At 41.3% G+C, this 141,322-nt stretch overlaps 1 protein-coding gene across 1 annotated transcript; it reads left to right on the forward strand.

Moving 5' to 3' along the window:
- Positions 1 to 4,596: 4,596 nt before the first annotated feature.
- LOC126291451 (uncharacterized) lies at positions 4,597 to 109,143 on the forward strand. The gene is made up of 6 exons (XM_049984964.1): positions 4,597 to 4,680; positions 22,069 to 22,210; positions 31,155 to 31,360; positions 56,062 to 56,212; positions 95,749 to 96,130; positions 109,117 to 109,143. The coding sequence occupies exons 2-6, from the start codon at positions 22,092 to 22,094 to the stop codon at positions 109,141 to 109,143; spliced, it is 885 nt and encodes a 294-aa protein (XP_049840921.1). The 5' UTR covers positions 4,597 to 4,680; positions 22,069 to 22,091.
- Positions 109,144 to 141,322: the final 32,179 nt, after the last annotated feature.

The following is a 141,322-nucleotide window of genomic DNA, read 5'->3' on the forward strand; positions in this document are numbered from 1 at the left end:
TTGGGAGTTACAGCAAGTGGGGGTGCTTTGCTTGATTGACATGGTCTTTCCTGGATGGTTCTTGATCCAGTTGTCAGCAAAAGCAATCACCATCTTTTTAAGTGAACCATAAACTGAACAGTCTAGAGGCTGCATCCTGTGTGCACAGTGTAGTGGGAATGACAGCATAACAATCCCCTTGCTTTTGCAAAAGTTCAGGCTTCTGATGGATATGTGAGATGCGTGACTGTCGAGAAGCATTAAACACATGTGCACAGGAATTGATTTAGCAAATATTACGAAATGGTGCAAGAATAACAGAAATTCTTCCTCTTGCATCCAGCCACTTGCATTTTCTCCTCCAATGCAACCAACTCGACTGTCTCGAAGAAAATGGTGATGATACCTCAAGTGAGGGAATACAAAGAGAGGTGGTTTACTGTTACCCTGAGTGTTGATGGCAATAGCAACAGTGACAAGAGTGCCTCTTTCAGCCAACATGACAGCTCCTACCTGCTTTATCCCCTGTTTAGTAACAATCCTCTATGAGAAGGAGGAGGTTAGTGTTTAACGTCCCGTCGACAATGAGGTCATTAGAGACGGAGTGCAAGCTCGGGTTAGGGAAGGATGGGGAAGGAAATCGGCCGTGCCCTTTCAAAGGAACCATCCCAGCATTTGCCTGAAACGATTTAGGGAAATAACGGAAAACCTAAATCAGAATGGCTGGAGACGGGATTCAACTGTCGTCCTCCCGAATGCGAGTCCAGTGTGCTAACCACTGCGCCACCTCGCTCCGTGATCCTGTTTGAATTCTGAACAGTAGTGGCACCTGTCTCGTCCATATTCCAGATGTCCATGCTCTCTAACTTATATCTTTCCATAACGATAGCCAGGTTGTTGAAAAAGGCATTCACATTTGTTGGATTTAAGCTCCTTGCTCGAGCAAGACTTGTGGGCCGAGGCGGCCTAATAAACAACTGGGGATTCCTCTTCACGAATGCTGAAAACCAGTCTGGGCCAGCAGTTTGATTGTCCAAGTTGATGGAATTGGTATATTGGTTGTCGTTGCCAGTTCGTGAGCTAATTTGTGGATATCCTTAAGGCAAAGTCTGTAAAACATCTCCGACTCTTTAATCACATATGTAGTTATAATTTTGTCTTGTTCATCAGAGAACACTCATTTTACACTTCTATATCCAACATGAGGCACTGGTGTGCTGCTATCATTCATACATTTCTCTTTCTTTTTAATGTACCGATGCAATGTCACTTGGCGTACATTGTGTTTCTTTGCTGCTGCTCTAATACTAATATTATAATTTGCAACATCATATGCCGCAGTTTGATATACAGTAGTAGGAGTTAGTCCTCTTGTAATCCTAACCTATGTTCGTTGCATAATTCCCTGTAATGAGATAACTACGTAAATAACTTCAGTAATAACGATTTTTTTCAGCAAGACACTGTTACTCCTAACAGTATCATACCTGTGTATGGAAGTGAAACATGGACGATAACTAGTTTGGACAAGAAGGGAATAGAAGCTTTCGAAATGTGGTGCTACAGAAGAATACTGAAGATAAGGTGGATAGATCACGTAACTAATGAGGAGGTATTGAATAGGATTGGGGAGAAGAGAAGTTTGTGGCACAACTTGACTAGAAGAAGGGATCGGTTGGTAGGACATGTTTTGAGGCATCAAGGGATCACAAATTTAGCATTGGAGGGCAGTGTGGAGGGTAAAAATCGTAGAGGGAGACCGAGAGATGAGTACACTAAGCAGATTCAGAAGGATGTAGGTTGCAGTAGGTACTGGGAGATGAAGAAGCTTGCACAGGATAGAGTAGCATGGAGAGCTGCATCAAACCAGTCTCAGGACTGAAGACCACAACAACAACAACAACAACGAAAAATATAAAGAAAAGCAGGTGACCTGTAGGTAATAATACATTTTCAGTAATGGGGACGAAGAAAAAACTGTTACTTTTGTTCCCGACCACGCTTTCTCTGTTTAATTGATATTTTAGAGAAAATCTATACAAGTAATAAAAAATTTGATAATGGTGGCATAAAACTGAAAGTTTTACATAGTTTAATTATGACAGTAAACTTACGTTTACAGTGTAATGCTACTATTATCACAAAACTAAGAAAATCGAGGAAACTTGCGTGAGACATTGAAAGAACGTTTTACTGCGCCAACTCAACAGAGTCTCTCCAATACTGGCCAACAATTGGTAGGCACTTGGGAAACATGAAGGAATACATTGTTTGAATCACGTGATTTTCGGAGCTACATGCGAGTGTAGGGGAGGAATGTTAATTTCATACCCTGTTACTTTTGTCCCCGGTGTCCCCTAACCTACGTCCCGTGTAACTGTACGGTGAAATTAGACACCGCTAAAAATAATTGAACGAGGATATATATGATTTACAAATAAAAAGGCAGCTGTGCAAAGACTCCTTTAGTTTTCCACTAATAAACATTTAAATAAAGTTATACTCATTCTGCTTTTCCTCCGAACGTAGATACGAAAATTGTAGAGACATTATTTTACAGAGATAAGGCACAGTTTTTATTATGTGATAACATTGGTTTAATTACGGTATGGATTGTGTGGTATCTCCTTGTACGAACAAAGTCGTAAGTGTTTCTGGTTTTGTCTAAATCTGGAAACATAGTCGTAGTCTGAAGAAAAGCGATATAGAAACAAAAGAAGAAAGAAGACTATAAGATTATAAAAAGTGGTTAAATGCCTGTTCACAAATTCCGAATGTCTTTGGTTCAGTACGTGCTTTCTTCAGGGACTTTTAACTCTCTCTCATCGCTTCTTTCACCTCAAGTAAAGTTTGTTGATGTGAAAAACGCAGAGCTTCACCTTGGTTTGAGTCCACATTAAACTGTATATCCCGCTGCGTAGAAAGTACTTAGGTCCCTAGCAGGCAACAGCATGCCGTCTTCAATAAGACCATAACTAGTAAAGCACTGTAGTATTCAAACCAACCATCAGTCTGATGACAGCTTTACGTTTTGTGGGTGTGTGTTTTCTTAATATACATAAATGGTGGCTTCAATGCGTTAAAGAATGATTTTCACAAATGCCCAGTCTGGTCCCTATAATAACCTAATGGCTCTCGTTTGGGTTGTGTTGGTCCACTGAAGTGACAATACTATCAACTGATTAAAGTTCCGTAGTATTCTCACAAGCTAAAAATTGAAAGTTAGCATTTGTTGGCAAATGTTTCGTCGTATTTCATCGGGTGCAACACGAATTATCCTGTAACTCCAAGTACGCTAGAAACACAACTCAAATTTATCTGTGAAAACTATAAATAGCAGAGTCCCCACTATTAGTTTTAACTCCTCTAGTGAGCACTTCGTTAATAAGATATTCATGTTAGCGTCAACAATTATCAGGTTAAGTAGGCGACGTTTCGGACTGTTGTAAGACATGTGTTCACTGAGAAGAAATCAGCTATAATGATGTGCATTACTCGATTTTTAACTGACCATTTTTCCTGCCAAAAATTTTATTATATATGTCATTGTGCTCAGTACGTGGTTTAATTCATCCAGGTCTTAATAATGTCAGTTTTTACAAATTCATTTGGTCACATGAGGTTACCTAAACGGAAAAGTGTTCTGTTACAATTATTGGCCGACACATTTGGGAAAGTGCTCTATTGCACGAATTGACCATCACAACGGCCTTGGTATCATCATGTCCTCTATAGTTCACGAATCGCTCGTGACAATAAAATTATTACACAAGTACTGATAGTGATCATATTATGGCCTGAAGACAATACTGCATTTATCAGTGATATGATGAACCGAGTTAAGGTCTGTGCTTGGACAACTTTCCGCACGACCGTGTAAACACTGTGACCATATTTTGAAACATAAGCAGTCATTTTTAAACAAACAAAGATTTTACTGCACCGAGAAGAGAATATATATGTATCAGAAAGAAATCGTAGCTACTATCGCAAAATTTCTTTTATCTGTATATACCCGGCGCAAGGTGCAGTGGCGAAAAAATGTATGATTTTTGAGTACGGTAAATTGAAATGGTTATGTCAATAACTTCAGCTATTTATTGGAGAAAAAAATATGTAAAAAAGGGCTCTACAGCTGTAGGGGAGACTACGATAGTACTAAATAAAATTTTAAAAGTTATTGTGCTTAGAAATGGCTAAATTATCGACCAAAATATTACAATTCTCGACGAAACAGAAGATGTGCCTAGAGTGTTCTTTCTCATACACAGCTGAGAATGCAAATGTAATAATTCTTGAAAGGAACGAAAATATGTTATGAGGAAACGTCAGCCGAAAGTGCACCAATAAGTGACGTAGCAGCAGCCATTAGCGTTAGATCACTAGTCAAGGAGAACAACTAGTATCGCAAATTCGTTTTGGACCCGATAACTTGACGTGCTATTTTCATTATGAAATGTTTACAAAATATTCCCGTCCGTAGTTTATTGATTATCAGTCAGTCCAGCTGCATTTCTCAGAGGCGTTCATAAATTACGCAATACATGTGCGAATCTTAATAAAACTTCTCTGATATTTGTTATCTCCTTGGATTATTTTTAAATTAATTTATATAAGCGAAAATTTTGATTTTGTCTGTAGAACTTTAGAAAAATAATTTATTTATGAAGTGGACGTTAGATAGTATCTTTTGACAAAATAGTGAGTAAATTATAGTTTATTTTCAGTATTAGAAATTTTTCAGTGGGTGTCAGTAGGACCTGTAGATTTGTCATATTTTGATTGCGGCCTCATATGTCACAGAAAACCAAAAATAAAACATATACATTTTTTGCCGAGTATCCCATTACAAGGAACAAAAACTCCACGTCTTTAATATGAGAAGGACAATACACACATATATTTAAAAACCAATTTTTAAATTTACATATATAAGCACTGTATTAAAAAAATTTGTTCATACATTATAGGAATATCAATTATTAATGTAATCATGTAAGTGTTTGGGACTTTCAAACTTTTTTTTAATCTAGCTGTGATAATGTGGTAGCTGTGTTAGTACGTTATTATCTAGTGCATTAGTGCCTTGTGACCTTGCAAGATGTCCAAGCCTTGTTTATTTTTGATTCATAGTTAATGTTCGGGTGAAGTAATTATATTGTATTTGGATAACATTCTCATAGTGCACTTGCATTAGATTTTATTTAGTTTGGATATTGTGGGAGCAACAGACTATAACTTCTGACAGTAGAAATCTTTGTGGTGCTCTGTCTTAATTATGGAACCAAAAATAAAATATTAGAAAGTCAAATGTTAGAACAAACCTCAGGGCAGAAAACAGTATAAGATCTAGGTTTCCTGTGGTTTCCCAAAATTGAGTAAGGGTAATGCCCAGATGGTTTCTTCCAAAAGAGAACAGCTGACTTCATTTCCCATCTTTGCAACTTTGTTCTCTATCTCTAGTGACCTCATCATTAAGCAGATGTTAAACTATAATCTTTCTCATCTTCTACCTCTGCACTTGATACATAAAACCTCTATCCATATCAGACCCAGAAACTATCAACAGCATCTGCAGTTGGATAGCTATCATCCCCATGATACTAGAAAGTGTCTCCCATATTGTCCAGCCATCTGCAGAGGGCATTTCTGCATTGACAAGCAATCCCTAGGCTTCCAGGTTGTGAAAGATAAAGCCTTCAGAGACTATTGTTACTCCCCAAACCTAAGCTGCATTTTTTCTGTCCATCAGTCTTTTGACTGGTTTGATGTGGTATGCTTGGAATTCCTCTCCTTTTCCATTTGGATATATTCCAATCTTTGTCTCCTCTATAGTTTTTACTCTCTACATCTCCCTCTAGCACTAGAGAAGTTATTCCCTGATGTTTCAACACACATTATCATCACGTCTCTTTTTCTTGTCAGTGTTTTCTACATGCTCCTCTGCTCACCACTTATGCAGAGAACCTCATTGTTTCATCTCTTACTAGCCCTCCTAGTTCTCATCATCTTGCTGTAGCGTCACATCTCGAATTCTTTGATTGTCCTCTTTCCTGGTTATCCTTCAATCCATGATTCACTTTCAAACATACATTCTCAGAAATTTCTACTTCTAATAAGTCAATAATGATACTAACAAGGGAACCTCCCCATCGCACCCCTCTCAGATTCAGTTATAAGTTGGCACAGTGGATAGGCCTTGAAAACCTGAACACAGATCAATCGAGAAAACAGGAAGTTGTGTGGAACTGTGAAAAAAATAAGCAAAATATTCAAACTGAGTAGTCCATGCGCGAGATAGGCAACATCAAGGATAATTTGAGTTCAGGAGCTCTGTGGTCCCGTGATTAGCGTGAGGAACTGTGAAAAGAGAGGTCCTTGGTTCAAGTCTTCCCTCGAGTGAAAAGTTTACTTTCTTTATTTTCGTAAAGTTATGATCTGTCTGTTCATTCATTGATGTCTCTGTTCACTGTAATAAGTTTAGTGTGTGTGTTTTGCAACCGCACAGCAAAACCGTGCGATTAGTAGATGATAGGACGTGCCTCTCCAATGAGAACCAAAAACATTTGATCACAAGGTCATAGGTCAACCGATTCCTCCACAGGAAAACACGTCTGATGTTTTCTATATGATACTGGTGACGGCATGTTCGTCACATGACAGGAGTATGTTGTCAACCCACCTAACTTGTACACTTGGCGAGTGGGTAAAAAGATTCTTCTACCTTGCTCAATTTAGGTTTTCTTGTGGATGTGATAATCACTCCCAAAATAGTGATGAAAACATAAGAGTTTGTCATATGTGTTTCGATGTTTGTTTAGGTGTAGCATCCCCATACTACGGCGCAGTTACCTTGCATCGGACAGACAGAAGGACAGATAATAATTGTCTGAAAATAAAAAATTAAACTTTTCACTCGAGGGAAGACTTGAACCAAGAACCTCTTGCTCCGCAGCTGCTCTCGCTAACCACAAGACCACGGCACTGCTAAGCTCACACTCTCCTTGATGCTGCCTATCTTGCACATGGACTACTCAGTTTGTATATTTGCTTATTATTTTCATAGTTCCACACATTTCTTCTTGTTTTCTCGATTGATCTGTGTTCAGTTTTTCAAGGCCTATCCACAGTGTCAAATTACAACTGAATCTGAGGGGGGGTGTGATGGGGAGGTTCCCTTGTAAGAGATTTATTTTGCCAGAAATGCCCTCTTTGCCTCTGATAATCAATTTTTATGTCTTTTTTGCGTTGTACATAATTTTTTATTTTGCTCCCAAAGTAGCAGAATTTCTTCTTTTCATCAACTTCTGAGTCTCCACTTTGGACATTAAGTTTATTGCTAATCTTATTTCTCCTACTCCTCTTTACTTTCATCTTTCTTCAGTTTATGACATTCTTAGGGGTTAGTTTTTACTCATCATAGCTGGCAATCTGTCGCAGCAAAAATCCTGGAACAGTCACTGTAGGTTTTTACTATAAAGTAAAAATAAAATTTAATCAAGTATAGTGATTCAGCTGATATTTATTACAATTTCAACATAAAGGTATCTTTACAAATCTAAAATAAGTTGTAACATACATATAATAAATTTCTGTGCCAATATGGGCTCAGTAATCACAAACCCCTTTTTTAAACATAAGAACATTCACCGGTATACTTGGGAAGGCAGGGGAACCAGATCTGTCATTGACTGTATAATAACAGATCAGTAATTCAGGAAGGCTGTGAGGGACACACATGTATTCAGGGGATTCTTTGATGACACTGATCATTATTTAATATGCAGTGAAATTGAGATTGTGAGGCCAAAAGTGCAGGAGGTCAGATCTGTATGTAGGAGGATAAGAGTGGAGAAACTTCAGGATAAGGAAATCGGGCACAAGTACATAACAGCGATCTCAGAAAGGTACCAGTTAGTTGAATGTAGTCAATTACAGTCATTGGAAAAGAAATGGACAAGGTACAGGGACACAGTACTAGAAGTGGCTAAAGAAGGCTAAGGCTAAGGATGAAGCAAACAGCTTGGTGGAATGACACAGTCAAGGCAGCCTGTAAAAGGAAAAAGAAGGCGTATCAAAAATGGCTACATACTAGAACTCAGGTAGACAGAGAAAGTTATGTTGAAGAAAGAAACAAGACAAACAGATAATTGCAGCATCCAAAAAGAAATCTTGGGAAGACTTTGGAAACAGGTTGGAGACTATGGGTCAAGCTGCTGGTAAACCATTCTGGAGTGTAATTAGCAGTCATCGAAAGGGAGGTAAGAAGGAAATGACAAGTATTTTGGATAGGTCAGGAAAACTGCTGGTGAATCCTGTGGATGCCTTGGGCAGCTGGAGGGAATATTTTGAGGAGTTGCTCAATATAGGTGAAAATACGATCAGCAATGTTTCAGTTTTCGAGGTAGAATGGGATAGGAATGACGATGGAAATAGGATCACATTTGAGGAAGTGGAGAAAATGCTCAATAGATTGCAGTGCAATAAAGCAGCTGGGGTGGATGAAATTAAGTCGGAACTCACCAAATACAGTGGAACATCAGGTCTTAAATGGCTACACAGGATAATTGAAATGGCCTGGGAGTCGGGACAGGTTCCATCAGACTGGACAAAAGTAGTAATCACACCAATCTTTAAACATGGAAACAGAAAAGGTTGTAACAACTACAGAGGTATTTCTTTAATCAGCGTTGTCGGTAAAATCTTCTCAGCTATTGTTGTAAGAAAAGTGCGAGTATTAGTTGAGGACCAATTGGATGAAAATCAGTGTGGGTTTAGCCTCTTACAGGTTGTCAGGACCAGATCTTTAGCTTACGGCAAATAATGGAGAAGTGTTATGAGTGGAACAGGGAATTGTATCTATGCTTTATAGATCTAGAAAAGGCATATGACCGGGTTCCTAGGAGGAAGTTATTGTCTGTTCTATGAGATTATGGAATAGGAGGCAAACTTGTGCAAGCAATTAAAGGTCTTTATGGATAGTCAGGCAGCAGTTAGAGTTGACGGTAAATTAAGTTCATGGTTCAGAGTAGTTTCAGGGGTAAGACAAGGCTGCAACCTGTCTCCACTGTTGTTCATATTATTTATGGATCATATGTTGAAAACAATAGACTGGCTCGCTGAGATCAAGATATGTGAACACAAAATAAGCAGTCTTGCATATGCGGATGACTTAGTTGTGATGGCAGGTTCGATTGAAAGTCTGCAGAGTAATATTTCAGAGCTAGATCAGAAATGTAAGGACTATGGTATGAAGATTAGCATCTCCAAAACGAAAGTAATGTCAGTGGGAAAGAAATATAAACGGATTGAGTGCCAAATAGGGGGAACAAAGTTAGAACAGGTAGACGGTTTCAAGTACTTAGGATGCATATTCTCACAGGATGGCAACATATTGAAAGAACTGGAAGCGAGGTGTAGCAAAGCTAATGCAGTGAGCGCTCAGCTACGATCTACTCTCTTCTGCAAGAAGGAAGTCAGTACCAAGACTAAGTTATCTGTGCACCGTTCAATCTTTCGACCAACTTTGTTGTATGGGAGCAAAAGCTGGGTGGATTCAGGTTACCTTATGAACAAGGTTGAGGTTACGGATATGAAAGTAGCTAGGATGATTGCAGGTACTAGTAGATGGGAACAATGGCAGGAGGGTGTCCACAATGAGGAAATCAAAGAAAAACTGAGAATGAACTCTATAGATGTAGCAGTCACGATGAACAAGCTTAGATGGTGGGGTCATGTTACACGCATGGGAGAAGCAAGGTTACCCAAGAGACTCGTGGCTTCAGCAGTAGAGGGTAGGAGGAGTTGGGGCAGACCAAGGAGGAGGTACCTGGATTCTGTTAAGAATGATTTTGAAGTAATAGGTTTAACATCAGAAGAGGCACCAATGTTAGCACTGAATAGGGGATCATGGAGGAATTTTATAAGGGGGCTATGCTCCAGACTGAATGCTGAAAGGCATAATCAGTCTTAAATGATGATGATGATGATGATGAAGCTACATGCTTTCTGTCCAAAATCACACAAAGTACTGACTCCCCTATATGACAGCTGCCACCCATTCCACATCAAACGGTCCCTTCCCTACAACCTAGGTCTTTGTGGTAAACAAATCTGCTCCAGTCCGGAATGCCTGAACCATTACACCAACAACCTGAAAACAGCTTTCGCATCCCGCAACTACCCTCCCAACCTGGTACAGAAGCAAATAACCAGACCACTTCCTCATACCCTCAAACCCAGAACCTCCCACAGAAGAACCACAAAAGTGCCCCACTTGCAACAGGATACTTTCCGGGACAGAATCAGACTCTGAATGTGGCTCTCCAGCAGGGATACGACTTCCTGAAATCCTGCTCTGAAATGAGATCCATCCTTCATGAAATCCTCCCCACTCCACCAAGAATGTCTTTGCACCATCCACCTAACCTTCGTAACCTCTTGGTTCATCCCTATGAAATCCCCAAACCACCTTCCCTACCCTCTGGCTCCTACCCTTGTAACTGCCCCCAGTGTAAAACCTGTCCCATGCAGCTTCCCACCACCACCACCACCTACTCCAGTCCTGTAACCCGGAAGGTGTACACGATCAAAGGCAGAGCCACGTGTGAAAGCACCCACGTGATTTACCAACTGACCTGCCTACACTGTGGAGCTTTCTATGTGGGAATGACCTGCAACAAACTGTCCATTTGCATGAATGGACACAGGTAGACAGTGTTTGTTGGTAATGAGGATCACCCTGTGGCTAAACATGTCTTGATGCACGGCCAGCACATCTTGGGATAGTATTACACTGTCCAGGTTATCTGGATACTTCCCACTAACACCAACCTGTCAGAACTCCGGAGATGGGAACTTTCCCTTCAGTATATCCTCTCTTCTCATTATCTGCCAGGCCTCAGCTTCTGCTAATTTAAAGTTGCCACCACTCATACCTCACCTGTCTTTCAACAACATCTTTGCCTCTGTACTTCTGCCTCGACTGACATCTCTGCCCAAACTCTTTGCCTTTACAAATGTCTGCTTTTGTCTGTGTATGTGCAGATGGATGTGCGTGTGTGTGTGCGAGTGTGTACCTGTCCTTTTTTCCCCCTAAGATAAGTCTTTCTACTCTTGGGACTGGAGTGACTCCGTACCCTCTCCCTTAAAACCCACACCCTTTCGTCTTTCCCTCTCCTTCCCTCTTTCTTGATGAAGCAACCGTTGGTTGCGAAAGCTTGAATTTTCTGTGTATGTTTGTGTTTGTTTGTGTTTCTATCAACCTGCCAATGCTTTCGTTTGGTAAGTCACACCTTCTTTCCACGTGGGAAAAATATATCTAAAAACCAAGACGATATAACTTACCAAACGAAAGCGTTGGTATGTTGATAGACACACAAACACACACATAAAATTTGAACTTTCGCAACCCACGGTTGCTTCATCAGGAAAGCTGTAAGGAGAGGGAAAGACGAAAGGATGTGGGTTTTAAGGGAGAGAGTAAGGAGTCAGTCCAATCCCTGGAGAGGAAAGACTTACCTTAGGGGGGAAAAAAGGACAGACACAAGCAGACATTTGTAAAGGCCACTCAGGTGCTACAAAGCTCTGATTGGTGCCGAGATATCTCAAAACTATGCTGTTTGTAACATTTGTAAATCACCTGCCAAGCAACATGCCATGTAAATTTGTACTGTATGCAGATGACACAACGTTCATAAATTCTGTGAAAAATGTGAGAAAACTGAAACTATAAACTGAAGGGTGACTTAAATTTTGAAATACCTGGTTTAATGCGTATGAATTAACTATTCATTATGAAAAGACTGTGAATATTATTTTCATTCTATCCAGTGTTGATACTGAGTACACATCTGCTATACTGCTTGGTATATATCTGTATGCGAAATTAACTTGAAACAATCAAATAGAATATATGTGGAAAAAGCTGTCACGTGCTATTTATTTGTTTGTGAAACAACACATAACTATTTCTGAAAAACTTTCGCTTCATTCTCATTATGCTTTCTGTCATTGCTACCTAAGGTACAGTATTCTTTTGTTAGGTAATTCTTCTGGGGCCAAAAAGATTTTCTCTGGTAGAGGAAGGGCAACAGGTGTATGTCTGGTAATTCTGTAATTAAAATATCTTGTACACCTTACTTCAAACAGTTAAATATATTAATAGTCTCTTCTCTCTTCACGTACAGTTGCATATAAAATAAAGCTGTAACAGGCAGTCTGTACATCATTAAAATATTCATCAAACATTAAAACAGATATGCCTATAATCAGCTTTTTAATAGATTACCTTCACAAGCAGATCAGGCCTCTGTAAATGTTTTCAAAGCTAAATCCAAAAGTGGCTGAAGGAAAAGGTTTTCTACACACTTGAAAGATTTGCAAACTGTGCAAAAGATGATCTTAATTTCTAATTAATTTGAAGATTGGTTTCAGCTTTTTTCATTTATAGTTATGCATTCATTTATTTTAATGTGTATAATTCGATATATAATATGCATTACTTAAACAATGGAATTCCAAGGTTGAAATATCAAGAAAAAGATAGATTGCTCCTCACTGTAAAGATGACATGCTGAGTTGCAGACAAGCACAATGAAAAAATCGTTACAATTTAGATTTCAGCCAGACGTTCTTCAGAAAAGAAAACACAAACGATAATACATTCATTCATTCACACAATTATGCCCATCTCATGCACACATGACAGCCATCTCTGGTAGTAAAGACTGGAATGCAGCTGTCATGTTGAATGGAAGCAGTAGTCTGGAGGGGGATATAAATGGGAAGGGATTGCAAGGTACAAATGGGGAGGAGAAGAGGACTGACTGGTATTGTATGTAGGTTCCAAATGATTGGAAAAGAGCACAGGTAGTCCCAGTTTTCAAGAAGGTCATTGAGCAGATGCGTAAAACTATAGGTCTATATCTCTGACATCGATCTGTTGTAGAATTTTAGAACATGTTTTTTTCTCGTGTATCATGTCATTTCTGAAAACCCAGAATCTACTCTGTAGGAATTAACACGGATTCCGCAAACAGTGATTGTGTGAGACCCAACTCGCTTTATTTGTTCATGAGACCCAGAAAATATTAGATACAGGCTCCCAGGTAGATGCCATTTTCCTTTACTTCTGGAAGGCATTCGATACAGTTCCACACTGTTGCCTGATAAACAAAGTAAGAGCCTACAGAATATCAGACCAGCTGTGTGGCTGGATTGAAGAGTTTTTAGCAAACAAAACACAGCATGTTGTTCTCAATGGAGAGATGTCTACAGATGTTAAAGTAACCTCTGCCATACCACAGGGGAGTGTTATGGGACCATTGATTTTCACAATATATATAAATGACCTAGTAGATAGTGTCGGAAGTTCCATGCAGCTTTTCGCAGATGATACTGTAGTACACAGAGAAGTTGCAGCATTAGAAAATTGCAGTGAAAAGCAGGAAGATCTGCAGCGAATAGGTACTTGGTGCAGGGAGTGGCAACTGACCCTTAACATAGACAAATGTAACTTACTGTGAATACATAGAAAGAAGGATCCTTTATTCTATGATCATATGATAGCGGAACAAACACTGATAGCAGCTACTTCTGTAAAATATCTGGGAGTATGCGTACGGAACAATTTGAAGTGGAATGATCATATAAAATTAATTTTTGGTAAGGTGGGTGCCAGGTTGAGATTCATTGGGAGAGTCCTTAGAAAATGTAGTCCATCAACAAAGGAGGAGGCTTACAAAACACTCGTTCGGCCTATACTTGAGTATTACTCATCAGTGCGGGATCCATACCAGGTTGGGTTGACAGAGGAGATAGAGAAGATCCAAAGAAGAGCGGTGAGTTTTGTCACAGGGTTATTTGGTAAGCGTGATAGTGTTATGGAGATGTTTATCAAACTTGAGTGGCAGACTCTGCAAGAGAGGCAGTCTGTATTGCAGTGTAGCTAGCTGTCCAGATTCCAAGAGGGTGCATTTCTGGATGAGGTATCGAATACATTGCTTCCCCATACTTATACCTCCCGAGGAGATCATGAATGTAAAATTAGAGAGATTGGAGCATGCACGGAGGCTTTCCAGCAGTCGTTCTTCCCGCGAACCAAATGTGAGTGGAACAGGAAAGGGAGGTAATGACAGTGGCACGTAAAGTGCACTCCGCCACACACTCTTGGGTGGCTTGCGGAGTATAAATGTAGATGTAGGCACTATATGGAGGCATATAGACTGCCAGGGCAGCATTGGCTGACTGTGAGTCAGAGGGGTGTGAGAGGAATGGAGAACAGAAAAGGAGAGGAAGAGGGAAGGGGAAAGAGAGGTGCATGCACTGGCAGAGGGCTACACACAGTGAGGGTGAAGTAACACAAATAGGAAGGAGGTGAGGGGGCAGAAACTGTTGGGTGAAGAGTGTGGGGACAGTAGGTTACTGGAGGTTGAGAATGGGATAATCTCAGTGATTTATAATGTGTTTTGAGGATAACTCCCATCTGTGCAGTTCAGAAAAGCTGGTGGTGGAGGGGAGGATCCAAATAGCCTGGCTTGTGAAGCAGCCATTGAAATCAAGGATGTGATGTTCAGCAGCATGTTGTCACACACAGTGGAGTACCTTGCTCTTGGACACAGTTTAGTAGTGGCCATTCATCCTGTTGGACAGTTGGCTGGCAGTCATACCAATATAAAAATATGTGCAATGATTGCAGCAGAACTGGTATATGAGCTGGCTGCTTTCACAGATGGTCTGGGGTAGGAAGTGCTGGGTTGGTTTATTGGGATGTACTTAAGGGGTAGCACTTTCTTCTGGTGATCCCTTCACTTAAATTCAATATAAAAGTTATCCAAGAACTTCTGCTAGGTCTTGTGTTTTTACCTATGTGATTCATAGCTGCCTTCACTAATTCATCCCATAAAGTTACCCTTTCATTTTCTATTGTATTTATTTCCCATTTTTCAATCAAACATTGCCCCATTCTCCCTCTGAAACGCTCAAAGAACCTCTGGCAGCAATAACTTTTATCCCAATCCCAAATCAAATCAATTTCCTACCTTTTTGCAATTTCTTAAATTTTGATGTCCAATTCAAAACCAATAAATTTGGCCATACTCCATATCTTCCACTGGTAATGTCTGACAATTTAAAATATGGTTTTGAAATATGTCTCTTACCATTATGTTATCAGTCTAACACTTTCCAGTGCCTCTAGGTCTCTTGCAATTACAAGACCCTCTTACATGGATCTTAAATAAAGTATTGGTTATGATTCAATTGCACCTTGCAAAAACTTTCACCAGGTGGCTTCGTGTTTCATCCATTTCCCCCAGTCTATGCACTCCTGCTATCTTTCCATCTCTTCCTCTTCCTACTGCTGAATTCCAGTTACACAGCACAATCATATGTTCATCTCCTTTGACTGTCTTAACAATTTCCTTTATTGCATCATACATTCTGTCATTCTCTTCATTACCTGTTGAGCTAGTACTATGTAGGCATATAATCTTGTACTACATGGTGGCTGTTGGCTGTGTGTGTACCTTGGCTAAGAAGATGCATTTGTTACACTGTTCATAGTAGCTTTCGCACATTTCATTTTTCTTATTCATACTCCCGCATTACTCCTATCTGATTTTGTGTTGATAATCTTGTACTGACTGGAGCAAAAGTCATGATCTTCCTTTTACTGCATTTCACCAATCCCCATTATATTTGACTTCAACCTATCTATTTCCCTTTTAAAATCCTGTAACCTACATATCTGAGTAACAAATCTAACATTCCACTCTCCAACCCTTAGAATGTCAGTTTTGTCTGTCCTGATGGTGACACCCTCTTGAGTAGACCTTGTCCAGAGACCCAAATGGGGGACTACTTCATCTCTAAGATTCTTCACCCAAGATGATGCCATCATGATTGAACTATACAGTATGGAAGCATGCCCTTGGGGATGAAATTCTCAGCTGTAGATCCCCTTGCTTTCAGCTGTTCACAGTACCACCACAGCAAGGCCACCTTGACTAATGTTACAAGCCTAGGTCAGTCAATCATGCAGATTATTGCCCCTGCAACTACAGACAAGGCAGCTGCTTGTTCTCAGGAACATCATGTTAGTCTGTTCTCTTCACAGATACTCCTTTGTTGTTATTCCTCCTAGGGCTATCTGTATAATTTCACCCATATAGATCATTTTAGTAATGTTTTTCAGTAATGCTTCATGTTTATTAAATCTACCTTACAAATTGCAAAACTTCATAAATCTACATAAAACAAATTGCATAAAGGTAGGGGGGGGGGGGGGGGGGCAGTCTTGGCAGTTCTGCCAAGAGGACAGGATCTCTTCGGTATGGCTCTGTTTTTTGGGGTGTCCTTCATAAACCCCTCAAAAGTGCATGTGGTTGAGCATACTTCACATTTAGTATGCTCTTGTTCACAATTGCTCAGCTCTGGTTTGTGTGATAATCCTTATCTATCCATGCTGCTTCTGGTTCTTGCAATTCCAGAACATTATCTATTCAAAGATCTCCATATGTTACACTCCTTTGTGTGTCCTGGAGCAAGTTCATCCATCTATGTATAACAATCTTGGAGATGAACATGTATGTCTTGCCACATTTCTACTCTGGTTTTTTTTTTTCAGTTTGTTAATGAGATTATCTGTTTCACACAAGAAACTCCTTCTCGATTTGAGTCAGCAACAGGCTGGTTGGAATGCAGAAAGGGGGTAGGCCATAGGTGTAGATGATTTAGTTTTTTCTTCTTCACTGGCACTTTGCATCTGATGCTAGGGAAAATGATACTGACTTGGCAGTATAGCTTGTCAGCCAGTGACAAAGTATCATGATTCATTGTGTGGTATGTCCACTTGTTTGGCATGACTGGAGCTATTCCACACACTGTATGCATTGTCTGCAACTGAGCAGCACAAGATTAAAGTTGCAGTCCATACTGCCATGGACTGCTTGACAATTTCAGTTCAGGAAATAAAATGAGTTTTTATTTTATTTTATTTTTAAAGAAATTCAATTATTTGTCTACATCATTGTTATCCCTTTCATTATATGATTATGTCAGTGCTTTTTCCAAGCTTCAAAACACTTCTGGAACCTGATTTTTGGGATAGATTTTTAGCTCTCTTAGCTACAGGTTCATCTATGCTTGTAAACTGAAGACCATTTAAGGTTTTATTTACTTTTGGAAACAAAAAATGTCACATAGGACCACATCTGGTGAATATGGAGGCTGGAGAACAATTACAATATTCTTTGGCCAAAAATTTTCAAAAAACAATGAACTGTGAGCAGGTACATTATTGTGTGGCAAAAGCCATGAATTGTTTCCCATAAAATTCGAGCTTTCATTTTATATATAGCTTCATGCAAATGATGTTGAACCTGTAATAGTCCTTTCTGATCTTCTGATGTTATCGTAAGAATTGATGGTGCGCTTTACCATTCAAATTGAAGGACCCAGTAGACATAACCTTCACATTCAACTGCACTTCTCGAGGTTTTTTCAGTCTTAGTTGACCAAAATGTTTCCACTGGGATAATTGAGCCTTAGTTTGAACACCAAATCCCTTGTTTCATCACCTATTATGACACATTCCAGTATTTTTTCTTCATTGTTGACTTTTTTGTATTTGTATTTTATTTGTCTCATAACATACATTTACAGATCATCTGATCATGCTGTACAGGAGACATGTCAATTTTAGCCTTATCATATACATAATTACATAATTCCCTAACTCTACTTTTAGCAGTACAGGCTGATGTTGAACATAGTAATATTATTAAATTGTGTTTCCTATGATGTAGCAGTACTTTATATATCTATACAATATTATACACTAGGATATAATATTAAATAGTCACACTAATCAAATGATGGCCATAGTTATATTATTAACGATCACCAAGTGATTCCTGAATAACATGCATTTGCCACTGTTTTTGTTTACAAAACGGTCACACATTTCACATCCTAAATGCCCAAAAAATTTAATAACTTGAGCCAATTGACATACTAACATCATCAGTGACTTTTCTGATAGTGATGTAGTGATTTTTCATAATAATTTCTTTCGTTTTTTCCACAACTTCATCCGTTGATGATGTGCAGGGGCATCCAAAGTGCTCATTATTAACATCTTTTCACCTTTCTTTTAAATGCTTGTACCATTCATAAACCATTGTTTTGCCATAGAAGACTCACAAAAAAATATTTAACATTTCTAAAACTCTGCTGCACTCTGTACTGTTCTGACAGCAAAATTTTATACAAATTCTCTGATCCCTTTTATATAAAATAAATAACCACTGATACTACCAAAACAGGTGTAACCATTTTTGTAGCTGATAACAGGCTAAATGTACAACATGATCCAACATAACAAAAATTTACATGAATTGGGCTAATACAACATGCAAAATTACAAAATTCTTATTACTTTTGAATACACCTTATACACTGTATTTTCACAATATCCTAACATGAACCAAATTTGTGATCGGTACCTTTATCACCTTAGAAATGTGATTTCAGCTAAATTGGGTGAACGTAAACATATCTAAGACTCACATAATGCAGTTCAAAACCAAACAGTCAAAATGTGAGCAGATTAAGACCATACACAATAACCAAGATATAGAAGAAGCTGCCTCAGTCAGATTCTTAGGTTTAAATGTAGATAAAAATTTTAACTGGCAGGCACATCCACAGCTTGAGACTGTATGCCCAGGGGCCTCAATACATGGGAATGAAGATTTGTAATAAATTAAAAGGGAACAAGTTGATGCAGATGAATTAAGATTCACTTAAAAGAAAGCTAGATGAGGTACTGACACTGAAGTGTTATTACTCAGTGGATGAATTCATGCAGGACAAACTGGAAATTTGAGCTGGAAACAGTGTGTTACATATTCCAAGAAATATCCTTATAGTATTATTTTTTATTGTAGTGCTATTATTTATTAATGTAAAAATGTCTCCTGTACACAAACCAAATGGATGGCAAATGTACATCATGAGATGAATAAAACACAATTCACAATTCAGTCTGACTTGTCACCTACAACTGACCCTGTCTGATCATCCTATTTGATTTCCCTACCAGTTGTTACACTCAGGAATTTCTGAAAGTTGCCTGATTCCAGTTGTGGCTCGCTGATGCTACAGGCATTGGATGTTCCTTCCTGAATAAATTTGTAAAGTGCTCAGTTTTATGTTTTTTGCACAATTAAAACAAGTTGCTAATATTTACACATATTTGAAATCTCATCAAAAACTGATTAAATAGTTGTGCTGTTCCTTTCAGATAGTAATTCATTATAGATAACTGCATCATCAGTAAAAGCCTGAGGTTACTATAATTATTGTCTGCCAAGCCGTTAACCGTTTCAGACCCTCTGGCTACAATTGTGTACATTAATTTTTAGAGTGTAGTAGCTGCAACAGAAATATTTTTCCTCAATGGAAACCTCATGTACACATCTGTGAATGTTCAGATTTTTCATTAATGCACAGCTTCTCCCACTTGTTGGGCACCACTGTAAAAACATCAGCAAGTGAATGTAACAGTGTGCAGCAGCTTGTGACCACCAGAATTCACGAAAGTTGTTGGTTAGTTATACTCCACTGTATAGCTGAATATTATTATTGTTTTTATGGTAATTATTGAATTATTAAAGTATTTATTACAACAGTGAATAGTTCAAAATTAATTATTTTAGTCTGTAAAAAGAAGCCAGATCTACAAAACACATATTGAAAATGGATACAAATACTTATATAAATCTTGCATCTAACCCCCCCCCCCCCCCCACTTCATTTTTCTTCTCCTCTCCTCCCCTCCCCTTTTTCCCCCACCCCCTCATCTGTCCAGGTCACCCCCATCTGCCCTTGGCTGCGGTGTGTCATCTTCGTGTGAACTTTTTAGTAAGTGTTTCAAGTGAGTGTAGAGTGTTGTGCGTCTTTTCTGAAGTGTTGCCAACAGAAATCATACTGTTGCCAGGTGTGATCTTTATATCTCTTGTGAACAAAAACCAGAATGTCACTGTGTTTTTTTAATTGTCTGTCTACCATTTTACCTGTCTGCTTCCTGTGTATTTTATTAGCATCGCCAACCCTTTGCCTTATGTTTTAACTTCCACAATTGTCCGCCATTTTACAATTTAAGTCACTGTTTTTGTCACCTGCTTTTATTGTTTATTATCTTCTTCTTATGTTTTAAAAATTATGTAGACTGAAAAGCGGCATACTAAGCTGCTCTGCTGCACGTCCGCTCCTTTTGGGGGGAATCAAAACGCAATTAAAAAAAAAAAATGCATCTAAAATCATTAAGAAAATCTTGTAAGAGCTTTAGGGTAAAAAAAAAAATTACCCTACTTCCAGAAAAAAGTTGGGTCGGATAGGGCTAATATACAACTTGAATGACAAAGGTCCCAACATATTTCCCTCTGACATATCCAAAGTTGCTTCTATTTCTGTTGATGATCCTTTACCTGAGCTAACATGCTGCATCTTGCCTACCAATAAATTCTTACGCCAGCCAAAAATTTTGTCATCGTTTTCAGGATGCCTATTTCTGTTACGAAATTAATTAAAAGCATTAGAATTGAACAAGTGCACTAATAAAGTTTGAGCCATGGTTGCAGAATACTTGACAGGACACATTCTGACACATCAAGTGGTCACCAATTTTGTATTGAAGGGAAGTGTGAGTGTGTGTGCGGGGGGGGGGGGGGGGGGGGGGGATCATAGAAGGAGACCTAGAGATGACTAGAGTAAGCAGATTGCAGTAGCTTGGTGAGCTACATCAACAACAACAATAACAACAACTGACAGAGATGAAATCAATGAAGGTGAGTGACATGAAATGATACTGGTGCAAACCACTCCGATATTCTGAACCTGTAGTTTGATGAATATTAAGTGATAGTTGAAAATTTGTGTGATAGTTGAAAATTTGTGTCAGATTGGGTCTCAAATCAGGATTTGCTGCTTATTCAGAGCAGTAACCTTAGCAATTACGCTACACGAGCACACATCCAAATGTGACTCACACTTTAATAAGTACTGACTTTCCCAGCTATGATTTTCAAACTCTCCCTCCCTTGTAGCCACCATCCTCTACCATCTCCATTTCCCCAACGGTGCTGTTTGTTGCTCCTACATACCTAGCTGAAGAAGTCTGATAGCAGGGTTTGGATGTCATAAGCAGAAACATCACACAGACTGAAAGTTGAGTCTGATGTAGAGGCATTCTCAAGTAGCCTAATGATTAATGTGACTACTCGCAGTAAGCTGTAAATCTGGGTCTTAGTCCCAATCAGGCACAGATTTTTGAATGTCATTGTAGGTGTGTCTCTGATATGTTTGTGTGCTGCCTTAGTAAATATAGCTGTCTTAACTGTCCCCAAATTGAGGAGTTAAGATAAAAGCCCACTGAGTAGAAGAGGTGTTGAGGAGTTGAAGACACATTAACAAGACTGAGAACTTTACTAGCGTTCAGATAAATCCTCTTTCAAGCAGTACAATACACAATTTTCTATAGCTTTGAAAAAGATTTAACTGAAAGCTAGTAATGTTTTCAGTCTTCTTAATGTGCCTTCAACTTCTCAGTACCTCTATTATTTGGTGAATTGTTGCCTTTATTCCTTATATTATTTCTGTTACCATATTTAACTACCTTTAATGTCCACAAAATATTGATTGTTGTAGTTAATACACAGGAATTAATGGGGGAAGCACTGTTCAGTTTGTAAAGATATCCTTCATTTAAAGTTACCCTAAGCATTATTTTTTCGTGCTATGCCATATGTCAAAGTTGTGAAATACAACATGATGTATAATCTATAGTGTGAAATGTCAGTTGTGAAAGTTTCATTACATTCTTGTGGACCCTGAAAACTCAGATATATTATATGATAGACTGCTTGGAAAAGTGTATTGTCACACCCGACATTTTTTTATAGTTCATGGATTTCAGTATTTCTTCTGTTAAGTTTATCTTAAGGAGCAGTAAAATTAAAAATAAAAATTTAGAAAATGTTACCACTTTCAACTGTAATTTTTCCACATGTGCTCTCTTTTAAACAGGGTTAGCTTGAATATTGAGTGTAATGGATGATAAGAACATTGAAAGTTCAACAGAAGAGGATTCCTCTATTGGCAATGATGTTCTGTTGAGTGCGAGAATTAGACAACTTGAAGCAGCAAAAGATGAGGACTCTGCAGGAAAGTAAGCAAGATTATGTATAAGCCTTATATTTACATAATTGATTTGGCTTAACTTTATTCTGTTCCTGTTGAAACACTGCAGCAGTAAATTTGAGGTGGATTACAAATATGTTGGTCCTAGACTAAGGAAAACAATAAAATCTCTGCATGTAGTCTATCTTCCTGTAGAAAATCAGTCCACGTATACATCTATACTCTATAAACTATTGTGAAGTACATGGAAAAAGATACTTCCCAATGCACCAGTTATTAGAACACCTTTCTCTTCCTTTAATGTATGGTTGTAATAGCCATTAACTATCTTCTGTGTGAATGATGGATTTAATGAAAGCAGATGTAAGTATCAGACCTGTAAATATTAGAAGTTTAATTTTAATCATGTACATAATTTTACTGTTTATTGACTGAGGATCATTAAAATTTATGAAACTCAAGTTTCTCTAAGTACATTTTTGTAATGTGTTTATCTGACATGTTCCACACCCAGGAGGATTCCCTCTTTTGTGGGTCTATGGAATGAATAATTAATCTAATCTAATCTAATCGAACATGGGAAGAATGGTTGTTGAGATACCACTGTGTGAGCTGTAATTAGCTTTATTTTGTCTTCATGGCTGCTATGGGATCAATATTTTGGACACTGTAATATATGCCCAGATTGCTCCCATGATACTTGTTCTTGAAACATTGTAAGTATGCTTTCACAAGGTAGTTTGCTTCTGTCTTCAGGCACCTACCAGTTCAGTTTTTTCAGTATTTTCATCAAGCTTTCCCACAGGGACAAACAAACCTGTGATTATTTGTGCTGCTCTTCTTTGTTCACAATTAATATCCCTGTTAGTTCTATCTGGTGGGAGAGCAACACACTTGTGCAATTTTGTAAGATTACCTATGTGAGTGTTTTTTAGGTAATCTTCTTTGTAGATGGTTTGCATTTTCAACTAGTTTACTGATGTATTGCAATCTGGCACAAAACTGAGCCTCTGTGAATGTTCCATTTCATGTCTTCCAAATTGTTACACAAAGTTATGAATTGACCAGATCTAATTGCATCTCATTGATATTTTTGATCTTTTCTGTTTTTGTATACGTCATGTGCAAGGCATATCCATGTCCTACAAAAATATAAAAGCTCTTCTCTCTTGACCTGAAAAAGAAACTTGTACAAATACCTATACTTTCAATTACTGATTACAGCTATGTTATTGTGCAAGGTCTTTCTCAGGAAAGCTCACAGCACCTGGAAGTGGTTTTGAATGTCTTTATTAATTATATCTTGATGTTCAATTCTTTGATCATATTTCGCCATAATCTGCACAACTATCCTGACTGCATGCAGACAAGTGTGGAGACTTGCATACATTCTGCCTTCTCTGCTCTCTTATTAACATGGACAGTCCCTCATATTTCTTATCAATTTTTGTGCTCTTGTCTGAACAATGTGGCAGAAACACCCATTCCCATAAGAGGAAACTCCTTTCTGTCCCTCTCCATCCTTTAGGCACTTAATCAGATTTCTTCTTAGTTACAGGAACCCAACTCAGGAATAACCTCCTGCATTATGTTAGTGAACTTAATAACATCTCCAGCTTCAGAAGAGAATAACATGACATATATACAGGGTGTTTCAAAAATGACCAGTATATTTGAAACGGCAATAAAAACTAAACGAGCAGCAATTGAAATACACCGTTTGTTGCAATATGCTTGGGACAATAGTACATTTTCAGGCGGACAAACTTTCGAAATTACAGTAGTTACAATTTTCAACAACAGATGGTGCTGATGTGATGTGAAAGATATAGAAGACAACGCAGTCTGTTGGTGCGCCATTCTGTACGTCGTCTTTCTGCTGTAAGCATGTGCTGTTCACAACGTGCAAGTGTGCTGTGGACAACATGGTTTATTCCTTAGAACAGAGGATTTTTCTGGTGTTGGAATTCCACCGCCTAGAACACAGTGTTGTTGCAACAAGACGAAGTTTTCAACGGAGGTTTAATGTAACCAAAGGACCAAAAAGCGATACAATAAAGGATCTGTTTGAAAAATTTCAACGGACTGGGAACGTGACGGATGAACGTGCTGGAAAGGTAGGGCGACCGCGTATGGCAACCACAGAGGGCAACGCACAGCTAGTGCAGCAGGTGATCCAACAGCGGCCTCGGGTTTCCATTCGCCATGTTGCAGCTGCGGTCCAAATGACGCCAACGTCCACGTATCGTCTCATGCGCCAGAGTTTACACCTCTATCCATACAAAATTCAAACGCGGCAACCCCTCAGCGCCGCTACCATTGCTGCACGAGAGACATTTCCTAATGATAGAGTGCACAGGATTGATGACGGCGATATAAATGTGGGCAGCATTTGGTTTACTGACGAAGCTTATTTTTACCTGGACGGCTTCGTCAATAAACAGAACTGGCCCATATGGGGAACCGAAAAGCCCCATGTTGCAGTCCCATCGTCCCTGCATCCTCAAAAAGTGCTGGTCTGGGCCACCATTTCTTCCAAAGGAATCATTGGCCCATTTTTCAGATCCAAAACGATTACTGCATCACGCTATCTGGACATTCTTTGTGAATTTGTGGCGGTACAAACTGCCTTAGATGACACTGCGAACACCTCGTGGTTTATGCAAGATGGTGCCCGGCCACATTGCACGGCCGACGTCTTTAATTTCCTGAATGAATATTTCGATGTCGTGTGATTGCTTTGGGCTATCAGAAACATACAGGAGGCGGCGTGGATTGGCCTCCCTATTGGCCAGACATGAACCCCTGTGACTTCTTTCTGTGGGGACACTTGAAAGACCAGGTGCACAGCCAGAATCCAGAAACAATTGAACAGCTGAAGCAGTACATCTCATCTGCATGTGAAGCCATTCCACCAGACACGTTGTCAAAGGTTTCGGGTAATTTCATTCAGAGACTACGCCATATTATTGCTACGCATGGTGGATATGTGGAAAATATCGTACTATAGAGTTTCCCAGACTGCAGCGGCATCTGTTGTTGACAATTGTAACTACTGTAATTTCGAAAGTTTGTCTGCCTGAAAATGTACTGTTCTCCCAAGCATATTGCAACAAACGGTGTATTTCTATCACTGCTCGTTTAGTTTGTATTGCCGTTTCAAATATACCGGTCATTTTTGAAACACCTTGTACTAAAGCAACAGTAATGGTCACCATTGTTCTTGTATGCACCCATTATTATTAAAAAAGAGAAAAGAATCCTGTTATTATTATTATTATTATTATTATCATCATCATCATCATCATCATCATCATCATCATCATCATCATCATCATTATTAATGGTGGCAGCAGCATCAGTAGAGGCAGTACTAACTTTGTTAGTTGATAGTCAGTCTTATTTAGTAACTAAACACCGTTTTTCAGCCTTGTTTCACAATTTATTACTAACATTATTGCACAACCTAGGTTTTGGGTTATAAGCCTATAGCTACTGCTTGTTCCAAGTATCCAGTGTTCTGTTTGTTTATTCACGCTCCAGCAGTCACTCAAGATCTTTTGTTCCTCCTCCTTCAGCTGGATACAGGGTTTCTTGCCTAAGGTGGTCATCTCTGTTGTGCACAAGGCAGTATTTATGATTGTTAACATACATAGTGGTTCAGTTGCTGGTACTGAACATGTTTTATGTAACCCACAGTACTATAGCTGGTCTTCATAAACCATGTGTAAGATTTTCATATTCTTTCACCCTACCAAAAAAATGAGCAGGACCTTCATGAAGGAAATTTAATGTGGTAAAATTTTGTACTCAGTTATGTATGGTTTTTAAGTTATTCGAGAAAAATGTACAAAAGTGGTCTTTAACACACCTTCAGTCCATACTCATTCCTCACCAGTCAGAATTTCTGGTATGTTGTTTGTGGCACCCCATCCTACCACTGAAAAAACAATTCCAAATACACAAACTATTCCTGACATTCATCATTTTTATTTATCTCTATTTATTGGGGTATTATACCACCAACATAGTTGTCTTTTTTGTTAACATCATTAATGTAAACCTGCCCATGAGGGTAATGAATGAAAAATGACTTTTGTAAAAGTTATGCTAAATCTAATTATGTTGACACTTCAATACAAACTTAACACTTACAAGAGCAGTAATTTTGTAGTCATGTAAACACAACAATGTAATTTTTTTATTTTATTCTATTATATTTCACAAAACTGTTAGTTAAAATTTACGCAAATGTCATTTTTACAATTTGTAAGTGCTCGACGAAGCCAGCGGCATAATAAGGTCAGTCAGTGAATACCAGAAAAGGTCATATGTCGGAAATTGTGGAGTCACAAATATTTGTACAGTGGTATGAGGGAGTGCCATGAAAAACATACTGGTGGGGGCTGGGTATGGGTGCATTTGAATCACACTTTTGTATGTTTTCTTATAATAACTAGAAAACTGTGGCCTCTAGAAAATATATATCCCAGAATAAAATTTAACTTCATGAAATTATCTGCAAAAAGTTCCTCTCTATTTTTCTGTAGGACTAATAGTTTGTACATAATGAGTGAGGGAATATGAAAATCTCCCTCATGGTTTATGGAGGCCAGCTATAGCAGTGGGGGTTTGGGGGTTGCATAAAATTAGGTTGTTACAGGCAGATGAAGAACCTTGTATAATACCTCAGATGAGCTGTTAGCATAGCCATTAATAATGTTTTTCTTAATGCACATACTAGGTTGGCATACATACTCTGATGATCCAGGAAGAATCCCCAACTCTTCAAACAGATTTTTACATTGAGCCCAAGAATTGTTTTTAATTATTATTGTTATGGACCTTTCTGTTTCTTGAATATTTTGCCCGTTCACTGAGTTTACAAGAGAGAGTCATAGTAATCTTTTTAAAGTTATTTTTTCATCTTTTATAACAACCATCTGTTGTTAATATAACCGTTCTTCAGAAGTCTGCACATCTCCAGGGCAGGATGGCAATCCGTGGAATACATACTGCCAAGTCTGAGCAGTATTTTCTCTCACAAAGCAACTGTGATTAACATCCCATGCTGAAGGTGTGTGTCAGCCCTCAATATAGCTCACCGTGTGCAAAAACAGAAAGAAAACCAATGAACAGTATTCATTTAATTTTATTTTAAAATTTATTTTATTTTATAATTTTCTTATTATACAAATAACTTTTAGTTGCAAGTATCATTTGTAGGAACCAAGTTGTAAGGTTATTAATGGTGAAAAAGTTCTGGTAAACTGCAAATACAGGGTGTACATAAAGTCCAAGAACACTTTCAATTAATTATTGCACCAGAACTAAACATTGTACAGATGTCGTATATATTGCATTTTGAACAGAAACTCTGAAAGTTGTTTTTTTTTCTGAACATTCAATATGCAAACCACTCACCGTGAAAACCATGAGTACTCAAATTCTTGCCATACTGACTGTGGCAGTCACATCCCAGTTTCTCTCCCGGAGCTCTGCTACATACACCAGATCTTGAATGTATCCCCACAGAAAAAAAGTTACATCGAGTGAGACCTGGTGATTGGAGAGGCCATTTCATGAAACAGCTCACTCCACACCTGAACACGCCATGTTTGCAACTAGTGCTGGCTATCGTCAAATTACCAAACTACGCTGTGCCGGTATACATGAAAAAAAGCTTTTAGGGTTTCTTTTCAAAATGACATATGTATTATATCTGTACAGTGTTTGATTCTTGTGCAATAACTAATTGAAGGTGTACATGTACACCCTGTACTTTAGGAGTAAAGGAGACATCACCAAAAGGCTGAAGAATTGAGTTGTCGATAGGGGCGCGCGCGCGCGCACACACACACACACACACACACACACACACACACACACATATATATCTGTGTGTGTGTGTGTGTGTGTGTGTGTGTGTGTGTGTGTGTGTGTGTGTGTGCCCTTGTACAGTACAAGCTGGAGTGCATTTGAGCAGATGGATAGGGTGGGATGTCGGTTGTGTCGGGTGGGATGGTAGAGGCAGAAAGAGGGAGGAGGCAGGAAAAGGGATTGGGGATGGGCTGCTAGTAGCTCAGAGGAAGGCAGCTGGTTTGCTGGCTAGGAATACTGGAGGGAGAAATGGCAGGTACACATGCTTGTCATGTGATGCATGGGTGTTGGAGACAGTGGGGAGCAGCACACCACGAATGTGATGTGGAAAGGTGAAATTTGAGGAAGTGATAGGACAGAGCAAGAGGCAGCTGTTGGTTGGAGCATCTGGGGACAGAGAATTAATGGATATTCAGGCCAGGATGGTGCAGGGAGCAAAGGATGTATTGCAGAGATAATAACCACCTGCCTAATTCATACTAGCTGGTGGTGGAGGGAAGGTTCCAGTGGCCTGGGTTGTGAAGCAGCCATTGAAATTGAGCATGTTGTGCAAAGCTGCACGTTGTACCACCAAGTGGTCTATTTTTGTCTCGGCCACAATTTAGCAGTGGCCATTCATTCTGGTGGTCATCTGGTTGTTTCTCATACCATCAGAGTTGGTGTATCACATGGCTGCTTTTGCAAGTGGCCTGGACTCTGGTGGGATAGGATAAGCCTGTGATAGGATTCGAGTAGGAAGTGTTGGGCAGATGGATTGGGCAGATTTTGCATTTAGGTTGGAAGTGAGAGTGGCATAGGGTTGGACTAGGATGTTGTGTAGGCTGGGTGGGCAACATCACACAACTTATGGAGGAGTGAGAAAGATCTTGGGTAGGATGTCCCTCATTTCAGGGCATAATGACAAGCCCTTGCAAAGCATATTATACCATTGTCCCAGTCCAGGCTGACATTGCCTGTCTAGCTGATTCGTAGGTGTAGTGGAAGGGTTGGTGGTGTGTGAGGTGAAGGCAAGGAAAAATTTGTTTACACTAGCTTTGGGAGTAGTGCCTGTCAGTGAAGGCCCTTGTGAGATCTTCAGCATACTGTGCAAGGGAGTTCTTAACACTGCAGATATACCATCCATGTGTGCCTGTGCTGTGTGGGAGGAATTTTTTTGAGGTGGAAGGGATGACAGCTGTCAAAATGTAGGTAATGTCAGTGGATAGTAGGTTTAACATAGACAGGGGTCTAGATGGAGGTGAAGGTCAACACGCAGAAACGTGGGACATTGGGCAGAGGAGAACCAATTGAAGTGGATAGGAGAGAAGGTGTTAAGATTGTGACAGAATGAGGATATGGTGTCTTGGCCATGAGTGCAGTTCATCACACAAGGGGTGTTTGGAGGCTAGAAAAGTTTCCTCTAGATAGCCCATAAAAAAGTTGGTGTAGAAGAATGCCATGTGGGTGTCCATGGCTGTGCCATGGATTTGTTTATATATCTCCCACTCAAAGGAGTAGTCATGAACCTGTCTCCAACTCAGTGCTTCTACTCTTTGGTGAGTGGTCTCCTTTACTCCCAAAGGTGTACGGATATACATCACTTCTGTGGAGTGGCATGTATCACCACACTGTCCACAATACAAATACACATATTTGCTTAGTGGTTTTTGCTGAAAGATGTATGTCTGATTCACATTAGATGAAATCAATGAATAGGTTTATCTACCCTTATCCCCTAAAACAATATCAGTGAACAGGTTTGCAGTAGTTAAAATTAGTTTTTAAACCAATTATTTGCAGTTATACTGAATTTGACCTTGTATTTGTATTTATTGCAATCAAGACATCCCTTCCCAAATGATGTAACTTCCTTGTGTCATTAATTATTTTAGAGCCTTCTATTTCAAGTTTCACTGAGCTCTCAATTCTGAGTTTAATTTGAGCACTAAATAGCCTTAGTGGAGAACAGTGAATTCTGTGACTATTTTTGTAGGTGTTTCAGCAGCTACTTATTAAATTCTTGATATTCTCAGTCTCTATTCTCTGTTGGTGATCCACTCACTTTTATTTCTTGTATACTGACTGTCAGGTGTCCATAAGAGAAAAAGTGAGATTAGGGCTCATGAAGAGGCATGGGCTGTCTTTCTTCTCGCACCTCATTTGCACAGGTATCAGGAAAGGGACTGTGTAGCAGCAGTAGAAAGCACCTCCTGCCATGTGCTGTACAGCTGCTTGTGGACTATGTAAATTAGTGGAAATTTGTGGCAAGGACTACGGGACCAATGTAAATTAGTCATCGGTAAGTTGAAGGGCAGGTGTGATATAACATAGCCATTTGGAGTTCATTATTCATTTGTTTAACTATGGAAAGTCCAGGATGGAATAACAACAAGGAAAGTATAAATTGCTACTCCCATGTAGAGGAGGCACTGAGATGCAGACAGGTACAAAAAAAAAAAAAAAAAGAATACTAGAAATATTTAGGCTTTCGGATAAAGCCCACCCTCAAAAGTAGAGCTCTTATGCATTTGAACAACAACAGTATTATGAAAAGAATAAACTTCTGCTCACCATATAGAGGAGTTGTTGGATAGAAGACATACACAACCAGAAGACAGCCATACAATTAAGCTCTTGACTAGGCATTTTTGCCAAACAGAGAACACCCACAATCAAACTATGGAAACTCCAGATGGAATATTAACAATATTAGGAATCAAATAAATTGCTACTCACTGTAAAGGTGACCCATTGAGATGCAGACCAGCACAATGAAAAGACTGTTACACATTATAGCTTCTGAGCAAAGCCCTCTTTAGCAAAGAAAACACAAACACATTCACATACACAGGAGGCTTTGGCTCGTAGCTATATGGCATCTTAACATTACATGTATCACCCTTAAATGGACAAACAACCAATACTAGCCATGGAGTAAAATAGTAAAAATCAGAACTCAGTCCACCCAAGTTGTTAATATAGTTTTACTATTTGCACAAATGATACTGTGGGTTTTATTTGATAGAAATTCTGTATGCGTTCTCCAGGCTTCTGTTATCTTTCATAGAAACTTTTACTACTGATTACCTAACTGCAACTTTTTACTTCTTCAGGCAAAGTGATCTGGGGCAGGAGGAAGATGACAGTAACGATGTTTCTGATAATTTTGATAACTTTGTGAATATGAAACGTGTGCTAGATATGATCCACATTGTCTTAACTGACAAAGAGGATGAAGCATCTGATTCAAGTGACATTAAGGAGCCTCCAGTTCTTCCATGTCAAGAACCGGAAAAAGTTCTAGAAGACAGTGAAGAAGGTATGAATATTGATTGTTTTTTTTTTCCAAGGACCTTTCTTTCTATGTTGCTTCCCATTGTAAAGTACAGTACTTACTATCTGAACCTACTGTAGCCAAGTAAAAGGAACATAGCTTTGCAGCTGATATAGTTTGTGCTAAATAATTTAAAGAGTAAAGGGAACCTGTAGGCAGTTTTTGAGAAGCGTATTTAGGGGAGCAGAAAGGCCAACCGCAAATTAGAACAGCATGCCACCCTCCACCTCAAAAAACTATCCAATCTCCTGGTTTCCCACCTCCGGAAAGGCAACTCACTCACCCTCCACAACCTTTCCAGCAAACCTCAACCTCCTCTCATTGCACACAGACCCAGTCTCTCTCATCTGCTCAATCTCCCACTTCCAGCTCCACTCCCCCCAAAACCTCAAAATTCTAACCAACACACTCTGGAGCCACAACACCCCAATTCAGTAGTTAACCTTTCCTCCAAGCATCTCTCCCAATCCAAAACCTGTGTCCTGTCCAAAGGCCTCGCCTTCAGCCCTACTCCCAGATTCAACCAAACAGCCCTCATCAAAGATTCACTGTCCTACACTCGTACTCTCTGCTGGAAATATCACTTTGCTACGAAGAAAAATAATCCTGATCCTACTCCTAATGATCAAACTCCCCAAGACACTATCCAAATTGAACCCTGCCTGGAACAGTTCCATACTCCGTCACAGCGGAACCCACCTCCTCTTCCTGAAAATCGCCCTCTCCAAACCGTCCAGCAATTTCTCGCTTCCAGTCTTGCCTCTCAAGTCTTCTTGAAAAACCTTAATCCTACTCCCAACATCACCACAGCTGAAGCCCAGGCTATCCGTGACCTGAAGACTGACTGATCCATCGTCATTCTTCTGGCGGACAAGGGTTCCACGACCGTGGTACTTGATCGTCGGGAGTATGTGGCTGAGGGACTGTGTCAGCTTTCAGACAACACTACATACAAAGTTTGCCAAGGTAATCCCATTCCTGATGTCCAGGCAGAGCTTCAAGGAATCCTCAGAACCTTAGGACCCCTACAAACCCTTTCACCTGACTCCATCAACCTCCTGACCCCACCAACACCCCACACCCCTACCTTCTACTTACTTCCTAAAATTCACAAACCCAGTCACCCCGGTCGCCCCATTGTAGCTGGTTACCAAGCCCCCCACAGATCGTATCTCTGCCTATGTAGATCAACACCTTCAATCCATTACATGCAGTCTCCCATCCTTCATCAAAGACACCAACCACTTTCCCGAACGCCTGGAATCCTTACCCAATCTGTTACCCCTGGAAACCATCCTTGTAACCATTGATGCCACTTCCTTATACACAAATATCCCGCACGGTCAGGGCCTCACTGTGATGGAGCACTTCCTTTCTCACTGATCACCTGACACCCTACCTAAAACCTCTTTCCTCATTACCTTAACCAGCTTCATCCTAACTCACAACTTCTTCACTTTCAAAGGCCAGACATACCAACAATTAAAGGGAACAGCCATGGGTACCAGGATGGGACCCTCGTACACCAACCTATTTATGGGTTGCTTAGAGGAAGCCTTCTTGGTTACCCAGGCCTGCCAACCCAAAGTTTGGTACAAATTTATTGATGACATCTTCATGATCTGGACTCACAGTGCAGAAGAACTCCAGAATTTCCTCTCCAGCCTCAATTGCTTTGGTTCCATCAGATTCACCTGGTCCTACTCCAAATACCATGCCACTTGCCTCGACATTGACCTCCATCTGTCCAATGGCCAGCTTCACACATCTGTCCACATCAAACCCACCAACAAGCAACAGTACCTCCATTATTACAGCTGCCACCCATTCCATATCAAACGGTCCCTTCCCTACAGCCTAGGTCTTCATGGCAAACGAATCTGCTCCAGTCCTGAATCCCTGAACCATTACACCAACAACCTGAAAACAGCTTTCGCATCCCGCAACTACCCTCACAACCTGGTACAGAAGCAAATAACCAGACCACTTCCTCATACCCTCAAACCCAGAACCTCCCACAGAAGAACCACAAAAGTGCCCCACTTGCGACAGGATACTTTCCGGGACTGAATCAGACTCTGAATGTGGCTCTCCAGCAGGGATATGACTTCCTGAAATCCTGCCCTGAAATGAGATCCATCCTTCATGAAATCCTCCCGACTCCACCAAGTGTGTCTTTCCGCTGTCCACCTAACCTTCGTAACCTCTTAGCTCATCCCTATGAAATCCCGAAACCACCTTCCCTACCCTCTGGCTCCTACCCTCATAACTGCCCCTGTTGTAAAACGTGCCCTATGCAGCCTCCCTCCACCACCTACTCCAATCCTATAACCAGGAAGGGGTACACGATCAAAGGCAGAGCCACATGTGCAAGCGCCCATGTGATTTACCAACTGACCTGCCTGCACTGTGAAGCTTTCTATGTGGGAATGACCAGCAATAAACTGTCCATTTGCATGAACGGACACAGGCAGACAATGTTTGTTGGTAATGAGGATCACCCTGTGGCTAAACGTGCCTTGGTACACGGCCAGCACATCTCGGCACAGTGTTACATCGTCCGGGTTCCCTGGATACTTCCCACTGACACCAACCTATCAGAACTCCGGAGATGGGAACTTGCCTTCAATATATCCTCTCTTCCCGTTACCCACCAGGCCTCAACCTCTGCTAATTTCAAGTTGCCGCCACTCATACCTCACCTGTCATTCAGTAACATCTTTGCCTCTGTACTTCCGCCTCGACTGACATCCCTGCCCAAACTCTTTGCCTTTACATACGTGTGTGTGTGTGTGTGTGTGTGTGTGTGTGTGTGTGTGTGTGTGTGTGTGTGTGTGTGTGTGTGTCCCTTTTTTCCGCCTAGGTAAGTCTTTCCGCTCCTGGGATTGGAATGACCCTTTACCCTCTCCCTTAAAACTCACATCCTTTCGTCTTTCCCTCTTCCTGACGAAGCAACCTTGGGTTGCGAATGCTTGAAATTTGTGTGTGTGTTTTTTATTGTCTCCTATCAACATACCAATGATTTCGTTTGGTAAATTACAGAATCTTTGTATCTCTCTCTCTCTCTCTCTCTCTCTCTCTCTCTCTCTCTCTCTCTCTCGTAAGAACATACTTTTTCTTTTATGTAAGTTACATCTCATTTTGTACATATCGAACAATGGAAATCCAGGATGGAATGTACCAATATTCTGAAAAGGAAAGTTGCTACTCACCATCTCACCATATAGCAGAGGTGCTGAGTCGCAAATTGACAAAAACTTGGTTTCAAATAAAGCACGGTTTAAACAGAGTTTGAAAGACATCGTGTAAAGACTTTGTGTGTGTGTGTGTGTGGACCTAAAAATAATATTTTGATACTGCAAATATTTTACAAGCAGCACAAATTAAATTTAATTCAGCATACTATCAGATCTGCCTGATCTCCAAAGACCTTGTCTCCACTGTACTTCATTCAAAATTATGCCCTATTTACAGCGAAGCATTGCATTGTTGAAAGAAACACTGAATTCTGGATGATTGCCATGCAAGCTCACAGTAACATCAGAAAAACCTAATTTTAAATAAATTTGCACACTGTAAATTCTTCCTTGACCAACAGAACAGTGGTTAATACATTTGTCCCTGAAACCTAATTCCTGGAAAATTGAATCCCAAAAGGAACTAACTGTAGCCAAGGTATTTGTGTCGGTATAATTTGTGGAATGTTCTGTGGAAATACAGTGCTCAGTCATTATTGACATACAGCGCTGTGAAAGATGAGTGTAATGATTGTGTTCCGTGGACCTTTTGTGTACTGTGCATGTGGTCTTGCCAATATAGGAATTATCACATTGACATGATGTTCTGTAGACTTCAGTTTTCTGTAAACTTAGATCACTTTTCTCACATGACATCCTGAAAGCCATGGATTGTGGCAGTCCAGCAGATGCAGTACTTGATTTCTGGCAAGCATTTGGCTCAGTACCATATCTATGATTATTATCAGGTGTATGATTGTATAGCATTTTGAGGAAAATTTGTGACTAGATTGAGTCTCTCTGATACCATAGGCACATACATTATGATGTCTGTGTGGTTGTGTGTGTGTCAATGTGTGTACCCTTACTGAACAAAGAGCCAGAATATGGAAGGTAGTGTTAACTGTTTTATGTTATGTGCTCCCAAGTGCATGCACCAATTGTTTATAGATAAGTGGTTGCTTTTCCCTTGTGTATGTATCGATCGCATGTTCTTATGAAATGAATCCACCTGTTGTGAAAATAGCAACATCTTTTCTTTATCAGGGAAATACATTATAAAAGTGTCAGTTTTATAACACCAGAATACTGTGGTTTAGACTATGCTGACTTGAATGCTCTCTTATCAGTGTTTCACAAAAATGTTTGCTGTGAGGAAGGTAGAGGACTGCCTCAAGTAGCAAAAAAATTTTTTTTCCTCCCGAGAACATTCACAGATGAACAAAAATAAGCTTAGGATAGATAAATTTGGAAAAACATTTTTATACCAGCATTAAACTGGTTGTGAATCGTTGACAATGAATACATGAGAGAGATGCTAGTGAAAATTGAGAAAATGTCAAAACTTATTAATAAGTCCAGTCTGTTGAGTCACAGATACTTCACTCACACATGGTGTGAGCACTTGTCTACAAAATAATATCATCATCAATAAAGAAGCAAGATGTTTGGCCAAGTCATAGATTGATATCTGGTGTTTCTAATAGTAGACTGTAATGGAAGACTTTTCTTGTGAAACTTTGCAGAACCATATAACCTGGATAGCAAAAGAGCTATGCAGTCATACTCTTTTTGTAACTTCCTGTAAAAGGGGATACATATGTGGAGGTAGTCAAAAGAAACTGAACTATTTTTTTTTTCTTTTTTTAAACTTATTTATTCACATTTTAAGGACAAACCATCGAACCCCTTCAGAGTACTCTCCACTTACACTAACATATTCCTATAATCTTTTATTCCATTTTTCAAAAAATTGTTTACATTCATTTTCTGTGATACTTGAGAGCACTTGTGTGCTTTTTTTCTTCAGCTCCACATCAGCAAAACACTTTCCTTTCGTGTCTCTTTTGTTTCTAGAAAACAAAAAAAAGTGACATTGGGCAAGGTTGGGTGAATATAGGGGGTGAGGAATAGTACTCATACCATTTTTGGTCAAGAATTATTGTAAAGACAGGGCTGTGTGAGCAGGAGCATTGTCGTGATAGAAAACAAGTCATTCAGCTGCCACCCAATGTTGCACAATCTTTTCAAAACTTCCAAGCAGGAGGCTTGGTTAACTGTCTGACCATGTCGAACAAACTCTGAATGGACAACTCTTCTTACACCTAAAAAACAAACCAGCATTGTTTCAATGTTTGATTTCACCTGACAAGCTTTCTTGTCATGACTGAACTTGAAGTGTTCCACTGGCTTCATTCTTGCTTTGATTCAGGATAATAAGCATAGCACTAAGTTTCATCACCTGTGATAATTTTTGAAAAAAGTTCCAATTTTTTGGGACTTTTTCAAAGCACAGCATGCTTCCACATGGCCTTGTCTTTGTTTGGCAGTCAGCAGTCATGGCATGAATTTGGCAGTGACCCTTTTCATTCCCAAATCTTCTATCACAATTCAGGTGTTTGGGCCATATAGGGCTGACCAGAATGAGGTTTGTCATCAGTTGACAGTGCATCAGTTTTGAAATGAGAAAACCACTCAGACACTTGAATTTTCCCTATAGCATTATCTGTGTGTGGCATTTTTAACATTTCAAGTTTCTGTTCCACTTTCTTGGAGCAAAAAGCAGAATTTCACCACTGCAAGATTTCATAAAAATCATCCATTGCAAAAATGAGAATGATACAAAAATAGTTGTCATGATAAACTCTGCTGAAACTAGTTCTGAACTTCTTCATTGATGGCTTTCAGCTTACTGACTCTGGAATGTTTGCTCTATACATTCCTATTGGCAAAATGTGGTACTGCAAAAACTCTGCCCAGCAAAAAATTAGTTTTGTTTCTTTTGGGTACCCCCTCATGCCTATGAAAATAATCACTTTTTTAAAAAAAAATATAATGTAATTGGATAGTAAAAAATCTACTCATCAAGCCATGTAGATTTTTTTTGTAAAAGAGAAGAGAAAATCAACAATTTTGACAATTTTTCTTTCAACTTTACCTGTAAGTACAGGTCACTCCTCTCTTATGTTGGCAATATGTTATGAAAATTTGGCAAAAAACTAAAAAAACAAACATGCTAAAATAATTTTCTATGCACCTACAAGGACCTCTGCTTTTGTTGGTTTCTTAAAGGTTACCTGCTTTCATAGGAAACTGAAGTCTAGTGAATACTGTATCAGTGGGTCAATGCTTAAATTGATCAAACATGTACAACATGAAGAAGATTCATAGAACATGATTATCACACTTGCCTTTCACAGACCAGTAAATTAGCAATGGCAGAGTACTGTACATTCATTGATACATTCCAGGTTTTTAATCTGACATGTAATCCTTGGCTAGAATGAAACTCTTTTATGTTTCAACTGTTAAGGAATCTATGAAAATATGTCTAACACAGTAGCAGTTTACAAGTGGGTAAGGCATGGGACCCTGCAATTCATTCATTTCTTCACAAAGACAAAATTCTATGCCCAATACCACATCCAGCATCAGTTAATTTTACCATCTGAGAACCAACTTGTAATTGTACAAAGGTTCATTTTGACAGAGTATAATTATGCATGCACTAAACACTGGTGTCCATAATTAAAGTTACATTTTCAGAATACTGTAGAAAGAGAATCACTGCTCAGAATGATATCAAATTTGAATAGTATATTATTTGATATGTGAGGAAACATCGTGAGGCTGCAAGCATCTTAATATAAATGGATTTGGCTGCAAGTGAGAGATGAATCACAATACAATGGCTGTGGTTTGAGTTACACATTTCACCGCCCGTACTGTTCAATGTGCATGAGTGCATAAGTTCTGCTGTCAACAGTTGTGGCACTGTAAGTTAGGTAAGCCCATCCACCACAGTAAGGCCATGCCACATCAAATGGTAAAAATTGATTTTTAACTTTCCTGAAGCCAAAAACCAAATAAAAAGTGAAATTATGTTGGTTTCGAATTGTTGTCAGACTGGCACAAGATATGTTCAATATTTTGTTCACTGGTTTCTGCTGTAACTTGAAATTGAGAAACAGCATGTCATTTTCAGAATGTGTTGCACAATGCATACCTTCAATTCAACTATGATTGTAATTGGAGCACTGAACACAGTAACTTTCAGATAACTGCACAGCCAGAAATCACACAGATTAAGATCAGGTGATCTGGACTGTCAGACTGTAGGGAAATGGCAGCTGATAATTCTGGCATTGTGAAATGCCTCTCATGGCTTTGCAGTGTGCAGAGGAGTGCCCTCTTGCGTAAAAATGATCCTACCAAAAAATATATGTTGTTAAGGGGCTGGAATGACATTGATGTGCAAAAGAAACTCATAGCATTTACCAATGATGGTACAGGTAACAGGACCCACACGACTCATCTCCTTGAAAACATATGGCCCTACAATAAATGGTGGCATCAAACCACACCACACAGTCAGCTTTACAAAATGAATTTGTGCCAGTATGTTGTGCATGCCAGTTTCCTGTTGCCTATGTGCTGCAGTTCTGTGTATTGACATGTTCTTGAGGACGAAAGTGGGCTGTGTCTGACCAAAGAATGCCCCATGGCCATTCATTGAGCACCTCCGTGTGAGCAACAAATCCCAGAGTGAATGTTTGTCTTGCCGACACGTCAACAGGAAGCAACTCTTGAACACGGGTGATTTTATATGGAAAGCAATGCAAGGTTTTTTATAGGATTTATGCACCCTGCTCAAGGGGTATCCAACATTTGGGCAGTTCCCCATGCACTACATGTTGCACAACCACACCTAACCTCTGTTGCAGTGCTGTGGCCACATCTTCAACAGATTTCAGATAAACAGCTTTTCTCCCTCTGTCACATTCACATAAAAAGAATCTTCTTTTTTAAATTTTGTAATCATTTTCTCCAGGTTTTTGACATCGCAACAATGCTTTTTTTCATTTCCTTGAGTGTCTGGAACTTCTGTCAGGATACTGGTGCACAGTTGCCATTCTTGTAAAAGAACTTTACCAGCAGCACATGATCCTTCTCAAAGACAGCCATGATGGGCATCTCGGACACAATCTGAGGAATGCTGTGTACTGTGCATCTGTTGGTATGCAAGAGATGCTTATGGTGTCCTCTAACGGTCAATTTTTCCCTGTGATGTTTTTCCCTACATCAATGCTATGCTCTTCAAATTTGACATCATTCTGGATCATGGTTCTCTTCCTACAGTGGCTTGAAATTGGAATGTAGATTATGGACACCCTGTATACTGAAATTATATAGCAGCTACAAGTTACATGTAACTTTTTATTTTTACATGTTTCACTCAAACTGAGGCAAGCATGTTCAGAAATGATGTAGCCAAGGGCCAATATTTGCAAAGTGTGACCCTCAGCTTCATAATTTCTGAAGATGATCGCCTTAGTTGAGTGATACATGTAAAAATAAAAATTTGCATCTGACTTGTAGCTGCTACGCAATATACAGGGCTGCTCTACATTTGAAGTTTATGGTACAAACATTGTGATGTGGATTGGGTTTCTCTGGTCCCAAAATTCATTTGAAAGTGGTTGCTTAATTTTCAGCCAATGTAACCAGGCAAGAAGCCAACACCACCCAGTTGCAATTCCAAAATCTTACACAGTACACATTATATCAGCAAACTTAAAGATCTATGAGGGTTGTTCACTAAATATTTTTTTTTCTCAGGTTATGTTCATTCTTAAGCTTTAAATTTGCCAAGGACATCCATCAACATTTGTTTTACATGTACTATTTTTCAACACAGTCTCCATAATGATAGATGGAGTGATTTGATAAGTCTGGTGAAAAAACAAGAGAAATAATTAATGTTTTGTAAAGAACTCACCTTATTTCTTGACATAATCTCATTTGAAGGATGTACACTTGATCCTGCAATCCTCCACCTTTTTCTTCCCATTGTAAAAATAGATTCTGTCAAACTCTGAAAAATACTCGTTGACTGCAGCTGTCACTTCTTCATTTTGTCAGTGGTTTCCTGTGTGGTGACCTCAATTGGTCAGCCAGAACACACTTTGTCTTCAGTGCTTGCCCAACCACATTTAAATTCATTAATCGAAAAGCAAATGGTCTTCAATGATGGTGCAGAGTCTGTGCAAACTTCAACCAACTGTGTTTTTATTTCTGCAGCAGTCCAACCCTTCAAATGAAAATGTTAATAAGAGCACATACTCAGTTTTCTCAATTATCAATTGCAGTTAACATGCTGACCAGTCTGGACACCTGTCAACAATGAGCTGTATGCTGCACATTGTTGAAATTCATTATATGATCCTTGATGAAGCTCATTAACCATGAAGTCATGACAAATATATTCTATTATTTCATGGCATGCCTCAAATGGCATTATGCCAGCATTGTTTAAGACTATCTATTCCCTGTTGGTAAAAACTTTAGTCCTGTGCTCATGAACATATTTTCACTGCATGAAAATGCTCTCATGATCTTCAAAGTGTCTCCCATTTAAAGAGTCCTTAAGTGGCCCAAACAAACAGAAGTCCATGGACACCAGTTATGGGCTATAGGGTGGATGAGCCAATGATGTCCAATTCAGTTTGGCTTTGGAGATTTTTCTGTGATCACAAGTGGTGTGACTACAGTAACTAGCTTTTAGTTTCTGGCTCAAAATGATGAATACAGGTTTTGTCACTAGTAACAGACTGCAGTAGAAAGGCCTCCCATTAGCCTCAAACAGCTCCAACAATTCAGATGAAATACCTTTTCTTTCAGTCTTGTGGTGCTATAGTCTATCGTGGCACCCATCTTGAGCACACCTTTGAATATCCAAGAGTTTCTTTCAATGCACTTCTAATGATAACCAATAGCTGTAGAACGAATTGTTGATTTGTGCTGTGACAGTCTGCATGAACCATGGCATCCATGAGTAGACCAATTGTCACCACAGAAAAAATTTTGAACATGGCTGATCATGGAGTTCACTTTCTGCCCTTCCTGGTATATTTACTGTCATTACTTAGTGCCCAACAATATTCTTATGAACTCCATCATTACCATTCACTGCACAGAAATTTTTATGGATGTTCATCATGGTTTATTTTTCCTCGAATAAGAATTCAATTCAGCATGCTGCTTGTACGAAGTGCCTTGCACATGTACCACTTGATGTTTCACTATGGCTTTGCCATGTACTGGAATTGTTTGAAACTTCACCCATCTGCGCAGGTAACATCAAATCTGGAGCACCTAAAAAGGGCCTTTTCTGTATACACTGCCTGAAGAAAAGACTGAAGCACCCAGAAAACATGGTGGAATGTCAGTGTAAATTCCAATGTCAGTGGGTATGGGACTTACCTTGGGGGGAAGGAGGGATAGGTATATAGTCGCGCGCGCGCGCGCGCGCGCGCTCACACACACACACACACACACACACACACACACACACACACACACACCCACGCGTGTCCATCCATACATACGCAGACACAAGCTTGTGTCTGTGTATGTATGGATGGATATATGTGTGTGTGTGTGTGTGTGTGTGTGTGTGTGTGTGTGTGTGTGTGTGTGTGTGTGTGTGTGTGTGTGTGGGCGCGCGCGCGCGACTATATACCTATCCTTTTTTCCCCCTAAGGTAAGTCTTTCCGCTCCCGGGATTGGAATGACTCCTTACCCTCTCCCTTAAAACCCACATCCTTTCATCTTTCCCTTTCCTTCCCTCTTTCCTTTCCTGACGAAGCAGCCACCGGTTGCGAAAGCTCGTAATTCTGTGTGTGTGTGTTTGTGTGTTTTGTTCATTGTGCCTGTCTGCCGGCGCTTTCCTGCTTGGTAAGTCTTGGAATCTTTGTTTTTAATATATTTTTCCCACGTGGAAGTTTCTTTCTATTTTATTTACATCATCATTAATTTGAATTCAACAATTACGTGGGTATGTAAATGATTAGACTTGCAGTTCTCTGTGACAGGTAGAAAGGGCACCAGAATGTCTTTCATGTTTAGTGTTATCAGACATGTTAGAATATATAAGGAGCATAAACAGCTTCAGGTTTTGAGAGATCACTTTGAGGGACATGGAGTTGCTGTGTACTCATGTGAAATGGTGTTATCAGCCCCTGATAATTTGAAATCAATCAAACTGTGATTCCCCTTTTGTCAGCTGTTCAAATCGTGCAGATTTTTGAGGTGTTTGGATATAACTGCGGCCCAGTGTGGGGTGCATGGGAACTTGAATTCAGACATACTCTCTTGTAATTAGACATAACTGTCTTAAGGAGACCAGCTAAATGTATGTATTTGTCAAATTTATTTGACTCCAGTACAGTAGTCAAGCAATAGACACAGTAAATTACAGAAAGTTTACATGACTGGTTTTGATGAAGCTCAGTCAACATTATCAAATGTAACAAGTATGAAATAAGTCTGCTAACCTTAAATCTAAGTAACATCTAACCACAATACCTTTGTCATGTCCGCCTGCTTAGCTGAAGGGTGATGTGCTTGCCTCCCATGCAACTGGGCCCAGGTTAGATTCCTGGCTGGGCTAGAGATTTTCCTCTGCCTGTGAGCTGGGTGTTGTGTTGTTCTCATCATCATTTCATCCTCATCACTGTCGCACAAGTCGCTCAATGTGGCATCAAATGAAATAAGACTTGCACTTGGTGGCCGAACTTCCTCGAATGGGGTCTCCCGCCAACAATTCCATATGCTCATTTATTTCATTTTTACCTTTGTTATATGAAACAATACTGTGAATTCATCATGTTGAATTAAAACTCGTTATGCAGTAATGGCAAAGAAGTAATATCATTGCAACTGATTGCTATGAAGCCTCATAATGAACCTGACGAGTGAAAATCTTGTCTTATTAAACTTAGAAATTTTGTTGTTATTCTGAAACACATATCTCTCAAGTATGACATGGAACTGTTAACTGAAGTACTAGCATCGGTTATTTTATTAACTTCATCAAGGTACATTCTGATATTTCAGTTAATGGTTCCACCTCATACTTGAATGAGGAACATTTCAGAATAACAGCAGAACTGCTAAGTTTAATAAGTATCTGAAATAAGTGACATTTCAACACGAAAAGTAGTCTACTTCACATATTTTCGTATGCTTATGTCATATGGTATTATTTTTTGGGGTAATTCTTCTGATTCAAAAGGGTATTTTTGGCTCAAATACGAGCTGTTCGAGATACGTGTGGTGTAAGATCGAAAACCTCTTGTCGACCCCTATTCAATAATCTGGGAATTTTGACATTGCCCTCACAGTATATATTTTCTTTAATGTCGTTTGTTGTTAGCAGTATTAGCTTATTCCCAAGAGTTGGCAGCTTTCACTCAGTTAATACTAGGCAGAAATCAAATCTGCATGTGGAATGCACATCCTTGACTCTTGTGCAGAAAGGAGTGCAGTATTCTGCTGCATCCATTTTCAATAAGCTACCACAAGAACTCAAAAATCTTAGCAGTAGCCCAAAAACTTTTAAGTCCAAACTAAAGAGTTTCCCCATGGCTCACTCCTTCTATTCTGTTGAGGAGCTCCTGGAAGAGCTAAAAAATTAAGCAAATTCCAGTGTTACATTCTTGATTTTCTTTATTTAAACTAATGTCTTGTCACCTGAATATGTTTCTTATATTTCATTTTATCTGTTTCTACAATCGTGTTATAATTTCATGTGTTGACTTGTTCCATGACCATGGAGACTTCTCCTTAATGTGGTCCCACGGAACAATAAACAAATAAATAAATAAATGAACTAAATTTTCACTTGTCAGGCTCATTACACAAGTGTTTTTAATGCTCTGTGTAGATAATGGCAATGATGATGTGTGTTTGCCATTACTGCATAACACGGTTTAATTTAACATGATAAAATCACAATATTGTTTCCTGTGACAAAGATATTGCGGTTGGATGTTACTTATATTCTTATATTTCAAGTTCTCATAATTAATAACAGACTTAATACTTGTTACTTTTGATAATGGCGAATGAGCTTCACTGAAAGTAGACGTGTAAACTTTCTGTAATTTACTGCAACTATGGCTTGACTACTGTACTAAAGTCTAATAAATTTGAAAAAACAGGCATGCTCATTGTCAAGGTTCAAGTCAACCACGTCTGACCACCATTGCCATTTTGTGTACCAAGCATATCGCAACTTCTTGAAGTTGACATGTGACTATAAGCAGTAGAATCCCTGCAATATTCTGTGTTATCCCGCACCTTTGGCCAGAGACTAGCTGCAGCCAGACTAGGGGATTATGGTCCCAATAACTATAATACAGACAGCTGTTCTTTGAGTGGTGTCATGACTGGGGACATAGACTGCTGATGAAAGGCATTGCAATATGTTCGCTGATTAATCACAGTTCTGTGCTAACCTGGATGAGCATTGCCAGTGAATATGGTAGTGATCTTGGGAGTGGTTCAATCCTTTCAGTGTTCTGGGGAGGTACGGCACTGTTACTCCTGGTGATGTGGTGTGGCAAGCCATTGGACATGATTTCATCTCATGTCCAGTAGTAATTGAGGGAAATCCTATAGCACAAATGTACATCACAGACATCCTACATCATCATATCTTATCTTTCATGCCACAGTATCATTGTGCCATTTTTCAACAGGACAATGCTCGTCTACACATACCAAGTGTATCTATTAACTGCCTGCATGATGCTGAAATACTCCAATGGCCAGCAAGTTTTCCAGTTCTGTCTCCAATTGAATAAGTATACGACAAGCTCAGATGTCAGATCCATCCGAGAGCTAGTATCCAGTAGATCAAGGACCTGTTAGAGTAGTTGTGGACCAGCTTGCTTCAAGGGAGGATATAACAACTTTGTGCCACCCTTCACAACTGAATCAGTGCATGCAGATCAGAGGAGGTACAGTGTTGGTGTGATAAGTGGACTCACACAGGTTTTCCAGAAAAACTTCTGTGAAGTTTGGAAGGCAGGTATTGGCTGAAGTAAAGCTGTGAGGCTGGGTCTTGAGTCATGCTCATGTAGCTCAGTCAGTAGAGCACTTTCCCGTGAAAGGCAAAGGTCCAGTTCGAGTCTCAGTCCAGCACACAGTTTTAATCTGCAGGAAGTTTCGTGTGGACTCATATTGCCAAGTTGTTTGTAAATTTGACTTAGATTTTTAATCACTGAAATAACACACATACCCTCTAACAGCATGAAGTTTCCTCCACCCCTTCTCCGTGTTTTACTTTTTTGTCATTTGTTGTATCCTGATGGCTGTAAATTAAGTGGGGTATTATTTACTGAATGACCCTTGCACATGAAGGGAGATTTTGTAGGGACATGCCCAAGCTCTCTTGATTTCTCTGTCATGGCATTCAGAAGGAATGAAGATGGATGTTTATTGTGCTGTCAGTATAGGGTGGATAGAGATGAAGCATTAGCTAGGAATAGATGTGGATTAGAGAAAAATCAGATAGGCTATTGTAGAATCAACTGCCCTGGCTTACACCACAAACAATTTATGGAAACCATACTGTCGTTGTTGTTGTTGTTGTTGTTGTTGGTGGTGGTGGTGGTGGAGGTGGTGGTGGTGGTGGTGGTGGTGGTGGTTGTGGGGTGCTTATTACTCCAAAGACTCGCCATGCTAATCTATCCCGTGGAAGTTTCTTCATCTCTGCAGAGCTACTGCAGTCCATGTCAGTTTGAAACTGCTTACTGTAGTTAAGCCTCTTACTCCTTCTATAATTTTTACCCGCATAGTTCCTTCCAGTACCAAACTGACAATTCCTTGATGCCTCAGGATGTATCCTATCAACCAAGCCCTTCTCTTAGTTAAGTTTTGCCATAAATTTCTTTTTTATCCAATTCAGTTCAGTACTTCCTCATTAATTATTTGGTCTGCCTATCTAATTTTCATCATTCTTCTGAAACACTGCATTTAAAAGTTTAAGTTTTCTTCTTGTCTGAATTGCTTATCTTCCATGCTTCACACTCATACAAGGCTATGCCCCCTGCAAATAACTTCAGAAACGACATCCTAACACTTTCATATCTATTTGATGTTAACAATTTTTTTTAGAAAGGTTTTCCTTGCTGTTGTCAGCCTTCATTTCATATTCTCTTTACTTTAGCCATTGTCAGTTATTTTTGCTGCCCAAATAGCTATCCCCATTTTAGTGTCTGCCCCCGGTAGCTGAGTGGTCAGCTTGACAGAATATCAATCCTGAGGGCCCGGGTTCGATTCCCGGCTGGGTCGGAGATTTTCTCCACTCAGGGACTGTGTGTTGTGTTGCCCTAATCATCATGTCATCCTCATCAATGTGCAAGTCGCCTAAGTGGCGTCAAATCGAAAGACTTGCACCCAGCAAATGGTCTACCCAACAGGAGGTCATAGTCACACTACATTTATTATTTATTACTATTTTTAGTGTCCCATTTCTTAACGTAATTCTTCTATTGGCATCATGTGATTAGGTCATTTCACCTTCTTTTACTGTTGTTGATGTTCATCAAGAAAATCTAAATCAGGATGGTCAAATGTTGAATGAAATTGATGTGTGTAACTGGGGCCAGTTTAACGTAATATCAGACAGTTCATGTCATACAAGAAATAACTTAGTCAAAAGATGTAAAATATGTTTATTGCATCACAGTGTGGTAAGATAAATGTAAGAGTCACTTGAAAACAGACTATATACTGAAATAATACTGATCCAATATGGCTGCTGTCATGGGTGCTTATATAGGTTCCAACAATTTCAAAATTGCATTGAACATTATTTAAACTGAACATAATTGAATTCAGAGTTAAGATTTTGAAGCTTTCACATAACTGATTATGGATTTTAGCTTTGAAATTATCACATTATTTCTAAAACAATATATTGAAATAACATGACAAATTATCACATTATTTCTGGAACAGAATCTTGAAATATTACACGATTCACAATGAAGTTACATGAAGTGTGGATCAGTAACAATATCTTAACTATTTCTGTTAATTACTTTATAGTTACAGTGTAATTTATATTCCTAACGTAAATGCTATGTCTTGACAGTGGGCTATACCACAATTACTATCACTTTTCTGTGTATATGGATTAAGTTACACAAAGGATAAGTTTGGTTTTTGTTTCCATTATGTTTCACATGTATCTAACTTGTAATGCATTATCTCCATAAATTAATCAGAATTCACCTACACTGATCACAATTCATCTTTACTCAACTAGCTTTCATCAATCCAACTACATTACAATTTAAGCTTTTGCACGTATGAACTTCATGTAAACATTGTGCGGTAGTGTAATGTTCTCCAATATCCTAGAAATCATATTTTTTGTTAAATACTTTCCTACTCTGCTATATTACAGTTTGTAATTCCAGTGTTTGATGACTTTGCGCGATGATAAAATCTAAGTCAGAAATCATCTACAGTTGTACAACCCTAATTTTAGCATTCTTCAGTTTACCCAATTCGAGGAATTTAGTTTGTTTAGACACATATTCTGTTGTTACTATAGCAGTGTTAACAAATATTCACAGTTCAACAAAAAAAGAAAATATTTGCTAAATTACACTATACGTCATTAAAATTATAACATCATGAAAAAAGCAAATAATGAAATGTTACTTATTGCGTCTATAAGAAGGCTGCCTGGAAAGTTCTTGGTCTTGCCCAGAGACTGCAGCACCACTTGTATGATTTTTTCCCCTCTTATGTTGGTACACATGGTTTCAGACTAAACTGCAAGTCTTTCAGGCAGCAGTTGACTATGGGCGGTCATTTGAAACAGTTGCGATGTACGTGGTGTTGAAAATGGAAAAAATCAAGTATCATGCTGTGATCAAATCCTTCGTAAAATAAGGTTTAACACTGACTGCAGTTCATTTTTGGCTTGTAAACATGTAAGGTGGTTGAGTTTGAACATGGCCATGAATATGTCCAAGACGATCCCTGTGAAGGACATCGAAAAACTGCAAGAATACTGGAAATCGTGCTCAAAGTGCACACTATGATTTTACAAGATCAGCGTATAAAGGTGTGTGAAATTGCTAATGCACTAGTGATATTGAAGAAACATGTTGGTCACATCTTTTACCAGGAACTGAACATGAGAAAGCTTTGACAAGATGGGTGCTGCATGTGAATGACTTCTTGCATTATTACTGGGCAGTGGATGAAACATGGGTTCACCACTACATACCACTATCCAAACAGCAGACCATGCAGTGGATAGAACCTCTGAAGAAGGCAAGGATAGCGCCATGGTGTCAGTATTTTGGGATTTGAAAGGAATTTTGTTGATTGACTATTTTGAAAAAGGTAAAACTGTAGCTCAGGAATACTACTCTCAGCTTCTAACAAAACTGGATACAAGCATGTGTGAAAACATATTCTGCTTAAAGAAGAAGAAAAAAAATCATCTTCTGGACGATGCATCTGCTCTTAAAATTGTCTTTACAATTGGAGACACTGAGGGATTTGCATTATGAAGTGCTGGAAGATTTACCCTACTCCCCAGATTTGGCTCTCTCAGACTTCAATCCTTTCCCATAACTGAATAAATACCTTGCTGTTCAGCAGTTTTCACTCAGTCAAGAAACTATTGTGGCTGTAGATGGGTATTTTGCAGCACTTTTGGAGGAACATTACAGTGAGGGTATAATGGCACTGGAACTTTGCTGGATGAAATTTATTGATTTTATAGGTGATTGTGTTGAGAAATAAAACTTCTTTAGCATAAATTGTCATTTTCACTATCGGGGCAAGAGCCTTTCAGACTGCCCTCATAGAATACAGTATGAAGAATACATTATCACACTTTGTAGATGAGTCGTATGTCTACAGGGTGTGAAAGTTAGCACACAGAGCTGTTATTTCTGGTAGCAACAAGGGCCTAATGCAGTTATGGATTACATTGAACAGAGCTTAAATGAGAGGTATGAGTACATCATTCCCTGATGCTGCAGCTCTGTGTTGTACTTCATCAGTTGTCTTGGCTGGTGAATGGTGATTTACCAGTGTCTCAGCAAACAAAGACAGGATATTTTCATGGAGGAGAGGAAGAGGAGCGGATTAGTGTTTAATCTTCTGTTGACAACAAGATCATTAGAGATGGAGCACAAGATCAGATTAGGGAGGGATGAAGAAGGAAAGTGGCCATGCCTTTTTGAAGGAACCGTCATGGCGTTTGCCCGAAGTGATTTAGGGAAATCATGGAAAACCTATATCAGGATGGCCGGAGGCAGGTTTGAACTGTCATCCTCCTGAATGCAAGGTCAGTGCTCTAATCACTGTGCAACTCAACTTGGTCAGTGGGAAACAGTACACCTTTTTGAAAGGATAGGTCATGAGAGCATGAACAACATGCAGTATTGGAAAACAGGACATAGCCACTGGTTTTGACATATGAGAAATATAATGTCTGCTGTCCCAATTACTGGCTGTGCAAACCAGCTGTGATCATGTGGCTCCCCATACCTAGGCTGACCAGATTTCAAAGAGAAAAAGTGGGGTACTTGTGCTTATACCTTACTTCATTACTACACTTACACTTACACTTACCTTTCTTGTCAGTTATCGTGATACTTTGAAAATCGACGACAGGCCTACAATGATGCAGGTCGAAAACACATACCGAGAACATATATTCATGTTGTGAATTGGAAGGGAAAATGTTCATACATTACACATAAATAAAATTTTTTTCTTCAGAAATAATGAAGACTGATATAGCCAAGCTATTCCAATAAAAGAAGTATATATTTTCTGCAATGTTTAGTTACTTATTACGTATTTAGGTACAATTTATTAATCCTCAAAACTATGTAATATTGATATCAGCAATCAGTTACAAATTCTACATTTTGACTAAAATCTAAGATTTCATTTGACTGCAGACTATTAGGGCAAGTGTGCATACATGCCAAACAATATTCACTGCTAACACACGTCTCACTGCTCACATTCTTCACAAAATTAACTTCCAATGGCTGCAGTCATGTTAGAAGAAATGATTTAAGTGATGTTCCTTTATATCTCCTTTGGTTTTGATTTTACTTGTCTTGAGGGTCTTAAAGTGGAAGGTTAGCAAGTTGGAGGTGAGGGTAGGTGCTACATGCTTTTCTTTTCAACATATCTCTCACTCTTTTTTAAGCATAAGACTAGTTAAATCAAATGCAAGCATATATATTGTGAGAGTATATATTTTCTATAGCGTTCTACTTGTAGGGAACTTGTTTTTCACAAATACTTAATTAAATGAGAAATATGATTGCATGCATTTTGTTTCTCAATCAAAAACTAGGACAATTATGTGTCCCGAATGATTTTCTTGGGATACCAAGACATTTACTTGAAAACAGGGACTGTCCTGGCAAAACTGGGATGTCTGGTCAGCCTATCCATTCTATCATGGCGGGTGCTTGGACCCATACTATGATGACCAAATGCAATCTAGTAACATTCGTTGTCATCAGAGCCTCCACACAAGTGTAAGTCCATTGTGATGCAACGAGCGAGGTGGTGCAGTGGCTAGCACAATGGACTCGTATTCAGAAGGACGACGGTTAAATCCCGCATCCAGCCATTCTGATTTAGGTTTTCCGTGATTTCCCTAAATCACTCCAGGCAAATGCCAGGATGGGAAGGGAAAGGGCACAGCCAACTTCCTTTCCCGTCCTTCCCTAATTCGATGAGATCGATGACGTCGCTGTCTGGTCTCCTCCCCCAAACAACCACAACCACCATTGTGATGCTGGATGTAGAACTGAGACTTGTCTGAGTATGGTACCATTCCTGCATCCATTTCTGCAGCCACTTTGAGGGAATCTGCAACAATGCTCACCATGGTGACAGTCTGTGGTGCCCCAAATGTCATAGTGTCTGTGTGGATACTTATCTTGCTGAAAATGGGCTCATTTTCTCACTTAACATGATGTCGCTGCATGATCATACACAGCCCAGTGAAAATATATCTGTCCTACCAGTCGCTAATCACTTCATACCATGAGAGCCTGTACAGTATTTGTAGGATCTCCACAAGTTTGATCAGCAATATCATGGATTAATAAACTGCTGTATCAAAAGACCCCACCCTGCCACTGTCAAATTCTGACTGGTGCTGGTTGTCACTTGCCCTTCTTACACAAGGCACAACACAGTATTATTAGAAATGGAGAATATTCAAATGTGATTTATGAATGAGAAATCCACTGTGTAATATTTCTTTGTACAGTGATTGTAGATGTTATTCCTGCTACCTAACCGAGCGAGGTGGCGCAGTGGTTAGCACACTGGACTCGCGTTTGGGAGGACGACGGTTCAATCCCATCTCCAGCCATCCTGATTTAGGTTTTCCGTAATTTCCCTAAATCGTTTCAGGCAAATGACGGGATGGTTCCTTTGAAAGGGCACGGCCGATTTCCTTCCCAATCCTTCCCTAACCCGAGCTTGCGCTCCGTCTCTAATGACCTCGTTGTCGACGGGACGTTAAACACTAACCACCACCACCACCACCACCAACTGCTACCTACTGTATGTGATCATGCTGAAATGTTGATTACACTCCAAGGAGAAAATAAGAAGAAGAAATGCATCACAAAGGAATCACCTGAATGGGATGGACATGCACAGACAAACAAATGATTACAACTTCAGAAAAATTGCATGATTTATTCCAGAGAAAGAGCTTCACAAATTGAGCAAATCAATAATGCATTGGCCCACCTCTAGCCCTTATGTGTAGTTATTCGACTTAATGTTGGTTGATATACGGGGCGATTATAATTAAAGTTAAACTTTGAAAACACTGTAGAAATAACACCACTGGTCAGAATCACATCAAATTCCAATGGAATATTATTGGAGAAGGGGGAAAATGTATGGCAGAAAAAAAATAGTGTGAAACTTGATCACTAGATGGGGCTGTATGTGTCAGAATACATAACTGAAAACACCTGTCTTGTGCAAAACACATTGAAGATGGTATAAACATGCCAGGTAGATGGCTTTTCCTTCCCATGACTGTCATGATGCAGGATTTTGCTCTACTTGTAAAGCTGTATTAAAAGAATGATGACCATGCACACGTCACCCTGCAGAAGAGAAAATAATTCAGAAATTCGAAAAGACTGGTTCTTTTGGTGTGCAACCTGGGCAGTGGAATCCATAGTCACAGCAATTCAGGAGGAGACGAGTGATGGTGTGCAAACAGAGAATTGCCCGAACATTGAACATACCCATGAGCACAGTGCAAAAAATCCTAACAAACATCCACCTTTGCTATCCATTCAAAATTACCCATGCGCACGAGTTGCTTCCTGTTGACCTGCCAGCAAGGGAGACCTTTGCTTTAGAATTTCTTGTTTGCACAGAAGTGGACAATGATTGGCCGTGGAAGATTTTGTGGACAGACAAAGCGCATTTCTATCTGACAGGATATGTCAACACACAGAATTGTCGAATATGGGCAACAGAAAATCCGTATGCAAATCAACCAGCACCAGTTCATCCTGAAAAGGTCACTGTGTGGTGTGGGTTTACGGTGTCTTTTTATCATAGGGCCATATTTTTCGAAGAGACAGGTGCTTCCGATCCTGTTACCTGTACTATCACTGGTGAGCACTGTCAGTGTCTTTTGCGCAACCACATCATTCCAGTTCTCCAACAGCATGAATGTGTGGGTGGGATCATTTTTATACAAGAAGGCGCACCACCGCGTACTGCAAATCCAGTTAAGCAGCTGCTAAAGTGCCATTTTGGAAATGCTAATCCATGTGACTTCTGGCTCTGGGGCCGTCTAAAAGATGTTGTGTTCCAATTTCAACTTTGCTGTATTGAAGGCACGCATTGCGCAACATGTTCTGAATGTGACACCAGAAACACTTCAATCAGTTGTGGAACGTGCTGTTTCTCGATTTCAGCTCTTTGCATAAAATTGTGGACAGCATATTGAACATGTTTTATGCCAGCCATATGAAAATTAATGATCCAGTTTGATTTTGACTGATGATTTTTATGTGGCTTTTGGCCTCATGACAATTAAAGATCGATTTATCCCATTTGATGTGATATGACCTTGCCATGGTGGATGGGCTTACGTAACTAACAGTTACACACACTGAGTAATACAGTTTGATTAATACCAAACGTACACCTTAGGCATTTTTGTATGCTTCATTTGTCATTTGTAGTCGACCACTACTAAATTATGATACTATGAACTATGATTGCTACATTTTGTTACTATTTATTGTTCTTCTACCGTACTTTCTCCCCCTTCTCTGATAATATTCTGTTGCAATTCTGGCCAGTGGTGTTATTTTTACAGTGGTTTGAAAGTTTAACTTTAATTATAGTCACCCTGTACTTGTTGTATGTCTGTCTGAGATACGTCATGCCAGATTTCATCCAATTGGCACGTTAGATTGTCAATATCCCAAGCTGCTTGGAGGGCCCTGCCCATTTTACTCCAAACATTATCAATTGGCAAGAGAGCTGGTGACCCTGCTGCCCAGTGTCAGCTTTAACAAACACGAAGATGAGCAGTAGAAACTCTCAGCATGTGCAGGTGTGCATTACCTTGCTGAAATGTAAGCCAAGGATGACACGCCACAAAGAGCAACAAAATGGAGCATAGAATATCATAAATATACTGCTGTGCTGTAAGTGTGCCACAGATTACAACCAAAATGCTCCTGCTATGAAAAGAAATGGCACACCAGACCATAACTCCTGGTTTTTATGACGTATATCGGGCAATAGTAACGTTGGTATTCAACTGCTGTCTGGGTCACCTCCAGGCGCATCTTCACTGGTCATTGGTACTCAATTCGAAGCAGCACTCATCACTGAAGACAATTCTACTCCAGTCAGCTAGATTCCAAACCAAAGACATGTCTGGAGACACCCCCGAGAATGGTGGGATACCAATATGACTGTCACCCACCATTTGGCCCGACAAACAGGAATGGTGGTCTGGGGTGCCTTTTCATACCAGGATCTCTTAGGTTGTCATCTGCACCCTTATAGCACAATGGTACAGTGAAAATATTCTACGCCCCATTTCTTTGCCCTTCATAGAAATTCTTCATGGACTTACATTTCAGCAAGATAATGTCCACACAGGGCAAGAGTTGTCACTGCTTGTCTTCTACATCTACATCCATACTCCGCAAGCCACCTGAGGGTACCTTGAGTACCGCTATCAATTCTCCCTTCTATTCCAGTCTTGTATTGTTCATGGAAAGAAAGATTGTCGGTATGCCTCTGTGGGGGCTCTAATCTCTCTGCTTTATCCTCATGTTCTCTTCGCGAGATATACATAGGAGGGAGCAATATACTGCTTGACTCCTCAGCGAAGGTATGTTCTCGAAACTTCAACAAAAGCCCATACCGAGCTACTGAGTGTCTCTCCTGCAGAGTCTTCCACTGGAGTTTATCTATCATCTCCGTAATGCTTTTGCAATTACTAAATGGTCCTGTAACGTAGCGCGCTGCTCTTCATTGGATCTTCTCTCTCTATTCTATCAACCCCAATCTGGTATGGATCCCACACTGTTGAGCATTATTCAAGCAGTGGGTGAACAAGTGTACTGTAACCTACTTCCTTTGTTTTTGGATTGCATTTCCTTAGGATTCTTCCAATGAATCTCAGTCTAGCATCTGATTTACTGAAGATCAACTTTATATGATCATTCCATTTTAAATCACTCCTAATGCCTACTCCCAGATAATTCACGGAATTAACTGCTTCCAGTTGCTGACCTGCTGTATTGTAGCTAAATGATAAGGGATCTTTCTTTCTATGTATTCACAGCACATTACACTTATCTACATTGAGATTCAATTGCCATTACCTGCACCATGCGTAAATTCACTGCAGATCCTCCTGCATTTCAGTACAATTTTCCATTGTTACAGCATCTTGATATACCACAGCATCATCCGCAAAAAGCCTCAGTGAACTTTCGATGTTACCCACAAGGTCATTTATGTATATTGTGAACTGCAATGGTCCTACGACACTCCCCTGCGGTACACCTGAAATCACTCTTACTTCAAAAGACTTCTCTCCATTGAGAATGACATGCTGCATTCTGTTATCTAGGAACTCTTCAATCCAATCACACAATTCGTCTGATAGTCCATATGCTCTTACTTTGTACGATATCACTCAGGAGGACATCCAGCAACTCTGTCAACCAACATCAAGCAGAATAATCACTTGCATAAGGGTCGTAGTTGGAGCAACGTGTTAATGATTTGATCAATTTGTGAAGCTCTTTCTCTTGAATAAATGATACAATTTTTCTGAAATTATAATCACCTGATGTACACGTACATCACATTTACCGATATCCATTCCATTCAGATACTTCCTTTGTGGGTAATCTTTCATTTTTTTCTATGAGTGTATTTGGATATCCATGCTAATTCAAAGTTTGTTGGACACCATCTTCAAAGCAGTGCACTTTTAATGGCCAGCAGAGTAATTTTTCCATTTTAATTTGGCATTGTCTCCACTGTTGTGCAGTAATGGTGACTTGATATTTGCAGTGAACACCTCAAGCAGTGAAGACAGTGGCAGTACTGTAAAGGCGTGGAGGATTCTTACTGACCGCGTGAGGAGGAAGCGCTCAGGCACCGCTGTCAGCCGGAAGGGACGGAGGCCCGGTCAAGGGTCAGCGTACAGTGCAACCAAGAAAAGGTATGTATGTGAGAAGGGGAGAAGTCATGAGATGTGTGCTGATAGACAGTGCTGACCAGTGTACAAGTTATTAACAGAGTCTCAGCTCAGTTTTAAGTACGTGTCTTCACTTAATTAGCCAGTATATTTACGCAACAGTAAGCAGTAATGTAGTGTAAACAAAGAGCACTGTGGATGGCTGGAGTGTGCTCTGCTCAGTACAATACAGAAGGCTGCTTTATATATTTTCTACTGCTGGATGAAAGCCTTCAATAGATTTTACTGTCTTTAAATGTATGCATGTGTGTTGTTTCCTTAAATTTTCCAATGTCATTCATCCTTCCTCCCAGAATTCAACATCTTAGTCTATTCTTATCTCCTAGAATCTTCGTTGGTTCATTGACTATCTGTTTACAAAGCTCTGTGTCCCACCCACCTCACTTCTACTTTTGTTACATTATCTGATCAAAAATATCTGAACACATCTATTTAATGAGTAAATGAGTGCTAGTAGTAGTATAAAAGGAGGCATGGAGTGTTGTGTTGTCAGTAGAGGATCATAACAGCAGAGCTCAGTGACTGTGAATATGGTCTAGTCATTATTTCAGCCCTTCTGCAGCTGCTCAAGTTGATTATTGGTGATTTAATTGTGAAGTGGAAATGTGAAATAACAACTGTGGCTAAATCAAGACCATGGAGATCTCGTGTACTGACGGACAGGAACAGTCAAGCATTGTGGAGGATGGTTGTAAAGAATCTACAAGGGTTCGAACTTAAATAGTGGCATCTGTTTATTCACAACCGATACAAAAGAGTTACATGTTTGCACCTGTTACTGTCTTTCAAAGTAGTCACCAGCATTGTGTAGAACCCATTGCCAGTGATGTGGAAGGCGTAGTATACCTTTAGTAGAGTCTGTTCTGTTGATGGTGTGAATGGAGCAGTCTACTGCCTGTTGAATCTCTGGAACAGTTCTGAAGCAAATGCCATGAAGTGGGTCCTTCATCTTTGGAATCAAATCAAAGTCACAAGGACTTAAGTCCAGGGAGTACGGTGGATGGTACAGTACTTCCCAGTCCCATTTACCGAACAGAGCAGCCTCAGCTTGCGCTGTATGTGCCCGCGCATTGTTGTGCAAAATGATGGGTGGGTTCCGCAGAAAGTGTCACCACTTCTTTCGCAAAGCTGGTCGCAGGTGATGCTCCAAAAACGAACAGTAATATTGTGCATTGTCGGTCTGCTGTGGAGGAACGTAATGTGTTAGGATAACACCATCACAGTCGTACACAAGAATCACCATAACTTAAGACCACTCCATTTGCGCCATCAATGCAACAGGCTCTGCTAATGGTGTGCTACACCTTCCACATTGTTGTCAATGGGATCTACACAACACTGGTGACTACTTTGAAGGACAGTAACAGGTGTAAACATGTAACTCTTTTGTATCGTCTGTGCCACTATTTAAGTTCCTACCCTCATATAAAATCAGTGGAAAGGTTCACTCACAAGTTTCAAAGTGTTACCAGCATTCCAGCTAACATAATAACGGTACATAGGATGGTGGTACAGCAGTTGAGCAGTTCCTTATAATCCACTGTTTCTATAGTTAGTGGTTAACAACATTTGAGGTGGTGTAAGGAGCAATGTCGGTGGGTAGTGCGTCACTATATATGAGTGATTCAGCAACTGAATGGAAAGGTTTGAGTTTGACGAATGCATGGAGAACAGTGCCTGCACCAACAGTGAAGTACAGAGGAGTTGGTGTTACAGTATGGAGGTGTTTTTCATAGTTAGAATGTGGTCCCCTTATTGCACTTATGAAAACAGTAAAAGCAGAAGAGTATGAACTTCTATTACAACATTGTGCACCAAGTACAGTAGAGGAAGAGTTCAGAGATGATGATTGTATCTGAATAACAGTGCACCGTGCCATGAGGTGACATCTATGAAGTAGTTATTTGTGGACAGTAAAATTACTGAAATGGACTGGTCTGCCCAGAGGCCTGACCTGAACCCAATGGAAAACCTTTGGGATGAGTTAGAATATCGACACCACTCCAGAGCCCCCCTCCTCCAGCATCCAAAATCACTGTTTTCTCTGGTTTTGGCTTTTGTGGTAGATGGGCTGCCATTTTTCCACAAACATTTAGACACCTCATTGAAAGTGTCCCAGCAGTGTTCAACCAATTATAAAGGTTGAGGATGGGCACTCCCCATATTGATGTCAACTAATAGTTGTCCAGTACTTTTCATGAGATATGTACCTCTTGCACTCCACTCTGAACCTTATCCATTAATTTGCTTCCCTGGCTGTCAACATGCATCTTTCCATTGTTCACAGAGAAACTTCTAAGTTCTGAATTGATTTTCCCATAAAAGGCATTATATAATTTTGTAGTACCAAATTTAGAGCAAAAAAATCATTTATTGGCACTTTATTGAATACATTGAAACACAGAACAAGGCTACATGGCTACATTCCTAGCGCTGTTTGCCTGCTATGATGAGTCTCAGACAGTTGGGATATGGTGGCCAAATGTCATCTCTAATGAAACTCTTTGGGAAAGAACAAACCAGAAGCCAATTGAGCAAATCAGAAAGAAGAAGTGGAGATGGTTAGGACATACTCTTATAAGACCAAATGAACATATTGTGAGAGAAGCACTTGACTGGATCCCGCAAGGGCGACGGAGACGAGGCAGGCCCAAAATCACATGGAGACAGTCAGTTGAAACAGAAGGCCATCAGCAAGGAATAGGATGGGAAGAAATGAAGATACTAGCAGAAGACAGAACAAGATGGCAATCCTTTGTTGCAGCCCTATGCTCCTCATAATGAGTTAAAGGAATTAATAATAAATAAATAATGTTAAGAACTGCATTGTCTTGGTTACACCATTTCCAGTAAGAAATTAAGTCCTCTGCTCTTATATTCTGTTGTAAAAAGTGGTGAGAAAATTGTGACCACTCAGTGATTTATCTTTGAATGAACCACGTGATCTAAAACTAAAATGTAATCAGTATCATAAATAACATGGAGATTCATGTATGATGGTTGCCAGCTTGCAGTGTCTTGCATGCTTGAGCAATTTAACTTGTCAGAATTGTAAAGTTTCTTATGTGAAATCATTTATTTGCAAAGTGGTTGTGTGCCTAGCACATTTTTCATCAAATTGAGGCCTGAATCAAGAATTTTTGTGGTCCATGGTTCTCAGTTGTATTTTATGATAACATACCCTTTAGCAACTCACAGCCAAATCCAAACAGTCAACTAACATTAAGAGCTTTGTAAGAGAGTAGTTTTCCTACTCAGTAACAAACATATTTACAGAAATAGTAATGTTTCAAACGGAGCTTAATTTCAGTTTATGTTGGCGAATTTGGCCACTGGGAGTGGGGTAAGTAGTGCATCCACTGCAGGATTAGAGGATGCGGGAAGGGGAATGTTTTGTTCTTTGTCTTGCAGTACTGATAACGCATGCACATGCATGTCTTGTAGCAATCATCTACTATTGCATAAATTTTTACACAGAATTAACATGGTTTTGTGAACGGGCAGTATAGAGATAGTCATCCTTAAATAAAATTTAGGATTGTGGCAAGAAATGTGAAATCAAGGATGTTCTAAAAAAATGAGCAGAAGAAAAATGACATTAAAAACATTTAGTAAACCATTGTGATGATGTCTCATATTGCATTCAAATGTAAGAATGGTTACTGTTTTTAATTAATTAATTAATTAATTAATCACACAGACAACACAACAACACTTCATCAGGCAGTTGCAGTGTCACAGCTTTAGGGTCACTGAATGTGGCAGCAATCAAACAGGGCACAATCAACACGAAGTGTTCTGAATGGTGCTGATTTTTAACAATCGGTATGCTGTGGCCCACAGAAAACTTACTGAGCCCTTACTGCAGTTAGTCTATTCAGGCTCATAATATACTAATAAATGTAGGTTACCAATTAATAGAAAGATTGGTACCCCAGGTGCTGCTCCACAATGTCAGTATTGGCCTTTGAACAAAAAATTTTGACAACTACTGACCTGGCCCCTGACGAAGAAATCATGACTAAGGCATTAACCATGTGTGATCCTGGTTTTAGTGAAGTTCTTAAGATTGGTGAATATTTTAAGGTTGCTGCAGAAGCTCAGCAAACTCTAACTAATGGAATTAAATTATCAAAAGTAGTTAGTCACCATTGCAAGCAACAGCCTGTTGCAGATTCTCACTCAGCTTCTTCTTTTCATGCCCTAAGTCTCAGACAAGCTCACAGACATCCAGATTGGTGATGCCTTTTGAGAGAAATTGGTTTGTTGGTCTTAATGACCCCCTCAGTGTGAAGTAAACCCTTTTTTAATACTAAATGGATGGGTCAGAATATATCTGTCAAACAATCAGTGGAAGTAAAATTTTGTACGTCTTACCTACTACTGTTTGTTTTTAGACACACTCTTGAGGTCAAGCTCTCACAGCATAATGGACTGAACATCATTTCACTTGTCTCAACTAGTCAATGGGTGTTGCCTATGGTTGTTATTAAATAATGTAATGGGTCTTCATGCACTTGGAGCATTTTTAATGTAGCTATGAAGCCTTGGTCAGACATCAATATCTGTCCTACACCTCCCTGAGAGGATTTGTTAACAAAACTAACCAGGAGCCAACATTATTCAAAAATTGATTTAAAAGAGGCTTACCTACAACTTCTGTTGGATAACAATTACAGGTCATAAATATACCATTCGGCTTGTACCTCTATAGTTGTCTGTAGTTTGAGGTAGTTGTTACTCCAGCCATACTCCGAAAACACTTAGAGCAATTCATTTAGGGTATTTCACACCGTGTTAACAATCAAGAAGACTTTTTTGTAACAGAGGTGCCACACATGGAACACCACATTAATTTTGAATCCCTTTTCAAACAGCCCTGGGAAAACGGATTACATTGTCAATTAGACAGTGGCAGTATTTTTAACCCCAGTGTGAAATGTGAAGCACATCCTCAGAAGCAAAAGTATGACACTCACATTTGACCATATCAACACAATAATAAATATGCTAGTGCATGCTTACCTCAAACAGTTATAGGCTTTTCTTGGCACTATCACTTACTATGCAAAGTTTCTACTCAAATCAACACAAATTGTACATCAACTAAATCAGATGTGCAGAAAGAGTGTCCAGTTTACAAGGTTAGCTTCCTTTCAGCATGCTTTACAATGCCTTAAGGATTTTCTCAAAGAATGCAATGCCTGATGCCATACACTCCAGGCTTCTGGTCGATGCTCACAGTGGATGAATCCCATTACAGGAATTTGGTGATTTTGTCTCATAAATTGTTGGATGGTTCTGAAAGAACAATCACCTACACCTGCAAAACATTAAGAGTGGCACAGCGATACTATCCCCAAATTGAGGAGGAGGCTTTAGCAATACTTCATGGAGAAAAGAAATTTCATTTGTACTTAGCAGAAAATTCCACCTGTTAAATGGATGATACACCTTTAATATATATTTTTGGGCACAGGCCTAAGCTCCTAGAAAAAAAGAGTGCAACATTTGTAGAGGTGGCAGTTGTTATCAAGTGGGTATAACTATGAAATCCACTTTAGGCCCACCACTCATCATAGAAACACAGATGCCTGTTTCCACCTTCCTATTGGCCCCAGCACAGAGTTTGATCAGTAGGAAACAGTTTATTTTGCACTTGAGCAATAAAACCTGAATGAATGACCACTGGCAGCACACAAGGTAGCTGCAGGGTCAGCCTGTGATACATTTCCACACAATACTTTGTCATCAAGGTGGCTGGTGCACTTGCCAAAATAGCTAGACTTATCGTTTCATCACTATTTTGTGATGGGACACAAGCTCACCACCACACATAGCATCTTAACATTGGCCACAGAAGATTGTGTCATCACTGTGTCCCCACTTTGACCCAACATCCTTCAGCTACTTCCTGTCTTGCGGTGGCGAATGACACACATGAAGGTATTAGCCTAGTCGTATGTATCTTGGTTGGTACTGGTGTTGAAACTGGATATGTGTGCTGCACTTGTCATGCCTGCTCCCTAAACCAGGTAGCCCCATCATAATGTTTCTCTCTGTGACCATGCCCATGTCATCTACAGTAGAGAGTACTTGTTGTTTTGCTCGGCCATTTCAAGGAGCTGTGTGGTTGCTGGTGGAGGGAGCTCTCTCCAACATCCCCTTTATGGCACGAATGTCTTCAGTGACCATCCATGCTGCCATCTGTGCCCTCTATACAATTTTTGCAATTGAGGGAGCACAACACATGCTGGTGTCTGACAGTGGTCCGTAGTTCATGTCACTGCAGTTCAAGGCCTTCTGTCCCCAAAATAACACTGAGCACATGACCACCAATGCCCTCCCACCAATCCAATTGACCAGGGTCGAGTGGATTATTAGCAAGTTTAATGGAACATTGGGAAGGAGTCTTTTGGCCTGTAACGAGTTTTGCATTAAAAATCCATAAACTGATTAAGTTAAGATGTATATTTTTCCATTCACATTTATGTCATGTAAACATTTCAATCAAAGTTTTACATCAAAATTCTAAAATTTTTAGATTACTATTTTCAATATGTGACATTGCAACCTAACGAGAAACGTGAGCTTCTTTACAGATTCCTAACTTTTCTTTCTGTATTTTGCTTGTTTGTTTCTAAACACTGAAATCTCATTTTGAGCAGATTATTGGTACTTCTCATACACAGTCTTGCATTTCTCACATATGTTGTTTGTCCCATCTCCATTTCCACATTCCAATTTGGCATTTCTTTTGCTTTTTTTGTTTTTCCAATTGTACTGCAGCTTCATTGTTTAGTTGGCTTTTCATCTTCTGTACTGATCTCTATTATTTTCTGTTCATGAGTTTATTTTCCAGCTGGAGAACGAACATCATCTTCATGTTATTTGTAATTACTTGAAGCAGATGATCTATGCAGTTATTGCTGCCGTGTGCAGGATACTGTAAAAGATATACATGGGTTATCTCCTCCAAGCAATCATATCTGAATATTTGTGAATAATTTAATGAGCAATTTTCACAGAAGAATTTTTGGCATTGTCGAAAGTAATGGTTTATGGTTTCTTCTTTCATTCTTCACTCACTGGTACTTCAAGATATAGCATGTCAAGAATAATACATTCTTATCCTTCTACACTAGGTACTCTGTCAAGATGTATTGTGGATCATCAGTCTTTTTTAAGTCAATTGTGGAATGTAAGACGGAATGTTCTTCCATGTAGTGGGGTATTTCTTGTTGACTTTTATTCATTGTTTCCACTTCTCTTCTAGTTTTGATCACTAGTACCCATACCTACATCTACATACATACTCTGCAAGCCACCATACGGAAGTGACAAAGAATACCCTCTATCACTACTAATCATTTTGTTTCCTGTTCCATTTACAAATAGATCAAGGGAAAAATGTCTGAAAAGCCAGAATACAGATCGACAGACTACCAAGTGAAGAAGAATAAGAATGTCTAGAATGAAATTTTCCCTCTACAGCGGAGTGTGCACTGATATGAAACTTCCTGGCAGATTAAAACTGTGTGCCAGACCGAGACTCGAACTGGCGGAATTAAAGCTGTGAGGACAGCGTGTGAGTAGTCCTTGGGTGGCTCAGTTGGTAGAGCACTTGCTCGCAGAAGGCAAAGGTTCTGAGTTTGAGTCTCAGTCTGGCACACAGGTTTAATCTCCCAGGAAGTTTCAATAAGAATGTCATTATTCTCAGCACACTACATCTTGAAGTATCAGTAAGTGAAGAATGAGAGACCATTCTCTTATCTTATCTCCATGGTTCTTACATGAAATATCTGTTGGTCTCAATAGTATTGCCCTGCAGTTAGCTTCAAATGATAGCTCTCTAAATTTTTTCAACAGTGTCCCTCAAACAAGATGTCAAATTTCCTGCAGGAATTCCCATTTGAGTTCCCAAAGCATTCTATAACATTTGCATGTTGTTTGAACCTACCAGTAACAAATCTAGGAGCCCACCTCTCAATTTCTTTGATACCTTCCTTTAATCCTACCTGGTACAGATCTCTAATACTTGAGCAGTACTCAAGAATAGGTTGCACTAGTGCCCTGGATGCAGTCTCCTCTACAGATGAACCACACTTTCCCAAGATTCTCCCAATAAGCCTAAGTTGACCATTCCCTTTCCCTACCACAATCCTCACATGCTCATTCTATTTCGTATCACTTTGCAACATTACACCCAGACATTTAGATGATGTGACTGTGTCAAGCAGAACACTACTAATGCTGTATCTGAACATTACAGACTTTCCTAGTCATCTGCATTCATTTATATTTTTCTACATTTAGAACTAGCTGCCATTCATCACACTAACTAGAAATTTCATCTAAATCATCTTGTATCCTCCTAAATCACTCAACTCTGACATCTTCCCATACACCACAGCACCATCAGCAAACTACTGCAGATTACAGCCCACCTTGTCTGCCAGATTATTTATACATATATTAAAGACAAAGATTCCAAGACTTACCAAGCAGGAAAGTGCCGGTAGATTGGCACAATGAATAAAACATACAAACACACACACAGAATTTCGAGCTTTCGCAATCGGCGGCTGCTTCATCAGGAAAGAGGGAAGGAAAAGGAAAGATGAAAGGATGTGGGTTTTAAGGGAGAGGGTAAGGAGTCATTCCAATCCCGGGAGTGGAAAGACTTACCTTAGGGGGAAAAAAGGATAGGTATATACTCGCGTGCACACACACACACACATATCCATCCATACATACACAGACACCTAATTATTTATACACATAGAAAATAACAGCAGTCCTATCACACTTCCCTGGAATACTTCTGGCAATACCCATGTCTCTGATGAAGACTTGCCATCGAGGACAACATATTGGTTACGTTCTGTTACTTAAGTCTTCAAGCCACTCGTATCTGGGAACCTAGTCTGTATGCTCGTACCTTCATTGGCAATAGGCAGTGGGGCACAGTGTCAACCCAGTTCTTGGTGTTCTTCATGAAATTTTCATGAAATTGTGAAAATTCACCCAGTTCCAGTCCAGTGTTATCAAAAGTAGAAGAAATGAGCAAAAATCACAAAGTTTAGTTGAAAAATGTTAAAAAGTAAATTTGTTATTGCTGAAGTAAAAGGTGAAAGCTGTCTTTCAATTTCTTTTGCTGTTCTAGTGTTAAACCTCAAATACACAGTGTCTTGCTGATGATGTCAATAAAGGAAGCACTCCACAGCTTCCTGGACGTGCACTGGTCCATCCCCACTAATGGGGCCAGTCCAGCCAAAATATAGCATGGGAGCAGGTATCAAACCCACGCGCCATGCAGTGAGCCTAGCATAATCAAGGACCCACCTGTATGCTGGGTACCTGTGTCTGGGCATGCACATTGGCTGGGGCCTTGGGTGGATCAAAGAGGGCATTACAAGCCACAGGGGGCATTAGATGTTTGATGTTGTGGTGGCCACTCATGAGCTCATAACTAGCCACCAGAAAGAAGATTTAGCTGTGACTGCAGCTGGGAACACCTGCCACCACCTTTGACCCAGGGATCTGACATTCCGGTAACCATCCACTGAGCTGCTAGCCATAGCCCTACACAAGCAGATGACTGGTTAAAGATGTGGGAGCCCAAGGGTGCAGAACCACTCCCAATGCCTACCATATTTACTTGAATCAAAGCCGCACTCAAATCTACACTCCTGGAAATAGAAATAAGAACACCGCGAATTCATTGTCCCAGGAAGGGGATACTTTATTGACACATTCCTGGGGTCAGATACATCACATGATCACACTGACAGAACCACAGGCACATACACACAGGCAACAGAGCATGCACAGTGTCGGCACTAGTACAGTGTATATCCACCTTTCGCAGCAATGCAGGCTGCTATTCTCCCATTGAGACGATCGTAGAGATGCTGGATGTAGTCCTGTGGAACGGCTTGCCATGCCATTTCCACCTGGCGCCTCAGTTGGACCAGCGTTCGTGCTGGACGTGCAGACCGCGTGAGACGACACTTCATCCAGTCCCAAACATGCTCAATGGGGGACAGATCCGGAGATCTTGCTGGCCAGGGTAGTTGATTTACACCTTCTAGAGCACGTTGGGTGGCAAAGGATACATGCAGACGTGCATTGTCCTGTTGGGACAGCAAGTTCCCTTGCCGGTCTAGGAATGGTAGAACGATGGGTTCGATGACGGTTTGGATGTACCGTGCACTATTCAGTGTCCCCTCGACGATCACCAGAGGTGTACGGCCAGTGTAGGAGATCGCTCCCCACACCATGATGCCGGGTGTTCGCCCTGTGTGCCTCGGTCGTATGCAGTCCTTATTGTGGCGCTCACCTGCGCGGCGCCAAACACGCATACGACCATCATTGGCACCAAGGCAGAAGCGACTCTCATCGCTGAAGACGACACGTCTCCATTCGTCCCTCCATTCACGCCTGTCGCGACGCCACTGAAGGCGGGCTGCACGATGTTGGGGCGTGAGCGGAAGACGGCCTAACGGTGTGCGGGACCATAGCCCAGCTTCATGGAGACGGTTGCGAATGGTCCTCGCCGATACCCTAGGAGCAACAGTGTCCCTAATTTGCTGGGAAGTGGCGGTGCGGACCCCTACGGCACTGCGTAGGATCCTACGGTCTTGGCGTGCATCCGTGCGTCGCTGCGGTCCGGTCCCAGGTCGACGGGCACATGCACCTTCCGCCGACCACTGGCGACAACATCGATGTACTGTGGAGACCTCACGCCCCACGTGTTGAGCAATTCAGCGGTACGTCCACCCGGCCTCCCGCATGCCCACTATACGCCCTCGCTCAAAGTACGTCAGCTGCACATACGGTTCATGTCCACGCTGTCGCGGCGTGCTACCAGTGTTAGAGACTGCGATGGAGCTCCGTATGCCACGGCAAACTGGCTGACACTGACGGCGGCGGTGCACAATTGCTGCGCAGCTAGCGCCATTCGACGGCCAACACCGCGGTTCCTGGTGTGTCCACTGTACCTTGCGTGTGATCATTGCTTGTACAACCCTCTAACAGTGTCCGGAGCAAGTATGGTGGGTCTGACACACCGGTGTCTATGTGTTCTTTTTTCCATTTCCAGGAGTGTAAATCAAGGAAAAAAAAATTTCACGAATCTAAGCTGCACTTGAAATTTGAGACTTGAAATTCAAGGGGAGAGAAAAGTATTAGGCCCTACCTCCCAATCGAAACTAAGTTGGTCCATTGTAATATGAGACACAATTTAGGTCAAATGAATGATGATACAGGTATAGTAGTTTGGTTCAAGTCGTAAGCTTAGCAGTTAAGCCTTACCAGATAGCCATTGCTATGCATCAGGTGCTCCATCCGTATTTATACGGGTACCCTTCCTTTTTCTTGTGCTTTATCTGGTTTGAATTGATTGCTTATTTTTCTTTGGTCTGATAAGTGCCGTTCTCTTTGTTATACATGTTTATGTCACTCTAAGCTGAAAATGCGTTACTGTTCTGTGTCATGCATTGTTTGTCACATTCTGATAATGAGTATTTATGGTCTGTCGCCACTCACAGCATGGCTTGCTTTTCAGCATGCCACCACCGCTTACAATTAAAAAAATGAAATAAAAAAAGGAGAGGAATCATCTCATTAGCAAAACAATGGCAAGAGACTGCTATTTGTTGTTACTTACACTGCTGCTTTTTTTGATAATGATCAACAGGAACCAAATAATAGACTGTGTATGATAGAAGATGTTCTGAACGAGTGTTGAGCGAAAATGTTTCTCCATTTGAAAATCTTTGCAGACGCCTCTTTAGTACATTGCAGTCTGCACAGAAATTAGAGTCATCTTGGATTTAAAAATCTAGTCAATTTCTGTGCTTCATTTCTGACTGTATAACTATTGGGCATAAGAATAATACGAATCTAAACATGACATGATATGTATATTCTTCCGCATTTGCTGTTATGTCTAGTTTCTTAGTTTATTAGGCAGACAGGATTTAAATGAGATAGCAGCAAACATGAAAGAATACATGGCAAAATGTTTATATTCATACTATTCTTATGGTGAAGAGAATACTGCATGTGATTCACAATTCATAAAAGTTCCTATTAGCAACCATCTCTTCTCACAGACAGGAAAAAATTAAGAATGTAGAGTTGGCCATATTGACAAACATCCCAAACAGTCTTGCCAGTCGGATTTTTGTAGTACATTGAACTGCTGCTACATTCGAAGATGAACAATACAGAATTTGTATTTACTTCATTGCATAAAGTATGAAAAAGCAGTGGTCGAAACTTGGGGGCAGAGAAAAAAAGCACATCTTCCACCTTTTTTCTTAATTTATTTACTGACGCAGAGGTTTTGGCACCAGTATTTATCTTTGTGTCTGCAAAGCATGCCTGTGTAGCACTACATATATTCGACAGCAGAACTTAGTTGTGGCGGCACCTACCAACGTTTTTCAGAGCTTCTGCTTACTTTGCACTTGCTTCTAAGCTGCAGGCAGTTTTTAGGATTACAAAAACCGGAAAAAAAGTGTGGCTTAGATTCGAGTAAATACGGTAAACCTCTTTCAGCCCCAGGTGTATTGGTGATGAACTCAGCCATGTATCGCACCCTACCATACTGGCAACAGCACCAATCCAGCCATTATCATCCGTGTGTGCCAATTACTGTGGGAGTGATTTAGTATCTCCACCAACAGTGGACCTCCTTAGTGACTCATAGACGATGCACTTTGCTACTGTCTCTGATTGCAAGAGGCAGAACAGACCTCACAGACAACATCACTTATCTGGGTATAGGGCTGGCCAAGCAGCCAGTAATCACCTTTCCAGTGCTGTATCATGTCATATTGCTAAGCATACAATGAACCTGCTTTTGTGGTGGGTTGTCTTGATTTTACTAATTATATACATTGTCTAATCAAAAATATGTGGGCATCTATTACTGAACATTAATATAAGGCTTGTGTACCTCCCTCTTTTGTCATGGCTTCTACTCTTCTGCAGCCAGTCCATTTCAGGAATGTTGTCCATAAATTATGCTGCATTATCACAGTGTGAACTGTCATGCTGATTTAAACAATCATCATTTCTGAGCTGTTCCTCTGCTGTACACAGTACACAATACTGTAAAATCTGTTCATATTCTTCAATTTTATTGTTTTCTTAATAAAAGTGCTGGGACCACATCCTAAACATAAAAAACACCACCATGGTAGACATGATTTCAAATACAGATTCAATAACTGTGTAGCTTACAAATCACCAACTTTCTCACTTTCAAAACAATTGCAGAATGAACACATAAAATATGGTGGATAATAGTATGCAACAGCAGTGCACAGGGCAATAAATAATGCACGTCATCTTCTTCATGTGTCCTCTATCTTTCATAATCTCCTCTGTTATTTTTGAAGAAGAATTTTATTTGTGTGTCCTTCACTGAAAAAGTATTTTTATGGAAACAGCAGTTCACAAGTAATTTTTTTTATTTTAGTTTATGTTATTGATTTATATTGATTCCATGCAGCTAGCCACATTCTCAAGTGTTGCAAAAAATTAAATATAAATAAATAAAGTAAAAACAAAAAGTCTAGCTATGGAACTGCTGTTTCCAGAAAAATATTCTCAATTTATTTGGTTGCCACAAGTCTGTCTGTCTGCAAACTGAAGACTGAGCAGGTGAGTCTCCACTCTGTACAACTGGCTGCATCAGAAGAATCACCTATTTTCTGTTTTACAAAGTTACAATAACTCTTCCACAGTATGGCTTTCACACCAGTTGTGATGTGGCACTTGCACACACCCAGGGAATGTCTGTTTTTCACTAAATGTACAACACAGTAAGGAAAATAGAAGTTAGTAACTGGTATACTGTATCTGATCAAAAGTATCTGAATACCTATCAGTGGACATAAATCTGGGTTGTTGATACATTTTGCCTTCATGGCTGCTTGAACTCTGCTGGGGATCCTTTCAATGGTGTGTTTGGATTTCTGTGGAGGAATGGCAGCCCAGCCTTCTATAAGAGCTTAAACCAGGAAAGGTACTCATATTGGAAGCTGGAATTCTGGATTGAAGTTGACATCCTAACTCATCCCAAAGTTATTCAACTAGCTTCAGGTCAGGGCTCTAGACAGGATAGTCCATTTCAGAAGTGTTGTTGTCCACAAGCCATTGCCTCACAGATATCACTTCATAACATGGTGCATTGTCAAGCTGGTTAGGAGTAACCATTCAGTGGCCTTGAAGTAGAGTGACCACATAAAGCAAATAGCCAAAAAATGAGATGCCAGACTGAGCTTCACTGGAAGAATCACTAAGAAATGTTCTTCATCTGTGAAAGAAGTAGGTTACAAAACATTTGTTTGACTTATTCTTGAGTATTTCTCATAGTCAGGAACCTGAACCAGCTTAGATTAATAGAAGACATAGACCAGATCTGATGAACAGTGGTGCATTTTGTAACAGTGCATTTTGTCACAGTATCATTCAGTCAGCACGAGAGTGTTACTGAGATGATAAACAAACTCCAGTGGCAGATGCTACAAGAGTGGCATTGTGCATCAGGGACAGATTTACTACTGAAATTCTGAAAGAATATGCTCCACGAAGTAGGAGTAATCCACTAAATTACAGGCCCATACCATTAATGTCAATATGCAGCAGGATTTTAGAACATATATCGTGTTTGAACATAATGCATTACCTCAAAGAAAACTGTATATCGATACAGTCAACATGGGTTTAGAAAACGTTCCTGTGAAACTCAACTAGCTCTTTATTCACATGAAGTGTTGAGTGCTATTGACAAGGGATTTCAGATCGATTCCATATTTCTGGATTTTCGGAAGGCTTTTGACACTGTACCATATGAGCAGCTCATAGTGAAATTACTTGCTTATGGAATATCATCTCAGTTATGTGACTGGATTTGTGATTTCCTGTCAGAAAGGTCACAGTTCGCAGTAATTGACGGAAAGTCATCGAGTAAAACAGAAGTGGTTTCTGGTGTTCCCCAAGGTAGTGTTATAGGCCCTTTGCTGTTCCTTATCTACATAAACGATTCAGGAGACAATATGAGCAGCTGTCTTCAGTTGTTTGCAGACGATGCTGTCATTTATCAACTAATAAAGTCATAAGAATATCAAAACAAATTGCAAAACGATTTAGAGAAGATATCTGAATGCTGTGAAAAGTGGCAGTTGACCCTAAATAACAAAAAGTGTGAGCTCATCCACATGAGTGCTAAAAGGATCTCGTTAAACTTTGGTTACATGATAAATCAGTCTGATCTAAAAGCTGTAAATTCGACTAAATACCTAGGTATTACAATTACGAACAACTCAAATTGGAAGGAACACATAGAAAATGTTGTGGCCTAACCAAAGACTGCTTTTTATTGGCAGGACGCTTAGAAAATGTAACAGACCTATGAAGGAGACTTCCTACACTACACTTGTCCATCCTCTTTTGGAATACTGCTGCGCGGTATGGGGTCCTTAACAGATAGGACTGACAGAGTACATCGAAAAAGTTCAAAGAAGGGCAGCACATTTTGTATTACCATGAAATATGGGAGAGAGTGTCATAGAAATGACACAGTATTTGGGCTGGAAATCATTAAAAGAAATGTGTTTTTTGTCGCAGTGGGATCTTCTCACGAAATTCCAATCACCAACTTTCTCCTCCATATGCGAAAATATTTTGTTGACACCAACCTACATAGGGAGGAATGATCACTATGATAAAATAAGAAAAATCAAAGCATGTACAGCAAGATATAGGTATTCATTCTTTCTGCATGCTATACGAGATTGGACTAATAGAGAATTGTGAAGGTGGTTTGATGAACCCTCTGCCAGGCACTTGAATGTGATCTGCAGAGTATCCATGTAGATGTAGATGAAGAGTCAGACAAAATATTACTTCCTCCCACATGAGTGTTATGAAATTTTCATGACAAGAAAATTCGAGAAATTAGAGCCAACACAAAGGTTTAGTGACAATAATTCTTCGCACATGCCATTTGTGAATGGAAAAGGGAGGAGGAATCAGTTAATGGTGCAAGAAGCATCCTCCACCACACACCACTGGGTGGATTGTAGAGAATAAATGATGATGTAGATACAAATATTCATCCTCTAAAATTGTTCCTCTACTGTACGCAGTACTTGGTGTTGTGAAACTTGCCCTTATCCTTCCGTATTTAGCATTAGTTCAATAAGTGGATCACCTCCCAACTATGGAAAATACCAATATACCATCACACTACGTCCTCTGATCTTCACTGTTAGCACTACACATGATGTCAGGTAATGTTCTCTAGGCATTCAACAAACCCAAACCCTTCCATCGGACTGACACTTGGTATAACGTGATTCATAGAAAACAGTATAGTATGTAAATTTACAATATTTTGAAAGTAATAAATAACTGAGTAATAGCCAGTTTGGTTTTCGATTTCAGCTATCAATAACAAAGGCAGTAGAGTAGAGTCTCTACAGAGCAAGGTGGCCCAGTGGTTAGCGTATTGGACTCGCATTCAGGAGGATGATGGTTCAAACCTGCATCTGGCCGTCCTGATTTAGGTTTTCTGTGATTTCCCTAAATCACTTTAGGCAAATGATGGGATGGTTCCTTTGAAATGGCACATCCTTTCCTAATTTGATGGGACTGATGACCTCGCTGTTTGATCCCCTGTCCCAAATCAACCAACCACTGAAGCAACCAGGTAGTGAAGGGAGACGAAAATTTAATAGTCATGGGTGACTGGAATTCGACAGTAGGAAAAGGGAGAGAGGGAAACATAGTAGGTGAATATGGATTGGGGATAAGAAATGAAAGAGGAAGCCGTCTGATAGAATTTTGCGCAGAGTATAACTTAATCACAGTTAACACTTGGTTCAAGAATCATAAAAGAACGTTGTATACATGGAAGAATCCCGGAGATACTAAAAGGTATCAGATAGATTATATAATGGTAAGACAGAGATTTAGGAATCAGGTTTTAAATTGTAGGACATTTCCAGGGGCAGATATGGACTCTGACCACAATCTGTTGGTTATGAACTGTAGATTAAAACTGAAGAAATTGAAAAAAGGTGGGAATTTAAGGAGATGGGACCTGGATAAACTGACTAAACCAGAGGTTGTACAGAGTTTCAGGGGAGCATAAGGGAACAATTGACAGGAATGGGGTAAGGAAATACAATAGAAGATGAATGGGTAGCTCTAAGGGATGAAGTAGTGAAGGCAGCAGAGAATCAAGTAGGTAAAAAGACGAGGGCTAGTAGAAATCCTTGGGTAACAGAAGAAATATTGAATTTAATTGATGAAAGGAGAAAATATAAAAATGCAGTAAATGAAGCAGACAAAAAGAAATACAAACGTCTCAAAAATGAGATCGACAGGAAGTGCAAAATGGCTAAACAGGCATGGCTAGAGGACAAATGTAAGGATGTGGAGGCTTATCTCACTAGGGGTAAGATAGATACAGCCTACAGGAAAATTAAAGAGACCTTTGGAGAGAAGAGAGCCACTTGTATGAATATCGAGAGCTCAGATGGAAACCAGGTAGTAAGCAAAGAGGGAAAAGCAGAAAGGTGGAAGGAGTATGTAGAGGGTCTATACAAGGGCGATGTAAATGAGGACAGCATCATGGAAATGGAAGAGGATGTAGATGAAGATGAAATGGGAGATATGATACTGCGTGAAGAGTTTGACAGAGCATTGAAAGACCTGAGTCAAAACAAGGCCCCGGGAGTAGACAACATTCCATTAGAACTACTGACAGCCTTGGGAGAGCCAGTCATGACAAAACTCTTCCATCTGGTGAGCAAGATGTACGAGACAGGCGAAATACCCTCAGACTTCAAGAAGAATATAATAATTCAAATCCCAAAGAAAGTAGGTGTTGACAGATGTGAAAATTACCGAACTATCAGTTTAATAAGTCACAGCTGCAAAATACTAACACGGATTATTTACAGACGAATGGAAAAACTGATAGAAGCTGACCTCGGGGAAGATCAGTTTGGATTCCGTAGAAATGTTGGAACACATGAGGCAATGCTGACCTTACGACTTATCTTAGAAGAAAGATTAAGGAAAGGCAAACCTACGTTTCTAGCATTTGTAGATTTAGAGAAAGCTTTTGACAACATTGACTGGAATACTCTCTTTCAAATTCTAAAGGTGGCAGGGGTAAAATACAGGGGGCGAAAGGCTATTTACAATTTGTACAGAAACCAGACGGCAGTTATAAAGAGTCGAGGGACATGAAAGGGAAGCAGTGATTGGGAAGGGAATGAGAAAGCGTTGTAGCCTCTCGCCGATGTTATTCAATCTGTATATTGAGCAAGCAATAAAGGAAACAAAAGAAAAATTCGGAGTAGGTATTAAAATCCATGGAGAAGAAATAAAAACTTTGAGGTTCGCCGATGACATTGTAATTCTGTCAGAGACAGCAAAGGACTTGGAAGAGCAGTTGAATGGAATGGACAGTGTTTTGAAAGGAGGATATAAGATGAACATCAACAAAAGCAAAACGAAGATAATGGAATGTAGTCGAATTAAGTCGCGTGATGCTGAGTGAATTAGATTAGGAAATGAGACACTTAAACTAGTAAAGGAGTTTTGCTATTTGTGGAGCAAAATAACTGAAGATGGTCGAAGTAGAGAGGATGTAAAATGTGGTATGGCAATGACAAGGAAAGCGTTTCTGAAGAAGAGAAATTTGTTAACATCGAGTATAGATTTAAGAGTCAGGAAGTCGTTTCTGAAAGTATTTGTATGGAGTGTAGCCATGTATGGAAGTGAAACATGGACAATAAATAGTTTGGACAAGAAGAGAATAGAAGCTTTCGAAATGTGATGCTACAGAAGATTGTTGAAGATTAGGTAGGTAGATCACTAATGAGGAGGTATTGAATAGGGTTGGGGAGAGGAGAAGTTTGTGGAACAACTTGACTAGAAGAAGGGATCGGCTGGTAGGACATGTCCTGAGGCATGAAGGGATCACAAATTTAGCATTGGAGGGCAGCGTGGAAGGTAAAAATCGTAGAGAGAGACCAATAGATGAATACACTAATCAGATTCAGAAGGATGTAGGTTGCAGTAGGTACTGGGAGATGAAGGAGCTTGCACAGGATAGATTAGCATGGAGAGCTGCATCAAACCAGTCTCAGGACTGAAGACCACAACAACAACAACAACAACAACAACAACAACAACATAGTTGCTCAGAGGTGAAGTAGCTTGCACAGGACAGAGTAGCGTGGAGAGCTGCATCAAACCAGTCTTAGGACTGCAGACCATAACAACAATCTCCTTTGAGGATGTAAATTTGGTACAGTGAACCTCCAGCTTTTTCATCCCATCAGAAAAGTAGGTTCTGTAAAACTCTTCAAAATACTCGTTGACTCCTCATTTGATGAAAATTTCTTCCCAGCAAGCTTAAGCTTCAAGTAAGGAAACAGGAAGGAGTCACTTGAAGCTAAATTTAGTGAATACGGTGGATGAAGAACCAATTCAAAACCCATTTGATGCACATTTACCACTGCCACCGCTGATGTGTGGGATGGTGCATTTTCCTGGTAAAAGAGCACTTTTTTGCATGCCAACCTTGGTCTTTCTTTAGCGATTCAGCAATGAAGCGTAATGGGGGCCAGTTATGGTTCTGCCGCTTTCCAAATAACGTATAATGATTATTCTTTGGGATCCCAAACAATCAGTGGTCATCACCTTATCAGGTGACAAAATGGTTTTTGCCTTCTCTAGCGTACTTTCACCACCCTGTGTCCATTTTTTTGACTGCCGTTTTGACTGTCGTGTGTTATGATAGACCAGGCTTCATCAACAGTCACAAGTCGGCTCAAAACGTCTTCAGATTGCGATTAAATATCGTCAGATTTCGTGTTGAAATGTTGTGCTGAGTGCGCTTTTGGTCGACTCCGAGCAATTGTGCCATCCACCTTGCACACAGCTTCATAGCCGATTCTTCTGGCATGATATTATGCACTCGCTCAGTTGAAATGCCTAAAGCTACAGCCACGAATTTTTATTCGATGGTCTTGCATTACCATATCATAGATTTTGTAAATGATTTCCTTTGTGGCGACCTCAATTGGACGGTTGGAGCGCACTTCGTCTTTGGTACTTGTCTGACCACGTTTCAATTCACTAATTCAGAAGTAAATAGTCCTCAATTATGGTGCAGAGTCCGTCTGTACTTATGCATTTCTGTTTTTATTTGTGTGGCTGTCCAACCATTCAAATGCAAATATTCAATAACAGCAAGAAACTCCGTTTTTTTCCATTTTCAATCGATGACGACGCACTGACCAATTCACATGCCTGTCAACAATGAAGCATATGCTGTTGAAATTCTTTATACGATTCTTGGAATAATCATGCTTAACAACCATGAAGATGCAACAGAAATGTTCTATTTTTTCGTGGAAATTCACCAGATTTATCAAAAGACTCTCATAGTTCTTCATTTTCTGGTACATTTCTTTCAATTTATGGTTTGATTCACTAAGTACTACTATATCATCTGCATGTGCGAGACAGTTGGGACCGCTGTCCATCTGTATAACCGTCTATTCATGTTGCCTACAAATCCTTATCAGCATGTCTAACATGATATTGAACAAAACGCACGAGAGAGCATACCCTTCCCTGAGACCTATCACAATCTCGAATGTTTCTGATGTGATCCCTCGGAAATGCACTGCTGCCCTTGACCCATCCATACAAGTCTGCGCCACTCTCGTTAACTTGTCAGGGATTCTAAAGTCAGGCAGTGCTTTGCATAGGCTATTCCTGTGGATGTTGTCGTACGCACATTGAAGATCTACGAACAGACTAGATTTTTTAATGATTTTTAGTCATCACACCATTATTCCTCTGACTGCTCTGACACAACCTGTCACGAATTCCTCTTCTATGCCGACCTCTTTATTTCAGAGTAGCACTTACAACCCACATCCTCAATTATTTGCTGAATATATTCCAATCTCTGTTTTCCTCTACAGTTTTTACCCTCTACAGCTCCCTCCAGCACCATGGAAGTTATTCCCTGATGTTTTAACAGATATCATACCATACTGTCGCTTCTTTTTGCTTGTGTTTTCCATACATTCCTCTCCTCAACGACCCTGCAGAGAACCTCCTCATTCCTTACGTTATCAGTCTACCTAATTTTCAACATTCCTCTATATCACTACATCTCAAATTCTTCGGTTCTCTTCTCTTCGAGTTTTCTCACTGGCCATGTTTCACGATCATGCAATGCTGTCTCCAGACATACATTCTCAGAAAGTTCTTCATCAAATTAGGGCCTATGGTTGATGCTAACAGATTTCTCTTGGTCGGGAATTCTCTTTTGCTAGTGCTAGCGTGTGTTTTGTGTTATTTGCTCCATCCGTTATGGGTGAGTTTGAAACCTAGGAGGCAGAATTTATCTTCATTTGTTTCGTATCCGCCAGTTCTGGTGTCAAGTTTCTCTCTATTCTCATTTCTGCTACTTATTACCTCCGTCTTTCTTCGACTTATTCTCAAACAATATTCTGCAAATCATTAGACTGTTCACCCTATTCAACATACAGGGGCTATTCGGAAAGTAAGGGATGACAGGTCGCGAAATGGAAACCACAGTGAAAATAAAAACTGTTTTATTTGCAACAGTTAGCTACACCTTCCGGCTACTTCTCTACACAGTCGCCGCTCAGACTTAGACATCTGTCGTAGCGTTGTACCAACTTTTCAATTCGCTCGTTATAGAAGACAGCCGGCTGTGCTTTTCTACAATTTTCTACTCTGGACTGCAGCTGTGTCAAAATATTGTGTTCATAGCCAGCGGTTCATTTGAGCAGAGATGCCGGCCGCGGTGGTCTCACGGTTAAGGTGCTCAGTCCGGAACCATGCGACTGCTACGGTCGCAGGTTCGAATCCTGCCTCGGGCATGGATGTGTGTGATGTCCTTAGGTTAGTTAGGTTTAAGTAGTTCTAAGTTCTAGGGGACTGATGACCACAGATGTTAAGTCCCGTAGTGCTCAGAGCCATTTGAACCATTTTTTTGAGCAGAGATTAACCTCAGGGGTAGCCAATTATGGGCTGTATTGTGAGTGACCAAACAATTCCCACCGAAAACGCTGCAGGAGTATCTGCATTGCCACTGTGGTGTGCGGCCGAAAATTGTCGTGTAGAAGGACCTGCACAACAGTTACACTATGTGGATTGCATAGCTTCAGGCGAAATCTTTCGCCAGGCCCTCTTACTTGGCGGGAGACGCTAATTTCTAGCCATCTTTACGTTCTCAATGTGAGCTCAGAACTGAAAGAGCAACATGATGCAATTCACAGGCATACTAGACACAGTGCCCAACGCATCTGAGCAAAGCTTCATCACATTTTCACCGTATTTTCCATTTCACGAACAATCGTTCCTTACTTTCCAAATAGCCCTCATATCTTGTAATTCTTCTTCACTTTCACGGAGGAAGCAATGTCATCAACGAATCTTATCACCAATATCCTTTCGCCTTGAGTTTTAATACCACTCTTGAATGTTTCTTTTATTTTAGTCTTTTCTTCTTCAATGTTTAGATTGAACAGTGGAGGGGAAAGACTACATCTCTGTCTCAATCCATATTTGATCTGAGCACATCGTACTTGATCTTCCAGTCTTATTTTTCCCTCTTGGTTCTTGTATATATAGTATATTACCCACCTTTCCTACAGCTTACCCCTATTTTTCTCATAATTTCAAACATCTTGCACCATTCTAAATTGTCGAACGTATTTTCCATGTCGACAAATCTTACGAAAGTGTCTTGATTTTTCTTCAGGCTTGCTTCCATTATCCACCACAACATCAGAACTTCCTCTCTGGAGCCTTTGCCTTTCCTAAGGCTAAACTGATCGTCATCTGACAGATCTTCAATATTTTCCCAGTCTTTTGTATATTACTCGTGTTAGCAAGTTGGATGCATGGACTGTTAAGCTGGTGTGTGATAATTCTCGCATTTGTTGGTTCTTGCAATTTTCGGAATTGTGTGCATGATATTTTCTGAAAGTCTGATAGTGTATCACCAGTCTCATACATTCTACATACAAACTTGAATAGTCATTTTGTTGCATCTTCCCGCCAATGATTCCAATGGGATGTTATCTATCCCTTCTGCGTTATTTGTTTATAAATCTTGCAAATCTGTTTTAAATTCTGATTCTAATACTGGATCCCCTATCTCTTACTTATAGACTCCTGTTTCTTCGTCTGTCACGACATCAGACGAAGTCTCCCCTCCTCCTTCCCACTCACTCACTCCCTCCCGTACACGCATTTAGTTTTCTCTTTCCACCTGTCTGTTCTCTCTTCTGCATTAAACAGTGGAATTTCCATTGCACTCTAAATTTTACCGACTTTGCTTTTAGTCTCACCAAAGTTCGTTTTGACTTTTCTGTATGTGCTGAGTCAGTCCTTCTGACAGTAATTTCTTTTCCGATTTCTTCACATTTTTCATCTTGCCTTTTCACCATAACTCTCTTGCACATCCTCTTTTTTTCATTCCACACTGACTTGTAGGTTGATGGAAAAAATCGTAATTTCAAAAGTAATTAATGTAGAGTAACGAAGTTTCGAGAATATGTTTGTCTAGCTAACAAATTTAAGTGATTATCATGACAAGATCAGAGGTTAATGTAAGGGTGAGATACGTCATTGCAAATGTGAAATGCTGGTACATTATAACTGGTGTAACCGCCAGAATGTATAATGCAAGCATGCAAACGTGCATGCATTGTTTTACAAATGCCGGATATTAATTTGTGGGGTGGAGTTCCATGCCTGTTGCACTTCGTCAGTCCAGGGATGATTGGTGCTGGTTGCAGATGCTGCTGGAATTGTCATCCGATGATGTTCCATATGTGCTCGATTGGAGACCGATCTGTGATCGAGCAGGCCAAGCCAACATGTCGACGCTCTGTAGATGTTAGGTTACAACAGCTGGGTTTTGGTTGGTTGGGTTGTTTGGGGAGGAGACCAGACAGTGAGGGGATCAGTCTCATCGGATTAGAGAAGGATGGTTAAGGATGTCGGCCGTGCCTTTCAAGGGAACCATCCCAGCATTTGTCTGGAGCAATCTAGGGAAATCACGGAAAACCTAAATCAGGATGGCCGGACGCGGGATTGAATGGTCGTCTTCCCGAATGCGAGTCCAGTGTGCTAACCACTGCGCCACCTCACTCGGTGTTACAACAACTGTGAGGGGACGAGCGTTATCCTTTTGGAAAACACATCCAGGAAACAGCACAAAGTGTTAAATCAGTAGACTCACGTATAGTTTTGCAGTCAAGTTGCGTGGGGTGACAACGAGAGGGATCCTGCTGTTATGCGAAATAGCACGCCTGACCATACCTCCAGATGTACGTCCAGTGTGTCTACTATTTGGACACGTTCGCTGCAGGTCCTCTACTGGCCACCTTCTATCCAACATATGGCCATCACTGGCACCGATGCTCAACCACCTTTCATCAGTAAACACGGCAGACTTCTGCCCTGTCCCTCAAAGGGCTCTCGCTTCACACCTCTGAAGTCGCAAATGGCGGTGGTTTAGGGTCAGTGGAATGCACGCTACATGGCTTCTGTCTCAGAGCTGTCCTTGAAGTAACCAATTTGTAACAGTTTGTTGTGTCACAGTCGTGCCAACTGCTGCTCAGATTGCTACGGCAGATGCAGGACGATGCGCCACAGCCATACAACAAACACGATGTCTTCCCTCCCGGAAATGCCATGTGGAGCACAGTCTTCTTGCAACTGTACATTCTCGTAACCACCACTGCCAACAATCTTGTACAGTGGCTAAATGCCTGCCAAGTCTTTCTGCAATATCACAGAAGAAACATCCCGCTTGTTGTAGCCATATTACATGACATTGTTCACCCTGAGTGAGGTGTTGATAATGGCGTCTTTGTAGCCTTAAAAGCTTTTATCAACTAACCACATCCAATCTCAAAGGTTACACCATAACAGAGTGTACTTAAAGCAGACCTCATTTGCATCGTCGTAGTGCTACCAACAGCACCACTCTTATGCGACTGATTAGATATTATCTTTTACATGTAGAAACACACCTACCAACTTTCGTTTGTGTCGCACAACTTCTTCTTGTTGAGATTCTTTCCCATCAGTGTATTTATGTGCTTGATACTGATTAAATATGTTTGTACATAGTAATAAGTGGGTAGGTTGAGTGCACTCATCGATAATCTTCCGTAACTGGCTCAGTTTTTGGCGAACCCTGAGGGGACCCGAGGGGTGAGGCAGAAAGTGAGCCAGTTAAGGAAGATTATTTGGGAGCAAGCTCAACGCAGGAAGACTGTCTGAAAACTCGATGAGCCCCAAAAGGCCCGCCGAAAAGCCTCCCAGATCATGAAAAAGCGCAAAACATTCCCTATTGAATACATTTCACTCAGTGATCACTGAGCTTCAGGCCTCTGCCTTCTGTACGTCAACTCAGCACGGAGTCCCATCTCTTGAGTCAACAGAGCCACTCCATTATTCGGGATGAAACACGCCACCCGCCTAGTCATGGCAATAAGTCGAACAGAAGCGAGGATAGGAAATATTCTATCAAATAGCTAGGTCTCCTTAAGCCACTGATGCTTGATGACTCCATGAGATAATGGCCAAAATATTTCAGTCTACATAGTCGGTTACGAGGTTTGACAGAGTAAATAGGCTCAAAGATTATATATATAGTTGGTATTTGAGTGACAAAGTTGGCTTGTGAGCAAAAACTGTCATGATAATTAAAATCGATTTTAATCACTTAGAAATTATAGGAAACTGTTAATTCAGCGACTGCTGAAAGGCAAGTGTAGCTGGGAGTGAGAGAGACAGAGATAAGGAAGCTTATCTAGTTATCTGAAGGCCGCGCCAGCTGCTCTTCTGTTTCCTCTAGCGGCCATTGGAGTTGGCGATCTCGTACGGGCAAGACTTACACAATTTCTTTTACAGCAGCGGCCAGCGAGTGCCGATACTTCGCTACAGATTTTCAATCAAAATTCTATGTTGTGAATCATATGTGAAATTCTTTTTATCATACAGTACCACATACATAAGTGTATCATTCGGAATTTTGTCATTAAAAGTGGCAACAAATTTAATTGTAGTTTTCTGTGCAGCTAAAACATTTATGCTCCTAGACATATTTGTGACATAGATAGGACAATTTTCAATAAAGCTGAACGGACCCACATTAACATCATGATTCAATTGTGTAGTTGTCTTAAAATCTAGGAAAGCATCATATGCTTTTAGATAGTTATTTGGAGGATCCAGATTACACATTTCTTAAGGAAAAACTTCATTTCTTCCCTTTTTAATATAGATATTCTGTAATTTAACACGATCGAATAAGGAAGAGTCAACTAACTGGTTATTTTTGTTTTTTTGTCTGGAAAACAACAAATAAGGCATATCAAATCCCTACAGTTTGTGGTTCAAAGGCGGATAAGGGAATTTTCGGATTTTTGTCTATTTTGTTCTAATTCAAGTGAATATTCTGGTTCAAATTTAACCACAGGAACACAAATTTCCATCGATTCTACGACAATTTTACCCTCTTTTGGAAGTGTTGTCACATCTTCAAGTCCTACTTCCGTGCAATCTGCCCAGCGAAGAATAATAGAATCTCCAGCACTCGATGACCGTGTAAAAATTACTGTTAAATCTCCTTCCCATATCGTTCCTTTATAATCCTTAAAAAAATCCGCCAGATAATTCTTACCAGTAAACCACTCCATTTTTTCTTATTTTTTATATTTCCATGGTTAGCTCATTGGCTAGAATCATAGTCAGTAAAATAAAAGCTGCTGAAGAAATAAATGGATATTTCACCCTAGAAAAAATATTGTTTCCTTCCTTTATGGTGATAACATCGAACAGTTGTGCTTCATAATTCTCGATTAATTTGTTATTGGATTTTCCATCATAAGTCAGATAATCTCTACCATTGGTTCCAATAATACTGAAGTTCATGTGTAATTGGGCATGATTAGGATGAACCCAACCATCTCCAATATTTTTCTTGTTGGGGAGAGTCAAATTATTTTTAGTCTTCTCATTCACAGGGAATGAGTAAAACATAACTGTCGACTTGGTTCATGATTTATTTATGAACAAAAACTACTAACAAATTTCTAACGTAACTGTTACACAAGCACCATTAAAGTTAATCAAATTATCATTTTCATCAGTTATAGTAATTTCTAAATCTTAAATTGGATCTAAAATTGGAATATTTATGGGATAATGCAGTTGCTGAATTATTGGCCCGCCAAATTCTTCATTAGGCTTGAATGAAACAATAATACTAGTTTCTCTGCTGATTATGCTTTACAAACATCCCATCAGCAAGACTGAAATTTATATTGATCAGTTCAAAAGCAATAATTTTGGGGACGTCCTTAGCTACAGCCTTTCCATTAGTCTCAACAATTTGGTTACTAAAACCAAGCATACTCGCAACACTATTTTTTATATCCATATACAATTTTACATTGCTCTCAACAGTAATTCTGTTTAAAATTTCATCTGCTTTAATGTGAATATTAGGCTCTTTTGAATGAATATTTTTTTCCATATTGTTCAAATTATAGTGACCTATTGGAATTTCTATCATTTCTCCATCGCAGTAAAGTTTACTTCTTGATGTTATATTTGCAGTTAGAAAAGCTGAATAAAAACCAACTGATGCAACATTACTAAAGCTGTGTCTTATAGATACAGTCAATCTTTTTTTTTTGAGAACAGATGACTTACCACTCAATTGAAATAATCTACTAATTTACTATTAAAAATTATTTAATTAAATGAAGACTTATTGGGAGGCAAAAGTAAGAATTCCTGAAAAAAGTCAAAAAATAAACATGCTAAACTTTTACCAAATTCCATCCAGTGTTCCATAATTGGATTGAGCAGACGTGGAAAAACAACGTTAATGACTGACAATTTTATTCTTGCACCAGGATGACTAACTTGTAATAAAATAAATAACTTGTATGTTTATTCAAAAGGTTTAGATTAGCCAAAATACTCGGAATTTATAGAAGGATGTGAAAAAATTAAAGAGAAGGTCGCCACATTTATTGCAGATACTGATGGAATTATTCCATTAGATCAATGTCAAGACAATTGTGTTGTAGTTTTCGATTACTTCATTCTAGAAAATCAAGATATAGTTAGAGAATCTTTCACTAGGGGAAGTTATAAAGGAATAGATTGCTCTAACTTGGCTTAAACTTACTCAAAAATACCTAAATTTAGTAAGAGATAATGTAATTTTTTTTAACATCTTTAGACAAGATGATACAAATTTAAATCACATTTACTGTGAGTTTGTTGGAGGTGTTTGAACTTTGAAGAATTTAAAGAAATACGTAGTAAATGTTTGAATGAACAGTTTGGTTCTATTACAATAGATATGACAAGAAAACTGAATGATGGGAAGTTCAGAAATAAAATACAGCATTTATAAAAACGTTATAATACATAAATGGACAGCTTAAAAAACGATATTGCATATCTATTAGACCACGGTGATAATGTTTTACCAGAACATATGAATGAATTTAAAGAGGCTCTGGACTATTTGGAAACATATAAACATCTAGAAAAAATTAATGAATATTACAATAATTACCCTTGGACTGATAAAGAAACTACAGACTGTCTGGATACATGTGGGTGCTACTATTTTGAAACGTGTATAATGAGAAGGCATTATCTTACTAATTTTTATAGACAATGCTTTTCTTACTTTATTAAATGTTTTGAAAATAGGACCTGGAGGTTGTTAAGAATACCAGACGAAATAGAAGAGTAAAGGAACAATTAAAAGAAGAGTTAAAAAATGTGGTTGCTACTATTTCGAAATGTGTATAATGAGAAGTTTAAAAAATGGAAAAAACAGCCAATAACAGAACATGAAAAATATAAAAAAGAAGACCAACCAGTTATCGATGCTACTGAACAAGTTAAACAAAGTATCGAGGGATTAGGTGATAATGTTCTAAAAGCTATTGAAGAAAACAGAGAAGATGAGAAGCAGATGATTCCATATCATCATCATGATGAAGATTTTGGAGAGTTCCAATTACTTGATTATATTCCTGGTCAATATGACTATACATTAAGTGAATTAGAAATTCAAGATGCATTAAATAAATATGAAAAAGAGAGAAAATCTCAAGAAGCTGTCAAAAAAATGAAGGATAGTGGTGTTAAGAAAATAAATATAAGTGAAAGAATGCTAGAATATGTAAACCATAGTAAAGGTACTACTTTTGAATTAAGGTCTGTTGGTGTCTTTAAATATATAGGAAGATCACCCATAACATTTGAAGGAGATAAATTAACATATGGTGAAAAGACATGCGAAGGACCTGAGGGCTTAATGAATATTTTGACTAAAAAGAATATTACTATGGATGATATGGATGAGAAATTCGATTCAGTTGTTTTATGAAATTATATTGATATATTGCATAGTGCAGGAGCAATATATTCTGAAAATAACCCAGACAGAGTCAAAGCGAGCAGTGGAATCTTATATAAAGGTTTGCTAAAAGAAATTGTTAATGACTATTTTCCAAAGTGAAAAAGACCAACTATAGATTCTTCAGAAATAAGTTCACCCAAGAAAAAAGGCGAAAGTTTAATAAAAAAAAGTATGCAGAAAAACTAATTGGATATATTTGGATGGATGATGTCCGTCAATTAATTGATAGATTGGCTGTGATACATGGGGAAGAATTAGCTGGAAATAAAAATTATCATAATGAAAAAGTTGGAATAATGCAAATGCTAACAAATAACTTTATTGATTTTATCGTCAACAATCCAAAAGGAATTCCATATCTGATTAGAATTTTGAATAATCTTCCTCATACATTTTCAAAGAGCTAAAACATGGTAAAGAATTAGTCAATTGGGTTTACCAATGCCTGAGATGCATCTACTCGGCTATGAGTACTGCGGGCCGTTCACTAAACTTGAAGAAATACTAGTGCGGAGTGATCTGGGAATTAATTCACTAGAATAGGCTTGAAAAAACATGACATTGCCTGCAGAGATCACAAAGATTTTGTAAAAAGACGTGAAGCTGATAAAGAACTTGAGCTAGCTGAGAAATAACATATGCATGCAAGTGACGCTTCAACTGGTGGAAAAATAGCTATAGTTAGAGGTACAATGTATGGAAAGAAAAAATTAGGAATGGGCACAGGTGGCGCTGGTTTAGGTGTGAATGACAATGGTTGGAGAGTTTAATCATCATTAAATTTTTAAGCTATATAAATAAATAGTTTTTCACTTCATTATACTTTGCTACCTAGTGGCAAAACTAAGTCAAAATCAATTAAATCCGATTGAACCATTTTTAACTGATGCACAAAAAAATAATGAGAAAAGAACTAGTGGTAATATACTCATTACACTAGGTATTCCTGCTGTGTAAAAGATTATTGAATATCTAACAAAAAAAAAGGAAGGCAAAGGATTAACACAACACGAATGTGGATTTCTCCCGTAACTTTTGGCTGCACTACCATATCTTGCAACTATTGGTTCACTTGCTGGTGGATCTGTAGCAATCGCAAATCCAGTCATAAAAAAGGAGAAAACCGATAATGAGCTAGAAGAATAAAAAAAGACGTAATTTGGAAATGGAAAAGGAAGCTGGAACTGCGCCAGCTGGAGCCGGCTTAGACTGGCAGTCTGGACAGAAAAAAAATTTAATAAATGATTTAAAAATTTAACAATCCTTTATCTAATAGAGGAATTAGTTAAGCAATTAAAAATTAAACACTTTCACGGTATTTATGTGATTGATGAATTGCCAAACAAAGTGAAAAATTAAGAATGTGGCATAGTTAATTTAGATACTTCTGCCATGTTGATGCCCATTGGATCTGCTATTATAAGAATAAGCACAAGAAATTCGTTTTTGATTCATATGGGGGAAATATTCCCAAAAGTTTGTTAACTATTTGAGAAAAACGATATGTACTACAATAGCGATGGAATTCAAAATTTCTATGAAATAATTTGTGGTCATTTGTGTTTGTTTTGTTGTTATGCAAAAAGTGTAAGTTTAGTGATATTTTAGATTCTAAATGGACATTTTTGGAAACAAACTTGTTAAGGATTTTCAGTCATCAGTAGATTTTCAACCAAAAATTAATAATTTAATGACACAATTTCGGAATGAATTAAAAAACATTTTTAAAGCAACAGAAGTTTAATTCATTTTAAAGGTAGAAGAATAGTGGATACAAAAGATCCAGTAAATGGTTATGATGCTGTTACCAAACAATACTTAGAAAAAGAACATGTTACAAAACTTGAATGCACAAGCATTCAAACAGAATTCAATAATTATGTCAATAAAGAAGATTAGAACAAGATTTAAAGCAAAGAAACTATTATCGTTGGTATCATGGAACATCACAATAAAGAAATACACAAAACGCATATAAGTCTCCTTCATGCATCAGATAAAATAGATTCATTAGAAAGTAAACTTAAAACATTAGATTCGCAAATCAATAAAAGCTTAGACAAGAATGTAGGCGAAAATCTAGAAGTATTGAGGTCATTGATGAATTTAAACTTTACTAAACTTTTTATCTATATAAATGGACGAACACATCTACTGTTTGAAGTGCACAAAATTTACTGATACTCATGAACCTCTCAGTGTTATCAAAAAAAATGGAAGACAAATAACCAAAAGTCTTTGTACAATTTGTAAAAAGAAGAAAAGTAAATTCATTAAAAAAAATTTGTAGACGGCTGAAGCAGCCACGCCAGTCTTCAGACAACAGTTTGTGAAGGGGTGAGCAAATCGCAGACCTGTTCAGTTCTTCACGACAATCGTTTCGTGAAGAAATCATTAATAAACTACATAAACAGATGAGAAAACATTTTAAAAGAAGACATGTAATTTCTCTTGATCAGTGGCAAGCCGATCTAGTCGAAATGGACTCTGGCAAGTTGAAAGGCATTTCAAGGATAAATCGAGGATATAAATATTTGTTAACTGTTATCGACGTCTTTTCTAAATTTGCATGGACTATCCCAGTTAAAGATAAAACAGCTGAGAATGTAGTTCATGCATTTGAAAAAATATTCAGCGCCCGACGCGCAAAAAATTTAGAGACTGATAATGGCAAAGAATTCTACAATAAAGAGTTCCATGAGCTGGTAAAGAAATACAGCGTTAACCATTATTCAACTTTTACAGAATTAAAAACATCGGTTGTCGGACGATTTAACAGAACATGGAAAGAAACGATGTGGAAGAAATTATCTCTCCAAGGAAATTATAAATAGGTCGATCTAGTCTCGGAACTATTTGTTGAATACAATAACACAGTTCATCAAACTATAAAAACGAAGCCAATAGAGGTTAATGAAAAGAACTATAATGTAGACATCATTGTGCCTAACGATAAAGCTAAATTTAAAAAAATAGGTGACAAAGCGAGGATAAGGAAACTTAAAGGACTTTTTTAAAAAAGGATATACTGTCAACTGGTCAACAGAAATGTTCATTCGAATCTAATGTTATTTATTCTAATCCGATCACATATAAACTGAAAGATGTGGAAGGTAATTTTTATGAGCAATAGCTACAGAAAACGAAATATCCAGATGTGTATCTCGTTGGAAAAGTTCTGGGAAAGAAAGCAGGTTAGGTTTATGTTGAATGGTTGGGCTTTGATAATTCACACAACAGTTTGGTAGATGAAGATAAAGCAATAGTCGGTTACTAAGGTCAGTTGCCAGCCTTTCTAGCTACACCAGTCTTCAGGCTGCGCCTGCTTTAATTTTCGATGGTTGATTGACAAAAATAGCCGATTCTTCTAAACCTCTTAAGGAGGACTGGCTGTCCCTCTTTAAATTCCCATATATTTTTGTGCAAACCTATTAAAAATTTCTATATAAATGTACGAAACAATATGTATGAGGAATCTGACACTTTCTTTTTTTATCTATTTGTATGTTATCCTGAAGTTGTAGAAGATATAATGTTACATTCATAAATCAATTGACTGACAGAAGCGTGAATTCTTTATACAATCTTAATGGAGATGAAATTTGTATTGTTTATGAATACTTTAAAAACCAATTGTAAGCAGCGGTCAAATAATTGACCTCTGGATTGATGGCTCTAAAATTCGGGGAATATCTGCAGGGGCCAAATCCCACCTGAAACTCCACAGTACAAAATATCTAACATAATTCCAGACTTAAGAATTTTCCATACATAAATACTAGAATATCAGCCGATAGCATCATATTGTATGAAATATGGCAGTGTCTGGGAGTGTTAACTCTAAAATTCCATAATGAATAAAGCACAAAATGTCATTGGAACCAAAGTGAAGTGTTTTTCTCATTGTGCAAAATTTATTTTTACAATGTTGGGTCTCTCTTTCCATATCTTTGTCTTTCCATTAATTTAGTAACCCTTTGATTCTCTGAATGTTTCTTTACTTACATAGTTACAGACAAAGCAATCGCCAGACTGCGTTTTATTTTTGTCTATCGCTGGGCATTCTTCAAAGATTTCAGACATAAGCTCTGAGCAACATGAATGTGGCTTTAAACTTTGCAGAAATTGTAAACAAATAATGGAAATTGTAAATCATAAATGTTATATGCAACATGTATCGCCAAAAGTGGTATATGATTTGGTGAGGATTTTATAGTGCAAGGTTGTCCAAATTGTAATAAAGGTAGTTGTTATATTAATGGAGAATTTAAAGATTTTTATGTTTACCAATGCTTCAAATGCAACATAACAGTTGAAGGTAAAGAGTTTAAATGTTGTGATAAAGGCTTCCCTAGGAAAGTGAATTGTACCTAGACTGAGAGATACATGGTTTGATTATGAAGCAACTCAAGAAACTTAAACACACATTCCAAATCTCATAATTGTTCACAATTTTAAACGTGATACTGTTTACAAATTTAAGATTATTTATTTATGTACCATATGGCTCATAACATCACAGTAAAAATTACAGAAACAACACGATTTTAAAAAAATCATATATTTATAAACAGAACAATAAATAATAGTTTGTATATAAGGACACCAGCAATTGTAAATTTACACTCACAGAAGAGAAATCACAAGCAGACGTCCAGCTTAGATGATATATAGTCGATTGCCTCTTGGGTCGCCATTAGGAAATCCTGTAGGTCACCCTCATATGCCCTTAGTGGGCATTCCTGCACGATGTGTTTGACCGTCTGTCTCTCAGCGCCGCTGTCGCCAAGTGGCCGAAGGAAGTTTACCCCATCTGTGTAAGGAGTCGGCGCATCTCCCACAGTTGGTTCTGATGCGATTAAGAGTTGACTAAACTTTGCGAGGGCAATCAAGTCCTTTTGGTTTACTAAAGATGCATGGCATACTGTGGCAGTTTACTGCTGTTCTGCTTTCCCATTCCTCTTTCCATCAGTCATTTATTTTAGAGATGGTTTGGTGCAGAGCCTGTGCGGTGTTTAGCGGAGGATGCCTAGACCGGAGTCAGTTTCCTTGGATGTCGTGAGTATCTTCATGGATTTCTAATTGAGGGTTGGTCATGATTTTTTGAAATTATCTAACCAGAGCGTGTTCTCGGCGCAGGTTAGGAGGGGCTATGTTACTGAGAACGGGCAGCCACACCGTAAGAGTTGGCCTGATTGTGCCTGATATAATACGCATTGTTGCATTAAGTTGGCTATCTACCATGTGTGTGTGTTTGCTGTTGAGCCACACTGAGGCACAGTATTCTGCCACTGGATACAAATTTAAGAGACTCACAAGGGTAGCCGAGAGCGCTAATGTACTGCTTCCTGGACTCGGGTAGGCGCGCCTGCTCTGGATCGAATCCGCCCGGCGCATTAACTACGAGGGATGATGTGCCGTTCAGCCTGGATGTGGTTTTTAGGCGGTTTTCCACATCCCGCTAGGTGGATACCGGGCTGGTCCCCATGTTACGCCTCAGTTACACAGCTCGCAGACATCTGAATGCTTTCGCACTGTTCCACAGATTACACTCGACGCAGACAATTGGGATACACAGATTCCGTCCCAGGGGGTACAGGGTGCCGGCAGGAAGGGCATCCCTTAAACATTAACATACCAAATCCGATTAACGATGGCTGACCCTGTGTAACTGCGGGACAAGGCTCAAGTGATAGGTAGAATTGTTTATAAATTTAAGAGAAATGATGAATTCTGTAGGTGGATGATATCTGAGGAAACAGTTAACACACATTCATAGCTCTCGATGCAAAAGGTTATGATTCCCAATTCATTTTGAAGTACTGTGTTGAAAATACAATAAGGCATATACCATCTACACAGAAACTAAACTGATATTATTGCAGATCAAACAGTTAGGCACGAAAAATATATTTTGATCAGACAGAATGGGCATATTACAAGCGAGACGGAGCAGTTCAAGTTCCTAGGCGTTGGGATAGATAGTAAGCTGTTGTGGAAAGCCCACGTCCAGGATCTTTCTCAGAAACTAAATGCTGCTTTATTTACCATTAGAGCAGTATCTGAAATAAGTGACAGTTCAACACGAAAAGTAGTCTACTTTGCAAATTTTCATGCGCTCATGTCATATGGTATTATTTTTTGCGGTAATTGTTCTGATTCAAAAGGGGTATTTTTTGCTCAAAAACGGGCTATTCGAGCTATATGTGGTGTAGGTTCGAGAACCTCTTGTCAGCCCCTATTCAATAGTCTGGGAATTCTGACATTGCCCTCACAGTATGTATTTTCTTTAATGTCGTTTGTTGTTAGCAATATTAGTTTATTCCCAAGAGTTAGCAGCTTTCACTCAGTTAATACTAGGCAGAAATCAAATCTGCATGTGGAATGCACTTCCTTGACACTTGTGCAGAAAGGAGTTTTCAATAAGCTACCACAAGAACTCAAAAATCTTAGCAGTAGCCCAAACGCTTTAAAGTCTAAACTAAAGAGTTTCCTCACGGATCACTCCTTCTATTATGTCGAGGAGCTCCTGGAAGAGCTGAAAAATTAAGCAAATTCCAGTGTAACATTGTTGATTTGGTTTATTTAAATTTACGAATTGCGCCTGAATACGTTTCTTATATTTAATTTTATCTGTTTCTACCATCGTGTTATAATTTGATGTATTAAATCGTTCCATGACCATGGAGACTTCTCCTTAATTCGGTCCTACGGAACAATAAAAAAATAAATAAATAAAACATTATCCGGGGATCACTAAGTTGTGGTTGTTGTGGACATTAGTCCTGAGACTGGTTTGATGGAACTCTCCATGCTACTCTATACTGTGCAAGCTGCGTCATCTCCCAGTACCTACATCCTTTGAATCTGCTTAGTGTATTCATTTCTTGGTATCCCTTTACGATTTTTACCCTCCACGCTGCCCTCCAATACTAAATTGGTGATCCCTTGATGACTCAGAACATGTCCTACCAACCGTCCCTTCTTCTGGTCAAGTTGTGCCACAAACTTCTCTTCTCCCCAATCCTATTCAACACCTGCTCATTAGTTATGTGATCTACCCATCTAATCTTCAGCATTCTTCTGTAGCATCACATTTCGAAAGCTTCTTTTCTCTTCTTGTCTAAACTATTTATCGTCCACGTTTCACTTCCATACATGGCTACACTCCATACAGATACTTTCAGAAACGACTTCCTGACACTTAAATCTATACTCGATGTTAACAAATTTCTCTTCTTCAGAAACGCTTTCCTTCCCATTGCCAGTCTACGTTTTATATCCTCTCTACTTCGACCATCATCAGTTATTTTGCTCCCCAAATAGCAAAACTCCTTTACTACTTTAAGTGTGTCATTTCCTAATCTAATTCCCTCAGAATCACCCGACTTAATTCGACTACATTCCATTATCCTCCTTTTGCTTTTGTTGATGTTCCTCCCTTCAAGAAACCATCCATTCCGTTCAACTGCTCTTCCAAGTCCTTTGCTGTCTCTGACAGAAATACAATGTCATCGGCGAATCTCAACGTTTTTATTTCTTCTCCATGGACTTTAATGAGATCGACAGGAAGTGCAAAATGGCTAAGCAGGAATGGGTAGATGACAAATGCAAGAATATAGAGGCTTATCTCACTAGGGGTGAGATAGATACTGCCTACAGGAAAATTAAAGAGACCTTTGGAGAAAAGAGAGCCACTTGTATGAATATCAAGAGCTCAGATGGAAACCAAGTTCTAAGCAAAGAAGGGAAAGCAGAAAGGTGGAAGGAGTATATAGAGGGTCTATACAAGGGCGATGTACTTGAGGACAGTATTGTGGAAATTGAAGATGTTGTAGATGAAGATGAAATGGGGGATACGATACTGCGTGAAGAGTTTGACAGAGCACTGAAAGACCTGAGTCGAAACAAGGCCCCGAGAGTAGGCAATATTCCATTAGAACTACTGACGGCCTTGGGAGAGCCATTCCTGACAAAACTCTACCATCTGGTGAGCAAAATGTATGAGACCGGCGAAAAACCCTTAGACTTCAAGGAGAAAATAATAATTCCAATCCCAAAGAAAGCAGGTGTTGACACATGTGAAAATTGCCGAATTATCAGTTTAATAAGTCACAGTTGCAAAATACTAATGCGAATTCTTTACAGACGAATGGAAAAGCTGGTAGAAGCCGACCTTGGCAAAGATCAGTTTGGATTCCGCAGAAATGTTGGAACACGTGAGGCAATACTGACCCTACGACTTATCTTAGAAAATTGATTAAGGAATGCAAACCTACATTTCTAGCATTTGTAGACTTAGAGAAAGCTTTTGACAATGTTGACTGGAATACTCTCTCTCAAATTCTAAAGGTGGCAGGGGTAAAATACAGGGAGCGAAATGCTATAATTTGTACAGAAACCAGATGGCAGTTACAAGAGTCGAGGGACATGAAAGGGAAGCAGTGGTTGGGAAGTGAGTGAGACAGGGTTGTAGCCTATCCCCAATGTTATTCAATCTGTATATTGAGCAAGCAGTAAAGGAAACAAAAGAAAAATTCGGAGTAGATATTTAACTCCATGGATCACTAACAAGGGAACCTCCCCATCGCACCCACCTCAGATTTAGATATAAGTTGGCACAGTGGATAGGCCTTGAAAAACTGAACACAGATCAGTCGAGAAAACAGGAAGAAGTTGTGTGGAACTATGAAAACAATAAGCAAAATATACAAACTGAGTAGTGCATGCACAAGATAGGCAACATCAAGGATAGGGCGAGCTCAGGAGCGCCGTGGTCCCGTGGTTAGCGTGAGCAGCTGCGGAACGAGAGGTCATTGGTCCAAGTCTTCCCTCGAGTGAAAAGTTTCTTTCTTTATTTTCGCAAAGTTATGATCTGTCCGTTCGTTCATTGACGTCTCTGTTCACTTTAATAAGTTTAGTGTCTGTTTTGCGACCGCATCACAAAACCGTGCGATTAGTAGACGAAAGGACGTGCCTCTCCAATGGCAACCGAAAACAATTGATCGCAAGGTCATAGGTCAACCGATTCCTCCACAAGAAAACACGTCTGATATATTCTATACGACACTGGTGACAGCATGTGCGTCACATGACAGGAATATGTTGTCGACCCACCTAACTTTGTACGCTTGGCGAATGGGTAAAAAGACTCTTCTACCTTGCCCGATTTAGGTTTTCTTGTGGATGTGATAATTACTCCCAAAAAGTGATGAAAACATAAGAGTTTGTCACATACCTGCAACAAATGAATGCAACATTTTCACAGTCGCACAGTTTTCAATGTGCTCTGTCAAAACATACGTTTTTAACGTTTTGAACTTTTTCCGTGTGTAGACCGTCAAATACTGCATATGTCCAAGCAAATTTGAACATGTCCTGAAATTTTGGAGAGCGAAGTTGATATGTGTGAGTGCCTGAACTTTGGTAATTGTATGAAAATAAAAAATTAAACTTTTCACTCGAGGGAAGACTTGAACCAAGGACCTCTCGTTCCGCAGCTGCTCACGCTAACCACGAGACCACGGCGCTCCTGAGCTCACATCATCCTTCATGTTGCCTATTTTGATCATGGATTACTCAGTTTGTATATTTTGATTATTTTTTTCATAGTTCCACACAACATCTACATCTACATCCATACTCCGCAAGCCACCTGACGGTGTGTGGCGGAGAAGGACAACTTCTTCCTGTTTTCTCGATTGATCTGTGTTCAGTTTATGAAGGCCTATCCACTGTGCCAACTTATATCTAATTATGAGTGGGTCGGGATGGGGAGGTTCCCTTGTAAGTAGCTTTGCAAAAACACTACGAATGCGCTCAACCTACGGAAGATTACCTACGAGTGCGCTCAACCTACCCACTTACTACTGTCCCTAATGCCCCCTTGTAGGGCAGAGAGCCGCTTGTACTGTGATGCCTCGGTGGCCTGATGCAGGTCTGGTACGGCGTCCCGGAGCACCGCGGCGCCGCCCCTGCGCCGGTCCTCTCGCTCCACCGTGACCGGCAGGGCGTCGCCGCTGACGCCATCCACGCTGGACGCCGAGGAGGACCTGGAAGGCGGGGCGGAGGACCACCCGTCGCCGCCCCCGCAGCTGCCGCCGCTGCCGCCCCTGTCGACGGCGGGCATGCTGCGGCGCGCCGCGGAGAGGGGGGCGGCGCCGCCCCCGGGCGTCCGCCCCCTGGCGGCGGCGCGCCGGCCCGTGGCCTGCAGCGTCGGGGGACCAGTGCTGGCGCTGCTCGAGGCGCTGCCGCCCCACGGCCTGGAGCTGCCCGCCGGGCTCGCCCTCCTCGACGTCCACTTCCACATGCCCACCAACGTAAGTACCACCACCACACACATACTGTGGTGTGCATACTCTAACACCGTCGGTACACACACCATTAGATTATTTGCCTTACCGCTCTAACGAGATAGGCAAGTGTCAGCAATATGTCTCATGATCTTATCGTGGCGCGTTTATCTTCTGCTGTTAGGTCTGATGATAGAAATGCCACTTGCACCCTTACAGTAGCAGATTGACGGTGACCAACTTTAAACAGAAGTTGATTAATTTTCACAAACATTTATTAAAATAATAACAATCATAAACCTTACTTGATTCTGGATGCTATTTACAACTGATAATCTGAAGTTCCTTTGGTCTTGGTACTTTAATCTTATTCTCACATATCTCTGATACTTGACAAAAATGTCTATACAATTATCTTCATGGCTATGTACAGGAATATGGTAATCGTATTAGGCGCAGACTGAAACTTGACTATAGACTGTTACAGACTAATGTAGGCTGGTACAGACAGGTGCACATAAATGCAGACTCGTACAGAATAATGCAGACTGACTAATTGGAGGCCTGTATGTACACTCATTATAATACCTCGCGCATTCTGGTATCACTGCGCGAGTGTGATCCCCGAGGAGAAAAGGTTCTACGTTAGCAGCAATCTCATAGGCTGCATTACATATTAATACGCGGATCGGCGGAAGCAGAATTTGGTCCGTCTCTAAGGCAGCGCCATCTCGTAGTGCGGTGACGGACAAGCGCTGCGCCTGCGCTGTTGTGCTTATCGGGGCGCGCTCTACTGGGAAAGTTGTGTACGCGCTGACTACGCGGAACTATGAACATAACACATACAATCACGATACTCCTGCTCATTGTTAGGATTCTGTACCTCAAGTACACTACTGGCCATTTAAATTGCTACACCACGAAGATCACATGCTATAGACGCGAAATGTAACCGACAGGAAGAAGATGCTATGATATGCAAATTATTAGCTATTAAGAGCATTCACACGAGGTTGGCGCCCCTGGCGACACCTACAACGTGCTGTCATGAGGAAAGTTTCCAACCGATGTCTCATACACAAACAGGAGTTCACCAGCGTTCCCTGGTGAAACGTTGTTGTGATGCCTCGTGTAAGGAGGAGAAATTCGTACCATCACGTTTCCTACTTTGATAAAGGTCGGATTGTAGCCTATCGCGATTGCGGTTTATCGTATCACGACATTGCTGCTCGCTTTGGTCGAGAACCAATGACTGTTAGCAGAATATGGAATCGATGGGTTCAGGAGGGTAATACGGAACGCCGTACTGGATCTCAACGGCCTCGTATCACTAGCAGTCGAGATGACAGGCATCTTATACGCATGGCTGTAACGGATCGTGCAGCCAAGTCTCGATCCCTGAGTCAACAGATGGGGACGTTTGCAAACAAGATTCTGCATGAACAGTTCGACGACGTTTGCAGCGGCATGGACGCTGTATCACAGACCGGAGCGCCTGCGACAGTGTACTCAACGACGAAGCTGGGTGCACGAATGGCAAAACGTCATTTTTTCGGATGAATCCAAGTTCTGTTTACATGATGGTCGCACCCGTGTTTGGCGACATCGCGCAGAACGCACATTGGAAGCGTGTATTCGTCATCGCCATACTGGCGTATCACCCGGCATGATGGTATGGGGTGCCATTGGTTACACGTCTCGGTCACCCCTTGTTCGTATTGACGGCACTTTGAATAGTGGACGTTACATTTCAGATGTGTTTCGACCCGTGGCTCTATCCTTCATTCGAGCGCTACAAAACCCTACATTTCAGCAGAATAATGCACGATCGCAGGTCCTGTACTGGCCTTTCTGGATACAGAAAATGTTCGACTGCTGCCCTGGCCAGCACATTTTCCAGATCTCTCACCAATTGAAAACGTGTGGCCAATGGTGGCCGAGCAACTGGCTCGTCACAATACTCCAGTCACTACTCTTGATGTACTGTTGTATCGTGTTGAAGCTTCATGGGCAGCTGTATCTGTACACGCCATCCAAGCTCTGTTTGACTCAATGCCCAGCCGTATCAAGGCCGTTATTACGGCCAGAGGTGCTTGTCCTGGGTACTGATTTCTCCGGATCTATGCACCCAAATTGAGTGACAATGTAATCACATGTCAGTTCTAGTATATTTGTCCAATGAATACCCATTTATCATCTTCATTTCTTCTTGGTGTAGCAATTTTAATGGCCAATAGTGTAGTAAAAATGAAACCCTTACACACTGACGTGACAAAAGTGATCGAATACCTCCCAATACTGTGTTGGATATCCTTTTCACCGGTCTATTTCAGCAACTCGACGTAGCAAGGAGTCAACGAGTCCTTGAAAATTCCCTACACAAATATTGAACCATCTTACCTCTATAACCGTTCATAATTGCGAAATTGTTGCAAGAACGCGATTTGATGCACGATTTGGCCTTTCGATTGTGTTCCATATATCGTCTGATGGGATTCACGTCGTGCGATCTGGGTGTACACATCATTCACTCCAATTCCCCAGAATGTTCTTCCAATCGCGAACAGTTGTGGCCTAGGTGCCATCGCCCATTGTCATTTAGTACAAGATAAACCACCATAACTGTTGTTGATGAGAACATTACGACACAGGCGTGATACCAGAGTGCCAAAACGATAGAACTGCTTCCCTACTTTAATGAAACCAGTTCTGCATTTTTTGCTACATCTGAGCCACAAACGTCAGAATATTTCAACACTGTCGTGTTTTGAAGAAGTAGTAATTATTAGGTCTACAACTTTGCTTCCGCCGTTTTGCAGTAGACGGCATTAGTGGAAAGCTGGCTCTGGCTCTGAGCACTATGCGACTTAACATCTGAGGTCATTAGTCGCCTAGAACTTAGAACTAATTAAACCTAACTAACCTAAGGACACCACACACATCCATGCCCGAGGCAGGATTCGAACCTGTGACCGTAGCAGTCGCGCGGTTCCGGACTGCGCTAGTGGAAAGCAGTCGTAGGTCATAAGTGACATACAGTAAGCTTAACCATTTGAGAATATAACACCATCAAAATATTATTAGATTTTTGATTGCATCTTAAAGTTTTCTCAGCTGAATATGTCAACTTATTAGTCCATTGCACGTCATCTGCGGGAGGTTTTAATTTTCTGCTTTGTTATGAAGAAATCTGCTGCTGAGGCTCATAAAAGGCCTTAGATGAGACGCCTGTTAGTGACAGAACTTTGCAGAAAATCGTTTCCATGCTTCAAGAACGTTGATTTTGACGTTGAAGACCAACATGGTTGTGAAAGAGAGAAAGCTTTCGATGCTACTGCAACCGACGGGAACGATCACAGGAGATCGTTATCAAAAGCAATTGATGTGTTTGAGCCAAGCACTGAAAGACAAATGGCCACAACACAGCAATGGACACGAAAAGATGATTTTTCAGCACGACAGTGCACGACCCCAAGTCGAAAATCCCGTCAAAACATACTTGGAAACGTTGAAATGCGAAGTTCTACCCTACCTGCTATATTCTCCGGATCTTAATCCCTCTGACTGTCACCTTTCTCTGTGGCACACGACCTGACTGGCACTTGCGGTCGTACGAACAAGTGCAAAATTGGATGTATTCATGGCTCCTCTCAAAAGTTTCCCGGTTTATACACTGCGGGATTCGTATGCTGCCCTAAAGCTAGGAGAAAGCATTGGTCAGCGACGGCCAATACTTTGCATCGTAAATTTTTTGTTAGTTTTTCACAAGCCTCGAAGTTCGAGAAAAAACAGCAGAAGCAAAGTTTAGACCATATACAGGGTGTTACAAAAAGGTATGGCCAAACTTTCAGGAAACATTCCTCACACACAAAGAAAGAAATATGTTATGTGGACATGTGTCCGGAAACTCTTACTTTCCATGTTAGAGGTCATTTTATTACTTCTCTTCAAATCACATTAATCATGGAATGGAAACACACAGCAACAGAACGGACCAGCGTGACTTCAAACACTTTGTTACAGGAAATGTTCAAAATGACCTCCGTTAGCGAGTATACGTGCATCCACCCTCCGTCGCATGGAATCCCTGATGCGCTGATGCAGCCCTGGAGAATGGCGTATTGTATCACAGCCGTCCACAATACGAGCACGAAGAGTCTCTACATTTGGTACCGGGACTGCGTATACTAGAGCTTTCAAATGCCCCCATAAATGAAAGTCAAGAGGGTTGAGGTTAGGAGAGCGTGGACGCCATGGAATTGGTCTGCCTCTACCAATCCATCGGTCACCGAATCTGTTGTTGGGAAGCGTACGAACACTTCGACTGAAATGTGCAGGAGCTCCATCGTGCATGAACCACATAATGTGTCGTACTTGTAAAGGCACATGTTCTAGCAGCATAGGTAGAGTATCCCGTATGAAATCATGACAACGTGCTCCATTGAGCGTAGGTGGAAGAACGAAACTAAAATGAGCTCTAACATGGAAATTAAGCGTTACCGGACACATGTCCACATAACATCTTTTCTTTATTTGTGTGTGAGGAATGTTTCCTGAAAGTTTGGGCATACCTTTTTGTAACACCCTGTATACTAAACAAATATTCGTGAATGGGGAAGTCCAGTGAGGTGCAGTAATAAGCAGATATTTTGTACGTTTTGCGTGTAAAATAAAGTGCCAATCATAAGAACAGTCGGCAACAGAAATAGATGCATCATACGAATGAAATACTCAATCTTGTTTGCTTTCAGTGAGGTAAGTTGTAATTATATGTAATTTCGAGAGTATTTGTGTTGTATCCTGCCCTCTCGTGTAATATAAGCAACCCGTGATTCTCCTTTCTTCGATAGCTAAACAACAATTCAAGCAAATCACATTGATGATTTTTATTACAATAAAGTAGATTGACTATACTTAACTTGGCGTCTTTACAAAGATTGGTCGCAAGCAATTGGCGACATGCAAATAATCAATGTCCTCCAATGTATACAATTTCCATGCAAGCAAATGATACTGTTCACAAGTCACGGCTCTTCTTCCAGTACATCCTAGGCTAGGCGGCGCGTCGCTTTTATTCTCTTCGTGTAGAGGCCGCTTTTAATATTTTCTGTGGGATCTGAAATTTAATAACCTCTCTCACACCGGCCTGATTTAGCTTCACTGATCAGGATAGTAGAAAATATGCGTATATTAAGGGAATTTTCATTCACAAAGCAGGCTTATTACATTCACACAGTTCAATACTGTTCTATCCTGATTAAATTGAGCTTAACTTAAATTCCATAAGGCAGTGAAGTAATTTCGAAGTCTCGGTGCGTCGAAAATTGTCAGCCGATCTCCTGAAAATATTTGTAATAATTATTAACTTTCGGTGATCACATGGGGAAGACCGGAGATCTGCTGGTAAGACCGTGTTAGCCCATTTATTGTAAGTAATGAACTGGATATCTTGAGCGTACAAAACGGCAGGTTCGTCCAGTGTAAATCAGACGTTCCCCACTGATCCCATGCAACACTGCGTAGTAAGCAGACACTGTCAATAATAACCAGTTAAATAATACGCGAACACACTTACTTTAGTTTAGTTCATGTATTAAATTCCTTCTCATACAGAATCTCATCAAGATGGCGACTAGCTCAATAATACATACATATACATCATCGTTCTTTCACGGCTAATCGGCAAGATCTAAATCCTTCTTTTCATAAGAGAAAACATAGATAGTAGAGAACCTATTCCATGGAGTAAATTCACGCTCCAAAGAATAATAGGGCTTGAAACTACTTTGCATTGCTAATCACTGTATCCTTCTTGATCTTCGTGCCGGCGCTTGTTGTTACGCCGGAACAATTTCGGCATGTAGAAGTTGTAACAGTGGAAAATTGTACTGAAATGCAGGAGGATCTGCAGCGAATTGACGCATGGTGCAGGGAATGGCAATTCAATCTCAATGTAGACAAGCGTAATGTGCTGCGAATACATAGAAAGATAGATCCCTTATCATTTAGCTACAATATAGCAGGTCAGCAACTGGAAGCAGTTAATTCCATAAATTATCTGGGAGTACGCATTAGGAGTGATTTAAAATGGAATGATCATTTAAACTTGATCGTCGGTAAAGCAGATGCCAGACTGAGATTCATTGGAAGAATCCTAAGGAAATGCAACCCGAAAACGAAGTAGGTTACAGTACGCTTGTTCGCCCACTGCTTGAATACTGCTCAGCAGTGTGGGATCCGTACCAGATAGGGTTGATAGAAGAGATAGAGAAGATCCAACGGATATCAGCGCGCTTTGTTACAGGATCATTTAGTAATCGCGAAAGCGTTACGGAGATGATAGATTAACTCCAGTGGAAGACTCTGAAGGGGAGACGCTCAGTAGCTCGGTACGGGCTTTTGTTGAATTTTCGAGAACATACCTTCCACGAAGAGTCAAGCAGTATATTGCTCCCTCCTACGTATATCTCGCGAAGAGACCATGAGGATAAAATCAGAGAGATTAGAGCCCACACAGAAGCATACCGACAATCCTTCTTTCCACGTACAATACGAGACTGGAATAGAAGGGAGAACCGATAGAGGTACTCAGGGTACCCTCCGCCACACACCGTCAGGTGGCTTGCGCTGTTAACATTCTTTTATGATTATTCATTTTTTTTAAATGTTTTACCAAGGCTTGGGACGCATGAATAAAATAAAAAGTTTGCAAATTAAATAGAAAAAACGGACTTAAATCTTGTGGCATATAAAGTGACGAATAGCTTTCTTGTCGCAAGGCGGGTTAGTGTTGTCTGCTGCCCGACAGTAACAACTTTCCCAGCAGAATGTGTCTCGACTGTATATGTTGGACAATAGACTGTAGGTCTACTCATTCACTCATACTAATACAAGATACTGGAGATGTCGTAGTATTACATGTTAGCAGCAACAAATAAAAGGAACATATTCAATACACTTGTTCGTTTTGATCGCAGTTTATATTTTTACTTATTAAAAATTGTACACCTTATCGCGCTTCGGCTACGGCTTCCATCAGAATCTGTTAGTAAACAGAAGACTTGAGAAGTAATATCTCGACAACTATTACAAAAATACATTTATAGAATAGAAACCACACAAGTGACCAGAATAAAATGGTTCAAATGGCTCGGAGCACTTTGCGACTTAACTTCTGAGGTCATCAGTCACCTAGAACTTAGAAGTAATTAAACCTAACTAACCTAAGGACATCATACAAATCCGTACCCGAGGCAGGATTCGAACCTGCGACCGTAGCGGTCGCTCGACTCCAGACTGCAGCGCCTAGAACCGTACGGCCACTCCGGCCGGCCTAGCAGAAAGACTGCCCTCGATAACTAGCTGAACGACGAAAACCATAAAACAGGCCATACACAAAGATCATTCAGAAATTCCACTAAAGCCATCTCAAAGCTGCGCCCTAAACATACTATAAGGAAGGAAAATCTTTGTTGATGACAACAGAGAGCCACAACGTTTACTTAACAGAGCGAGTCGCTGACGTAGCTGGCAGTGGACTGTGACACATATTCCTGGCAGCACCGTAGTAAGCCCCTGCTTATGGAAGAGCTCTTGCTCTTTGGCGCCTGGCCCAGATGCTTACAGGATGAAGACTGTGGTCTGTGCGCGGCTTTAAGGGACGATGTAACCGAAAATGTAGGCGTTTATTTAAAAATCATTACACCCATAGTCACTAATGCTCAGATCTAAAATTTTGCATGTGTAAACAAACAGTCGTATTTTAACAGGAAAATATAATAAAAGATGCAGGGTTAATATTCTACCAGAAATTTGAATTTTTATTTTTATTGTCCTTTTTGTAAAAAGCCATAGCTCAAATTCTAATCATGCAATGAATTTGAAAATGTTATTGTAGTATTCTAAGAAGGTTATATGACCGCTGAAATACAATCATTAATTTATAGTACAAATTATATTATTAACAAAGTTTTGAATTTAAGATCTAAAATTAAGGTTTCTTCTACTTACAGTCTTATAAAAATCTGAATATAATCACAGGCTCTCATATTTTTCAGTTTCAGTAAGACAGCGACATGTTTCGAATAACTCCTGAAAATTTCATAGCATTAGCGCGTATACTTTTTCAGAAAAGACTTCTGATAATGCAAAAGAAATGTAAAACCGAGAAAGTAGGGTTCAAACATTATCTTCCCATACTTCCACATGTAATTGTCATACCTCAATTTTAAAATCCTCAATATTGATACTCCTCATTCTCCAGGTTTCTCTTCTCCCCCTTTGTAATCTGCCTTGCCTATATTTGTAAGTAATACAGTGATCTGTCAGCTTTCTTGACCCTGCTCTCATCGATGCTATAAAATGCTTTTGTTGTAAACACGCCTTGATCTATACCGCCTATCTGAAACACTTCAATCCTGCATTATTCCCGTCATTAAAGCATAAAACCGCAGCATAGACACCTGTGCTGAGCACTTCGAGTCCATAGAATGTTCTTTTTGAGCATCCAAATTAAATTATTGAGGCTTTTTATTTACATTCTGTGTTTTCCCATGAAGACACTTCCTCAGTAAATCAGTGTTTTCAAGAAACAATGTGGGTTTAACTGTATTCGTAACAGTTTCAGGTAATGAGTTCTTATACGAATACGTCTCAGTACTTCTCTTGTACTTACAACAGTAGTCTTTTGGAGACAGATTATGCATTGGTGTTTGATCAGTGGATAATTTGTTGTCTCTAAGTTGTTTGTATTTTTCCTGATAGCTCTCCCATAATAGAAGTGAAGAGAATCATTTTCTTTCAGAGTAAACCGACCTTTTCCTCCTAGTGGGTTTCCATCCTCAAACGTTTCAGACAGAAGTAAACCATACGCATGAAAATAGTCAGCCAAAGATATACAAATGTCAGCCAAAGATACATATGTCAGCCAAAGATATCGGCGAAAGAAGCCTTTACACTCACAAACATTCCGCTGAAGTAAGCAGTCTCCCAAATGGTGGACAAGGTGGGAGCAGCTGCCACTGCAGAGTTTAACAGTTTAATATTTTTAAAGTATTTCTAATCATAATATCACAATAAAATTCACAAACAACATAGATTAAACTCTGTAGATTAAGAAAATAATAATCCCGAAAAATAGATTTTTTGGACCCAAGTCCATTACATTTCCCCTTAAATGGGCTGCCTGCAGCAGAATACTCCCTGTACTATTTTCAGTCACGTGTCTGCTTAATAAACCAGTTCGTGTACGCCGCGACCTTAAGCGTATATCTGATGCCTCCTGGCGGCTTTCAGATTCACCTAATTTCTGCTTGACAACCGACAGTGGGTCCGTGACCCACCTGACGCGTCTGTTGTGCAGGTAGTCGGCATGCGTAGGCGCTCGACCGAGGTGTACTACAAACCATCTCCACCAACCCACGTCGTTCAGCATACTGATAAAACCACTTCTTCGCCCTCTACCCTACACTTCATAAATGCCAAAGATTTCTCCAAATCCACCTCAATTACATTATCTCCTGGTGCAACCAATGGCTCCTTTAGATCAACCTCTTCAAAGTCCAATCATTATAGAAAAAACTGCTCACACCTTAGTGTCCATGACTTTTACCTTAATATTTACGACCTTCCTGCCACCTCCGTTCGGCAGACAATGAGATCCGCTACGATATTTATCTGTCCTGCCAACTTTAACACCTCCACACCTATCCCGCTCTACATCGGCGCTGCCACGTCGGGTAGCCGCTCGGTCTTAGGCGCCTTGTCACGGTCCCTGCGGATCCTCCCGTCGGAGGTTCGAGTCCTCCCTCGGGCATGGGTGTGTGTGTCGTTCTCAGTGTAAGTTAGTTTAAGTTAGATTAAGTAGTGTGCAAGCTTAGGGACCGATGATCGCAGCAGTTTAGTCCCATAAGACCTCACCACAAAAACAGTAATAAAAAAATTACTCAGAGCTTCCCTCTTCGTCTCTCCCCATCCCTTTCCTCTTGATACCACTACCCTACCACACACCAATCTCTTCCTCACCCTCTGTCTCCACACCTTCTCTCTTTCCAGTATTTATCCCAACATCCGCCTTCTTCTCCACAGCTTCGTAAGTAATGAACCATTTATTTTTCTAGCAAAGTTTAGAGAACACATTCTCTCCTCTAAAATACCTTTCCTCCCAATATAGATCCTTCAGATTTTAAATGAAAGTGCAGTGCTTTTTCTTAGAAGAACCTGCGATGTGTTCTTAATATATATATTTATACTTTTGTTGTTTAACTGTTAGGCCTTTGATTTTATTTAAAAAGAAGAAAACAGTCTGAATTTTCTTATGTAGATGCCAACAAAATCCATCCTACATATTGTCTTTAAACCGTGTGTAACGTTTCTCTTTTAATAACATCAATGTTTTCATCTTTGTCACATTCTTTAAAATCTCTTTGCTAAAGAACGAATTTTGTTCTACTGACGCCCCACCCCCTTCCTCCCAGCCACATGCTACAAGGGCGCTGAAATAAAAATAAATGGAAAAAAACACAGTTGCCACGATACTGTTTTTATCGATTACTTTTATGAAATGACTGTTTGCTCAATTTACAGACTTTAATATGAATTCTGAAGTTGGTAGGGGTCAAACACGGGGAGCGAAAGGCTATTTACAATTTGTACAGAACCAGATGGCAATAATACGACTCGAGGGGCATGAAAGGGAATCAGTGGTTGGGAAGGGAGTGACACAGTTTTGTAGCCTATCCCCGATGTTATTCAGTCTATATATTGAGCAAGCAGTAAAGGAAACAAAAGAAAAATTTGGAGTAGGAACTAAAATCCATGGAGAAGAAATAAAAACTTTCAGGTTTGCCGATGATATTGTAATTCTGTCAGAGACAGCAGTCGGCCACTGTGGCTGAGCGGTTCTAGGCCCTTCAGTCCCAAACCACGAGGCTGCTACGGTCGTAAGCTCGAATCCTGCCTCGGGCATGGATGTGTGTGATGTCCTTAGGCTTAAGTAGTTCTAAGTTCTATGGGACTGATGACCACAGATGTTAAGTCCCATAGCGCTCAGAGCCATTTGAACCATTTTTTTGAACTGATAATGGTCGAAGCAGAGAGAATGTAAAATGTAGACAGGCAATGGCAAGGAAAGCGTTTTTGAAGAAGAGGAGTTTGTTAATATCGAGTATAGATTTAAGGGTCAGGAAATCGTTCTAAAAGTATTTGTATGGAGTGTAGCCATGTATGGATGTGAAACACGGACGATAAATAATTTAGACAGGAAGAGCATAGAAGCTTTCTAAATGTGGTGGTACAGAAGAATGCACGTGAGGCAATACTGACCTTACGACTTATCTTAGAAGAAAGATTAAGAAAAGGCAAACCTACGTTTCTAGCATTTGTAGACTTAGAGAAAGCTTTTGACAATGTTGACTGGAATACTCTTTTTCAAATTCTAAAGGTGGCAGGGGTAAAATACAGGGAGCGAAAGGCTATTTATAATTTGTACAGAAACCAGATGGCAGTCATAAGAGTCGAGGGGCATGAAAGGGAAGCAGTGGTTGGGAAAGGAGTGAGACAGGGTTGTAGCCTCTCCCCGATGTTATTCAATCTTATATTGAGCAAGCAGTAAAGGAAACAAAACAAAAATTTGGAGTAGGTATTAAAATTCATGGAGACGAAGTAAAAACTTTGAGGTTCGCCGATGACATTGTAATTCTGCCAGAGACGGCAAAGGACTTGGAAGAGCAGTTGAACGGAATGGACAGTGTCTTGAAAGGAGGATATAAGATGAACATTAACAAAAGCAAAACGAGGATAATGGAATGTAGTCAATTTAAATCGGGTGATGCTGAGGGAATTAGATTAGGAAATGAGACACTTAAAGTAGTAAAGGAGTTTTGCTATTTAGGAAGTAAAATAACTGATGATGGTCGAAGTAGAGAGGATATAAAATGTAGACTGGCAATGGCAAGGAAAGCATTTCTGAAGAAGAGAAATTTGTTAACATCGAATAGAGATTTATGTATCAGGAAGTCGTTTCTGAAAGTATTTGTTTGGAGTGTAGCCATGTATGGAAGTGAAACATGGACGATAACTAGTTTGGACAAGAAGAGAATAGAAGCTTTCGAAATGTGGTGCTACAGAAGAATACTGAAGATAAGGTGGATAGATCACGTAACTAATGAGGAGGTATTGAATAGGATTGGGGAGAAGAGAAGTTTGTGGCACAACTTGACTAGAAGAAGGGATCGGTTTGTAGGACATATTTTGAGGCATCAAGGGATCACAAATTTAGCATTGGAGGGCAGCGTGGAGGGTAAAAATCGTAGAGGGAGACCGAGAGATGAGTACACTAAGCAGATTCAGAAGGATGTAGGTTGCAGTAGGTACTGGGAGATGAAGCAGCTTGCACAGGATAGAGTAGCATGGAGAGCTGCATCAAACCAGTCTCAGGACTGAAGACAACAACAACAACAACAGAAGAATGCTAAATATTAGATGGGTAGATCACGTAACTAATGAGGAGGTACTGAATAGAATTGAGGAGAACTTAACTAGAAGGAGGGACCGGTTGGTAGGACATGTTCGGAGGCATCAAGGGATCACCAATTTAGTATTGGAGGGGAACGTGGAGGGTCAAAATCGTAGAGGGAGACCAAGAGATGAATACACTAAGCAGATTCAGAAGGATGTAGCTTGCAGTAGGTACTGGGAGATGAAGAAGCTTGCATAGGATAGAGTAGCGTGGAGAGCTGCATCAATCCAGTCTCTGGAATGAAGACCACAACAACAATTTTAATATGAATTTTAATGTGACAAGACCAGTTGCTTTCGAAGGAACCTAATGTCCACAGATTGTTGTTTAAGATAGGCTACAGGGGTAAACAGCACTAACCCCGTGTACAAATGGTCATATGAACTAAAGAGTTGCAGTATTTCAAGATTTTATGTGTTGGATGTTTTTGATTTATTCTTTAATTTTTTATTTCTTGTAGAGATGTTACTTCTTACTTGTTTTGTTTGTGTAACAGATTCTGATGATAGATGTGGCCAAATGAGTTAATGTGTGTAATTTTTGATAAATAAATGTAAATAATGATTACATTGGACAACTATATTGACTAATGGTAATGATCAAGTACTCATACAGCAAATAAATGTCGTATGACTAGGGCCTCCCGTTGGGTAGACCGTTCGATGGGTGCAAGTTTTTCGATTTTACGACACGTCGGTGACTTGGCGTCGATGGGGATGAAATGATGATGATTAGGACAACACAACACCCAGTCCCTGAGCAGAGAATGTCTCCAACCAATGATTTTATGCCATTTACACGGTAGACAAGAACATAATTCATGTACACTGATGAAGTAAAACATTGTACTACTGCACACCCCAAGATTGAATGCCACTTGGTGGAGAATCCGAGCACGTGGCGTGGGAAGAAACATACAGGGGTGAACAAAAATACGGAAACGCCAAGAACATGATGCGATACCGTGCCTAATACGGTGTAAGAAACCCGTCGGCATCAAAACAGCTTTCAGTCGTCTTGGAATGTTGTAGTGTCGTGGAATAGTAAAGAGTTGGAAACATGGAATATTGTCAAAGTTTCGTTGCCTATGCCGAGAGCCAGACGCAGTAGGTTAGCCAAGAGGTAAAAGGATTGCACATATATCGGAATGTGTCGTCACGCAGCGACAGTGGCCTGGTTACCCACAACAGGCGAGAGAGAATTGCTTAGCGCGCGTGTTTGTGTTAGACGGAGATCTTCGTAGAGTGTAAGACAGAGGTGTAGCATCAGCTGTACTGCATTTCATAACTTCGCATAAGTCTGCCATAACAACATAACTCTGTTAGAAGAACACCTAAGGGGCGAGTACGACAGATAAATCAGCACTATAAGTGGAACGAATGTGTTCATTACAAACGAGCATGACATCAGGATGTCGCTCGTGCTTCCTTTAAATACGCCAGCTTTGATAGCACAACAAGGCACTCGCAGTTAGACTTGCAGTTAGATGTGTACTGGGACGCTGCGTAGCGCTCAGCTCGGTGATCGACATGTTAATCTTTATTAAGGAGATGTTGCATTAAGGGCGGCCCATCCAGCAGCAGACGTGAGGAGACAGTACCAGCTGTGCTGCCACTGTCATTCATCAACACAGGATTAGCAGACATCGCAGCAGACTCACTCGCCGCCAATGCTGACCACATCAGTAAGCCGTCGTCGAGATCGTGCGGGGCCTAGGCCCTGTGCATCCGCCGTCACAACCGGCTGAGCCGACGACGCTGGGGGACTGCAGCCCATTCCGCCCGTCCACCGCGGACGAGCCACCAGGAGGAGCAGGGAAGAAGACGGGGTGGGATAGAGTACACTCCACACTACGAGAACGCCTCTCGTGCCGACAGCGCCAGGACTCCAACCCGGAGCCTCATATGTGCATCAGCTTGCTGCCTGCAGCCGAGCCGGTCAGCCAGCCGGGCGCCACCAGCCATGCTCGGCCGAAGTACAAAGTAAGGGCATTCCTTCGCTACATCACAGCACGCGGCGCTGTGCTAGCAAGAATGTGTGGCTCGGAGCTGGTGTCATCGCTACGAGTTAGCGAGGACTCGGGGAAGGTCGTTGATATCACCAAACCACATTGTACTCGGCAGGAATAAAGGTGTTATGAATTAGTAATGTTTCTTTGGCGTTTCTGACGCGTCCAGAGTCATTTTCTAGCATCCTGTCAACTGGAGAGGTTACCGGTCGGCTTCCAGTCCACCGTAGGTGACCGGGACCACCGGGGCGCCTACAATAGACAAATACAGGTCCTGTATCGTTTACAAGGCAATCTTCCTGCAAGTTAGTGGCAAGTTCAAGTAGCGATGATGGAATGGAGTTGGATAGTGATCACATACTCTTCTCGCCAAACTAGACTGAAGAGTCCCAATAATATGGAGATCTGGCTACGGCTGGCTAGGGCACGTGTGACGCTTCATCCTTGTGCTTCAAAAAAAAAAAAAAAATAATAATAAAAATAAAAAAGAACAGCCCTGGACGACGCGAGCTTCGTGAACATGGTTCCTGTCTTCTTGTACCGTAGCATTACCAGTGGGGAACGAACATTGTTCCGCTGGCTGGGCTTGATGAGTGAGAATGGTCACATAATCCTTACCAGTAATGCGACCTCGCGGACGAATCATGGGGGCCATGGAACACGACGAGAAAGGTTGAGCAAATCATCACCAAGCACCCGCCATATTTCACTCTTGGGATGTAAACTCAGCCAGAGGTTTGAAACAGTGTGAAACAAAACTCATCCGAGCAAGTGGCTTTCTTCCATTGCCCCATAGTCCATGTTTTATGGTTTTGCCACCACATTTCTCCTGTTACGGCCATTTGTGTCATTGGTGATTAGTTTGGGAATTTCAGCTGGCTCTGCAATTCTCGGCTTATGGAGCTCCCTTCGTGTTGTTTTGGTGCTGACAGGGTTTGCTAGTGAAACATTCAGTTCTGCAGTGACTTTTGCAGCTGTCGTCCTCTTATTTTTCGTCGCAATCCTCTCCAATGGCAATTTGCCACAATCAAGCAACACACACTTTCATCCTCGTTGTGACTTGCCGGCCGCTGTCGCCGTGCATTTCTAGGCGCTTCAGTCCGGAACTGCGCTGCTGCTACGGTCGCAGGTTCGAATCCTGCCGCGGGCATGGGTGTGTTTGATGTCCGTAGGTTAGTTAGGTTTAAGTAGTTGTAAGTCTAAGGGACTGATGATCTCAGATGTTAAGTCCCATAGTGCTTAGAGCCATTTGAACAATTTTCCCACTCTACGGAACGAGGTGGTGAGCACACTGGACTCGCATTCGGGAGGATGACGGTTCAATCCCGCGTCCAACCATCCTGATTTAGGTTTTCCGTGATTTCCCTAAACCGCTTCACGCAAATGTCGGGATGGTTCCTTTGACAAGGCACTACCGACTTTCCTCCCCATCCCTCCCTAATCCAATGAGACCGGTGACCCCACTGTTTGGTCTCTTCCCTCAAATCAACCCAACCCAACCCGTTTCCCACTTTCGCAGTATGCGGTATACATCTTCGATATGGTGTGTCTTGAAACACCAAACAATTCGGCTAATTAGGTTATTGAAGCATCCGCCAGACGAGCACCAAGAGTTTGCCCACCTTTGAATTCACTGAGCTCTGACATGCACTTATAACTACACTGCTGGAAATTGAAATAAGAACACCGTGAATTCATTGTCCCAGGAAGGGGAAACTTTATCGACACATTCCAGGGGTCAGATACATCACATGATCACACTGACAGAACCACAGGCACATAGACACAGGCAACAGAGCATGCACAATGTCGGCACTAGTACAGTGTATATCCACCTTTCGCAGCAATGCAGGCTGCTATTCTCCCATGGAGACGATCGTAGAGATGCTGGATGTAGTCCTGTGGAACGGCTTGCCATGCCATTTCCACCTGGCGCCTCAGTTGGACCAGCGTTCGTGCTGGACGTGCAGACCGCGTGAGACGACGCTTCATCCAGTCCCAAACATGCTCAATGGGGGACAGATCCGGAGATCTTGCTGGCCAGGGTAGTTGACTTACACCTTCTAGAGCACGTTGGGTGGCACGGGATACATGCGGACGTGCATTGTTGGAACAGCAAGTTCCCTTGCCGGTCTAGGAATGGTAGAACGATGGGTTCGATGACGGTTTGGATGTACCGTGCACTATTCAGTGTCCCCTCGACGATCACCAGAGGTGTACGGCCAGTGTAGGAGATCGCTCCCCACACCACGATGCCGGGTGTTGGCCCTGTGTGCCTCGGTCGTATGCAGTCCTGATTGTGGCGCTCACCTGCACGGCGCCAAACACGCATACGACCATCATTGGCACCAAGGCAGAAGCGACACTCATCGCTGAAGACGACACGTCTCCATTCGTCCCTCCATTCACGCCTGTCGCGACACCACTGGAGGCGGGCTGCACGATGTTGGGGCGTGAGCGGAAGACGGCCTAACGGTGTGCGGGACCGTAGCCCAGCTTCATGGAGACGGTTGCGAATGGTCCTCGCCGATACCCCAGGAGTAACAGTGTCCCTAATTTGCTGGGAAGTGGCGGTGCGGTCCCCTACGGCACTGCGTATGATCCTACGGTCTTGGCGTGCATCCGTGCGTCGCTGCGGTCCGGTCCCAGGTCGACGGGCACGTGCACCTTCCACCGACCACTGGCGACAACATCGATGTACTGTGGAGACCTCACGCCCCACGTGTTGAGCAATTCGGCGGTACGTCCACCCGGCCTCCCGCATGCCCACTATACGCCCTCGCTCAAAGTCCGTCAACTGCACATACGGTTCATGTCCACGCTGTCGCGGCATGCTACCAGTGTTAAAGACTGCGATGGAGCTCCGTATGCCACGGCAAACTGGCTGACACTGACGGCGGCGGTGCACAAATGCTGCGCAGCTAGCGCCATTCGACGGCCAACACCGCGGTTCCTGGTGTGTCCGCTGTGTCGTGCGTGTGATCATTGCTTGTACAGCCCTCTCGCAGTGTCCGGAGCAAGTATGGTGGGTCTGACATACCGGTGTCAATGTGTTCTTTTTTCCATTTCCAGGAGTGTACATTCACTAGTGGCCATTAAAATTTCTACACCATGAAGATGACGTGCTACAAACGCGAAATTTAACGACAGTAAGAAGACGCTGTGATATGCAAATGATTAGCTTATCAGAGCAGTCACCCAAGGTTGGCACCGGTGGCGACACCTACAACGTGCTGACATGAGGAAAGTTTCCAACCGATTTCTCATACACATACAGCAATTGAGTGGCTTTGCCTGGTGAAACGTTGTAGTGATGCCTCGTATAAGGAGGAGAAATGCGTATCATCACGTTTCTAACTTTAATAAAGGTCGGATTGTAGCCTAACGCGATTGCGGTTTATTGTATCGCGACACTGCTGCTCGTGTTGGTCGAGATCCAGTGACTGTTAGCAGAATATGGGATCTGTGGGTTCAGGAGGGTAATACGGAACGCCATGCTTTACCCCAACGGCCTCGTATCACTAGCAGTCGAGATGACAGGCATCTTATCCGCATGGCTGTAACGGATCGTGGAGCCATGTCTCGATCCCTGAGTTAACAGACGGGGACGTTTGCAAGACAACAACCATCTGCACGAACAGTTCGACGACGTTTGCAGCAGCATGGACTATCAGCTCGGAGACCGTGGCTGCGGTGTCCCTTGACGCTGCATCACACACAGGAGCGCCTGCCATGGTGCACTCAACGACGAACCTGGGTGCACGAATGGCAAAATGTCATTTTTTCGGATGAATCCAGGTTCTGTTTACAGCATCATGTTGGTCGCATCCATGTTTGGCGACATCGCAGTGAACGCACACTGGAAGCGTGTATTCGTCATCGCCATACTGGCGTATCAATCGGTGTGATGGTATGGGGTGCCATTAGTTACACGTCTCGGTCTCCTCTTGTTCGCATTGATGGCTCTCTGAACAGTGGACGTTTCATTTCAGATGTGTTATGACCCATGGCTCTACCCTTCATTCAATCCCTGCAAAACACTACATTTCAGCAGGATAATGCACGACCGCATATTGCAGGTCCTGTACGGACCTTTCTGGATACAGAAAATGTTCGTCTGCTGCCCTGGTCAGTACATTCTCTAGATCTATCACTAATTGAAAACGTCTGGTCAATGGTGGCCGAGCAACTGGCTCGTCACAATACGCCAGTCATTACTCTTGATGAACTGTGGTATCGTATTGAAGCTGCATGGGCAGCAGTACCTGTACACGCCATCCAAGCTCTGACTCAATGCCCAGGCGTATCAAGGCCGTTATTGCGGCCAGAGGTGGTTGTTCTGGGTACTGATTTCTCAGGATCTATGGTCCCAGATTGCGTGTAAGATAATCACATGTCAGTTATCGTATAATATGTTTGTCCAATGAATACCCGTTTATCATCTGCATTTCTTCTTGGTGTAGCAATTTTAATGGCCAGTAGTGCAGGAAGCTGTTCCGACCATGAGTAATGTTTGTAATGTATTGGGTAGCTTGCTCAGGCGCCGTTGGTAGTCAGATGCAAAAGTGGAACCTGCTGGCTTGGCTAGCATGTCCATTTATGTACAGTCATGCATTTCTCTTGCAGTTTTATGTTGCAGGAGTGAGCCTTTTGCTAGGTATGCGACGGCGTATGCCCATTGTATACACTTCCCTGCTGTGGTGTCGTCCGAAAAAAGCTAGGTTTCCACCTCGCACCGAAACTACAGAAAACGATAGTCGATGAATGAGAAACGCCGGCAGAACCACGCCTCCTAGAGCTTCACTGTGCCACTGCAGTCGATGACCTTACGGCAAGGGAACACTCGCTCCATTTCGCAGCCACCGATCAAGACGATAGCATTGTCTTAGATAGGCCACCAGAGTTCTGTCTTAGATGGAACTTAATGTGAACATTATGTCAGTTATACTTCATGTAAAGGGTCTTTTAATTTTTTCATATCAGGTGATACTTTAACACTCAGATTTGTAGATACCCAGAGTATTCCTGCAGAAATGGATTGCTCCATGTTGAGTAAATCTTATATGTACGACGGTTGCCCAGAAAGTAATGCAACGCATTTTTTTCTCAGCCGAAAAAACATATGCGAAACGCTACGTGTGTATTATTTGAAGTCTCCTAGTGAGCGCGCGCAACACCGCCTCAAAGGAAGGCCTCGGTGCTTGTTCGTGACGTCACGTCAGCTAGTCACGGCGAACGCCAGGTCTGTTGCAGGCATACTCATAATGGAGGTGTCTCCCTCGCTGACACAGGAAAATGTGACACTATTGGGCGTAGTTGACCAACACGCATTGCTCTGAAAGATTTCTGCAATCAATTAAATGTGCAATTCATTACACTTCTTAACAAATAGTGTACTCCTGAACTTAAATTTCCACCTGTTTTAAGGATTGACATACAAAAACAACTTCATGGTCCAGCAGCAACAGAATTCGTGCTTATATACCCCATTTGTAAATCAGCGGAAGTTACGTTTGTACTGGGTTCCTTTTGCATATTGGTGCTCTTCTTTGGGTATCTTGGTTGACTATGGTGTGAAGAGTACTGAATGTTAATGAAATATGTTGCGATTGTACACGTTGGGGGTGGGGGTGGGGGACAGAAGAAGAGGCAAAAGAGAGATACTTGTTTTATCAAATAAATTTTTTTTATCTTATAAAGTTTCTCCTTTCAGTTGCAAGAGGGGAATATTTATCTTTTCTAACGTGCATGTTTAAAAAAGTTTAAGCTCAGCAGTATTTTCGATGAATGAACCTATTTTGTTTCCTGTTTAGAATTCCTTTAGTTGAAAACGACTGTAATCTAATGACTGGCAACAGCTGGCCATTTACACATGTAAATTAGTTCATATTTCCAGTGACGATGTCAAACTAAAATAAATAAATAAATAAAGGGTGTCCAGAAAAGGACTCCCTGATTTAAAAATTAAATATCTCAAAAACAAAGATCGGTAGAGGAATGCAGTAAACTGTATGTTTATTGTGAAAGCTGTAAGAAGTTTATACAGCAGTTTGAAATAATAGTTACAAAAGCTGCTAACATATGGCGCTGTACGCCGTACAGCTCATATCAGTATACATAAGTGAAATAATCGTATGAAAACAATCTTTGCAAACAATCACATCACAATGTTTTCAAAATGTCCACCATTGGCACTACAGAGGTGGCGCAAACGAAGAATAAAATTATCACATTTCGCAGTGTCTCAACCGAAATGGACTCACATGCAACAGACATCGCCGATAAAGCTCGTTCAGCCTGGCGGGATGCTTCGGGTAGACCACCTCTTTCACTGTGCCCCACAAAAAAAAAGTCACAGGGAGTCAAATCCGGCGAATATGGGGGCCAATCCATGCCTGCACCAGTAAATTTGGGATATTCCAAAGCAATGACTCGATTCCCGAAGTATTCCTCAAGAAAGCGAAACACTTCTTCGGTTCGATGTGGTCGGGCTCCATCTCGCATAAACCATTCAGTACCTGGTCGATCCTCTAACGCTTGCTGTGTAGCGACAAATTGTTCCAAAATTGCAACGTAACGTGCACCAGTGACCGTTTCTCGAATGAAAAAAGGGCCAATAATGCCTCTGCTGCATACTGCGGCCCACATAGTAACTTAGGGGAATACAGGGGTTTCGCTTCACACAATTATGGCTTTTCGGAACCCCAAAATCGCCGGTTCTGCTTATTCACGTATCCATTCAGGTGGAAGTGTGCTTCATCTGTAAACCAGATGCAGCCAATATCAAATCCTTCACTATCAATCATTGTGAGCATCTGATTAGCAAAGGCAACCCTTTGTTGCACAGCTAGTACGGGTATGGTCTGGTGCGTTTGAATTTTGAATGGAAACATGTGTAGGCTCTTTCTCAGTATTTTCTGCGTGCTGGAACGCTTCAAACCAGTCTCAGATGCAATTCTACGGACGGATGACATTGGATTTCGCTGAATAATTCCAGAAACTGTGGCGATATTTTCAGGCGTAACTGCGGTTTGCTTGCGGCCAACATGCCCCACTAGATCATCAGCTATGCTGCCTATTCGTTGAAATTTTGCGAAGAGCGTACGAATGGTTTTCGCATCGGGTCCTTTTGGAACATTAAATCGTGCTTGAAAACTTCACCTTGTTGCCGTAGGACTCTCTTCTAACCTGTGGTACTCTAGTACCAGAAAAACGTGTTGTTCAATGGAGTACATGGTTTTAATCTCTTCCTTCGGTACGCTAACCTCCTTTCACGTTTAAAGAGTGGAACTGATCGCTCTGGGCTTCAGATCAATATTTATACTAGGCATTACGTATGGCGATTACAGCGCCATCTGTTAGCAGCTTTTGTAACTATTATTTCAGACTGCTGCATAAACTTCTTACAGCTTTCACAATAAACATACCGTTTACTGCATTCCTCTATAGATCTTTGTTTTCGAAATATTTAATTTTGAAATCAGGGAGTCCTTTTCTGGATACCCTGTAAAAGAAACGAGGTAATTGTAAGGGGGTTGGAGTAAGTTTTGATAACAAAATGGATCAAGTAAATATAGTTACTTGAATGTAAAATTTCCGAAGCTTGCAATGGGGCGAAGCATCTTCTCATATTGATCTACGTTTCTTTCGACAGGATTCAGTAATCCAGAACCATGATCTTCATTTGTAGCTTTACGATAATAAGAAAATCTTTCATCTAAATAAAGCTGCAGAATTCAAAACAATGCCAAACATTTTGTCCAAAAATAAGAGCTTTATAGTCATAAGCACGCCCAGGCGTTTCTGCCTGCAACAGACCTGGCGTTCGCCGGTCCTAGCTGACGTGACGTCACCAACAAGCGCCGAGGCTTTTCCTTTGAGTCGGTGTTGGAGCGCCACGTTTCCGTCAGTTCAGACAGATGGTATAGCTGCAGGACAGTTTCAAAATGGCCGCATGTAGGTGATGTACGTTGCAAGCAACGTGCCGTCATTGAATTTCTCAGTGCAGAGAGAGAAACTGTGAGGAATATTCACAAACGCTTGTGGATAGTCTATGGAACATCTGCCGTCGATAGAAGTACAGTTATTCGCTGGGCGCGGAGGGTGAGGTCATCTGAAGGCGGTTCGGCGGAGCTCCACGATTTGCAGCAGTCGGGGACTCCATCTACTGCTGTCACACGTGACGTGGCATTCTTGACCCGGAGTGTGACAGGTGATGAAAGGTCGGTTCACCATATTGAGCCTGAAACAAACCGACAGTTGATGGAATGTTGCCATTCCCACTCCCCACAACAATTCAAAGCAACTGATTCCGCCGATAAGGTCATGATCACCGTGTTCTGGTACTGCGAAGGTGTAATTGTCATTGATGTGATGCCAAGAGACGGTACCGTTAATTCAGAAACATATGTCAACACATTAACAAAACTCATGACGCGCCTACGGCGACTTCGGCGCCACAACCCAGGAGATGTTTTGCTGCAACACGATAGCGCTCGGCCCCACTCAAGTCTGAGCACTGCTCAACACATTCCAAAACTGGGTTGGACAGTGTTACCTCATCCACCCTACAGTCCTGACCTAGCCCCCCCGGACTTCCACTTGCTTGGTCCCTTAAAGGATGCCATACGTGGAAGACACTTTGAGGACGATGATGCGGTGATTCACGCAGTGAAGCACGGGCTCCGCCACCAGGACAAGGATTCGTACCGACTGGGCATGTACGCCCTTGTTTCGCGGTGGAGGAAGGCCATAGAACGGAATGGAGATTACGTAGAAAAATATAATGTGTGATTCTCATTATGTTGAATAAAGAATTGTTGAAGAAAAAAATGCGGTGCGTTACTTTCTGGGCAACACTTGGATATCGTAATAAAGTGAACAAATATGTGTAACAGTTCCACCGAATCTCCTCCCAGAGCAAACCAAAGAACCCACCATTGCACAGGCGAGTGTATATTCGTCCGGCACAACACCTGCCAATGTTCACTCGGAAACTGGTTGACACGAGCCTGCAATTACTGATAGCAACAATTCCTGTAGGATATGGAACCGATTTTCATTAACAAGACGTGGCACTCGTCCATTCCCTATCAGTTAGGATGTTTTTATGATCACCGTACTAGCGCCATGTGGTACAGTGTTGTGACTGTCATACCACTCCTGGGAGCCACGTTAGTTAGTCCAGTTGATACACCAAGATATTGCAGAACTTCATTCAGGTTGTGGTCGCGGGTTCGCCCAAACACGATATTTATTTTTCTGCCATTCAGTCGGCTTTTCAGGTCGACCCATCTTACTGTGCTGATTCCATACAACCGACTGGCGCATGCACATCACTTCACTTCCATGAGTTACATCGGCTAAAGGGGTCACACGACATCCTTGTGCCAGTTCTATGCTGTATACTGGACTCCAAAGGTGGTTTTTTAAGAACCCGACAAAAAAGTGAAGCACCCAGAAGACGTGGTCGTTTGTCAATGTAACTTTGTACGTATACAAATCATTGGTGGAAGTGTTAATGATTAGAGTTGTAGTGACAGGTATAACGATCACTGGAGTGTATTAGCATTGATCATGTTTAGTGTTGTTACCATACCTGGTCGGCTATATGAGGGGGCATGAACAGTGTCAGATGATCAATGACCCCAGCGAAGGACATAGAGTTGCTGCAGACTTGCATGGGAAAACATTATCAGCACCTGGCACCCTTTGGAAGGGGCCCGATTGTGGATCACAACTGGACCAGATGGTCGACTCATAAAATGTACAGATTTGTGGGGCATTCAGATGTAGCTATATGAGGGGCAGATGTTGAATGACCCCAGTGAAGGACATAGAGCTGCCGCAGACTTGCGTGGGAAAACATCATCAGCACCCTGCAGCCTTTGGGAGGAGCTCCATTGTGGGCCACAACTGGGCTGCATGGTCGACTCATGCAATGTACAGATTTGTGGGGCATTCAAATGTAGGCTATATAAGGCGCATGAACAGTGTCAGATGTTGAATGACCCCAGTGAAAGAAATAGAGTTGCCGCAGACTTGTGTGGGAAAACATTATCAGCACCTGACAATTATGGAAGGGGATCCATTGTGGATCACAACTTGCCAAGATGGTCGACTCATGCAATATAAAGATTTGTGGGACATTCAGATGTGACAGTAGCCCGATGTTGGATTGCATCGGAACGTGAGGACAGACGTATTCATTGTCGAAGCTTCTTTCGACCACGTTGGGCCACTACCATTCTGTGCATCAATCACAGTGTAACCCCTTTTAGCCGGTCGCTGTGACCGAGCGGTTCTAGGGGCTTCAGTCTGGAACCGCGCTGCTGCTACGGTCACAGGTTCGAATCCTGTCTTGGGCATGGATGTGTGGATGTCCTTAGGTTAGTCTAAGTCTAGGGGACTGATGACCTCAGATGTTAAGTCCCATAGTTATCAGAGCCATTTTCAACACATTTCCCTAAAAATCTGTCTGGCCAATACTACTTCTCATAAGTTGTTCCTTTGCGCGTCTTTCATAACCTCTTGGATCCAGGTGGTTGTTAATTTCTTTTCTTTTACGTGCTTGAATATCGTCTTGGCGTCTGTATTGTCAGTTATTCCGTAAGTACGTCCAAAAATATTTATGTCCTCTTGCTTACTGTTTCTGATATGCTTCCTATATTCTGATAAATTTCAGCGTTACTTCTTAAATTTTCTGAGGACTTGATATTTTTTGTATAGGTCTTTTGTCTAACATTTGCAATTTATCAAGGTTACAATTTGACACTAGTCATTCTTCGGCACAAGTTCTGTTAAACATGTCCCTTAGTTTTCTTATTTTGAAATTAGTTTAAAACCCTTTCTAAGCTCATTTGTTCATGTGGCCATAGAAGGGAAAACATCTTTTCCGAAACGTGTCATTTACCTTCTCCACGTCTGTACATAGATCTGGAGTGTTACGCCTTTTGTACTTGCTGTTTTATTTGCTGGGACCCAGAGTTTCCTCAGCAGCTCCGTTTCTTCCGCTTCAGTTTTTCGCATTAGACCTTTCTCGTTCCTTGTAATAGTCTCTGCCGCATTTAGAGCCTCCGATTCACTAACATTGTAGTAGTGTCTAATTTTGCCATTTAAGGATATCGATCTCTTATTGTGTATGCTTGTAATTAGTTGGTAGGCCATTTCCATTTTGTTAATGCATGACAAGAAGGCTTCTTTCTCTGATAGGGTAGACTCTCTCCATTCACACAGATATATAAACTTTTCTGCTTACTCAATTTTTCCTTATCCGATCCGCAGTTCTCGTGGGTCTGATATTATGTTTATCCTGTAGCACGCCTTGTCATAGGAAATTTGAAGCCCAGCCTTCGCTTTGTGTGTCTTCAGCTGCTTAAGATATTTTGCTGCTGCATCTGTGGTCTCTGAAAAGATGACTAAATTACCTGCAAAAGGTTAGCCAGTCGGCTGCAAGGTTCATACTCTTGAACTACAAGAGTATATGTAACAAAATTTGAGATGTTCGTATTTTTCGTGAACTGATAGCCGCAGCACAATTCTATGCACTGTGTAGAAGGTTATACTTATAACAACTGGAACATGATTTCGCTGGCTGTTGGTTATCATGAAAGATTCAGAATAGACGTACCTAGCACAGTTGTTTCCTTTCTGAAAAGTAAGTACGTCCTTGCTGCACCCTGTAGTTCAGCTGCATGGCGCTCTCGCCGGTGGTAGTGTCAATATGCTGAGGATAGTTTGTTGTCGACAACCACAGGAAAAGAGTTTCTCCATCAAAATGATCAGTTAAGATTATACTTTAGCTTTCGAGGAATGGTCGCGCAGGCACTATGAGGCAGAATGAAGAAAAATAAAATTGCTCTTCCATTGTCCGCTGAATATGCTGAACATAAATCAGATATTAAAGAGAAAATTGTTTTTGTGTATATTGATGGACTAGCGAGGCGCACATTTTCTCTTATACTCTGTGTTACAATATCCCTCTGAGGCTACTCATGAGAAAGCCTGCATCACTTGTAGCGTTCCAGCACTGACAAATGTGAAGAAACTGCCAAACTTTGCACAACATATTGCTAATAGATACAGAGAGTTTTATAAAACGCTTTTCAAAATGCCCACACATACACAGAAGAAGACTGAACGAAAAGATAAACTGCAGGTAATTACACTATTCTTATATTTTTCTGAAGATTCTTTTCAGTGTTCTTCACTTCCTAATCCCATCGTGTGAAATAATATTATAAACGTTTTTTTGTGACAGTTTATCATTCATTTCATACATTGTTTAAATTCCTGTTGTGAAAGACATACTTTGGAAAAAGGGCTTAAATACAATATATATAATGCACAATAATTGCCTGATTTGTCACATGTCGGAGTAGTTTTTCTTTCAGAGTTGTGACGAAACATGATTGCAAAGCTACAGAAATGTTTCATATGCAAGCTTTGTGTTGTGTGCCATACAATGTATGAAGTTTCTTGTATCTACAGAAAATTTTCTCTTTTGTTAACTGTTCTTTCAGCATCTCGAAGTTCACCTGTAGCCTGTTATTGTTGTTGTTGTTGTGGTCTTCCGACTATAACAGCCGTGTGGTTCCGAACTGAAGCGCCTAGAACCCCTCGACCACAGCGGCCGGTCATAATACTGTCTTCAAGTACATCTCCCTTGTGTAGGCCATCTACACTCCTCGAAATTGAAATAAGAACACCGTGAATTCATTGTCCCAAGAAGGGGAAAATTTAATGACACATTCCTGGGGTCAGATACATCACATGATCACACTGACAGAACCACAGGCACATAGACACAGGCAACAGAGCATGCACAATGTCGGCACTAGTACAGTGTATATCCACCTTTCGCAGCAATGCAGGCTGCTATTCTCCCATGGAGACGATCCTAGAGATGCTGGATGTAGTCCTGTGGAACGGCTTGCCATGCCATTTCCACCTGGCGCCTCAGTTGGACCAGCGTTCGTGCTGGACGTTCAGACCGCGTGAGACGATGCTTCATCCAGTCCCAAACATGCTCAATGGGGGACAGATCCGGAGATATTGCTGGCCAGGGTAGTTGACTTACACCTTCTAGAGCACGTTGGGTGGCACGGGATACATGCGGACGTGCATTGTCCTGTTGGAACAGCAAGTTCCCTTGCCGGTCTAGGAATGGTAGAACGATGGGTTCGATGACGGTTTGGATGTACCGTGCACTATTCAGTGTCCCCTCGACGATCACCAGAGGTGTACAGCCAGTGTAGGAGATCGCTCCCCACACCATGATGCCGGGTGTTGGCCCTGTGTGCCTCGGTCGTATGCAGTCCTGATTGTGGCGCTCACCTGCACGGCGCCAAACACGCATACGACCATCATTGGCACCAAGGCAGAAGCGACTCTCATCGCTGAAGACGACACGTCTCCATTCGTCCCTCCATTCACGCCTGTCGCTACACCACTGGAGGCGGGTTGCACGATGTTGGGGCGTGAGCTTCATGGAGACGGTTGCGAATGGTCCTCGCCGATACCCCAGGAGCAACAGTGTCCCTAATTTGCTGGGAAGTGGCGGTGCGGTCCCCTACGTCACTGCGTAGGATCCTACGGTCTTGGCGTGCATCCGTGCGACGCTGCTGTCCGGTCCCAGATCGACGGGCACGTGCACCTTCCGCCGACCACTGGCGACAACATCGATGTACTGTGGAGACCTCACGCCCCACGTGTTGAGCAATTCGGCGGTACGTCAACCCGGCCTCCCGCATGCCCACTATACGCCCTCGCTCAAAGTCCGTCAACTGCACATACGGTTCACGTCCACGCTGTCGCGGCATGCTACCAGTGTTAAAGACTGCGATGGAGCTCCGTATGCCACGGCAAACTGGCTGACACTGACGGCGACGGTGCACAAATGCTGCGCAGCTAGCGCCATTCGACGGCCAACACCGCGGTTCCTGGTGTGTCCGCTGTGCCGTGCTTGTGATCATTGCTTGTACAGCCCTCTCGCAGTGTCCGGAGCAAGTATGGTGGGTCTGACACACCGGTGTCAATGTGTTCTTTTTTCCATTTCCAGGAGTGTATATACTCGGTCCATCTTTCTGCTTCCCGTCTTCACTTTGGACTGATTTTCCGTCTGAGCTCTTGATGTTCATACAGGTGGTTCTCTTTCCTCCGAAGGTCTCTAATTTTCCTGTAGGCGGCAGCTATCTTTCCCCTAGTGTAGTGATATATGTTTATGAATCCTCACATTAGCCCTCTAGTCATTCCTTCTTAGCCATTTAGCACTTCTTGTCAATCTCAATTTTTATACGTTTGTATTCCCTTTCGCCTGCTTCATTTACTGCATTTTTATATTTTCTCATTTCATAAATTAAATTCAGTGTTTCTTTTGTTACCCATTGACTTTTACTAGCCCTCGTCTTTCATTTCTCAGAGCTACCTATTCTTCTTCTACTGTGTTCCCTTCTCCTGTTCTTGTCAATCGTGCCCTAATACTTCCTCTGAAACTCTGTACAACCTCTGGTTCTTTCAATTTGTCCAGGTCCCATCTCATTAAACTCCTGCTTCTTTGCAGTTTCTTCCGTTTTAATCTGCAGTTCAAATGGTTCAAATAGCTCTGAGCACTATGAAACTTAACATCTGTGGTCATCAGTCCCCTAGAACTTAGAACTACTTAAACCTAGCTAACCTATGGACATCACACAACACCCAGCCATAACGAGGCAGAGAAAATCCCTGACCCCGCCGGGAATCGAACCCTGGAACCCGGGCGTGGGAAGCGAGAACGCTACCGCACGACCACGAGATGCGGGCAATCTGCAGTTCAAACTGATAAATTGTGGTCCGAGTCCACATCTGCCCCTGGAAATGTCTAATTTAAAATCTGGTTTCTAAATCTCTGTGTTACTATTATACAATCAATCTGAAACCTTCCAGTCTCGCCAGGTCGCGTCCACGTATGCAGCCATCTTTCATGGTTCTAAAACCATTTGTTAGCTATGATTAAGTTATGCTCTGTGCAAAATTCTACCAGGTGGCTTGGTCTTTCATTCCTTTCCCCCAGTCATAATTCACCTACTACTCCACATTCTCTTGCTTTTCCTAGCATCGAATTCCAGTCCCAATGACTATTAAATTTTTGTCTCCTTTAAGGAGGGATGTTGATGAAATTGACCACAATTGTCAATTTTGATTTTTTTTGTTAGTACAACTCATGGACAATAAGTTCCCAAAGTTTCAATGTTAAAATCGCATCCAAAGTGACTGAAAATTAATTAAAAGTGTGATGTGACCATATGAGCTGGTGGAAATATCTACAGGCTCAGAGGGATAACAACCCATACATTCATAACGAGAGGCTTCCAAATTGTATCCTGGATCTTGTCAAGCCCACTTACAGGTTTCTGCCGATGCTGCATTTCTCAAAAAGTGTGTTCATGTCAAAACGTAAAATCCAAATAAGTCTCAAATTCACTCATATGGAAACGGTGCCCTAAAAACACATTTGCATCTGCTACAGTTGTCAGAATTGCAACTTATGATGCAGTTATTGTATTTAATGATGAGAACGTAGAGAGGATGTAGGTATTAGATAGAATGGGCTTCAAGATAGGAAATTTTACTCAAGACGTCCTGAGAAAAATAGATGTACAGCGCGTATCTGCGGCTGAAAATTCATTTGAAGACCTGGTAAAGGAAAGAAGACAGACAACAAGAAACCAGAAGAGAAGCCTTAAAGATAAAAACCATCCAGACTACCAATGTTGTGCCTTCTGAAGAAGTGACATAAGGAAAAAAGTTGAGTTAAACTTTTAAGTTGCGTTTCCTGAAAAGTTTTTTTTTAAGTTTATGAACAGTTTCCTCAGATTCTTTGAATGCTAGAATTATGAAATTTTGTACACATATTTCTGTAAATCTTGTAAACGTTGCCTCAAGAGCAAATTTTGAAATTCTGATTGTAAGCTGAGATATGGGGCAAAGTACTTGGAATTTTGCGTGAATTTAAAATTGTACTTGTGGAATTATAATACAAAATTATGAAAATTCTCATGTTTGACCTGTTCCAAAAATTTCATGAGAGACGTTTACAACATATAAAGAGCTGAAACAGAGAAATGTTTGTAGAAATCTCTTGAATACTTTCTGAGAAAAGGGAACATACATTATTTTTTGAAAATGATACTCCAAATTTCATTCAAAAGAAGTTGAATATATATAATCAAAGGATTTTAATGTAAATGTGTTCCTTTCATGTAAAAGTGTGGTACAAAATTTCATTGCCATGTCTCCAAAACTGTGGATTTGGTGCATTTTTGAAACAGTGTGTGTTTTTCATCAACGTCCCCCCTTAACTATCTAAATAATTTATTTTACCTCATCATATATTTCTTCAATCTCTTCATGTGCTGAGCTACATGGCATATAAACTTGTATTCCAGTTGTGGGCGTGGGCTTTGTATCTGTCTTGTGTACGATAATGCATTCATTATGCTGCTGTAGTATTTTATCCGTGATCCTAATTTTTTTTCCTTATCAAACCTACTTCTGCATTACCCTATTTGATTTGGTATTATAACCGTGTATTCACCTGACCAGAACTCCTTTTATGTATCCATGCTTGTCTTGAACATCAGAAGTCTAGGAATCCTACATACTCGCTTCGCTAGACAAACAGTTCAAACAAATCGTATTAATGTGTTTTATGACAAATTGAAAAGAGACAATACTTAACTTTTGCGATTACACAGATGTGTCGCAAGCAAAGGGCGACCTACGATATAATCAAGTTTCTTTGGTATAGACAATCCTAAGTCGCTGCTATACAAGTCACTAACTCAAAGCTGCTGTAGAACTGGGACGCGACCAGTCGGATGCGGCGCTTATGTCCTAGTCACATGGAAGCCGCTGCTGTTGCGTTGTCGTCCTGGAGAGGGGCCGGTCAGCATGCGATTGGCTGACGCCTTGTCACAGCCATCTCTTCTCTATCGTTCCCGGCTGACGTGGCGGCACTTCACTTTACGCCTAACATGTTCCTTCTACCAACGAACTTCATTAAGTTCCACTGCATCTAACTTTAACCTAGCCATTTCCATTCTCACTATCTCAGCGATTAAGGGATCTGATATTACACGCTCTGATTCGTAGAACTCCTGTAGCATATGTTATTCAATTTTCTACCCCTGAATTGTTTATTTCTTTTACCGTTCTCGCAGAACATTTCCTAAAACAGAGTTGAACAGCTAAACATAAACGAAGCCAAGACAGAGTACCTCGTTATGATGCGTGGTCATTGTCAGACTGCTGATCATCTACAATCACTGCAGGTTGGGGACCTGTCCTACAAGAGAGTGCAAGAATTCAAATACCTGGGGGCACTTTTCACTGAGAACTCGTCATGTGAAGCAGAAACCAATGCCAGAATACAAGCAGGAAACCGATCTTACCACAGCTTAGCACAACTGCTTCGGTCCAGATACCTCTCCAGACAGTTCAAGACTCGACTGTACAAAACCCTGATCCTGCCTGTTGTTCTATATGCCTGTGAAACGTGGAGTATCCGGAAACAGGACTTACATAAGCTCCTTGTTTTCGAGAGAAAAGTACTGCGGAAGATCTTCGGTCCGGTTCTGAATGCAGGTACAGGGGAATGGAGGATCAGATACAACCAAGAGCTTGAGGAACTATACCAGCAGCTCAACATAGCAGGAACTGTCAAAGCCAAAGGAATGCAGTGGGCCGGCCATGTGGGCCGGATGAAGGATCACAGATGTCCTCGGAAGCTACTGGATTTCACACCTACAGGAAAGAGACCGCCAGGGAGACCCAAGAAGCGTTGGAGGGATGGACTCCAAGAAGATTTAAACAAGGTGTCAATAGATGTGGGCGGATGGCAGATAGCAGCAATGGACAGAATACAGTGGAAGAGGAAACTTGTAGATGCGTGCAGTCCACTGGGCTGGATAACGTAGTAGTAGTAATAGTAGTAGTAGTAGTAGTAGAGTTGAACAGCAAAGGCGACAGTCTATCTCCTTGTCCAACTTGCGTCCTGGTTTGAAAAGCATCTGACGTTGTGATGGTTCTTTATTTACCTGACCATTACGGCACTCCAACCCCAGTTCTCGATTCTAGTAATATCGTACTACTTTTCTGCGCAGTAACAGACATATTTTTGTGATAATATTCACATTTGGTTTCATTAATGTATAGGTACACCGATGTATCGATATATTACAGTGATATGGTTCTTGAGTGTGTTCATTTCTGTGAGACTGTCATAATCTTTGCCTTACTTGTAATCGATTTGGCGCGAATGCGCACAGAGCAGAAGTTAAGTTGTTATTTCGCTCTGTAAACGAACAGTCAAGTCTTGTGTTTGGTTAAAGTGGAAATTAAATATATGAAGATTGATAGAAAAGTGTTTTCGTGATGATGTGACAATTAAGAAGAAGTATAAGTGAATTTACAAGAAGTTTAACAAAAATGTGGATCGTGGACAACAACTCAAAACATTATTTCTACCATACCAGTGTTCTGATCTGGGATTGTTTGATCATTAAGAATTTCCTGAAAAACGCATTTGTTAGGTCTTCAAATATTGCTAAAATACAGATCTGGACCTTCTAGAAGTCAAAGTGGAATCACCCTAGAATCAACAAGATGAGCCGTAACAACTTCGACGAAATCTACGTGAGAATCCATTCGAGATAAGTGCCAAAATTAATGACTTTTTTACAGTGACTTCATTATTTACATTCTGACGATACCATCCACAGTCAATAACTTTGTTGTGACAATCAAATGAACACCCTTAGCTGCTTACAGGCGTTGACGTACGTCAACGGGGACAGATGAGAATGTGTGCCCCGACTGGGACTCGAACCCGAGATCTCCTGCTTACATGGCAGACGCTCTATCCATGTGAGCCACCGAGCACACAGAGGATAGCGCGACTGCAGGGATTTATGTCTGGCACGCCTCCCGCGAAACCCACGTTGTCAACGTATTGTCCCGGACTTCATTCGTAGTGCGCGCGCACATTATATCTTGTTATATATATAGTATATATAGATAGTTAAGGCTCGCCGGCCACTTGACCATCTTCTTCTTCAGTGCGGATTCACAAACAGTGCCCGAACTCTTACGGGAATCGGCAACGCGCTGCGAGTAATGAGTATAATGGGAGGGGACACTACGAATGTAGTGCGGGACAATACGTTGAGAATGTGGGTTTCGTCCCGGCAGTCGCGCTATCCTCTGTGTCCTCGGTGGTTCAGATGAATAGAGCGTCTGCAAAGTAAGCAGGAGATCCCGTGTTCGTGTCCCTGTCGGGCCACACATTTTCATCTGTCCTCGTTGACGTATTTCAACGCCTGTAAGCAGCTAAGGGTGTCCATTTCATTGCAACATAAATCTATATTTGCTGTTAACAAAAAAATGGCTCGAAGCACTATGGGACTTAACATCTGAGTTCATCAGTCCTCTAGACTTAGAACTACGTTAACCTAACTAACCTAAGAACATCACACACATGCATGCCCGAGGCAGGATTCGAACCTGCGACCGTAGCAGCCGCGTGGTTCCGGACTGAAGCGCGTAGACCCGCTCGGCCACAGCAGACAGCTGCTGTTAACAAACTTCTCTTGTATTCAGAAACGCTTATCTTGCCATTGCCATTTTATATCCTATCTATTACGGCCATCATCTGTTATTGTAGTACCCAAATAGCAAAACTCCTCTATTGCTGTGGTGTCAGTTCTCCCCAACGCTACTTCAGACATGCCACGTCGTTTTGCGGAACATCTGCGTGCTCGCGGGAGCGCTACACGATATTAGGCAGGTCTACCAGTTTCTTTCGCTCTTCATTGTACACTCCTAGAAATGAAAAAAAGAACACATTGACACCGGTGTGTCAGACCCACCATACTTGCTCCGGACACTGCGAGAGGGCTGTACACGCACAGCACAGCGGACACACCAGGAACCGCGGTGTTGGCCGTCGAATGGCGCTAGCTGCGCAGCATTTGTGCACCGCCGCCGTCAGTGTCAGCCAGTTTGCCGTGGCATACGGAGCTCCATCGCAGTCTTTAACACTGGTAGCATGCCGCGACAGCGTGGACGTGAACCGTATGTGCAGTTGACGGACTTTGAGCGAGGGCGTATAGTGGGCATGCGGGAGGCCAGGTGGACGTACCGCCGAATTGCTCAACACGTGGGGCGTGAGGTCTCCACAGTACATCGATGTTGTCGCCAGTGGTCGGCGGAAGGTGCACGTGCCCGTCGACCTGAGACCGGACGGCAGCGACGCACGGATGCACGCCAAGACCGCAGGATCCTACGCAGTGCCGTAGGGGACCGCACCGCCACTTCCCAGCAAATTAGGGACACTGTTGCTCCTGGGGTATCGGCGAGGACCATTCTCAACCGTCTCCATGAAGCTGGGCTACGGTCCCGCACACCGTTAGGCCGTCTTCCGCTCACGCCCCAACATCGTGCAGCCCGCCTCCAGTGGTGTCGCGACAGGCGTGAATGGAGGGACGAATGGAGACGTGTCGTCTTCAGCGATGAGAGTCGCTTCTGCCTTGGTGCCAATGATGGTCGTATGCGTGTTTGGCGCCGTGCAGGTGAGCGCCACAATCAGGACTGCATACGACCTAGGCACACAGGGCCAACACCCGGCATCATGGTGTGGGGAGCGATCTCCTACACTGGCCGTACACCTCTGGTGATCGTCGAGGGGACACTGAATAGTGCATGGTACATCCAAACCGTCATCGAACCCATCGTTCTACCATTCCTAGACCGGCAACGGAACTTGCTGTTCCAACAGGACAATGCACATCCGCATGTATCCCGTGCCACCCAACGTGCTCTAGAAGGTGTAAGTCAACTACCCTGGCCAGCAAGATCTCCGGATGTGTCCCCCATTGAGCATGTTTGGGACTGGATGAAGCGTCGTCTCACGCGGTCTGCACGTCCAGCACGAACGCTGGTCCAACTGAGGCGCCAGGTGAAATGACATGGCAAGCCGTTCCACAGGACTACATCCAGCATCTCTACGATCGTCTCCATGGGAGAATAGCAGCCTGCATTGCTGCGAAAGGTGGATATACACTGTACTACTGCCGACATTGTGCATGCTATGTTGCCTGTGTCTATGTGCCTGTGGTTCTGTCAGTGTGATGTATCTGACCCCAGGAATGTGTCAAAGTTTTCCCTTCCTGGGACAATGAATTCACGGTGTTCTTATTTCAATTTCCAGGAGTGTATATACGCCTTTCCATTCAACGGATATCTCAAGTCTTTTGTTGTCTTTGACAGAATTATAATGTCGCCTGCAAACGTCGAAGTTTTATTTCTTTTCTTGAACTTAATTTCTGCTCCAAATTTCTCTTTGGTTTCCATCACTGCTTGCTGAGTGCAAATTGAATAACATCTGGGTTTGGGTATTCCCTTGTCTCGCTCCTTTCTCAATCACTGCTTCCATTTCATGGCCTTTCTGACAATACCACCACTTGCAAAGTAGGTTAGAAGTCAGATTAATAATGATGCTGACGCAGCATATGTTCGCTTTATCGGACAACGACAAAGTTATTGACTGTGGATTGTATCGTCAGAATGGAAATAATGAAGTTACTGTAAAAAAAGTCATTAATTTTGGCACTTATTTTGAATGGATTCCCACGTAGATTTCGTCGAAGTTGTTGTAGCTTATCTTGTTGATTATAGGGTGATTCCACTTTGACTGTTTAGAAGGTCTAGATCCGTATTTTCGCAATATTTGAAGACCTAACAAATGCGTTTTTCAGGAAGTTCTTAATTATCAAACAATCCCAGATCAGAACAATGCTATGGTACAAATAATTTTTTGACTTGTTGTTCACAATCCACATTTTTATTAAACGTATTGTATATTCACATATAAAGCGAACATATGCAGCGTGAGCAACATTATTAATCTGATTTCTAACCTACTTTGCAAGTGGTGGCATTGTTAGAACGTCTCTCATCCGAACTTCTCTTTGGAGCTGAAGCTGGTCAGGGCTTGTTGGATAACCGCTTCTGTCGTGCTATTCGACCCAAACTCTCTTCAAGGATTTGAAATAGTGCGTGTCGGTCAACTGAGTGGAACAGCTACGCAGAGTCGACGCAGGCCACCGGGAATTCCCTGCTGCTGAGTTTCGGACTGTGCCGCGCAGGTGTCGGAGATGGTGTTCCGGAACCACTACACGGCGAGCGTGTCGGTGCTGGTACGGGCCGTGCACTACACGAGCGCCGCCAAGGCGGCAGCGGCCAGGGCGGCGTCGCCGCGCGGCGTCGCCAGCGAGGCAGCAGCGGAGGTGGAGGCCGACGGCCAGCGGTAAGCCGGCCGGGCATTGCCTCTCTCTCTCTCTCTCTCTCTCTCTCTCTCTCTCTCTCTCTGGAAACCTCACTACTGACGTGTGCACTAGTCGCATTACCTCGGGCACTTTGCTGAAAAATTCATCCATTCTTCAATACGAGGGCTATGCCGAAACTTTTTAGCAGAATATGTAAAAAAAATTATTTGCAAAAAAAAAAACAAAAAAACGCATACAACTTTTCAAAATACTCTCCATTAGCAGGTATACATATTTCCATTCTATGAAACCACTTCGAAAATGTGTCAGTACAAGCTTCTTTTGGGATGTGTGGTGTCCGTACTGTAAGACCTTCAGTACACACACCATCAGCTTATTTGGCTTGTCGCTCTAACGAAGTAGGTGAGTGTCAGTAATGTGCCTCGTGGTCTTAACGTGGCTTGTTTATCTTCTGCCTTTAGGTCAGACAATATAAATGCCACTTGCACGCTTAGAGTAGCAGATTGACGGTGACCAACTATAAACAGAACTTGATTAATTTTCACACACATTTATTAAAATAATAAAAATCATAGACCTTACTTAACTTGATTCTGGATGTCGTTTACAATAGACAATCTGAAGTTCCTTTGGTCTTGGAACGATAATTTTATTCTCACATATCTCTGATACTTGACAAAGTGTCTACTCATTTATGTTCATGGCTATGTACAGGAATATGATAATCTTATTAGGCGCAGACTGAAACTTGACTGTAGACTGGTGCAGACAAATGTACAACTCGTACAGACTGGTGCAGACTGGTACAGACTGATGTAGACTGGTACAGACTGATGCAGACTGACTAATTGGAGGTCTGTACACTCGTTATAATACCTCGTGCGTTCATGTATCACTGCGCGAGTGTGATCCGCGAGGAGAAAAGGTTCTACGTTAGCAGCAATCTCATTGGCTGCGTTACATATTAATACGCCGATCAGCGGAAGCAGAATTTGATCCATCTCTAAGGCAGCACCATCTCGTAGTGCGGAGACAGACGAGCGCTGCGCCTGCGCTGTTGTGCTTAGCGGGGCATGCTCTAGTGGAAAAGTTGTGTACGCGCTGACTACGCAGAACTATGTACACAACAGGATATCAGTTACTGCACTCTCGTACGCTGCAATGTCCTCTTCATCTGATGAAAACCACTCCCCTCGAATTTTTTCCCTTAGTCTTAGGGAACAGAAAGAAGTCACAGGGGGCCAGGTCAGGTGAATAGGGGGAATGGGGTAACACTCGCAGATGCATTGTCGTGATGCAGCATAAGGTGCCCACTCTTGGACTTTGGATGCTGTGACTTCCATGTGGCGATGACTTTTGGAAGACAATCGTTCACGTGCCATTCAGCATTGACTGTATGACGTGTGTCCAAGGTCACAGAGGTGAGATGCCCGATCTTTGTGAAAAAAGATGCCACCATCTTTTTTCCAGAGCACCGACTTCGCCGAACTTTTGTGGGTGGTTCCTCCCCTGGAAAGCATCACACAGAAGACTGTCTCTTCGTTTCAGGGTCATCTTGGTAGACCCACGTTTCATCACCTGTGACAATATTGTAGGTGTCTTGGGACTTACCCCCATTGAATTTTTCGAGCTTGAAACGACACCAGTAGACTCTCGTCTCCTTTTGGCTTTCAAAAACGGTTCAAATGGCTCTGAGCACTATGGGACTTAACTTCTGAGGTCATCAGTCCCTTAGACCTTACAACTACTTAAACCTAACTAACCTAGGGACACCACACACACCCACGCCCGAGGCAGGATTCGAACCTGCGACCATAGCAGTCACGCAGTTCGAGCCTGGAGCGCCCAGAACCGCTCGTCTACCCTGGCCGGCCGTTTTGGCTTTCTGTCAGCGAATGTGGCACCCAACGGGCACATCTCTTAGTAAGGCCTAAGTGACTATGAACGATGGTCTGTGCTGCTGTTGATCCAATATTTAGGGTCCCTTCAGTGTCGGAAAATGTAAGATGTGGATCTTCTTTGATCATTTTCGTCACAGCATTCAGGAGTCACAGTTGTTGCTGGCTGACCGTGACGAGGTTCATCTTCAGTTGACTGCCAACACCTCGAAAACTCACGAAACCAATTTCCAACTGTGGCCCTAGAAGGGGAAGCTTCACCAAAAACACGCAGCAAAGAAGAGTGGCATTCGTCGGCACTTAAACCCTTTTTTTTAATCGTAAAAAATCATGGCGCGAAAGTCGCTGCACGACAGCTCCATCCTGCACCGTCTCTGACTCAGCACTGTGCTGTGGGGTCGGGGGGGGGGGGGGGGGGGGGGGAGAGAGGGGGGTGGCACCGCTAGTCAGGGGCTGCGCGCTCACGTCCCAAGTTCGAAAAACATCGCTCTTTCGAATGAAAACAACCTCATTGTCCTCCGCCTTACAGTTTACAGGCTGCTAAAAACTTTCGGCATAGCCCTCGTATCGTAAGTTGTTTGTGAGTTGTGCTGAAAAGATTTCAATTGTTTACTACAGATGAACTACACTAAAGAGCCAAAGAAACTGGTACACCTGCTTAATGTCGTGTAGGGCCTCCGCAAGAACGCAGAACTGCCGCAATACGACGTTGCATGGACCCGACTGATGTCTGAAGTAGTGCTGGAGGGACCTGACACCACGAATCCTACAGGCCTGCCCAGAAATCCGTAACAGTAGGAGGGTGTGCAGATCTCTTCTGGCGAGCACGTCGCAAGGCATACCAGATGTGCTCAGTAATGTTCATTTCCGGAGACCTTAGTACCCAGTGGAAGTGTTTAAACTCGGAAGAGTATTCCTGGAGCCACTCTATATCAATTCTGGACATGTGGGGTGTCGCATTGTCCTGTTGGAATTGCCCAAGTCCGTTGGAAAGATACAGGTGATCAGGCAGGATGCTTAGGTACGTGTCACCTGTCAGACGTATCAGGGATCCCATATCACTCCAACTGCACACGCCCCACACCATTAATGAGCCCCCACCAGCTTGAACAGTCCCCTGCTCACATGCTGGGTCCATGGAATCATCTCACATGCTGGGTCCATGGAATCATGAGGCTGGCTCCATACCAGTACAGGCCCATCCGCTCCATTCAATTTAAAACGAGGCTCGTTCGACCAGGTAACATGTTTTCAGTCATCGACAGTTTAATGTCGGCGTTGACAGGCGAAGGCGAGGTGTAGGGAGGGCTTTGTGACGTGCAGCCCATCAAGGGTACACGAGTGGCCCTTCGGCTCCGAAAGCCCATGTCGATGGTGTTTTGGTTAATGGCTCGCCAACAATCTTTTTGATGGCCCAGCATCGAAATCTGCAGCAATTTGCGGAAGGATTGCAGTTCTGTCACGTTGGACGATTCTCCTCAGTTGTCGTTGGCCCCGTTCTTGCAGGTTCTTTTACCGACAGCAGCGATGTCGGAGTTTTGATGTTTTGGATGATTCCTGATATTCACGGTACACTCGTGAAATGGTCGTACGGGAAAATCCCCTCTCATCGCTACCTTGGAGATGCTGTGTTCCATCGTTCTTGCGCCGGCTGTAACACCACGTTGAATTTCACTTAAATCTTGATAACCTGCCGTTGTAGCAGCAGTAACCGATCTAACAGCTGCTCCAAACCCTTGTTGTCTTATACAGGCGTTGCCGACAGTGTAACACCCCACCAGTCACTTATCTGGTTTTCTAGCGTGTGTTCACCGCAGATAATTGACTAACAGATCAACAGAGAGTGCAAAACTGCCGCAATATCGGATAACGTAAGAAAGTAATAAGGCCCTGTGACTCCTGATTGAACGGCAGTGGCAGTGTTGACATTAATTGGTTCAGAATTGATCACTTTTAATTAAAAAGGGGTGCACATTGATATTATATTCAGCTACTGAACACCAGATGCAAATGCTGAACATAAAATTAATTAAAAAAGTGACTTGGGATTTCAACTACTTGTTTGAAAACATATGCAGTCGATTAGCACAAATTTATTTCAACTCTCGACCTTCAGTCATCACATTACATGACTTTCCTCACAGGCAGTGGCAATAAATTGCGTTTACGTGGAGTAAAGCGCGATAAATCAAAATTAATTCCTATCTACTGACCCAGGCGTAATGCAAAGTGGGAGAAGAATTCCACAATACACGGCCCATGAAACCCTCGTGGAAACTTTGCTGACGTGATCCAACAAATTAATCAGTGCCTAACTCAAGCCAGGCAGGTGCAATATCACTGAATTCAACGTGGCAGGGCGGCGGCGTCTTGCGGCCGTTGGCCAGCATCATGGTGCTGCAAGGCTGTGCTCGTCTATTCACTCCTAACTATCTTTCTCAGTACATAGCTGAACCAAAACTTTCTACCTCCAAGCTCAATCGTTCCGTTTTCTAAGTCCTAAACTGCAGAGATGCTCACTCTCTCTCAGGCAAGCTGAGTAAAGAATGCCACGTCTGCACTCTAGGCAAGCTGGGAACGGAAGACCCCTACGGAGACTTCTCCTAGTCCACTCTTCGCCTCGGTTTTCCCTCCAGCAAAATCACTTACGATAATTGCAGCGCAAGTCATGTTAATTATGTGTTGCTTCCCAGCGCCAACCAATGCCTGGTCTGGAAAGGGAACAAATTCCCACAAAATTTGCCTTCCTCTCAACTTCTGCTATTTAGCTCCTCCCAGGCCACCCATCAAGGTTAGCGTCTGCAAAGAACACCAATTTTTCCGGAATTCTGACTCCCAGGAGAGTACCTCAAATTCCTTGGTCCTACATTCCCATCGGAGGCCGGCATATTTCATTCTGTCGCTCTTCATCTGATTTACTTCAGACTCTGCGGACTGTGGATTCAGCGTGAAGTTGCTATAGTCATGAACACGCATATTTTGACCTTTGTTGGCCGCTCCACCACAGCTTTGTGCGGCTTTCTCGCATGTTTCGCTGAAAATGGGACGATGGACATTTATCAACAGGTGTACAAGTTCTCTATCTGCTTCCCAGTACACCAGCATGGGGTCAACCACCCACTCACTGTCACTCATCTTAAGGTAGCTGGAGGCCATGCGCCGTTATCGCTTTCTCATAGCTTGAGCTGCCCTAAGCTGCCTATTGTCGCTTTCCTTCACCACTCCCCAGATGGCCATGGTCAACTCTGAATACTTCCCTGTGATTAACTAGCCACCAGTAAATCGACATGTTTCCACAAAGTTTTCATGTTGTGTGAATTACTTTAAAACCATCACCAGACCTATTATTCCAATACATCCATACTATACCCTCTACAAGATGCATTGTGCCTTGTCAGTAATTTTTGTTCATCCCTACAGTTAGGTGATCTTTAACGACTTCATGTAAGGGGCATAGTTCTTGCCATCTTACAACCGTAACACCGTATTCTGCTGTTTACATACCTCTGTATTCGAGTACGCATGCCTGTACCAATTCCCTTGGCGCTTCAGTGTTTAAAAAATAGATACACATTGCGCACGGCACTATATAGAGGAAAGTTCAAAGTTTTGACACAGCTGCGCTGTTTGTTTGAGGCAACATGGCTACTAAGCAAGACAAACCATTCTCTATGTTGGAATTTGCGCGAAGTGAATCCATTGTTCAAGTGCAACGTGCACCCCGCCATCGATTGCCGCTTCTGCAGAATCCGATTTGTGACTGGCATAAAAGATTCTTGGCAGCTGGCTGCATATACAGAGAGAAATGATCGGCCACGCACATCTGATAAAGTCGAGCGTATCCGACGTGCATTTACACGGAGTCTTCGAAAGTCCACGAGATGGACAGACCAGGAATTGCTGCCTCTTCAGGCAACAGTGTGGCGTGATCTGAAACGGCGCCGCCATATGAAGCCTGAAAAGTTGCAGTCAATGCAGCAGTTGCGTGCCGACGACCATACTAGAAGGTTCGGATTTTGCATCTCAGATCTCAAGGATATGGACAGAGGACGCTTTTTCCGAAAGGCTCATCTTTTCGGACGGATCGACGTATCATCTATCGTGTAAAATGAACTGTCATAATGTAAGAATTTGGGGGTTACAAAATACTGGCGTCGTCGTCGTACATGAAAGAGAGACACCGAAACTGAATGTGATTTGTACCGTTTCTGTTCACAATGTTAATGGACCTTCCTTTTTTGGGGAAAAACAGAGAGGGATTTCATACTTGGAGATGCCGTAAAATTGTTTGTTTCCTCAACTTCAGGAAGATTTCAGTGATTCCATTTTTATGCATGACGGCGCTCCGTCTCATTTTCACCTCGAGATGCAGCGTTAGCTTATCAACACCACCCCACAACCTTGGATTGGAAGGGGTGGACAACTATATCTTGTTCCTTGTTTTTACCCTCCCAGCTCACCAAACCATACACTTTGCGACTTTTTTTTCTGAGAGGGTAAATAAAAAACAGTCTTCGTCCCACCTACGGCAACTACCCTTAAAGAGCTGAGAAATCGAGTTTTTAAAGCTGTCGATTCAATAAACAGGGGCCTGTTGATTCGAGTGTGGAATGAAGTGGACAACCGTTCCGGTATTTCTCGACCTATGAATGGTGCTCATGTTGAGTATATGGTATATTTCCTGTGAAAAAATAAAATGTTTAATCTTCCACTATCCAATGACATCCGCAATGTGTTTATGTCTTTCATAGTTTGTCTGTTATAAACAATTGTAATATAATATTTGTGTTTTGATCACCCCGTATATCAATGAATTATGCTTCTGTGGTAGTAAGTTCCTATAGGACCAAACTGCTGAGGTCATCCGTCTCTAGGCTTACACATTACTTAATCTAACTTAAACTAATTTATGCTAAGCACAACACACACATACCCATGTCCGAGGTCAGACGGCCCGGCTGCTTCTGGCTTTTTTTATGTTGTGTCTAAGAATCCTGCATACTCGGCTCACTAGAAAAACAAACAACTCGTATTAATGAGTTTTATTACAATAAGACAATTACAATTCTTAACTTTGATACATGTGTCGTAAGCAAATGGCGACATAGAAAATAATCAGTCTTATTCAGAACAGACAGACACACAATTCCAATTACAAAATGGTCTAGAGAGAATTTCTGTGTGGTGTGAAAAGTGGCAATTGGCACTAAACAAAGAAAAGTGCGAGGTCATCCACATGGGTACTAAAAGAAATCCGATAAATTTGGGTATACGATAAATCGCACAAATCTAAGGGCTGTCAATTCGACCAAATACCTAGGATTTACAATTACGAGTAACTTAAATTGGGAAAACCACATAGATAATACTATGGGGAAAGCGACACAAACACTGCGCTTTGTTGGCAGAACGCTTATAATATGCGACAAACCCACTAAACAGACAGTCTACATTACACTTGTCTGTCCTCTGCTGGAATATGGCTATGTGTTGTGGGATCCCTACCAGGTAGGATTTACATTGACGGAAGACATCGAAAAAGTGCAAATAAGGGCAGCTAGTTTCGTGTTATCGCGCAATAGGGGTGAGAGTGTCACTGATATGATATGTGAGTTGGGGTGACAGTCACTGAAACATAGGCGGTTTTCTTTGCGGCGAGATCTATTTACGATATTTCAATCTTTCTCTTCTAAATTTTTTGGTTACACCCACGTATGTAGGGACAAATGATCATCATAATAAAAATAAGAGAAATCAGAACTTTTTTTTCTTTCTTGTTATTTCACACCTTACATAAGGTGTACTGGCAGCGGCACAGTATGCCGCTCTTCAGCCACAGGTATTACAAGAGAAAAACAATGGAGACACAGAATGAACATAACATAATGGGGGACACAGTAACGAGAAAACACGAAGCCGTTCACACGCGAAGAAAACCAAAGAAACCGTTAGCACTGAACACGGACACTGATGATGGAGATGACACGTGAACGATGGAGTGTGGGCGGCGAAAAACAGTGAAGCACAAACACGACAGCACACACACAAAACTGATGGCGATTATCTCCAGCGCACTAATGTCCACTTAACAACATGTGCGGGTCCGGGGACCTCCCAAGAGGGGATAAAGGTGTGCGATCGAGGAAGAGCATAGATAAAATGGCAGAGGAGATGGGGGGAGGAATGAAGGTATGGGGGTAGGGGAGGCCCAGGGGGGAGGGGCGAGGAAGGGAGGAGGGAGAGGAGGGAGAGAAGTGAGATAGGGTGCCCTGAGAAAAAAACACAGGAAGTGGGAGGGGAGGATCAAAGTTGATAGGAGGGAGGTTGCTAAGTGGGTAACGTTGAAGCTCCTATCGAAGTGGGCCCCACCACTCAGGCGCGGCGCTTATGTTCCTTACACCTAGGTGCTGCTGCTGTCGCATTGTCGTCCTGGAGGCAGGTTGGTCTGCGTGCGATTGGCTGACCTCTTCTCAC

The sequence above is a fragment of the Schistocerca gregaria genome, chromosome 9 (genome assembly GCF_023897955.1).
Source record: "Schistocerca gregaria isolate iqSchGreg1 chromosome 9, iqSchGreg1.2, whole genome shotgun sequence".
NCBI classification, from domain to species: domain Eukaryota; kingdom Metazoa; phylum Arthropoda; class Insecta; order Orthoptera; family Acrididae; genus Schistocerca; species Schistocerca gregaria.

What these genes read in the sequence shown, in the direction of transcription:
- LOC126291451 (XM_049984964.1), top strand. Translation starts at nt 22,092, where the DNA reads ATGGATGATAAGAACATTGAAAGTTCAACAGAAGAGGATTCCTCTATT. An exon ending in GATGAGGACTCTGCAGGAAA is followed by an intron (nt 22,211 to 31,154) that starts GTAAGCAAGATT and finishes TTACTTCTTCAG; the next exon opens with GCAAAGTGATCTGGGGCAGG. An exon ending in TCTAGAAGACAGTGAAGAAG is followed by an intron (nt 31,361 to 56,061) that starts GTATGAATATTG and finishes TGATATTTGCAG; the next exon opens with TGAACACCTCAAGCAGTGAA.